At 47.9% G+C, this 123,369-nt stretch overlaps 2 protein-coding genes across 3 annotated transcripts; both read left to right on the top strand.

Annotated features, from left to right (window-relative positions):
* The first annotated feature begins 33,656 nt into the window (after positions 1-33,656).
* Positions 33,657-39,046, top strand: LOC134051862 (collagen alpha-1(I) chain-like). The gene is made up of 6 exons (XM_062505930.1): positions 33,657-34,431; positions 34,682-35,018; positions 35,332-35,359; positions 35,900-36,343; positions 36,475-37,085; positions 38,299-39,046. The coding sequence occupies exons 1-6, from the start codon at positions 33,657-33,659 to the stop codon at positions 39,044-39,046; spliced, it is 2,943 nt and encodes a 980-aa protein (XP_062361914.1).
* A 470-nt stretch (positions 39,047-39,516) lies between these two features.
* On the top strand, positions 39,517-122,416 carry LMX1B (LIM homeobox transcription factor 1 beta). 2 transcript variants are annotated; one of them, XM_062505591.1, is made up of 8 exons: positions 39,517-39,655; positions 39,947-40,133; positions 114,994-115,226; positions 118,500-118,678; positions 119,079-119,156; positions 119,553-119,619; positions 120,440-120,580; positions 122,259-122,416. In XM_062505591.1, exons 1-8 carry the CDS (start codon positions 39,517-39,519, stop codon positions 122,414-122,416), a joined length of 1,182 nt encoding a protein of 393 aa, XP_062361575.1. The 2 variants fall into 2 exon arrangements, with proteins under 2 accessions (XP_062361575.1, XP_062361574.1); XM_062505590.1 differs by having other exon boundaries at positions 120,440-120,601.
* The last annotated feature ends 953 nt before the right edge of the window (positions 122,417-123,369 follow it).

Raw genomic sequence — 123,369 nt, 5'->3', positions numbered from 1 at the left:
TTAAAGCGAAAGCTACAAGATTGCCCCAAGTGAGAGCACTTCATCGATGGACTTTGAGTGTTCTATCTTAAATTAAAGTGAGTATTCATCCATCTGCTCTGCCAGGATTTATTTCACAATCTTCCCAGCAGCTCGTGCTTTGGGTAGTGTGCCTCAGCTCCCTGAGCTGGACCTGTAGGGGTGCAGGAGGGCTCTGCTCCCAGCCAGCACAGCCCAAGCACCCCCATGAAGACAGGAGCATCAGAACCTGGCTTTAAATGGTAATAAGGAAAATTCACACTGGATATTAAGAAAACTTCCTAGAGGGGAAGCAGGTGAGGCCTGGGAGGTTGGTGAGTCTCCATCAGTCTTTGCCAAATCTGTGTTGGGAGGGAGAAGTGAGGCTGAACCTCAGCAGCATCAGGAGCTGGTCCTTCCCATGGCTCTGCCCTTCCTCAGGACTGATGTTCCCACAGTCATGGCCAAGGGTTGGGGTTTGGGCTCTTTGGCTTTGCTGGGGGGGGGGGGGGGGGGGCAACTCCCAAGCTACTGAAGTGTCAGGAAAACAGGGAGCCCAGGAAGTGACCAGGGTAGCCCTGGGCCAGAGAGGTGATAGTGGTGACTATTCTGTAGTGACAACCGAGTTCCCCACTGGCTGGGGGAAAGCTGCCATGTCCAGGGGCTGGACCAAGGAGTACAAACCTGGGGATGTGTGAGCATCAGTTTCATGTCCTCTGGAGGCCACAGAGGTGGCTTCCTGTGACTGATTGTTCTCTGAATTACACAGACTTTGTGCTTTCCCACAGCACATAACCCTGTTCCCACAGTCCCCAGCAGTGACCTGCCATGGGTGGCAGAAGCCAGTCAATAGACTCAAGGCCCTTAATGCAAGCGTTTTCCCTGTTCTAACTCTAAATTCCTTTTTCTGTCCAAATTCCTACTCATATGAACGTTTTTGGAACTTAATTATCCTTGAGACTTCTACCTCTCTGTGAAATCTGGTTTAAATCAGTAAAGAAAAGAGTTCAAAGTTATTGGGCAGGACAGGCAGACAGACAAGCACACAGGGATCACAGGAACCTTGTTTTCATAGGAAACCAGATTAAAAAAATCCCACAGCAGTTACCAGCCCCTTTGGTGGCACGCCTGCCCCGGTGCTGTGCAGGGCGGTGGTCGGGGGTGCTGGGCACAGGCAGCTGGGTTTGTGCTGCTTGGGAAGGGGAGGGGGCTGCAGCAGACCCTGCCTCCTTCTGCCTGGGAGTGGTGCTGGCAGGCAGTGATTCTGCAGCCTGTCTGCTGCTCCCAGCTGGATGCAGATTCATGACATCCCCGCTCGCTTTGGCATGCAAACCTGTACCTAATTTCTTCTGAAACAGGCCCTGAGGAAGTCAGCAGATGTTATTATTAAAGCATTGAGCATCAGCAGCTCCCGAGATATTGTCAGTCTGTTAATGAGCTGATCAAACTGGGGAAGGCAAGGGCTTCCCCTACTTCTTAATAAGGAAAATAAGACCTCCAAGGTTAAAAGACTTCATTTAAACTGCACCAAGTTTATAGGTTGAAAAATGTTCTTTAATCAGTTTATTCTTTAGAAGGCCCTAACTGCCCGTGAGCAGGAGTGGGCATTATCTTAAATGATCCCACAAGAACACAGCTGCTCTGTCCTGGTGGGGTTTGATGGCATTTTGCTCCCTTAGTCTCCTTAACTAGCCTTTTCCCTGCACCCTCTGCAATTCTTTTGTGAACATTCTGTGTATCATTACCCACAGCTCTGCCTCAAGACTCCTGATGATTTGTGAATTATTAGGTTTTGCTGTTTGAACGTTAAACTCATTTTCCTATCAATATATTTGTATTTGCAGTTTTGCAAATCTTAAATCCCAGCAGCTTCCCAAAGCTGCAGGAGACACCAGTTGTACAAGTAAGGCAACAATATCCTGAATTAGGTATCTCCCTTCACCTGTGTCCTCCCGGACTCTGAGCCTGTCCCTGTAGCTGCAGACCCTCTGGGTACTCTCCTAGTAGCAGTGGCTAATGGGGAACCCACTTCGTTGGCTTTTCTCTTAACCCCATACTATCTGGAAGTCTACTTGTGGTTTTCCACCTGCAGGGATGTTTAGAATTTGGACACAAGTGATAGTGATATTAGAGTAAATTTGTAACAGCTAAAAGTTGGAAAGAAAACATCTATTATTTCTCCAGGAGCAGAGGAGCACACCATATCTTAATGGTGCCTTGCCACCTAAGCTAGGTCCAAGAACAAGCTGAAGAACCCTGATCTTGGGGAGCTTCGTGATACCCGAATTTACCTGTTTACCAACAGGTAAATAGCTGCCAAGGAATGACCAGAGAAGGAGAATACAGAGAAGGCCTCTTTAATTCTCTCCATCTGCTCCTTGGTGCAAGGGGGAAGGAGAACACCAAGGTGAGACCCCATGTCCCATGTCCCATGTCCTGCAGGGGTTGGCCTGGTGTGGTTGTGGGCAGCCTGCCCCACGCCCAAGGGGCATTCCCAGGTGCTCAGCAGCACTTCCTCCTCACCACGGATCACTGAGCTCACACCCATGCCATGATTTATTCCAGCATGGACATATTTATATCATCTGAGAAGCAGTGCCTGCTATAAATATGTCCATGCTCTCCCTTTTGCTATGCACCAGTGAGGACGGAGCATGTTGTGATAAATTGACCCTGAAATATGGTACATGTACATAGTTTCAAACATTGGAAGGATTGGTCAGTTTGGTGTCTCTCTGTTGTGGTTCAGTTTGTTATTTTTAAAGGCATCTGCTGAGCTGTGGCTTCCAGGGAATATTTCCAACATCACCGACATTTTTAACCCTAACGTGTGTACTTGGCAAAACTTTTCAATCACTAATAAACAAAAAGGTCCTCAACTCCATCTCAGCATCAAAGCAGGACTGTTCTTCCCCTGCTGTGGCCAGTGAGGGCAGGGCTATGCCCTGGGACACATTGGGTCAGCATCCACTGCTTCTCCTGCAAGGAGGGCAGCATCCCAGGGCAGCCAAGCCCAGGTCCACCAGCACTTCTACACACCCTGCTCAAGACCTCCAGGGAGCCCACAGCCTTTCTGACCAGGAACACTCACAGGTTTGTGGTCTGCAAGCACCCTTCCACAATCCTGGGTCATTTCTCCTGACTTCAAAATATAACGGGGAACAGAGAAATAATAAACCTGGAAGAACTCCCCTGGTTCAGACAACAGTCTAGAACTGGGTCTGCTGTGGAGGGTGGTGAGGGGCACTGACACCCACATGCCTGGGAGTCCCACTGAAGCCAGTGTGACCAGGTGAAGCTGCTTAGGTGCATGATCAGGTCCCAGCTGATGAAAAAAGGAGGCACCTGAGCCCTTTCTCATAATTTCCCTCAGAGCTGGGGTCCATTAGTAGATCTGCCTTTAAGCTGCTGCTGCCTGCCTCTTCTCCCAAACTGTGAGTATCAGCTATATTTTTTTCATCTTTCAGAGGAAGTTTATAATTAGGCTGGAATTCTTTAGGCAGAGGCAAAGGCTGTGCTGGTTTGGGTTAGATTGTTTTGTTAAATTTTGAGGAAAAAGTGTTCTTCATGAAAGAATGTGTGCTGGTTTCCAGAGGAATGGCTTAGACCTTCCCCTCTCTAGTATTCGGAGCCTTGTGCAGCTCTAAACTTGAGTTTCTTTTCTGTTAAAATATTTAAAGCTTGTCTTTGCTTTTTTGTTCTCACAAAACTTGAGCTGAGCTGGAGGAGTGCCCCAGGCTGTGGAAGCAGAAGCTGGGTCAGCCCAGTTTGAGCTGGCCGTGGCTGTGTAAGCACTGACCTTGTGCACAGCAGGGTCTGAGCAGCCCAGGAGAGGTTGTCAGAAGCGTTAGGAAGGGGAAGCTCATTTTTCAAGGAGTTTTGAGCCGTTGGTTGTCTCTGCACAGGGCAGAGCAAGAATCTCAGCGGGTGAATTGTGTGAGCTGGGCTCTGCTGCCTCATGTGTGGGGAGCTGGCTGCCCTTTCTGTGCTGTGCCAGCTGCGTGGCCCAAGCTGTGCCCGAGCTGCGACGCTCCAGTGTCTGTGGCCACGAGTTTCCCCTTCGGATGTGGGTTTTGCTTTTATTGTGTCGAGTGTTTTTGAACTTCAGCGTTCCTGGCGTGTTTCAGCAGGGTCCCAGTAGCAGGTCAGCGTTTGGGGGCAGTCCTGGTGTGTGGAGCTCCCTGAGCTGTTTGGGATGAGCCAAGGGTGGTGGCTGCTCCATCACACCAGATGTGCCACCGTGGGCTGTGATGAGAGCTGGGAGGGGAGAAGTTCAGCTACAGAGCCTCGAGTCCCAGGGAGCTCCCTGGCCCTGGAGGGTGGGAAGCTCACCCACAGCAGGGATGGCTCTGACCTGTGCTTGGGTCTGGGGAAACCAATGGCCCTTGCTTTCACTTCTGGTGGCTCTTCTCATGGTTCCTATTAGAGGTCATAGATTTTAGGTGGAAAGCTTTCCTGCAAGCTCTGCATCATTGAGGAGGCAAGAGCATGAGAGAGGAGTAGGAATGTTGTTGTTGCTGCAAGTGGAGAAATAAATACCCTTCCCACATCTGCCTGGGCAGCAGCCCTGGGAGCGTGGTGAGGCCGTGCCTGTCCCCAGAGCTGTCCCCAGGACCTGTCCCCAGAGCAGCAGGGCAGATGCTGCCAGGCCAGCCCTGCTTGGTACCCCCCAGAACAGTCCAGGTGTGAGTTCATTACAAGAATTTTCACCACAAAAACATCTGAAGGGTTCAAGCAGCCGTTGTGCACTCTTCTGGTAAAACCCAGCCTGATGCTGGGTGCAGGTTTCTTTGTTGAATCACCACAACTTTAGAAAACATGAAAGCACTTTGTGTTACCAATAAGGATGCCTTACCAATGCAGGCTCATTTCTGTGCTTACAGAACTATTTTGGAAGAAAAAATGGTTTGTTTTTTTTAAAAACCAAGATAGAGTATTTTTTCATAGCATAAACACCAAAAGGAAAGTATTGCAGTTTTGGACAAATTAGAAACAGGCTTGAGTATTAGACTTTACATGGATGGTACTCGGGTATTAATCCATTAAAGTAATCAAAAGAGCTTAAATAAGAATCTGAAGGCTGCAATATATATGTCAATGAACAAGCTGTAAAACTTCCTGAAAAGGTGATTTCAAAGCCATATTGTCCAAGCTTGGCAAATTGCATATTTAATTATTTTGTCAGTCCCTCTTTCTACTCTAATCTTTTGGTGAAATACCTTTAGACATATGAAATCAGTTAAGATAATTAGGGTATGATGGAATTAGGTGTTACTTGATTTTTAAGAAAGATACCATCCTCTGCCTTGGTATAAAATGTGTGCAGACCCCAAAAGCTGGACTGTATTGTAATGTTTTCTTTTCTATAAAGATCAAAGGTCTCCAGCCCCTTTCAAGATGTTTGCAGAATTTGTTTCCTAATTATCCCACATTTACTTATTTGTGTGCTGGGACATCAGAGTTAACTCTTTGATTGTAAAGATGAGATGGGACCTTCCTCCAGATGATTGCAGCCAGCAAAGCCTTGCATCTCAAAATTGTTTTTCAGATTCCACGGCTGTTCCAGTTCTGAGGTTCTGGTGTGGTTTAGGATAGATGAGGTGTTGTGTTTGCTTGATTTTAATGCCCCAGTCCTCTACAGCAAAGATTTGGTTTTCTGCAGTAAGAGTTTACACCTTCATTAATATCCTTTACAAGTTTACAAACTCTTGGTAAGCAACAGTAAACTATTTAGGCTTTGATTTGTCTGGGAGTTGGAACTGTTTTCACCAAACCTTTATGGTCTTTCCATGATGTGGTGCCTGAGTTTCTTCAGCAGAATTTTCTATAAAAGTTTTGAAATTAGAATTTCTTGGCTCACTTCATTGACTTTATTTTCCCCCATCTAGAGAGGTATAAAAGACTGACAGGACACCCCAGAAATGTGAAAACAGGCTGTAAGTTTTGCAGTTTCAGTTGTGAAGTTACAAAAATAAAGTTGATTAGAATAGCATGAAATCTATAAAATAAAAAGTAAAATGTTTATAGGGGAGGAAGTCTAATATGAAACATTTTTAAACAATGTGTTTTATTTACTTTTTATACATTTCATTTCTCATATTCTTTTGAACTTTTTTGAATCTTCTCATATGTTTCCTAATCACATTTGCCTCTCTGACTGCTGTCTGTGCGTCCCTCTGCACGGAGGGGCTGAGTGTTTTTCTCGGGGTGTGTTTGTTCCTCTCCTTTGCAATATCAGCACACTGCACCAAACTTTGCTGTGTTGCAGTGGCAGCCCTGGGGCTCAGGGCCCACGGGAGGGAATGAGTGCTGTGATAAGTGAAGGATGTGCCTGCACCCAGCAGCACCCACAAATAAATGCCCCTGGCTGTTTTGGGGACAAAGCTGCTCACAGGCTGCCTACTGACAAGTAAAATGTTATATTTTTTTTTTCCTTTTGTTCAGTCCTGGTGCTGCTAGTGCTCTTAAACTGGTGCTTTGATCATTTTCTCCTAGTATTTATTATTTATCCACATAGGTTTCTAAATTTCTCTCTTTCACACACTTTGATAGGAATACTTTTCTTCTTCAGTAATCAGAATATCACTCGCCTCCTTAGCACCCCCACAAGAAGTCAGCATTCATTTCAGTATTTCCTTTGTTGTAATTCTTGTCTTCAGTAACATCACAGCTGAGTTTTTTGCATTGTGTACCCAGCTCAGAAAAGTGTTGGGGAAAAGGTAGAGGATTTTTTAACTAAGCATGCACTAAAATGCATCTCCAGTTCCAACAGCCATTAATAAATATTTCAGGTGATGCTCTGGATTGAGTGCATATCCTTTAGTCTGGGCTGGGTAAAACATTTAAATTCTTAGTTTTGCATAAAGTTACTTTTTTTTTATGCCCAATTTTGAAATGAAAAAGCATCTTGGATGTTTTAGTGATAGGCTTGTTAAAGATTAAGAGGTCTCCTATGCACTTAGGTAAAAAATTTTGACTAAACTTGAACTTTAAAGTCTCAGGAGCTTTTGGAACAGTTTACCCAGCATTTCAGCCAGGGGCTGATGGAGGAGATGTGGTGCTGCCTTGGCAGCTGCTCCTGGTGCCTGCAGAAGAGCCACTGAGAGGTTTCAGACTAATTTGATCCAATCCATCTTGGAGATTTCTAATCTGAGCAGCTTGAGGTATCCAGAGCTGTTTATTTGGCTTCTGGCTGCAGTTTTTCCCTGATACCCTTCTACTTGAAAAGCACATTTAGAAAGGGGGAAAAGAAAAGGGGAGAGGGGTGTGGGAGAGGAAGGAAACACAGAGAAATTTTACTGAAGAACTTGTGTAAGTTCTGGATTTTGGAACTAAACTCGCACTCCTCCAAGACACAAACTCTGTTGTATTGCCACAAATAGCGACCCAGAACATAAACTCCCAGCTCTGGAGTGAGCACAGGGGACTGGCAAAAGCAGCTGCTTGAGCAACAAAGAGCTGCAGCACACACGCTGCTGCTGCTGGATCTGGAGGTTTCTCTTGTGTTAATTACTGTGGTGTGCAGGATAGTCCTCTGCAATCAGCATCCTTGGGAAACTATACATACAGCTCTCTTCAGATGGATTAAAAAATAATTTTCAAAACTAAGGTACATTATTGCTGGTAAGAATTAAGTTAAACTCTGTTTTTACTTAATTCTAAACAGATTAATAACATATATTAATAACATATATTAGTTCCATGAAATGTCTTACCCAGGTAACTCCCTACTGAGGAAAAGGAGATGCCATGCTCCATGCCCTGTCCTTTCTCGTGCTTTTCATTCGTTGCAATTTCTGCTTCAGTTTTAGCCAAAGCAGCAATAAATCTATTTGACTACAGATCTGAAATCCACCTCGCATTTTTGGCTTAGACACAACCAGAAACAGGAGTGTTTACCTTGCTGTGCCCGAGGTGGGAGCTTGGAGCGGTCTGGGCGCGTCGCAGAAGCCCGTGGAGGGTTTAGGGTGTGCTCAGCCTCTCCTCAGACAGGTGCACAAACACTTCCCCCTTTTAGGTGCTACCTGCTCTTTACTGGACGTTTATTACAAGTCGATGCAATTTCACAAAGCACCTGCATGCAATAAAACCCTATTACATGTGTGAGGCCTTAAGGAAATTAACGGTTCCTCCCTAGGGATGCATATTTTGTTAAGATGTTTATTACAGATGAAGTGGTCCTGGGGTAAAACATTAACAAGTTGTAGAGTGATAAAAGGAATTTTATCATTTCTCAGTGACATAAATAGGAAGAAACATTTAACTAAATCTATAAAATTCCTGTTTCCTAATGAATTTGTTTTAACTATTTATTAACTGGATGAACTTATACAGGCTGCAATTTGAGTTTTTTCTTCCTCATTCCCTCCCAAAACCCAAGCAGAAGGCATTGTCTATGAATTGATGTGCTCTAAAAATAAACTTTAGATCAATAATGTTTTTTTTAAAAATCAATTGTTTTCCTCTGTGGGTTTAAGGCAGGGCTCTAAAACTCAGATCATTCTTGTAGCACTGATTTTTAGAATTTAATGTACCATGAAAATTCTGTGTTATAATCATGCTAACTCATATTACTGAAATTACATGTTATATTTTAGGGTTCAGTCCCAGGAATTTATTTTTGGTTGCCATTCTTTTTTTTTAGCACCATATTAATGAAGTTTGCTCTTTACCATTATTAGAGATGAAAGCAGGAGCACTGCTTTGGACTGAGAATGCTCCATCTAATTGAATTATATGAATGTAGTTAAATGTCTACTTCAGAAAGGCCATATTCACTTTCAAGATTAGTTACTCCAAGAGTTAATGGCCTATTTAAGCAACATAGTCCAAGAGCCAAACACAGGTGGGCTGTGTTAATAACTTTATTTAAACCGTTTTTCCCCTTTTGAGAGGCACAAGCCATCCATTAATGCATTCATTAGAGTTTATGGCATAGTTCTGCTTTTCTCCTAATGACACTATCCAGACTCAAACTTGCTTGGCTAATTTAGCCCAGCTGCCCTTTGCCTCTCAGCAACAGGTCCCTTGTTCTTTGGTCATGCGGGCTGAAGTGTCACAATGATTAGTTTTCTGGTCATTGCTGCCCTTTGCGATATTGTTTTGTGTTTTCTCTGCATCAGAATTTACTTTTTCTTCAGGCCTTTAGCTGAAGGTTTGTGAGCAGCAGCTGGTGGAAGGGGCATGGCAGTGCAGGGGCACTGCCCCTCGCTGCAGCCCTCGCATTCCAATGTGATTGAATATTTGTGGTTTATGACTTGACTCTGACCAAACAAGCTCACGGGTTTTAATATCCAGCTCTGCCAAAGGTATTTGTGGAAGTTCCTCAGAACTGCAGCATCTGAGCTTGCCTGGCCATTTCAGTTTTAAGTCTGATCCAAGTGTGCCTCTTACTGATGTCATTACAGCTGTAAAATGCGTGGCTGCGTACAGAAGTGCCTGTTTCCTCCAGTAGCTGCAGTGGAGGTGACCTGTGTGTGTTTAGTAATGAATTCCCCAGGTACTAATGAACATCACAACAAATCAGAACGACCAATGCATCACTGGGAGAGGAAAAACCGGGGTGGGTCAAACTCTGCACAGGCAGCTCCTGACACTCACAGTTTATTTTGGAATATTGAACCTGTTTGGGTACGCATGTCTGAAGTTTCTGGGAGTCCCGTGTTAGCTGTTGACTTCCGATCTGAAATATCACCTCCAATAAACTTGAGCAAACCTGTGGGTGGCCTTGGCCATCGTGGCCAACCTCAGGATCACAGTGTCACTGAGCTCCAGCCACCACAGGGATGAGTATTCTTAGGTGCTTCCTGGATGGTTTTGTAGGAAATAGCAGCTTGGAACACTTCGGGACCTGCACCCAGCGATAAGCAGCACAGCTGCAGTAGGACGGCAGCGATGCTGCAGGTGTAATGTCGTTGTCACTTCTGCACGGGCTGTAGCGATCTCAGCGCGCACGGCACACCTGCGGTGTTCCCTGACCTCGGCAGCGGCCGGGTGTGTGTCTCTCTCTCTCTCTCTCTCTCTCTCTCTCTCTCTCTCTCTCTCTCTCTCTCTCTCTGCCTGCTCACGGTCTCTCTCTCTCTCTACCTGCTCACGGTCTCTCTCTCTCTCTCTACCTGCTCACGGTCTCTCTCTCTCTCTCTACCTGCTCACGGTCTCTCTCTCTCTCTACCTGCTCACGGTCTCTCTCTCTCTCTCTCTACCTGCTCACGGTCTCTCTCTCTCTCTCTCTCTCTCTCTCTCTCTACCTGCTCACGGTCTCTCTCTCTCTCTCTCTCTCTCTCTCTCTCTCTCTACCTGCTCACGGTCTCTCTCTCTCTCTCTCTCTCTCTACCTGCTCACGGTCTCTCTCTCTCTCTCTCTCTCTCTACCTGCTCACGGTCTCTCTCTCTCTCTCTCTCTACATGCTCACGGTCTCTCTCTCTCTCTCTCTCTCTCTCTCTCTCTCTACCTGCTCACGGTCTCTCTCTCTCTCTCTCTCTACATGCTCACGGTCTCTCTCTCTCTCTCTCTCTCTCTCTACCTGCTCACGGTTATCCTGGTTCGCTCTTGCCCGGTCAGAGCTGCCGAGCTCCGCTCCTGCCCCGCCCCTTGCCGTGTCTCGGCGCGGCCGCCAGGGGGCGAGCGGGGGCTCCGTGCCGGGCTGCTCCACCTGGGCGGGGACACTGGGAGAGACACACCTGTGTGTGACACTGGGAGAGACACACCTGGGCGGGGACACTGGGAGAGACACACCTGGGCGGGGACACTGGGAGAGACACACCTGTGTGTGACACTGGGAGAGACACACCTGGGCGGGGACACTGGGAGAGACACACCTGTGTGTGACACTGGGAGAGACACACCTGTGTGTGACACTGGGAGAGACACACCTGGGCGGGGACACGCCTGAGCATGGCACTGGGATGCACATGGGCTGGGACACCTGCCTGCCTCACTGGGAGAGACACCTGAGTCTGTGACAGGGGTACCTGAGTGTGACAACTGGAGAGACACCTGCCCTGGGATCCCTGTGTCTGGCAGTGGGTGACAGACCTAAGTCTTGTTATGAGAAATTCCCAGTAATTAATTTTTCTTTATTGTGTCTTCTTTATTTGATGTTTTTTGGCAGACTTTTTTACATAGGCATATGTGTTCCTGTGTCTTCTGCAATACTCTAACAATTAATTAATGTTCTCAGCACCTTTGAATGTCAAATCTCACTCTGCACAAGGGGTCCCACAAGCACCTACAATACTTCTGGATGAATTGGAGCAGGATGTTGAAATTGTCACATTTTGTGACCCCAATGCTTTTATCTACAGGAGCAGTGAAAGAGTTAATGCATTAGTTATAAAGATTTTTAACACTGGTATGAACTGAGGCTGACAATCCATTACTCATGACTCCTCAGAAACCTGGCCTAGTTCTTTTCTCTTTCTTTTGTGATTTACAGATTTTTACACCAATTGTAAGCACTTTGCAGTTGGATTTTTATTAGAAACTCTGAAGAGAAGAGTTATGGTTTGGGATTCACAATGAAAGAAGCGTTCTGGTGTTTGTAGACCCTTTTCATCCCCTGTGTCCCCAGGCTGGCCCTGCTCAGAGCAGGGAGCTCCAGCGTCTGCAGGGTGAGCGCTGCCACGGCAGCTCTGCTGGCTGTGTGTGAGGCCAAGCCCTTGGGGTTCACCTGCCCCCCAGGCAGGCCAGCTCTGGCCATGGGCGAGAGCCCCTTGCACAGCACCCCATGCAGGTGGGCTGCAGGACCCCCGGGGGAGACTCGGGTTAGATCACAGGGAAAATGCCTTTCCCAGCAAGGATGGATCATCAGCCACGAGGCTCCCAGGGCAGTGCTGGAATCCCCATCCCTGGAGGGATTTAAAGGTCACACAGACGTGGCATTTGGGGTCAGGGGGCAGTGGTGGCTTTGGCAGTGCTGGGGCAACAATTGGACTCAATGGTCTTTGAGGGCTTTGGCAACCTAAACGGCTCTGGAATGGAACGGAACAGTGATGGAATGGAGACCCTGAGTGCCTGGCAGCCCCGAGCAGGGCTGGGTGTGAGCCTCAAGTGTGAGCTGAGGTAAAAGACCTCATGAGGAATGCATTTTGGGATCGGCTGGAGACTAAAAAGCTCCCTCCCCTGTAGCAGCTCCACCGGGGCAGGCTGCCAGCATCATGCCCCGTGCTTTGTCAGATAGAGCAGCTGCTCACTGCTGCTCCCATCAGCTCCTGAAAGAAAAGAACTGGAAAGAAAGCTCTTGCAGCTCCAGGAATGCCTCTGTCCGAGGGATTATTGGTGTGGCTGAGGGTAGTTAAAGAATGGTCCCTCATCCAAAAAGCATTTGGGTACAGTTGCAGCACTCCTTGGCTCTGGAAGGACAACTGCAACCAGAGACAATTTTTCATTATGGACAAGAGAATTATGAGGTACAAACGAGTGTGCACAAGAAAGTTCATAAATTACTGGGGATTAGCATCAGTGATGGGTAGATCTGCTGTGTGCAGCCTTCGCCTGGCAGAACAGGCAGGATCCTGCACAGTGTTTGTCACAGATCAGAAACAACAGCCCTTTGACAGATGCCACGTAGATCTTCATCTCCAAATTCACCCATCTGAGAAACATCTGTGTGCTTAGGCTGGCAAATCTCAAGGAATGCTCTGCCAAGCAGCCTCCTTCCGCTTTATAGCTCCATAATCCTCATTCCTCCTCTGAAAGGAACAGGAGTGTGTGCAGCTCTTCAGGAAAACTGTGTGGGTCCAGGAGAAGTCTGTGAGGAAGAGATTCATGGCATGATCAAAAAGCACCCAGGCTTTTTACAGGAGAGGCTCAATAGGTGCTTTAAGCAGCTGTAAATAACAGTGAGGAGTGAGGGAGCAGATTATCGAGCTGAGCACTGTGGTCTGTGATGGGTTAGCTGGGGACAGACAGCCAGGGCTGGGGACAGACAGCCCAGTCTGTCCCACTAGCAGGGATGGTCCCTGTCCCTGGGCAGAAGTGTCCCCATCACCTGGACAAGGTGGGCTCTGTGGGCGTAGCCATTGTCAGGCTGGAGCCCAGGGCTTTGGGGCTTGGCTCAGGCACCTCGTGTTCCAAGTGTGGCTTTTCCCTGGAATTCATCCCAAAATGAGCACCATCCCTGAGAGTGGGCTCTGCCCCCAAGCCTGCCCAGGCTCTCTGTCCTCATGTTGGCACAGCCCTGGGAGCTGCAGGGATGGTGGCCATGTGGAGGAGCACATATGAACGTGGGCACAGGCTCTAGGGCAGGTCTGTTACAGCTTTTCTTCCCCGTCGCTGCCCGTGGGTGAATTCCCCCAACACCAGCCCCCTTCCCTGCTTCCACCCCTTTGGAGTCACTGGCTCCTGTACTTGTTATAAAACAAGGTCCATTTCCCCAGGGAATTTTGGGTTTGAAGTATTTCTGGGAAATCTATGGATTTTGCATACAGTCTGCAGCAGCCACTAGGGATTTTTTTTTTATCATCTTGTTTCTTGTTTTTATTTTGAAAGAAACCTTTGGACAAGTATTACTTGCCTAGGGGCTGCCCCAATTTTTTCCATTTGTGCAGGCAAAAGAATATTGATGGGGAGGGGCATAGGCACACACAGCACCCTCAGGGCTAAAGATGTTTCATAGGAAATTGTTGCTTTCAGTCAGATGAAAGCAGATCCCTTTAATTTTTTGTTAGTGCACACAAGGAACAAAGTCCTGTTTAGGTGTGCTGATGTTATCCCTTGGGTCCAGGCTTGGTGTCTGTGGAGCTGGCTTGGAGCTAGTCTGGAAATGAAATGTTAAAGAATAGCAGCAGCGTTTTGTTTGTAAAGAGGAATCCCCCGCAGCAGGGTCCCGGCAGGTTGGGGTCACAGTGGGGCTCTCAGCTGTCCTGGGGGGGACATGGCAAGGTCTGGCCCCTCTGGTGGACAATGACTGCCTGGCACTGCTCATCTGGAGCTGCTGCTCAGCTCCCAGCCCCTCACTGTCCCTCCAGAGCAGCAGCTCTGGCCTGAGTCACCTTGCCCTGCACCAGGGAGCCCTCACCTGCTCCCTGCCCACAGCCAGGCATCCCTGCTGGCCCTCTGCTCCCCTCCTGCCAACAGGGAAGGCAGCATGTTTGCTTAACATTTGAGGGCATGATTTATAAACAACCCTTAATGCACCTTTTAACCTCTTTTTTTCATTGTTTAAATTTCAATTTTTTTGGATGCAAACTCCTTAAATCAGTTCAATATGCTCTGAAGGGCTTTGCTAGAATTTGGGCTGAATTGTTTCCAAATGGAAACACAGCTCCAAAAAACCAGCATGTCAGTGATTTTAATTGACTCTGTACTCTGTGTGTACCCTTAAATAATTGAAGTGTTTTCCATACTCATAGGTGCCTCAATTTGGCAGTTGTTTGAGTATGGTCCTAAAAATGGCAGAATGTAGAAGCCTTATACCTTGGGCTTCACAAGGGATTCCCTCTGGATTTAATTGGAAATCCTGTAAAGCTATGCAGAACATTGCCAATGAAACTGGAAACCAGATGAGCTCTTGATGAACCTGTGTGAGGTTTGGTGTGACCCAAGTGGTTGGGAGGTTTTGGATGAGAACCAGGCAAAATTCGCTGATTTCACCTGACCCTTCTTTGTAATTTTGGAGTTTTCTTTACTTGAGACACAAGAACAAATCTGAGGGCCCTCAATTTCTCTGTCTGGGACTCTCTTGAACAAGGTAGATTGAGAACCAGATTTGAGGATTAAGCTGTTTCTCCCTGGAGGATCTCTGTGATGTTCTCTGCTGGCTCGAGGTGGCTTCTGTACCCAGTCACACCAGGCAGGTCACATTTCTTCACTGTCCTGTGTCAGCTCAGCACAAGCCTGAACTCCGCTTGCAAACAAGAAAAAGTCACCAAGAGAACAGGAAATTCACACCTAAACACCATAAAACTGCAAGATTTGCTCTCATCACGTTTTATTTAAGTGAATTCCTCTTAATCCATTTAATATAGCGTTTCATAGGCATGATTTTTAACTCCTGGGATAAAAGAGACAAGGTAGGGTCTTGTATAAAAGCTGCTTTCTTGGGTAACAAAGCACTCTCAGCTCAGCAGGTGCCTGCTCCCCTTGTCTGGCTGCTGATCTTCCTCCTTGTTTTTCAGAGGCACCTGCCCCTGCACACAAAGATCCTTTCCAGGCAAGGGGCTCCGGGGAGAAAAAAGAGAAAGTTAGAGTCCTCCTTCCATTTCCTTTCTCATGTCTTTTTTTTTTTTTTTTCGTGAAGAAAACTCTATGGTGAAAAAAATAATTTTCTGTTGATTGTTTTATTTGAACATTAAGGGGAATGCTACTATTTCATGTTTTTCTTCCTATTTAAGGCTCTTTTACTAAAGTGGAAAGGGAGAACTTGGGGTTTTTTTTTTTTGTGCTTGTGTTCAGTCAGAGAAGTATGATACTTTTATTTTCCTCTGACGAGGAAGCTGTGGTTTAGTAGTACAAACACTGTAGGCACGCTAAAGAAATGCCCAAGCCATTCAGAACACATGTATGATCCCATGTTAGTTTAGTCTCAGCTGAAGCACTTCAGGATGCTGCTCCAGGCACTGCCTGTGCCCATGTGTGCTCTCCCCTGGTTTTACACCTGTGCACTCAGATTCAAGGAAACTTTGAGGTCGTGGTACCCACACTGCATGGCCAGGGAATGGGCTGGGGGTTACACAGCCCTCCCCGTTCTCACACCCGGGGTGCTGGTGCCAGTCTGGTCACCACACGCCCTGCCCATGGCACTCAGGGGTTAACAGTGCTGGTGTAGGTCTGCTCTTGCCTCTGTGCCTCCAGTCCTAAATACCTCGGATGTGAAATCCAGATTCCAGGCCAAACTCAGCCAATCTCAACTATTTCATACCACAGCTTTTTCTGTAGGTTTCTGTTATGCATAAAATAAGCAAAGTTTGGTTTCTAAAGTGTTTTATGACATAAATCGTAGAACCCTCGATGGCAGTGATCTCCCACTCATCCTATCACACTGACATCCTCCTCACAACCTGACTGCATGTTCAGATTTCAGACAGATTCCCCAGTGCCCCCAGGACACAAATGACCAGGCAATAGAGATGTCTGGCTCACCGTAATTGACTGAAATGTTTCTTTCCTGAATAAAAAAGGTGTATTTTACAGTCTTTTGATAGTGTGTAAGATCAGTTTCCAACTTACGTGCTTCTGCATCGTGGCATGTGTACTGCACTGCAGGGCAAAGGGTATCCCAAGGATTCTTCCATCATTCCTTGCTGGAAAGGAAAGCAGACTAGAGGTGCTGTACTAGTGCAAAATTTACACACGTGCATATTTTGCAGACCGAAGTCCAAAGCATTGCCTGCTCCTGCAGCAGTCCATTCTTGGGATTTCATCGTGTTTTGGTACATGTTGTTCAATCTTTTTGTGTCTGGGAGCCAAACCATCAGGAAAGCATCTGGGCAGAGCAGCTCATCCCCTGGCATGCAAGCTATGCACATGGGGAAAGATGCTGAGGAAAAAGAAAAAACCTTGGAATTTCCACTGACTGTGAGTCATGTTGCCCAAAGCGGTCTCAGAGGATGAGTGGTCTAATGAAGCACAGAGCAGGCAACTTTTTTCTGGGGCTCCCACATTTGCCCCATCCTCTTGCCCAAATATTGGCCGCACAGCATCATCGGAGGCTGCATCAGCAGGGCCTCCAAGGCAGAAAAACTTGGGGGATTTACTCCTTCTATTTGCTGTTGCTCCCTTCTCTGTGCCCTTGTGCATTTTGTCTTTCCCTGTCTCGTGTTTGGATCCTAACAGGGCTCAGCTGGCAAAAGGGCCCCAGTTCAGTTGTGCTGGAGCAGCGTTAACCAAACCAGTTACAAATGCTCCCCTCTCTGTGGTATGGTAAAGTAAACATTAGGCAAATAGAGAAACTTCTTTTCAAGCCTCAGGAGGAGTCACCTCTGGGAACATCCCACAGGTGTGTGTGGCAGGAGGCTGCTGCTGCTTCTGGGCACTGCTATGGCCTGTGCTGGCCTGGGCAGGGGGCAAGGAGGAGAGGCAGCCAAAGCCTTTGGTGTTCTGGCTGCCAGTCATGCCCTCTGTGCCTGTTCCTGTTACTGCCCACTGCACCGAGTAGCTTTCTCCTGCAGATTAATTGCCTTCCTACTTTCTCCTGTGCCCTGACCTTCAGGAGCAGAGGAAGAGTCTGATCTTGGCCAGGAATTAATAGATAGCAAAGCTTCTCTGCTCTAGCTGCTGACATGTTTCCGACCTGGAATAATTAAGAAGTATCAAGCATCTTGGAAAGCAGTTGACTCCCATTAGATTTCCTGCATGATCTCCAAGTCAAAGAAATCAGATAAGATGTGGTGATGTTGGGGAATGTTTATACAAACCAGACTCACCCTTCTCACATGCTGCATACATGGATCCATTACAGCACTCATCTTTCAGCAGACATCTCAATAAATAGCCTCTAATGTATAAAATAATTAAATCCTCCTCGTGTCCCTCTTAAATCCTTCTTGTTTTTTTTTTTTTTCTCCGTTGTGCTGTTCCTTCCCTTCGGAGCTTGCTGACACCAGCAGGACTCATGAGAGCTCACAGTGCTTGGTGTTGTGGTGGGACTGGTGTGACCATCTCCTCTGTGCCCTGCCGTGCCCTGCTCAGCCTTGGCAGGGGCTGTGCTGTCTCCGGGCAGGGGCCTGGTGGCAGCAGGACCAGCTGTGACACCAGGAGTGCCAGGGTGCTGAAAGAGCCTGGCCCGTGCTCTGGGTGCTGTGTCTGCACTCTGGGTGCTGCAGGGGGGGCTGCAGTCATGGCCAAAGCTCCCTAAGCTCCAGCCAGTCTCCTCTTCCCTCTTTTTGTCTGTGCAGCCCAAGGCACAGAGGTGCAGAGGCAGGCTCAGCCTCTCCCCGCTCTGCTGTGCCCTACCTGGAGGCAGCCCATCGTGGCTCTCACACCTTTCAGGTTGTGACAAGAAATACAAGTGCTCTGAGGTTTCTCTCTGTCACACATACAGGACATTTGCACGATATAATTAATTGCACCCACAGTGCAAATATCCAAAAGGAAATAAATAGTTTTAAAGGTGCATAATGTCTGGGAAGCGTGCGTTGATCTCTGGGGAGCGGCCTGATTTCCTGAATGCGTTTTGAAACTACCACTTCTGACAGGTCTCAGTGTTTCTACAAGCCATTTTCCCATCAGTTAAAGAACCCACTTCAAGCCTGAAATAAGGTTACCAATGTTTTCTAGTATTTTTTTATTAACCACCTCCACCATCTTGTAATTTAAAGCACCTGTCCATTTAAATTTTCCTCCTGACCTACTAAATAACCCTGCATGATACATACAATGAAACTAATGGCTTTTGGATGATGTTGTTGAAAACTAGCTTATGAAAAGTGAGTTGAATGAACCACACTGCAGGAAATCCTTTTCATACCCCCTGGAAAACTGAGCTAGAACACCTTTCTGGTTCAGAATACGGGGCTGAATTCTTAAACAGTTATCACTCGCTTTGCACTAGAAAAATGAGGACTGTCTTGTGATTTCTTGTGTTGTTGGTGTCGCTGTGCAGCCCTTCCCCTGGTATTTTGTGAGGAATGCCAGAGGCATGGCACACTCAGGAACGTTGGCCAAAAAAGACAGTCATGCAAAGAGATTGTCTGCTGCCTTCTGCTTCACTTACTCTTGTTCTTACAAAAATAGAAAGCTTTGGCTTTTGTCAAGGAGTAGTGAATAGCTGTTCTCCCAGCCAGAAAAGAAGCAGCTCTGTGCCTTAACTCAGTTACCACTTCAGTGTTTGTGTTGAGCTCGGTGAGCCCTTGAGGGGATGCGGGCACCAAGTGCTTGTGCTGTTCCAGATGCTTGCAGAGGAGGTTTCTTGGGTCTCCTGGAGCTGGGACTGGCAGTGACAGCACAGGTGTGTGGGAGGCATAACTGCAGCCCCATCCAGGAGCCCACAGAAACAGGGACTTTGGAATTTCATGGGAAGCCACCTCTCCTGACAGCCAGTCAGGCATCGTTATCCACATCCTGCAAGGGCTTGCCACAGGCCCCTGAGATTTGTCATAGCAAGTAAGAAAAAGATAGTTCAAGAGTTAGGTAATGATGTGCGCTGAGAATTGGAGACTGCAGAGATAAAAGGCAACTAGTAGCAAAGCATAAAGACTGACACCACTTAAAAGGGCAGGAGAAGTAAAATGGCTAGACACATCATAGCCCTAATGGGAAACACATGAGAGATGTTGATCAGAGAATGCTGGCAAACAGATGAGGTCTCTGGAAAAAAAAAAAAAAGGGGGGGGGGGGGGAGGAGGAAACAGAAAACAAGATGGAAAGATAAAATTTCAAAGCAAGCCCTAAATGGATAGCAGTTCCAACTAATAGGAAGACCTGTAGTGATTTTGCCAAGTAGTACACAGGGAAGCTGATGATCATTAATATCTTGATAAATTTATTATCAGACAATTCAGCCCTGTCAATGCCAATTCCCTCCAAGAGATTAGAGGTGGTTGATGAGCGTAAAAGCAAATTAATTCCTAAAACCACTGATCTTCCTTGTCTGCATCTCCATGTACTAAATACTCAGGAGTTAAAAGTAGGACAGGCAGGAGAGCAGCCACCAGCAGCTTCGGGCTGCAGTTCTGTCACCTCCCTCCCTCTGGTCCCAGCATCTCCTGTGTCCCCTCATGGGATGTCCACTCCACAGGATTGCCCACTGGTTTCTGGCACTGAGGGAGAGTTGGAGAGTCAGTCCCTGCTCTGTGACAAAGCTTCCTACCCGCTGCAGTTTGTACAAAGGCCCTTTTGAACACCTACCCTGCACACGTGGAGCTCGAGGGCCATGTCCCAGTGCTGCTGTGGGGAGATGTCAGCAGGGCTCAGGGAAGGGTCTCCTGGGAGCACGCTGGCTGGGTGTGCATGTGATGCTGACAGGTGTTGTGCCGTGCCAAAAGCTGCATCTGCACAGCCCCAGCTGAGCAGGGACAGCAGCCACTGAACCTCATGGAGGGAGAGCAAACTGAATTTCAACAGTCCTGTCTACTCCTGCCACCACCTGGAGAGCTGCTCCTGTATTTTCCCCATTGCTTTCTGGAGGATATGTAGGCTCTGACCCTATGCTGAAGTCATTCACAGGGCAGGGAGTCACTAACTCACTGCCAGTAAGACAATAAAAGCACAGAAGTTCAGTGACAGCCAAAGGCTTGGCTGTCCCACAGGCAGCACGGCTGTGACACCGTGCTCTGCACACCAGGTGCATCACAGACCAGGCAGAGCTCTGGGGAGGATTCCTACATTTGCTTTATGGAGTTTGATATACTGTGATTTTTTTAAAAAGTTAATTATTCATGCCTTACGCTATCTTTTGCAACAAGGCTGACACATTTTAAAACTAAAAATACTCTTCTTACATTTTTAATCAGGCTTCATTATGAATGGCAGATGCTTGAAACTAAAGTGAAAATCAACATCAGTTGTATTTATTGGCTAAATTCCTGCAACACTCAAAGCTTGAGAAAAATCAAACACGTTTGACAACTGGTAGAATGAAAGGAAAGGCTAAATCTTACTCTGACAGCATGCACCATATTTATCATAAGCTGTTAGACTCAGAGAAGCATCAGCCCTCCACCAAAATACCATCACTGCTCTCACAGGGTCCCTGAGCAGCTCCTGGGGGCAGAGGTGTCTGTGCAGAGCTGTGGTGTGCCAGTGCAGCTCTGCCAGGGCTGTGCTGGGATTTGGGGCTTGGCTGTGCTCACCAGGGGCTGGGTGAGCTCTGGAGCCCCGGCAGAGCTGCAGCTGGACAGTCTGGGCACAGCACAGCTCCCCCAGGCACAGCACAGCACCCCCGGGCACAGCACAGCACCCCCGGGCACAGCACAGCACCCCTGGGCAAAGCACTGACCCCTGGGCACAGCACAGCTCCCTTGGGTACAGCACAGCACCCCTGGGCAAAGCACTGACCCCTGGGCACAGCACAGCTCCCTTGGGTACAGCACAGCACCCCCGGGCACAGCACAGCACCCCAGGGCACAGCACTGACCCCTGGGCACAGCACAGCACCCCTGGGCAAAGCACAGCACCCCTGGGCAAAGCACTGACCCCTGGGCACAGCACAGCACCCCCGGGCACAGCACAGCTCCCCTGGGCAAAGCACTGACCCCTGGGCACAGCACAGCACCCCCGGGCACAGCACAGAACCCCCGGGCACAGCACAGAACCCCCGGGCACAGCACTGACCCCTGGGCACAGCACTGACCCCTGGGCACAGCACAGCTCCCGTGGGCACAGCACTGACCCCTGGGCACAGCACAGCTCCCCTGGGCACAGCACAGCTCCCCTGGGTACAGCACAGCACCCCCCGGGCACAGCACAGCTCCCCTGGGCACAGCACTGACCCCTGGGCACAGCACAGCACCCCTGGGCAAAGCACTGACCCCTGGGCACAGCACAGCACCCCTGGGCACAGCACAGCTCCCCTGGGCACAGCACTGACCCCTGGGCACAGCACAGCTCCCGTGGGCACAGCACTGACCCCTGGGCACAGCACAGCACCCCTGGGCACAGCACAGCTCCCCTGGGCACAGCACTGACCCCTGGGCACAGCACAGCTCCCCTGGGCACAGCACTGACCCCTGGGCACAGCACTGACCCCTGGGCACAGCCCAGCTCCCCTGGGCACAGCACAGCTCCCCTGGGCAAAGCACTGACCCCTGGGCACAGCACAGCACCCCCGGGCACAGCACAGCTCCCCTGGGCAAAGCACTGACCCCTGGGCACAGCACAGCTCCCTTGGGCACAGCACAGCACCCCTGGGCAAAGCACAGCACCCCTGGGCACAGCACAGCTCCCCTGGGCAAAGCACTGACCCCTGGGCACAGCACAGCTCCCCTGGGTACAGCACTGACCCCTGGGCACAGCACAGCTCCCGTGGGCACAGCACTGACCCCTGGGCACAGCACTGACCCCTGGGCACAGCACAGCTCCCCTGGGCACAGCACAGCTCCCTTGGGCACAGCACAGCACCCCTGGGCACAGCACAGCTCCCCTGGGCACAGCTGGCCATCCTGCACCCACAGCATGGACGTGCTGGGGACAGGGAGAGCTCCTGGTTTGTCATGAGCCTCTCACTTGGCAGCAAGTAGGCAAAGGTGTGATAGCCATGATGGCTCGGGTGGCTTCAGGAGCAGGGGGGGCTGCTGTTGCTCCAGCCCCAGGAGTGCGGGGCAGGAGCTGTGCAGGTGGGGCTGTGCTGGGCTGGAGGCTGATGGCAGCCAGGACCATCCCAAGGCAGCCCCAGCTGCAGGGCTGGTCCTGGACAGCGGCCGACCCTACAGCCCTTGGGTAAGCAGGGGATGATTGGTATCTCTTCCATCAGGGCAGCAAGATGATTTCCCAGTAATTTAAGTACAGAAAGATAAAGTTTCAGTTAACTTGTTAACCTGATTGGTGTGCACTAACTCCAGTGTCACATTTCACCTCCAAATAATTGGGGAATTGTGATTTGCATTCATTCCCTCTTCACCTGTGGGTCAGAGGTCCCTGGTATGTCCTACAGCATTTGAACAGCTGGTTTGAGGTAACGCGGTGCATCAGTGCCTGGGAGCTGGGCAGGTTACATCACTGTGGGTGACCTCTCCATCCCACCTCGAGAGCATGGTGTGGCTCAGTGCTGATTCCTTATCACCAGCAATTATGTGACTCTAGAAGATGTTTGCAAACTTTTTGTTGATATGTGTTTTACGGGCTCAATATTGCTTGAAGACTGTCTGTAAAATGTATTTCTAAAGAAACACTGAAAAGGATCAGTCTAAAATAGAAATGCATGTGTTACAGAAAAATCCCACTTTACTACCAGAAGTTTGCAGATTATTATTTAGGTCTGTTTTCACTTGATTATACATGATGCAGATTTATTAGGTTACAATTAAATATTAGGGTAAAATAATTTTGCAAATAAGCAATTTGCTGCGCTTATAACCCCATTATCTATGTCTGTAACAATTAGAATGTCACAGCTTAAGTGTTATATTTACTTTCTACTGAGTGTAATCAATCCCAAATTCTATCATCTTTCATTAAATATACATAAAAATACTGCAAAGGGCAGCAGAAGTGGCAAGCTTTGGCTAATCCAAAAATGAACTACAACTTCATATTGCTAAGAATCAACCCCAGTTTTCCAAGAAGAAAACACATTGTTTCCCCAGTCAGCACTGGTGTGTTTCCAGTGGGTTTAGACGATGTGATCCACTAAAAGCCCAGGAAGAGCCACATGAGTTGGACTGACCCTGATTAAACATCTGTATGGGTAAGGTAGGCTTCCTCCTGATCCCGGGACTCCTGCTCAGGAGCAGGAATTTCATGCCTGACTTCCCTGCCAGAGTGGGGCAGAGGAGGCTCTTGCCGGGCCCAGCGGGTGCTGCTGGGGCCGTGCTGGCAGTGGGTTTGTGCCAGCTGGGATCAGGTTCCGTGGGCAGGCACTCTGAGACCTGCTGGCCTCAGCCCCCTGCGTTCTGGGGTAGGCTCAGGGCATGCCCCCTGCCCAGGGAGCAGGGCAGGGTGCCAGGGACAGGTGGGCTGGGTGCACCTGGGGCAGCTGCGTCTCCCTGCCACTCTTCTCTTTGCAGAGCCGTGCTTTATGCGGAACCATAGCATGCACAATGTGTAAACTGTTGGGAAAGAAGAAAATGATTTGGGGTTGAGCGCCTTGTCTGAACTTTGTCCTTTTCTCAAGCAAAAGAAAATATTATTTCACCTTTTAAAGAGCCACACATAATAAGAGGCAAAATGTCAAGACCAGTGTTGATATAAACCCCCAAGGAAAACAAACTCTATGTGACTTCTCCAAAAGGTCTCACTTCCTCACCCCTCTCCCCTAGTTTAAACAGATTTAGTAACTGAGGAGGAAGGGGGGAGGGAAGGCTCCTCTGGTCGCTGCTGAAGGTGCTGTGCATGGACCCACTTGTGCCCTTCCTTGGTGCAGGGGTCTGGTCCCACACAGCACCTGGCAGCATGCACAGCCAGGGTGGGAGAATCTCTGACTCCCGAGGCAATCTGGCTGCATGAGGCAGAGCAGGACAGAGGTGCAGATCCGTGTCAGCACAGGGCTCTCTGTGGCTCTGCTTGTCTGGTGCCGTGGGAGATCTCAGCAGCACAGGTGGGCACACAGACACTCTCAGGCTCTGTTACCTGCTTGGATCTCTTGGCTTCTCCAAGGAATTACACGAGGTTAGAGCTGTTGGCAGCTGGCACTGCGGAATGAAAACTCACTTGTGTGTGGGGTCATCCTGCTGGTATTATCTGTAGTCAGAGGTACGGCGAGCTCTGAGGCCCCTCGGAAGGTGGAAGCTCTGCACACTTGCACAGCAAGTTGCCATCTGCTTCTGCCACGTGTCCTCACAGTTGCTGTTGGTCTCACCTTCCCCCTTGGGCTCTGCATTTCCCCAGCACCCTGATCCTGCAAAGGATCTTGTTTTAAATGGCATGTATCTGCTTGCTGGGGACAGGCTAAAGTTCTTCCAAAGCCATTCAGCAGTTAGCCTGAGCTATGAAATTCCCAGTGACAGTGCTGTTACTGGGGAACACAGAGACAGTAATTCCTACACACAGCCACAGTAACTGCCACGTGGTGCAACACAAAGTACAGAAATTAATAATTAATAGCCTTGAAGAGGCTTCAGAAGAGCTGTGCTATTACGTGATCAGAACCAGGATAAATCACAAGCAATTCAGAAGTATATTCCCAGGTTCACTCATAACCAGCATGGTATTTGGAGTCGCTTTGGGAGCAATAAATGACAGAGAGTCCATATTATAAAAATAAACATGAACTTAAGTGGCAGGGATTCATTTAAACCAAAAGGGAAAAGACTTCCCTACTTGCACTATCAGTTTAACATAAGTAGAGCAAGTTTTACCTTGAAGTATCTGCCCTGTGCTGGGAGGAGGGGACCACAGTGGAGAGAACTGCTTGACACTGGCTGCTTCACTTCAAAGGTTTTTAACTGAATTCTCTAAAACATGAGCCTCAAAACGCTGTTCCAAAGTGAAAACAAAAGGCAAAATGCAGCTGTTTGTCTCTTGGCACTTTTGCTCAGTTTTTCTTAAGTGTGATTATGACCCCCCTATACACAGTACTGCGGTTTTATCACAGGCATCATGGCATTCAATACAGCCTTTAGAAGCCCACCCCAGGAGCCCTCAGTGACATTCCCTGCACTGAGATTCCAGTCCTTACACTCACAGCCAGAGCTGACAATGCCCCTCGTGCTGCTCTCAAGGCAGGAGGAGCTCAAACTTTATTTATTGACATTAATGGTTTTAAAGCCATCTGAGTGGATTTTAAGAACCCGGTTTGACGCTTTTTGCTGAATAAGAATTTCAGCGTTTTGCCCAAAAATACTTGTAGAAGTTTATACGATGACAGGCTTTTCCGATCTGACGTTCCATTTTTTCCTTTGGTAATAACCATCTTACGATATCCTCCAGTACGGACCAAAACACTCCAATGGAGCAATCGCAATGAGTTGTTCAGTCAGGCTGAATGCGAAGCGCCGCCAGCCCTGTGCTCGGTGGCGCTGGCAGGGGCACAGCCTGGCTCTGCACTCGCGCTCTTGGCGCGGCAGAGAACGAGCGGGAGCAGAGTGCCAGCACTGCTGGAAGCAGACCTGTGTCACTGCTCGGGGAAATTACCCAGGGGCTTGAGCAAACAAGCCTTCCCCCGGCAGACCCGCTCCCGCTGGCAGCGGGGGGAGCCCGGCGGGGGTGACCGGCCCCGGCCCCGCTGCCCGAGACCCCGCCCGCGTTCTGATCCTCGCTGCCGCTCGCGTCTGATGTCGGCTCCTCCTCACAGGCTCCGTTTCAATTAGCTCCCTAAATAAATACAATTGTGATGTGTGGTCTCATAGTGGGTTATTAAACTGGCTCCAAAATGCTTTTCAGCGAGAAGCAGCTCACTTTCCAGTGGATTATCCTACTTCGCACTTCTGATGTAAAAACCCCGCGGGGTAAACACGCACGAGCACTTGTCTTTTCCTTCATAGCAGATTTTTTCCTAATCTCTTGAAGAATTAGCCTTTAAACGATTCTTGGTGGCGAGCAGAGCGGTGCCGGTGCCTCAGCCGTGTGCAATCTGCGGCGGCAGCAGTAGATGGAGCCAAGCGAGAAAGGAAAGGTTTGAGGATTGCAGCATTCCTCCCATGGTGCAGGTTTAGCGCTTGACTTAACTCGATTAAGAAAAAAAAAAATCATTTAGTTCCTGATGCTTCGAAGGTAATACAGGGAATAATTATGTGTAATTCTGCCAGCACAAAACCCAGTGGAAAACACTGGCTTTTGGAAAAGTAACAAGTTGGAGGCAGTTTATCTTGAGGAATGAAATGTATAGTGGAAGGGGGAGAGGATAGTTCTATTATATTTTTTGGGAGGTTGAGAGATGAGAGTATTCTGGGAGGGTGGGAATAGGGGTTTGAGCACTGAAATATTCCTTACACTTTTGGTGAGTCCTGAAAAGTTACTCAGCCAGGCAGGAGTTATCCCCAGCACCCCAGGGATGCACTCAGAAAGTTTCTGCTGGGCAGCAGGCTCAGAGGGGCTGCAGCGCTGGTGCCATCACCCAGGGCTTCCCCAGACACACTCACTGCCTCCGTGTCAGCAGTGGCAGGAGGGACATGGGAGGTGGCACTCATGCTCTGAAGTGGGCAGGCACAAGCTTGTTCTGAGGCTCTCTGCTCTGAACAAACTGTGGCTGTGAATGTAAGGCTGTCTTCTCTAACCAGGGGCCACGCAGGTCCCCGAGCTGCCAAGGTGGTGTGTGCTCAGCACACTCTGCTGCAGTGGATGTTGGAACAATTACATTTTGCCCAAGGCACATTCTAGAATGTACTGGCTTGGTGTAAAATAGCTTATATCTGTGTTTTGGGGGAAAACACTTTACTAACCAGGAGAAATGGAAAAGATTCAAGTCAAGTGCTCACAATGGCCTCTGGTTTTGATGCAGTTACTCTGGTTTTGATCAGTTACTGACTGATCTGATGGCTCCTCAGAACTGTGCTGCTTGGGCTGTGCCCAAGCACAGGGGGCAGAACCGGCCCCTACCCAAAGCTGGCCAGCTCTGGAATTCTGCTACTGGGGCAGGTGAATGTCCAGGTGAGAGCTCAGCAAAACCAAGGAGAGCATTTACCCAATGTCCCCGTGCCCCTGTGCCAGGTGGAACTTGTCGTGGCCCTGAGAGCCAGGGATGGCTGGGCAGAGCAGGGCAGGGACAATCAGCACCTGCATGCCTCGAGCAGTTCAAGCAGGTTGTGTAAGGGGCGGTTCCTGGAGCTGAAACAGGAAAATATGAATGAGACCCTCCCTGCAACTCTCGTAAACCAATCCCTTGTTTAATGTTTTCAGTTGGGTTTAACTCATGCTGAATATTGCTGTACAAAGATGCTGTTTATTTGGAAGTTGCTGCATTCTAGTGGTCAATGAATATATCTCTGTGTGCTCCAAGTTCTATTTAAAAAATCACATGGAGAAAGGTGACAGAGGAAGACAAGATGTAATCTAGTCCAGTTCTTTCTGCATTTGTTTTAGTTTCAGCATCTGAGGTTTAAATCCTTACCAGGAATACTTTGTACTGGAAGAATTGAGGAAGACAAATCGTTTATCATTATTCCCTTCTTCCTCTGCTCTTACCTTCCTTCCTTCCCGGGGCTGGCTGGGCATGACGGGGCCAGCATCATTCCACAGGCAGGGCACTCCAGGCTGGGGCTGGCAGGCAGCTCTGGATTCTCACACAGCACTTTCAGTACACGTCCAAAAGTGCCAACAGATCCAAAGGAGATGAATCAGATGTTTTAAAGATGTACAGAGAGCACTCAATCTGCACAGTTTAACAAATACTTGAAGCAGTATTTTGGGAAGGGGGGTGGTGTGTGGGGCCCCTTGGTTGCAGGAGATCTGGGGGAGGAGAACCTTGGCAGCAGGAGGACTGAGGTGTGCTCTCCCTGCACAGGAGAGACCCTGGGCAGGTGTCTGGGAAGGGCTGGCCAGGTCTCCTCCTTTCCATGCCACTTCTCCATGTGCTGTGACCATGTAGAGACAGAAACAAATGAGTAAGATCTTCTCATGCAAACAGGGAAAATATGAAAATATTCTATTCCTCTAAAAGTAATCAGAAGGTGAATAGAAAGCATAGAAGCATAGTTTTGAAAATATTTAAAACTCCAGCCTTTTGTACAGTCTGTTTCTACAAACGCATTGTGGCCGTGGTGCTCCAATATCAATTAGTCAATGAAACTGGCAAACAAAACAATGCTTTAGAGTTGCAATTACCTAAATGTTCTACAATTAGCACACAAATATTAAATCCTCATAAATAATGTTGTCAGGTCTATTTGATTTCAACTGTGTTGTATTGTTAAATGAAACAAACACTTCATTTAAATTTATTCCCCTTGCAGTCCCATTGTTAAGCTTTATTTTTATTTCTTTCAAAAGACAAAGAGAAAAGCACGTCCATCCTATGAAGAAGGCTATGGCCAAAACAAATGCACATCAGTAAGTTTATTTAAGCAGATGTGCTCATAAAATGTTAACAAGACACGAGATAATTACAGGAAAAGGCTAAAGTCCAACTCAGTATGGAGTCCAGAGGTCTGAGTTTTATTTAAGACTGAGATCAAATAAAATATGCACTGACAGTGTAACACCAAGTCTTCTATCAGTAGTGATGCAGCCATTGTTTTCAAGGCCAATAAACTTTAATGTACCAGTGGAATTGTATCCAAATCACATAAAATGCCTAGCCATAGAACATGTAGAAGAGACTGAAATGGGGGTTACGTTTCAAAATATTGCCCTAGTGCAGATTTATTTATTACCACTCCCATTTTGACATGGGTGCTGCTTCTTACATCAAGAGGGTTCTTCAAATGTTGGTATTTCTACTCCAAACACTTCTTTGTTCTTTGCAAACAGATTGTCCTCCTTTGCCTAAATCGGCACACAGGTGATGCAGATCCTTGAGATCTCGCTCAGGACTCCTCAGCAGGCAGCTGATGTGACCTGTGCCTGTCTTGGTGACAGGGATGCAGCCCCAGCACAGGCAGGGAGGCCGAGGGGAGGGGAGGGGATGGCTGCAGGCTCGGGCTGCCTGTGCTGCCTGGCACTGCTGCTTGGCAGCGCCGGTTCTTTCTGCTCCACTCCTCTGCAAGAGGGTGCCCTAACGCTGGGTGGATGCTTCAGGGCCAGAGAGGTTCTTTGGCTGAAAGTCTTCAGGCTCTAAATAAATGCCTTATTCTCCCTTTGTTTCCGTCCTTTACTTACGGTAAGCGTTAATGCTCTCCCCTCAGCAGAGCTCAGCTCTCCTCTCGCACAGCCCCTGGGGGCCGCCAGAGCCTGGCAGAGCAGTGTGTGCTCTCCCGACCAGGGAGAAGGGCCGGGCTGTCTGATGGGATGGGATGGGATGGGATGGGATGGGATGGGATGGGATGGGATGGGATGGGATGGGATGGGATGGGATGGGATGGGATGGGATGGGATGGGATGGGATGGGATGGGATGGGATGGGATGGGATGGGATGGGATGGGATGGGATGGGATGGTGCCCATGGCTGGACAGGATGGGGTCCCTTGCTAAAGCCAGAAGCCTACCCTGGAGATGCAGGTATTGATGTTGGTTCTGGCTCTGAGCTCAGGGATGTCTCCACTCTGTCTGTGCAGAATCTACTTGGGATGCTCAGTGGAGAGAAGTTTGGCTTTTCCCTGCACACAGGCACATCCTGAGGAAGGCTTTAAGGTTAAGAAAATTCTTTTTCTGGCTGCAAAGAAAACTTACAAATGTGTCCGGAAAGGACCCGATGCTTTAGCCACTAGGAATGAAAATAAAGGATGATTTAAGATCCTTTGGTTTTAAACTGCTCTTCTAAGTTCTCTAAAGCTAAGTGATGGATTTTGAGCACCTTGGTTTAGTGCTACTGGAACTGGCTTCTCCTTGCTGATTATTTTATTTCTGTTTATTCACTAACAATGAGCGGCATTCCTGCCTCCACCTGCTGGAGACGTGTGGGTCTCAGTGCAACTCTAGGGTTAGGGTAACATCTTTCACTTCATTCCAAATTATGCTTGTAGTAGCAACTGTAAATATTCCAGATTAGTGCTGTATGGTGATCAAAATGTATGTGTTAGCAGATGCTCCTTTTTAAGTGTTTCACTATAGTCAAATTCATCCTTTTTTTTTCTTTTTTTTTTAAGGTGCCTACTTGATTTTATATAATTCTGGAATCTATAAATGAACTTAAGTTGCTTTCCCTGGACACTGTTGGGATTTGAACAGCAGTCTCAGAGGTGAAAGTCTTGTAATTAATACAGCATGCCAATCAAATCCCATCAGTGACACATATTTCTTTAATATCTCTTTTTTATTGTTGAGCTACATTATAAACATTTTAGCAGTTCACATCTGTCTCTCGTAGAACAACTGAAATTGAAATTAAAATCCTATTTTTTCCAACGTAATTATATTTTGGAAGCACACATTCGTTTTCGAGGATGAGTTGTTTTCAGTTCCATATCTCACTGTGCTGGTAAACTCTGTTTAATCACCAACAGCAACTGTTCTGTATGTCTTTCACCTGCCACGAGGAAACAAAATGTTACCCTGAAAATTCCTCTTCATCCGTACCGTGTTTTGCCCTCTATTCCTCCTGCTCTGGCAGCAGAGATGGTTTAGGACTCCCCGACAAAATGGCAACGTGCAATGTTTCTCTATCTTCTTTGTGGAATTGAGCTTGAAAATTCAAAATCTGGCGAACTTCACACCCGCTTTTTCTCATTTAACAGTAGCATTTAAATATCTTATCGAAAACGTAATAGATCTCATTAATGTCTTGTTTAAATGTATTATTTTATAATTAGCCACAATTTTTCTTAGCACTTCGGACTGCAACTCCTGCTTCCCACACAAAGGCAGGGAAAAGATTCTCTAGCGTAGAAGGTGTCAGCAAGGAAATTGTGAAGGCGCTGCAGGCTCGGTGTGCGCTGGTTGCTGGGAGCTGGCTCAGGGAGGAACTCTGAGATTCCCCGTGCGGGAGGGGGAGCCTGGCTGTGCGACCCCCTCGCCTCTCCCTTCACCAGCTTTCACAGCTGAGGAGAACTTGGGTGCCGCTTTAAGGGGCTGCATCGGCCCCGGAGTAATCTTACAAAATCTTACAGCCTTCACGTACAAACCCATCGATATCCTCGGTCGGCCCCTACGTTTGTGAGCAACGGTTTTATTCCTTGACACTTTTAAAAATCAAGACCCGGAAACTCATGTGCTGTTGGTACTTCAGAGTCTGAGCTCGATGTCTGTCCCAGCAGACGCCGGCTCCGTGGGCCGGGCGGGACGGGGGCTCGGCACGCCGGGGGAAGGTGCGGACCCGCACGGACAGCGGGGCCGGCCGGCTCTCCCCTGCCTGTCCTGCGGTTCATTCTCCCTCTGAGCCCCCGGAGCTGCAGAGCGGGGCTGGCTCCGCTACGAGGCTCGTCCGCGGCCGTGGAGCGCAGCCCGCGCTCTGCTGCGGTGTCCCTCTGCCTCAATCGCACTGCCGCAGCAGAATCAGGAGTGTAAATGCATTTATCGATCCGTTTATATGATGGGCTGCTTGGCATTCAGGGGTTGTTGGTTTTTTTGTTTGTTTGTTTTGTTTTCTAAATCGGGCTTAAGCAACGATGAGGAATTAAGCACGAACGGAACTTGTTCTAGGTGGGCAAGTGATTGAACAAATCCGAGTTTTTGCAACGGAGCTCGCTTTGTCTAAAGCATAATATCATTCCAGCGAGGGTGGTGTGCTGACCCCGAAGGAGCTTTCAGGTGATCGTGACTGAAAACGCGCATGTGTTCATATCCACAGGGATCACATCGAAAATCACATTTTGAAGTTCTTTATCCAGTCTTTCAGTTCTCTCTTAATAGTCCCTTTCACCCAGGTTGGAAGGATGCTCCAATCTGTAGTAAATGTGACTGTTGGGGCACGCGTGTGTCGCAGAACCTGTCTGCTCCTGGGGAACATCTTCCCCCGTCTGTTGTGCAAATACTGAATTTCAGAAATACCCGGGGAATCTCTACGGAAAGAGCAAAGCAAAAACTGGTCTAGGAAGGGGGACCCTGCTCCATCGCCCTCTGACTCTTTCTCCCCATTTTCACATGCGGAGCCCCGAGACACCAAAACCACCTTCTGTCTCGATTAAGGCAGAATCGGTCACCGCGACTCCAACGAAAAATATACGAGTCCCTCGTTTTGAGATGAGCGAGTCTGTGTTGCGGGAAGGGGTGTCATACGGACTCACTGTCCTTCACTAACCGAGGCTGAGGGTGGAAGTGCTTATTGTCCATGATAACTTTTTAGCCGCGGGATCAGAGGGGTTCTTTCAGGAAAAGACCTTGGGAAAGGGATTCCTCAACAATTCGATCCCGTAGCTGAGTTTACATAAATTTACATCTAGAGATAAATATAACTAGTAAGCAATAAGCTGAGCTTATTAATAATGGGAGGAAAAATTAACCGTGTTCCTCCATGCCCGCCGGCAGGAGTGCAGGCAGCCCTCCGGTCCCAGAGCACTCCAAGAACCGCTCCAGGTTTCACCATGCCAGCACATGGCATGTCAGGTAACTCAGACATGCAAGAAAAGGGGAGAGGACAAGGAAATGCTGCCAGGAGAGCCTGCAGCCTCACGTGCGTCTTCCGAGCGATCAGCTGGCAGCAGGTGAGGAATCCCACTCTGGGAATTGCATCACGCACCGCTATGCGCGACGAGCTGCCAGGAGCGAGGTGCTGGGGAGCAGGAGGGTCTGAGGGGCAGGAGCAGCCCCTGGGACTGGGCTGCTTGGGGGGTAGGAGGGACGGCCTCCCCCGGCTCCCCCTTCGGCTCTCTCGGGGTTTGTTCAGCGTTATCCCCGCTTTCTGCACGGCACACAGGCTGCAGTGGTTCTCTTCTCTTCTCTCTCGAACCGCGTGTGTTTCGAGTCCCGAAGCAAATCCTTCCACCCCTGCATTCCTTAATGACAGCACAATAATCGCTAATACAAACCAGAGCGGAGCGCTCCGCTCAGAGCAGCGCTGCTTATTCGCGCGGCTTCTGCTACTTCTCTCTGTACGCGATGGTTTTCTATTCACAAAGGCGGCTCCAGGAGAGCCTCAGCAGCCGTCACCCCTGACTGCAGCTCCCGCTATTCATATCTTTACGTAAAAGCGACATCGTCTGCAGGCAAAGTCCTCTCCTCTCTTCTCTTCTCCTCTTTCTCCCCAACGCGTTTTTTCATGTCTCTTTTCAAGAAGAGCCGGGACAGCGGCGCTGCGTAGGCACGCCAAGGGCGCGGTGGTGAAGCGGTGTCTGAGCGGTCCTGCCTGGCCCACGCGCTTCATTGGCCCTAAGCGGAGCTCTGGGCGGCCCCAGGTGGGAGAAGGAGAGGGCTCGGGGCGGCAGCGGCCCGCGCTCCCCTAGGCACGGCGAGGGGGGAACGTTAGTCATAACGGAGAGGCCTCTCAGAACCAAAAGGAAACGATTTCTCGTTGTTGTTAATTTTTTTTCCCCCTGAAAATCGAGCTGTATTTAGGTTCCTCAATTAAACCTACAGAAATGATCCCGCAGCTCCTCGGAGAAGCAGATGAGCGGCCAGCTCCCTCCTCCTCTGAGGAGCTGGCCCTCTGACCGCTTCCATGCGGAGAGCGGTCCCGACGGCTCCCAGCGCCGCTCTGCACGGGCGGCCCTCCCGCATCGGGAACCCTAGATACTGCCGGGGGCGACGGGTCCCGCGGGCGCCGGGATCCTGCCGGGATCCTGCCGGGATCCTGCCGGGATCCTGCCGGGGTCCTGCCGGGGTCCTGCCGGACAGCCTGGCGCAGCTGCCGAACCGGCGGAGCGGGCTCCCGCTCCCCTCTCGACGCCGCCCGGCCATCGCCGAGCGCTCGCCTTGCCTCGCAGACAGCCCTGGCCCGGTGACCCGCCCGGGCTACTACACGCACCTGGCAATTCTCGGGAGAAAAAGCAGAAGTTTGGGGTGGCCTCGTCCTTTCCCGTCCCACTGCCCCGCTCACTCCAGCTCGGGAGACGCGGCTCTTCCGAGCGTGTCCCTGCGGGATCACGTCCCACCGACAGGGACAGCCCGGGACAGGCAGCGCCCGCACCGGTGCTCTCGGCCCCCGCCCGCTCTCCTGGGGCACCTGCCGAGCGTGTGTGCGGGGAAGGCCACCGGCGTGGGCACTGCCTCTGCCTCGCCGGCCCAGCCCGCTCCCCGGGAGCCGTGGGGCACCGTCAGACCCCCGGCAGCGCCTCGGGGGCTGCTGAACCCCGCGGCCGCGGAGGGGCCCCGAGGGCCCTGGCGGGCAGCACGGGTGGGGGGCTCCGCCGCCCCGTCCCGCTCCGGCCGGCGGGGCCGGTGCAGAGGCTACGCAGATGAAAGGCTGCGCTCGCAGGCGTTCCCCGCGCCGTCAGGTCCTGCCGTCCCCCCAACCCCTCCCGGCTGCACATGTCAGAGTTCACAGACCTGGCTGCTGCCTTTTACAACACCGAGCTGTAAAAGAGCGGATATTAAACCCGTATAATGGATCCAGCTCCAAGGAGAGGTTAAATTTCCCAGTGAAACGAAGGTATTTGCCATGAACTGGGAAAGGACCCCTCCCAAACCCCCTGGGCTGAGAAACCCGCGGTGCCGTCAGAGACCGGCGGTAAACTCTGCCCCCAGCCTCGCACCTGGCATCGGTCGCCGCAGGGGCACATGTGCGCGACACGCTGCTGCCAGCCGGGCTCGTCGCGCCCGCCCCGTCGGGTCCCTGCCCCGGCGAGCGGCCGGAGAGAGCGCCCGCGTTCGGTGCGAGCCGGACCCGAGCCCGGCGCTCGCCGCTGCTGCCGCGGGGCCTCCGCCGCCGGCCCGGCCCGTTGGGTCCTTGTGGCTCAGGGCGGGAGAGGAACACGGGCCTCGCCAGAGCTGTGCGAGCGGGCACAGAGAGCCGGGGGCCTGATGAGGCTGAGGAACAGTCTCTGCCTCGGGAACAGCCCTTGCGGGTCGTGGCCGCCGTCGGGTTAGCCGCGGGCAGAGCACGGAGCCGCCGGTCGCCGCAGGAGGGGCCGAGTGGCGGAGGGAGCAGCGCGATCGTGCCGGGGCTTGCTGCCGAGCCCGGTCCTGCGGCTCCTTGGGGCGGGCAGGGGGCTCGAGCCCTCCGTGCCACGAGGCCACCCGGACGGGCGCTCCACCGGCGGAGGGAATGCGGAGCCCGAGCTTGTCTGCCGCGCTGCCCTCAAAAATCCACTTAGGGAAGATGAAGGCTCATGCAAATGCGTGGCGCCTCCTCGCCTGCGCCTTTAATCATGGTAAATTGGCTCCCTTTCCTCCAGGCCCCCCGAAAAGGCGCACGGCGGCACCGCACCGCGGCGGGGTTAGGACGCCCAGTGCCCGCCGCTCCCTGGGGCTTTCCGGCTTCTCGGCGCGGTCCTGACGCCCTGCCTGACCCGCCTCGCTAAGCAATTTTGCTACCTGAATGCTGTCGTGACGGGAACAGAGCGCAGAGATAGATAGCATCAAGCGGCCTGTATCAAAGAGGTCCTGCTTAATTAAAATACCGGCTCGGTGCTCGCCGCTTTTCACGCGGCGCGGCCTCCGACCGCATTCTGCCTGATACCGCCGGCACCACCTCCCCTATCGGCCACCCTGGCTGGCCCCGTCCCCGACCACTGGCCCTGTCACCTGCTCCGTGAGGCCCCCGTGAGAGCAGGGTCGTTTCCCTGGGCCGGGGAGCAGCCGCTCGTCAGACGAGCCGGTCCCGGTGGGGCTGCTGCAAGGCACGGGGAGACTCCGCGTGGTTCACGAAACATTTGTTTGCATTACTGAGCAGCAGTCCGATAATTTATTGTTATTGTTATTAGTAACTACACTTAGTAGCTCGTTCGCATCCATCCTTCCGAGGGGGGAGGGCGGGCTGGATCAGTCACCGTCGTGCGGCGGCAGCTGCTCCCGGGCCGGGGCCGCTCCACTAGGGCTACCGAGCCAACGCCGCCAGGTCCTGAGACTGCCCCGCGCGTAGGCGGCCGGGTGAGAGGCCCGGGGACGTGGAGGCACCGGGCGGTGGGAGCCGCCGCTGGGGGCTCGGTCGGAGCTGCGGGCTTGCAGAGACCCCCGTGGAAAACCGGCAGCGAGGCCGCCCGAGGGGCAGCCGCCGGTCTCCGTGCCGGCGCCGAAGCTAGACAGCTGTCCCCCGTGCCGGCAATCCCGTGCCCCGGCCCCCCGAACGCTCCCGCCACGGGCGTTTTGCTGCGCACCGGCATCGACCGCGGGCGAGTGGGGAAGGCCGGGGCTCCTCAGGGGAGCGAGTCGCGGAGTCCGACTGTGGGTGGAGAAAAACAGGACACGGTGAGCGGGTGGCACGCGGCTGCCCAGGGGCTCCCCCACGACCCGCAGAGCTGGGGCCTGCACCGCTAGGCTGGAGGCCTCTCCGGCCCGTCCGGGGTTGGGGGAAGCGCCGCCGTCTCCGCTCTGCACAGCGCCCGGTCCGGCCCCGCCGCTCGCCCCAGCCCCGCCGCTCGCCCCGGCTGACCCCGCGCCCCGGAGCCTCTGCCGTGCCGCCGCGCGCCAGCAGGGGGCAGGCTGCGCCCGAGCCCCGCCGCACCGGGCACCGGGCCCGGGGTCAGCGCCCGCCCCGGGGCAGCTCCGCTCCGCCGCTCCGGCCGCGCACCGCACCGCCGGCGCTCTCCGCACCGCTGGACCGCGCGGCCCGCGCCGAACTGCGGCCTGCGGAGCACCCGGCGCTGGTCGCGCCCAGCTCAGCAGGGGAGCGGGCGGTGCCCGTCGGTAACCGCGGAAAATACCCGGCAGCCAGCCGGGAATGCGCGCAGACAGACTGCGCGGACGCCCACGCGTCCGCCGGCACCGCACGCTTATGCGGAGAGAGCCCGGCGCCCCCCTTCCCTCATGCGGAGACGCCCCTGGCCCTCCCGAGCTCCGCGCGGTTCTGTCCCTCTCACGACCGGGGTCCCGCTGCGCTCCCCGGTACCGCGTGCCTGTGCACCGGGCGGGACCGACGGGGCTGGCAGCGGGGAGCGGGCGGCGGGTCCCGGCGGCCGGTGGGGGAGGAGGTGCAGAGGGCTCGGCCGTTGTTAGTTATCCCGATGGTTGCTTCTCCTGTCTAGTTTGGGAAGGACTGGGACCGGTTGCGTTTCGTGTCCGACTCTCAAATTTAACTCAAAACAAAGAGATTTGCCTTGCAAATAAAAGGACAATTCGAAGGAAGCCGCGGGGAGGTGGGGCTGCTTAGTCTGGTTTAGGTTTATTTCTGTGATGGTTTTGCGCGTGGGTGTTTTAATTGCATTTCGTTTTCGTTAAAAGCATTGTATAAACCTATACAACACCTCATCGAATTGTTCTCGGGACAGGAGCGGGGATAACAATTACCCGGCGCAGTGCCTGTATGCACACACGGACAGAAGCAACAAACCTTTAGTGTAATATTTGCGAGTAAGAGCCCACGAACAAAGCTGGATTTACTGCTGCGGGTGCAGGGCTCGGTGCTCTCGCTCTGCTTCCCGGTCCCGCTGCTCAGCGCTGCCTTTTCGTTGGGTTTTGAGGAAGGTTTTTTTCGTTCTTTTATAGCGAGAATTTACGAAAACTCCTGTGGAAACAGGGGCTTTAATTTTCCACGCAATTGTAGAGGATAATTGGACGGAAGCCCTGTGTGACAGACAACTCAGAATCCTTTTGTGAAAATAGGAAGGGGACATAAAACATTAATGTAAACGAGCAGCTTTTGCGCCGCTGACTGAACTGTGAAATCTTAGCAGCCTTTATCTTGATCTCAGAATTAAATAATCATATATTATTTTTTCAGCATTAAGGACAAAGATTTTCCGATTTCTACTGTCTAGAACAAAACCAAATAAGCTCTATTACTAAAAATAATTTTCCAAAATAATTTACTAAAACACAATGACGAATTTCTTTCAACGATTTTTTTCCGTACGAAAGCGACATTTTAAAAAGTTTTATCTTAGGACTCACAATATAGAAACATTAAGTAATTCGAGTTAATACTCGTCCTGCTTATTAAATATCAATATTCTGTGAGCATTTAAAAATCTACTCCTTGTTTTAGAAGGGTCATGGCATATTAAGAACGTCCGTAAGAATCTTTTCTGGATTTTCATTTCCTCATATTTAGATTTTTATCGGTATCAGAGGGAAAAAGCAAACAAAGATACAAACAAAAACGAACGAACAAACAAACCAAAAAAATAACTCGAAAGCGGAGCCGGCGGAGCGGGGTCCGGCGCTCCATGCAGGATCGCTTTTCCCGTCGGTTTTTCCCTCACAAGGAAGCCCGGAGCGGTGAACTTGGACGGGGCTGTCCCGCACACGCCGCGCACCGCACCGAACCCTGCGCGTTCTAAAGCGTTCGCGACCAACCCGAGCGGGCAGCGCTGCTGCGGGAGGGGGCACGGGCCCCGCCGCCGCAGAGGCACCGCAGCCCTCGGGCCGCTGCTCCGCCTGAGCTTTCCCGCTGGCAGCCTCGGCGTGACGGTTCGGAGCCGCCCTTCCAAAAGGGGCGTGAGCGGCGCGATCCCCGGTGCCCAGTCCCGCGTGCCCGCCGGGGCCGGTGGCGCTGCCGCCGCCCGCGGGACAGACCCGCGTCCCCGCCGGTCCCGGGCGCCCCGAGGAAGGGTCCTGCCGCTCCCTGCCCGCGGCCCGGCGCCGGACGCGCGCTGCTACCTACCCCGGACAGGGCAGGGGCCAAGAGCCGCCGTCGGGCCAGGAGCAGCGCGGGGCGCGGACCGGGGAACGGAGCAGCCGGGGCCCCGCTCCTCCGCCACCCTCGGCAGCCAAGATCGTTCTCCCCCTCCGCGGCCCGCGGGGGCACGGCGCGACCCGGGCCCGCGCCGCCCGCGCCACCGGCCTCCCCGGGGTGCTCGGAGCCGGCCGCCCCGGGCGCCGCCGCGCTTCGGGGGCCGCGGGGGCCCGGCGGGGCCGGGGCACTATTTGACGTCGAGGAGACGGATCACCGTGGCGCAGCGATACGCCGCGCACCAATGGAGTTCAAATGTCAGCAAGTTTGAGGAGGGGTGAGGCGCCGGGGGGTGTGTTCCTCCGCCGCGGCCCCTGCTCTAAACGGCGCGGCTCCTCGGGCCGCCGCACGGCTCAGGGGCTGGGAGCGCCGGGAGCCCCGTGCCCCGCCCGGCCCGCGCTCCGCCCGGCACGGCCCGCCCCGGGAGGGCCCTCCGCGCCAAGCAGGGCGTGGGTCCGGCGCTGCCGGCGAGCAGGTGACACCGCGGCTGCCCGGCGCCGTGTGCGCGGCATGTGCGCGCCCGTGTAGCGGGGCGGCCCCATGGGCGGCGGCGCCGGCTCCTGCCTCTGCCCCCCGTCTCTGGAAGCCCGGGCAGGAAACGCTCCTCATGTCTTCCAGATAAAAATAAAAGCGGCTCCTTCCTCCCGGCCGCAGAGTGTCCCCGCGCCCGGCCCGAAGCGGGGCTGAGCTGGCCCCGCCGCCCGGCAGCGCCTCTGCCCGCCGCCCGGAGCGCCGGGCCGCGCCGCCGCTCATGGACATCGCGACGGGTCCCGAGTCCTTGGAGAGGTGCTTCCCGCGGGGCCCACCGGACTGCGCCAAGATGCTGGACGGCATTAAAATGGAAGACCACCCCCTGCGCTCGGGGCCGGCCACGCTGGGAGTGCTGCTGGGTGAGTCGCCGGTCGCTTCTGGACTACCCCGAGAGCGGCCCCGCGCACCGCTCGGTGCCCGGGGCTGCACTCCGGGGCTCCCGGCCGGTCTGATGGGGACTGTGGCCGCTCAGCCCCCGACCGGTGCGGGGCGCGGGACGGGCGGCAGCCGTCGAGGTCGCTGTTACCGACCGGCTGGGCCGGGCGGACTGCGCTGCCCGGGACGGGGAGCGGGGCCGGGTCGTGTCGGGGCTGAGAGCGGAGCCAGGTGGGGCCGGGGCCGGCGCCTGACGCCGCCGTCTGCCGTTGCAGGGTCGGAGTGCCAGCACCAGGCCGTCTGCGAGGGCTGCCAGCGGCCCATCTCGGACCGGTTCCTGATGCGGGTGAACGAGTCCTCCTGGCATGAGGAGTGCCTACAGTGCGCCGCGTGCCAGCAGGCGCTCACCACCAGCTGCTACTTCCGGGACCGCAAGCTCTACTGCAAGCAGGACTACCAACAGTAAGGGCGCGGGGGGCGGCGGGGGTCCCGCCGGGGCGGCCCGGCCCGGCCCGGGGCGCGCGGCGGACTCCGGGCGCGTTCCCGATCGGGCCGCAGCCCGTGCCCGGCGGAGCGGGGCGGCCCGGCGCCGGGCTCGCGGCTACGGGTGGCGGCCACGGCGAGCGGGGACCCCGGCGTAGGCTGCGAGGCGGGCACGAACGGGACCGAAGACACCGAGCCGTGGCGTCCGACCCAGGCGGGGCGCTGCCCCCCGCCCCGGGCCCGCCTCGGTCCGGTACCGTGCGGCGCCGTCGGACGGGACCGCGATGGGGCGGCCCGGCCCGGCCCGGTTGGGGCCGCGCAGGCAGCGCCGCGCTCGGAGCCGTCCCGCGGCACTCTCCCGCCCGCCGCAAGCCCCGTCCGACCGCCGCCCGCCGCCCCGGAGCCGCTCCGACAGACCCGAGGCCAGCCCCAGCGCAGGAGGGCCGATGGCACTGCCCGGCGGCGGGGCCGGGGCTCGGCGGGGCCGGGGCTCGGCGGGGCCGGGGCTCGGCGGGGCCGGCCCGCTGGAGCGGCCGTCGGGCGCGGCGGGAGGAGCCCGGCTCTGAGCTCGGCCCCGGCCCCGCCGTTGCCCGCTCTCTCTCTCTTATTCCCGCTTTATCCCCAAATGTCAGGCGCTGTCGGGAGCGGCCCCCGCCGCGTCGCGGCCCCGCGCAGGGACGAGCCCGGCCCCGCGCCGGGCCGCCCTCCCCTGCAGAAGCCCACTTCATGCTTGTCACCTAAATTGAGGATCCTTTTTGTGCCGGGAGGGGGGCGAACATGGGCATTTCAATCACTAGGACATAATATGGCTCTGCTAGAAGTCTGGCAACAAACAAAGAACAACAACTATTGGTTTGCATCAACTTTTGTCAGGCATTCAGCAGGCATCCAGAAAGGCCTGAAGTGGCTTAGTGGCAACAATGTGCATTTCATAGCTACAGCATGAAAATCCATCTCCATGGAAACGGGTAGTAAATGCTAACATGACATGCTGAGTATAAATATTGTGAGGGTTATAACTCTTGTATAAACGGCCCAGATAAATGTCCCCCTGTTTAGGAATTACAACAAAACATGTTATTTCATGCTGCAGCCCTCGCTGGCTCCCAGAGAGTCCTGCATGGCCTGGGCACTGTGCATGGGAATAACTCGAGGCTTGCCCGTGGGCTGGGGCTGCGGCACCTTTGGGGTTTTCTCGTGCCTGGTTTAGAGACCCCGTCCATGGGCTTTACCTTTCATTTCTACACAAAATAAACCGCCCTGTGGTAGCTGTAGTTGTAGATCGGTGAAACTTTTATTTCTGTAGGTAGTAAAACCTTACGTTTTGTTTTTTGGTTTTTGTTTTTTATTTTTTTTTTTTTTTTGTTAGTAAAGAATGTTGAATAGTCTTCAGGCTACCTAAAAAAGCATTATTTGGCAATGTAAATATTTACGTTAATTGCAAATAAATGTACCCTCTAAGTTCCCAACTTTAGTTTCTGTAAAATAAAGAATTGTACTTAGTGACCTAAAAAGAAAGATCAGAGACTATTGCTTTGTAAAACAAAAATATTTTCTGGCTGAAAACAGAATTGTTACCACTTCAGAAATTCCCGTATTACCAAAAACGTCCAATTGTAGGGGGGCAAAGTGGGGTAACCAGGCTGCCAAGCAATAAAAAGATATCAACATGTTGGCCTTTGTTGAATCCCAGCACCTAGTGTGACATGACATGGTGCCCTGCTGTGTGTGCCCCCGAGGACTGACAGCGGCAGCGGCTCACGGGAAGGGGAGGGGAGACACGCTAAATCAAAATTTGTTTTCTCTGAGATTTTATTAGCCCAAAAGAGCAAACCTGTGAAACTGCGCTGACACGGATTGTGTACTCTTTCAGAGCTGGAGAAATATTCGTTTATGGTAGCTAGAGGATAAAAATAGCTGTCTGTCCGTGCAAGTGGCCCTGGGCTGTGCAGTACAGAGGGGCAGTTTTATCCATCAGATTGTGGGGAGTGAAGCCGTGAGCGAGCTGTGACAGACAACTACAGCGAGAGGATGTAGCCGATGCTGGAACACCGGGATGGGAAATGCCCGTGTAGGGAGAATGCCTTGGGGTAGTGAGATGGAATGGAACCGGTACGGAGGAACACAGGAATCAGAATTCCCAGATGCTTTTTGTTATCCTGAGTCCTATTTACAGATATCTGGGAAAAAGTACAAAAAAAAAAAAAAAAAAAAAAGGAGAATAAAGTTTACTTAAGTATCTCAGTTCCTGAAATTTGCCTTAAATAGATTTTTCTGTACGTAGTAATGTAATTTTAAAGGTCAGATTTCTCCAGAACTCCCAGGACTATAATCAAGTGCTGTGTATATATCTTTGGGAAAATGGTGTCTCATCTTTCTAATGAAAGCAAGCTTCTGATGGGTCAGATATCAGACCTTACACCTTTCCCTGGGTCAGGAATGATTGCTGCCCATCCTAGGATGAGGGCATTTCACATTAAGGGGAAGGGTGAAAACAGTTTTTCTTTTTTCTTTTTTTTTTTCTTGAAAGAAAAATATTGGCTGTGTGAAGCTACCCTTATGCTTGGAATGTTACAGCAAGTCCTGGGGGAGGTGGATTAGTAGCCCAAGCCCAGTTTGAAGTAGTCAGAGGTGCCTGATAAATGTAATTTATCACAAAAATATCATCAGTATGTCAGTGGGAAAACCTGGGCATGTATTTTGGTCTCTTTTTAAAGATGGAATTCAACACATTCTTGCATGAGTACATACTGATGTTTTGAGTTAATGCAAAGTACTTATTTTGCTAAAATTTAGGATTTTGAGCGTCAGGTGCATTTGGTGGCAAGGTTTTTAAGGAAAAAAAAGAAACAAAGCAGTGGTACCAGGGAAAGCTGGCTTACACAAGCCTCATTCAAGCAGAATTTCTTTAATTTTAATTAGAACTTTGCCGAATTGCTGCACTTTTGGAACCTTACACTTACACTGTGTTTTTTTTTCTTTAAAATAAGTTTTCTTTATGACAAACTGAAACCTTCAGATTTATTTTTTTTTAATAGGAGGCTTGGGGCAGTTGTATTTTGATTCTTTGCTTAAATGAATTTACTTATTGTATCGCTCATAAAAGTGCTTTCTACTACAAAATATTAGTATTTAGCTACATTTCTTTTCCATTTGTACAATTACTTTTTTTAATCTTTTGTGTGTGTGTGTGTGTGTGTGAATGTGCTTTTCTGATTTGTTTTTCTCTCACTGCCCAGTGTTATATAATGATTTGCCCTAGTTCTTGCTGATAGTAAAAAATATATATATATTATGAAAAAATCTGTTTCAGGACATGTATTTCATATGTAAGCAATGCATGTAATTTATAGAAAGATTTGTATTCATGTTTTAGTTTTGGAAATAAACGGTCTCAAAGAGGTTTTTATTGAAGGGACCAGATAGCAAACACCCATACTTGCTATTTCATAATTTTTCATTAATGCATTCTAAGTTTTGCTTAGGGTGAGAAAGTGAAATATTCAGGCTTTTGTTCTTTTAGATGCGTCAGATATTGTTTTAGCATCACTTTTGGATGCTATGAAAAAAAAGACCCACCGTGTATTTCTGTTCGTCATCTTTGAGTCCTTTCTTGTCGGTGGCCGGGCTTGGTTTTGCTGTGTGGTCAGCACGGAGCAACACGTCCCTCGCAGGAAGGGAAGGGAAGGGAAGGAAAGGAAAGGAAAGGAAAGGAAACCCCATGAAGCCTCGGTGCTGCGGGGAAGCCTTGCTCTCTCCAGATTTTGGGAATGCTTTCACGCCAGCGGAACACGGAGCTGATGTTTCTCAGTTCAGTTGCGTTTTAGATTCAAAATACAGCAAAAGTTTCCCGTGGGTGAGTGTCTCTCGGGTTTGTGACTTCTCGCAGAGCGCGGGCTGTGCAATGTGGCAGGAGCCCGGAGCAGGAGGGACCCAAGCTCCCGGGTTCTGCTGCACGCACAGCGCACAAAAGCAATCTGCTAGCGGCAGGGTTTGATGCGTTCCCAGTATTCCCGTTTTATTTTTAGCGGAGGAGCTGTTCGGCTCATGGGTGCAGTCGTGCAGCACTGTGGGCTCAGCAGAACCGGGGGATTCCTCCAGCTGCCTTCGCCCGGTGCCGGACGGGCACTGTCCCTGTGCGCGGGTCACTGGGACACAGCACAGAAACCAGGTGAAACTTAGAGACGGGAGTAGCCTAAGCACATGCCCAGGACATGGAGTAATGACTAAAGTTATGTCATCCGCTAGAAATGCTTCCCCAAGTCACTGGAATACTCTGGCCTTTTCTCCTGAAAATCCCACTAGCCCTGCACCACCGCTCTCCTCAGCCCCATAAAAACTCCTCTGTACGATCAGACTTGTGCGGGGTCCCGAGGCAGCCCCAGAGCGGAGCCCGGAGGAAATGTGGCTGTTGTTCCAGGGCTGACGTCAGCGAGTGGCCGTGCTGGGGCCGGGCCCCGCGGGTCCCCCGTGCCCCGGGGCTGCCTCCCGGTACCGCTCCCGGCACCGCTCCCGGCACCTCAGCCCCAGCCCTGCCGGGGCTGGGCTGCCCGAGTGCTGCCGGGGATCTGGGATGGAATGTGTTTTCAGGATTTGGGGAGACATTTTGGTTCTCTGCTGCAGTCACTGTAACGTTGGACAAAATAATTGCAATGGAAAGACGCGATTTGCACTGATCCGTGGCAGAAAACGATAGGGAAGGTCTTTGTGCGGTATGGACAATATGCAATTAAATTAACAGGAGTATAATTTATGGTGCTTTACTTCTACCCTGATAAAAAAAAATCATAGATGTGAAATACATTGCAGAAAATTCTTCACTTATTTTAACAAACAGGAATATTTTGCATTCTGTTTAGAAACCGAGTCTGTTATTTTTTGGTCTAAATTTTTGGGGTAGTGAGGTAGTTCAAAGGCATGCATCCCCTTTACAACTATCAATAATATATCACGATAAAACAACTGGATTACAATGTCTCTTTTTAAACTAATTATGTTATTAGTGTATTTCAATGGTAAATACACCCCCCTGTCACTTCCCTCCGTTTTGGAGCAGCCCGGTATCTCCTCAAGTGCTCACTGCTCTGGTGAACCTGAAAATGTGGGGGCAGATTTAGCCAGCGCCTGCTTTATTTGGTCACATATCTGGGCAGAAGTATTTGGGAGAAAAAGGAGTATGCTTTTCCTAACCCAGCTGTGATATATTTTTTTAAAATTATTATTATTATTTTTTTTAATTCCAGACAAAATTTAGATTCATGCTAAATCTGCTACTTCTTGCAGTAGCAGGAATCGATTCAATTTTATTTAGTACCTCTTTCTTCTGGAATGGCGAGGGATTGGTTGGAGGAGACCCGAGCCCCCTGCGCTCGGTGGAGGCCAGCGGGGGTTTTGGGGGGCCCTGGCGGCTGCAAGGGGACGCTGGCCGGGGCTGCACCCCGAGCACACACGGACGGCTCTGCCGTGGCACGCTGGGGCGACTTCGGGGCGAGCGGGAGGGCTCAGTGGTTACTCGGGGTTTGTTGTCCCTGCCGGGCTGAGAGCAGAGTCCGCGCCTGCCGCGCTCGGGGCGGCTCGGGGACGATGTGGAGTGTAAATATAACATCCACATTGCGGGGCAAAATTAGAAAAGGATTTCACTCTGCTTGAGCCAGCTTGAACCGTGCCACAAGTTGCAGAAAATACAGAGTCAGAGAAAGGCTGTGGGTTTCAAAGCCCAGCAAGATGGAGAAAGGCCGCTGCTGCGTCCTCTGTACAAGGTGTACGAGGGCAAATGACAGACTTGCAAAACACAGAAAAATTCTTTTCTTTGCCTACGGTTTTTTCCCACATAATAAGTGGTGTTAATGCTCAAGTGAGGTAAGAAACAAGCAAATAAATAAATAAAATGGAGAAGTGACTCGATCAGCAATCTCCAGTAAAGGTAAACAAACCAGGTGTTGCTCTGGTATGGTTTGGTGTGGTAGGAAAGGGTTTTGGCATGATTTGGAGTGAGTACATTACTCACAAGGCAAAGATTGACTCATAATGAAATGACAGTTTCTTGTTCATTGCAGACATGAAATTTCCACATTTGTTTTGAAACAAAGGACAAGATTAGTTGTAAGTAACAATGTGCTGTGAGCCCCTACAGCTGAGTCTGCAGCAGCCAAATGAGAGAACTATAGGAGTCTCGAGATAAATGGGTGCAATTAGGAACAGAATTTTCCTTTCTCCAGGTGAATTGAAATAACTAAATGAAGTGGGCAGGAAGTTTTTTTTGAATATCCACCTTGCGGACTATGTAGTTGTGGTTTGGTATAGCCAAAGCTATGAATGAAAACTGATCTTTTTGATTAAAAAGTATTAGAATTTATTTAGAAAGCAGAGGTGTTTTCTGAGTTATGGTATTTTATAAAAAGTAACAGGGAGATAACATCATTTTGCAGCAGTGGAGCCTTAACAGCACTGGTTACGTTTGGGAAAGAGACATCACTTTTCTCCATTAGTAACTAAGTAAAAAAAAATACATTAACAGCTTCACATCTAACTTAAAATAAATGTTGAAAGTCAAGCTAGACCTCTGAGTCTGAGAGGAGAAAGTATAAGAGAAAAAAGATGAAAACACTCATAAGGTGAAATGAGCCTGAGTTTTTCTTTGGAATGCAGTGTTAGTGTTTCTAACGTGCTAATATAGATCTGAATCTTCAGCTCCTTGTTCAGGCAAATGATTCACTGGTTTTAGAAGCCTCTTTAAATTCAATAGAAAATTGAGACCGATAATCTACTTTTTTCCATTTTTTTAAAAAAATATTTTTACATATCAACCTTATGTTTACTTTGCATTCCTGGACTTGCTTTAGCTAGACTTACACTTCTTGAACACAATACTGGCTTCCCCCTGCCTTGCTCTTCGGCATACCTGCAGCTGCTCTGGCCACACCACCGGAGCCGTGTCCACCAGCTGTGGCTGCTGCAGCCCGGAGCCCCTGGCCCCTGCAGCGCTGCCAGGGGCTGGGTGGGAGCACGAGGCTCCTGCCCCTGGGCCTCAGCAAGCTGCTCTCAAAACAGCCATTTTGCAAAATAGGCTCTGGTTGTTAAAAACCAAATTACTGGTAACTGCTTTGTGCTCCTACGTGGCCCACACGTACCCCAAATGGGTGTGCTGCCGTGGCCTCTTCCCTGTGCTGGAGACACCTCGTGAGTAGAAACACCACGTGTGCTCTGTTGTGCAGCTCTCTTGCAGATTATTTCAAAGCAAAACCCTTGAAGTGAAGTCTGTGTAGTCACCCTTAAGTGTGTGCTGTCTCGGGAGGGTGCCGTGTTGAGCTCAGCAGTGCCAGTGGCACGCAGGCTCTGGTTGCCCCAGCAGCCCAGCCCAGCCCACCAGTGCATGGCTCATCACCTCGCTCGCATAGAATGGGGGTTTTACCTTTCAAAAACTATTTGCCTGTGGGCAGCGAACAAGTAGACTTTTCTGAGATTGTATTACAGTAAAGGGATTGTTAATATGACTAATTTCAGTTCATTTTCATGGGTTTGAAATTTTATAGTGATCTTCCTCAGAAATACAGCAGGACTGCTGTAGCACAAGTTGATTAAATGTCCTTGATATCAGCATAAATAAGGCATAGAACATTTATTCGGGACTTCATAAGTGTTTGTGCTCTGATTCTCCTGTAACAGGCAAATAGAACACTTGTCGTGGAGGTAATTTTTTTGCTTCCAAAACAAAATATTTTCTTTAATATGTACAAAATTTTCCTCTGCAAACATTGACATGAACTTGTGAACATGCAATTCCTATTGGCTTCAGTGAGAGCCATCCTCGCTCATCAAAGGAGGGAATTTGGCTCTTGATTTTACTGCAATCAGTGTTTTATTTATAATGTACGGGAGTGCACGTGAACTCTCCCAGTAAGAGCTGATGGGATTTATGTGCACATGCTGAGGACCAAATCCTCCCGGTAGCTGTCAGGAAGTTTACTTTCACATGCTTGTTCCTTGGTGTAACCTGAATCACCATTCACTGATGACGAAAACAAAACAAAACCAAACAAAGAATAACTGTCTATATCAGTATTTTTTCAGTTGTTACTTTCGTCATGTTGGTATTATGATAGGGAACAAGCAAGCTTGGATTTGCAGAAGAAACTATGTATATCCTTTTAAAGCATTTTTGGTTACAGCCAGGGATTACTCTGATGGAGAGAAGCACCACTGCTCTTTAGAAGCTGGCACTGGTGCAGTCCTGTGTGTTAGTGAGGGAGAAGTGTGGTGCAGCCCATGCATGGGGACACTTTGATGGGGACACTTTGATGGGGACAGTTCCCGGTCACCGGCGGAGGAGCTCAGCAGGGTGCTGGGCTCTGCTTGTGCAGATGGAGCCAAGGTCCAGCAGCACTGTGGGACTGGACCCTTGGGCTGTGGCACAGCACCTGCCCAAGCTCATTAGTGAGAAAGGCCAAGTTCTCCTCAAACACTGACCCCAGAGCAATTGTAGCTAACCTGGGAGATCCTGGCAGAATGATGTGCTCAGGATGCTGGAGCTGTGGCTGGTAGCTCACCAGGCTCCAAAGCCATGGGCTGTGGTGGATGGATGGCAGCTGGCCCGGGAGCTAGCTGGTGCTCCCTCCTGTGTGGGGTGGGGTCGTGCAGGTTACCTGTACAGGTGAGTCTGCTGGTCTTCCAGCATTTCTGACTTTCCAGAAGAGGAAGAGCTGATCCTCCCCACCCTCCACCCCACTGTTAATAATCCCGTTTTGCAGACTAAATATCAGTTCCATGAATGTTTGTGTGTACGTGCAAGCTTGAACCAATACTGCCGTCCCTGTGGAGCCCCCCTGGATGCAGGGTGCTTGAGGGGCTGGCAGTGCCTTCTCCAGCAGCTGTCAGCAGCCAGGGACATTCCCTGCACAGAGGGGCTGACGCTGCCACTCCACAGGCCCCGGGCAGGGGCTTGAGCCAGCAAATCCTTGCCCCAGCAGTGCCAGGAAAGCCAATTGCCCTGGCGTGCAGCAGCTTGCAGTGTCATGCAAGGTCAGTTTGCTGACAGCAAGTGTCTAGTAAGGGCTCGGTGGAGCTGCTCACTGCAGTTTTGGGGACGTGGCTTTTCACAGGCCCGAGCTTTTCACCCACCCTAAGCAGAAGACACAGTTTAGCATCATGAATTGTCTTCACAGTTGGATCTCGGTGTGGGCTTCATCTGGTGACAGGGAAAGTTTCCCCTGTGGAGTTTGGCCCTGTGGGGTCAGGTCCCACTCACACTGGAATCGATAGGGAAAGTGAACCTGAACGTTAGCACCAGCAGTGATGCTGGTTAAACAGTGCAAAAATACAAATGGAATAAAACAATTTGAGGGGATAAGTCCCGTGTAATCGTGCATCAATGATATCTCTGCACGCCATTATTGGTTTGAACCTGCCAGGCTCACTGCTTGGAGCTGCAGCTGATTTGGCTGATGGGAGCAGAAAGTGTTAACAGCACTGACAGCTCCTTTGGTAATGGAAGAACAGGCGGATCCCACTCCCAGGGATCCCTGCTGCGCCGTGGCTGCTCCTGGCCAGAGCTGCTGTGGAACAAAGTTCCACGGAGGAGGCAGAGTTTGTATTTCAGCAGCAGCTTTCCTTCATGTCTTGCACTGTGGCTGCAGGGGTGTGCATGACCTTTGTGGGGTCGCCGGATTTCTGTGGGCTGTCCTGAGCTGCAGGGAGGCAGCACTTTCTGGGGTGTCCAGCTCCCACCAGCTCCTTCCATCTTGCCTCGCCTTGCAGCCCGTGCTGGGGCTCGTTCCCAGCATGGTTTTGTGAGTGCAGAATAAATTAGCCATAATGGCGCCTGCATTAATATTATGTGGGAGAATCCCCAGAGATTCCAGAGCAATTACAGGGAGCACAGTCTTGCCCAGCACAGCGTCCTTCCCATCCTGCCGCTGCTCCCCACGGAGGGAAGCAGCAGCAAGAGGGGACAGGAGGGCTGGGTGCTGCCCTGCTGGTAGCCGCAGCATCCTTCGTGGCCAGGCCAGTGCAGGGTGCTCTGTGGTCCCAGTTCACTGCACAGCTGGCCCAGGGCCCCTGCACTGAGTGCCAGCAGCAGTGCAGCTCGCTCGGCTGATGTGTCCTGCAGAAAGGTTGGAAAACAGGCCCAAGGCAAGTGCGCTGTCTTGGCTTCATTCATGTCCCTTGAACACGGGTTGTGTTGAGTAATTGAAGCCTGTCCCATTTGTGGCTTTTTTCTTTAAAAAATCAGCTCATGCTTTGGCAGGCGTTGGTCTGAATGTGTAGCAAATACATTCAATGACGAAAGTTGTAACATTCGATTTGTTGGATGCCACAATTAAACCTCGGGTTTTTCACCCAACCATCCAAAACCTAATTGGACTCAGGCAGGAATACACACAAACAAGGGCAGTCCACTGCCCCGGATCCCAACGATGTGATTTTCATCACCCTACCAGTCTTTGGGGAGTCTTCAGCTTCCATCTGGAAGTACCTTCAACCCTTTCCACCTACAGATCTTGAAATAGCTATAACAGAGAGAAAACCAAAATTACATGGAGTTTATTGCCATTTCAGAAGGAAAAAAGGGTTTGAAAAAGTTTATTCAGGAAGCCAAGGGAAGTTAAGTGGGGGACATTTGCCATTTCATCAGTCTGTTGGTGATAGCCATTCATGTCATAAATGGCTTGTGTCATTTGATGCCAAAAATAACACAATTTTCCTCCCCAAAGGCCTATAGGGTTTTTTTGCAATAAATGTTTATTTGTTAATAATATACTTTAAACAGTCCAGCCTTGACCTCAAGTCTCCAAAAGAATCCATCTTCTCTCTGAAAAATCCTGCAAAGTTTGTGTAATTTTTTCTGGGAAGGTGTAATTGATGGCGCATTGAAGGGCAGTGTGTTTGCTTTAACTACTGCAGCTGCGTGGATTAACTGTTTATAAGGGCCTACTGTGCTTTCAGTGGTGACTTGCTTAGATTTCAGGCTTTAGTTGACAGCACTTCCTAATTGTTCCTTGGATTTGCTTAAGTTCAATCAGTAAAAATAAATTTCTGCACTGAGCTCACCCATTGTTTTTCCCTCACTGCTGCTTCAAATCCTTTGAAATGCTGGTTTGTAGGAGTTTTGATTCCATGGATCCCCCTGCAGCCTTGAAATGGGGGTGACCAGGACAGGGGCTGAGCGGGGCTGAACTTGTTCTACAGCTCCTGTTGATTTCAGAAAAAATGTCAGAGGTATTTGGGTGCCGAGCAAATAACCTGTATGCAAATATATTTGACAGGCTTTCAGGTGTACTAATGGGAGTCTCTAGAGTCAAACATAGAACTGATAGATATTAAATGTGATTAAATATTCAAAAACGTATCAAAGGATTTTGTAAATATCTGTGATACAGAAACTGCTGTTTCAGGAGAAAATAGTAAGTAAGATAATTAATTTATAATATGTTGCACTGTTTTGAAATTTCCCTGCCAAAAGCTGGAGTTTGGTTTCTATTGGCAGAGTGTTTGTGGAATGCCAGTGACATGTGATCAGTACCACAGTAAGGCACCAGTTGTTTCTTCACTAAATCACCACTACCACTGATTTAACCAATGTTAAATCACATTTTTCAGCTGTTTTTGTTCTGCCATCAAGCATTCTGATCCTTCTTTTATGATTTTTCATGTGAACTTTCACTAAACAAGCAAAGTATTAAGGCATTTGTCAGATTTTTTTTTTTTTGTTAGTCCTTAAATGAAAATGCGGTTTTCTAGAACTCTGGAGGACTTATTTCCTTTAAGATCATCTGAGTTGTGGGAGAGAGTTACACATTTAATTTCTCAAAGCAGTTCAGCTCCCAGTGCTAGTTTGTTTTCAGTTCAACAGGCACTTGGATAAAATAAAGAACAGAATGTATAAAATGAATGGAATTCACTTTTTCTTTGAACATTTCCCATTTGTGGAGCTAAATTGTTTGGATACCATGGACAATCAGGTGCTTTGTATAACACTTATTTTAGTGGGACTCCATAGCACTAAATGGCACTAGTTATTTGCTGAGAATATGTAGTTTATCAATTGTAACAATTATAAGTTACTTTAAAAATCTATATTTTGAGAATCAAAGCTTCTGGCTTGGGCTGTGCTCCCACATTTGGACTAATTTTAGTCAATCTCCTCGAGTGCTATCTACAAGGCAAAGTTGCACAACTGGGTGAAGAGCTGGGTGCCTTCAGGTGCCCAGGCTGTGGTGAGTGATCTCTTACTTCCCAGGATATTTTCTGAGCCTGTCTGGGGCACAGTAACCTGTACCAGCTAGGATTTGGCTGTTCACAGAATCGCACGGTGGGTAAGGCATGGGTCACTGGTCCAACCTCCCTGCTCAAGCAGCGTCATCCCAGAGCACATGGGATGTACAGGATGGTATCCAGATAATTCTGGAATATCTTCAGTGAGGGAGATCCTACATTCTGTCTGGACAATCTGTTCCAGTGCAGGAAGCAAGTTCTTCTCACATTCAGGTGGAACTTCATTGGTTCCTGCCTGTTGTCCAGGGCAGATACACATGTGTAGGTTCATGCAGTGGCTGCACAGCCAGGCAAGTGACCCAGCAGCAGTGTCCAGAGAGAGCAGCAGTGTCTGGGGACATCAGCAGTGTCCAGGGACATCAGCAGTGTCCAGGGACAGCAGCAGTGTCCAGGGACTGTGGCAGTGTCCAGGGACTGCGGCAGTGTCCAGGGACAGCAGCAGTGTCCAGGGACAGCAGCAGTGTCCAGGGACTGTGGCAGTGTCCGGGGACAGCAGCAGTGTCCAGGGACTGTGGCAGTGTCCAGGGACAGCAGCAGTGTCTGGGGACTGTGGCAGTGTCCGGGGACTGTGGCAGTGTCCGGGGACAGCAGCAGTGTCCAGGGACTGTGGCAGTGTCCAGGGACAGCAGCAGTGTCCAGGGACTGTGGCAGTGTCCAGGGACTGTGGCAGTGTCCAGGGACTGTGGCAGTGTCCAGGGACAGCAGCAGTGTCTGGGGACTGTGGCAGTGTCCGGGGACTGTGGCAGTGCCCGGGGACAGCAGCAGTGTCCAGGGACTGTGGCAGTGTCCAGGGACAGCAGCAGTGTCCAGGGACTGTGGCCGTGTCCAGGGACTGTGGCAGTGTCCAGGGACTGTGGCAGTGTCCGGGGAGAGCAGCAGTGTCCGGGGACTGTGGCAGTGTCCAGGGACTGTGGCAGTGTCCGGGGACTGTGGCAGTGTCCGGGGACTGTGGCAGTGTCCAGGGACTGTGGCCGTGTCCAGGGACTGTGGCAGTGTCCAGGGACTGTGGCAGTGTCCGGGGACTGTGGCAGTGTCCGGGGACAGCAGCAGTGTAGTCTACTCCTCTGCACCAGGCTTCGAGGTCTGTCCTGTCCTGTCCTCCTCTTCCTCTCTCCTCGAAGTGAGTCCTGTGCAGACCCTGTGGGTGTCCTCTCGAGCCAGGGAGTGCCGTGCTGCCAGGGCTGCTCTGGTCACCCTGTCCTGTGTGACACAGGCTGACCCTGACCCGCTCCTGCCCCAGTCCCCAGGGCAGCATGGGGGGCCGGAGGCTGCCGAGGGCACACACGGGGTGCAGATGCCAATGCTCCCCAAACTGCTCCTCCTGGCTCCGGGAAGTTTCTCCTGATTCATTCTCAGGTGATTCATGCTCTCAGCATCAGCTGCCTGTTTGTGAAACTGAAAAGAAGCGATCTGAAAGTGAAACAGTCACATTGCTGAGGCTACCGCGGATTTGCTCCCGTAAGAGGATGTTAAAAGTCCCTTTGTTGTACAGAGACTGAGCTTTACCATGTTTTAGTCTTTTTGTCAGCTTTCTTTGGTATTAAATCAAGTGACAAAACATTTAACTTTATCCCTGTGCATGAGCACTTGTGCTAATGAATTCAGTAACTCTTTTGACCTTCTGTTTAAAAGATCACAACTGGTGCTGCTCCTGCCCAGACACCACCATCCCTCAGCACCCTCAATTGTTCATGTATTTGAAGCGTGGCTGTGGTGGGGATGGCTGGCATCTGAATGCTGTTATATTCTTGTAATAGCAAACATTAAGGAAGTTAAATGGACAAATGAATAAGAGAAAAAGTAGAAAAGCCAGGGAGCAATTAAATGTAACTTTTCATCATGAAAAGGATTTCACTGGTTTATCTTCTAATAAGATTATGTCACCGACACAAGTACCTAGGAGCCTGTGATTGACAGCCTCCTGTACTTTTATCAGGCAGTGTGACACTAAACCTCGGGGCCTTTTGTCCGATAGAGTGAGCTCACGGAAGCTCTCCGTCCTAATCCCCTTATTCATGTCAGGCACAGAAAAGAAGTTCTGATCAGATGGCATCTTACAACAGTGTCACCTCCACCCCGTTGGTGCTGGATGGACATGGGACATGGGACACTTTGTTGGCCGGGTGTGCCGTGCTCCACCACAGCTCCTGCTCTGCCCTGCACCCTGCACCCTGCACAGCTGCTGCCAGGGAAACTGTCTGCAGGGCAGGAGAGTCCCAGAGAGATGGCAGCAGGATTCACAGGCTATCTGATTTTGTTTATATTCTCCTTTCATTTCTCTGAAGAACATAAGGCCCTTAAAGGAGATACTTCCTTTTGTATTGTGTCTGTAAGATCATGTAGTGAAATGTTTCACTGATCTTCTTCAAACTTTGCACCCAGGAAAAAGAGTAAGTGGAACTAAACCCCCTATCTTTTCAGAAGCATAGGATCAATGCTGTAGAAGTCAGCAATTGATCCCAGTGCTGGTATTATAAGTTTCATAGCTCCAGCCCTTTCTTAGTTGTAGGAATTCCTTTGTGCGTACCCCTGCGGTAACCTATTGCAAATAGTGGTTCCCTGTGGTGCTTTATTTACTTGTCCAACTGTTTGGAAGTCTGTTAGTCTAAAGATCAGATGCTCTGAAACAAATCTTATTACCTTAACCAGCTCTGCAAATTCTTCTTTCTCCATTTTTATTGACTTCTTTTCAGCTAGAACTAATACATGTGCAGCAGGTGGGCAAGTACATCTTTCAAAGTTTAGCCCCTCAGATTTAACATGAGAAACTATAAATCTTTTTGTTTTCCTTGGAAAATGTGGGAAACCACAGGTATTTGAAGAGTTGCCTCCTCAGTGGATTTGTGAAGTTTATACTGGTTGCTGTAATTTTTGAAACAGAAGTCTGGGAAATTTTGAAAGAATGCTGCATTCTGGGGCATAGTCCAATTAATTGCTTTTTTCCTTGCATGAAGTATTTTTTCAAGCTGTAATCAAAAGCAATGGAATGGGAAAGTTTTAAGGTATTTTTCTTTTCATCCAGCCTGGCACCCCTGGCAGAGAAATTGCATCAAACTTCCTTCAACTCATCTGCTACAAGCTGGTTCTGTCAGCACTACTCACCAGTCCTCATTTGAGAAGGCGTGTCCAGCTCCTCTGTATTTTTCATCTCTATGCACATTTTAAAAGTAATTTTAGATGTAAAAAGTCAGTGCTAATTAAATGTTTTAAGAAATCATCCTTCAGGAATTCCCCTTTCTCCTCCCTGTCCCCCGCCCCAGCTCCTGGCGACCTCGTGCTCCCCGGTGGGTGCTCACATCCCATCCTGGGCAGATGCTTCATCTCTTGTGGCACTGTGCTCCAGCAGATATCAAAGTCCTTTGCAGAGGGACCTGCCTGGGGTTCCTGCAGGCTGGGGCCTGTCCCAGGCACGCTTATCCCTGGGACACACAATTTCTTCCCATGTCTTCTCAGGACCAGGCTGCCCCAGGAGCCAGGATGGGAGCGTTCCCATGTCTGGGGTGTGCAGAGCATTTGCTGCTGCTTTGCCTGTGTTTGTTTTTCCACTCTAAGCACCAGCAGCTGCCAGCATGAAGCGCAAAAGGGAGCATACACAGGATCTTGTTTTTAAAAAACAGCACGCAAAGGAACCTGCAAGGCTGCGGCTTTCCTGCAGCAGAGCATGTTTGCTTTGAACAGCCAGCTCTGCTGGGATCCTGGCAGGGCGATCTGGTGTCAGCTTGCTGTGGCCTCCGCAGCACGGTCAGGGCTGGACACGCTCTGCTGAACAGAGCGTTGTGTACCCTGGAAATCCGTGAGGCTGGTACAGTCCATAAATGTCTGTAAACTTCTCAGGACAATTAACTGATAGGTGAATTGAGCAGACACTGTGATATCAGGGTGAGCCCAGGGAGAAGGTTCAGTAAAACTGTGAAGGGAATCAAAACATTGGCCAAAGTCCTACTGAAATACCAGAGTGTTTAACAGATATGAAGAGTTAAATGCAAGCAGAAGGGATGTGGTATGTGCATGTCAGGAAAGGGGACTTCAGAAAGCATCTGAGATCCTGTTGGTATGCCAGGTTTGAACCTGGGGGCTGTTTACCACTCCCCTCAGAGCTCCCCCAGCTGTGGTGGCAGTTTGGAGTGCCCTGCCCTAACACTGAACACATCTGTTGCAGAAAGTTGTAGGAAATAAAGCATGTTCTGCATCTTCCAGAGGGAACCAAGCCTCACTGTGTGCCCTGACGCTACACAGAGCAGCTCCTCTTGCTTTCCTTGACATGTCCTGCCCTTCTCTGAGCAAGAGGATCAGTAAACAGGGAAAAAACATCCACACACAGTGAGTTTGGGCTGGTGTTCCTGCATTAGCTGCACTTGATATTACAGCATTCTCATTGAAAGAAAAATAATGATTGTTTGGACAAAAAAAAAAAGAAAAAAACAAACAACAAAAAAAAAACACAACAGAAACTCCTCCTTTGGGGATTGAATTTCAGAGCCTCCCTGACTAACTCTCAGCCCCCTCTGAAGGCTGAAATGATTTGTGAGCCAGGTCCTGTGACCCAGGGAGGCATCAAGCAGCAGAGAAGGGAAACATTTGGAGTTCAGAGGGACAGTGGGTCTTGATGACCAGTGTAAGACAATGCAGATGTTTCAGATCATGAGGTCTCTGAGGATGATGAGAAAATGCCCCTAACAGCCTCTGGGCTGGGATCTTCTCTGCAGCCCTTTTTCCTTGGTATAACATTGTCATATCTCACAGGATTACGTTTTTAGGGTTTATCATGGAAAAATCTTGGTGCTTATTGTATTAGGTAATTCTGATGAGCAGGGTGGGATTTTAATTTCCCACTGGGAGTGAGTTACTGCTCTGCCCCAGGGGTGGTGGCAGGGGCACCCAGAGCAGTGGTGGTGAGGCTGGGCTGTGTGTGCTGCCAGCCCTGACAGAGGCCCATGGAGGGTTGTCTGAGATGAGGTGAGCCAGAAGAACAAGAGTTTTCGGACAAGAGTCCAACAATAATGGCACGTCCCATTGTCTTCCCCAATATAGACAGAGATTTCCTGGAAGGAGGACAGGTTCTGGAAGAAGGAAAGAAAAATACTGATGGAGGAGGAGAAGGAGGAGGAGAAATCACTCAGGATCCCGAGTCAGCAGTAGGTCTGCCAAACATCTAGGCACTGACCACTGGCCATATTGGCTCTGTCCAGTCCCAGCCTGTTGATCTTGGTGCTCCTGCCCTTGGGAGGAGTAGAGAAGAACTGGTGGGGCAGCACCCAGCCCGTGCACAGGAGCTCTGGGACCTAGCCTCGGCACAGGGATTTGAACCTGCACTGCATCCAGGGCAAAACATCCTCAGCATCACTGCTGGGCTGAAGGGGCATGTGTCTGACACCCAGGTGTGTGAAGGAGGCCAGAATTATGTACTGAGCACATGTTCCAGCACTGGAGAACAGTGTAGGCTGTGGAACCTAAGTTGCAGAAACAAACCTTGATCCTCTCTGGTCTAATGCTTAATAGGTGAGAAACAGCAGACACCAGTCCTGTAGTGCTTGGGGGCATGCTGGTGTCTCTGCTGGCCACAGACCACGTCCGTACCCAGGCTCAGAGCAGGGCTCAGGTACCAAGGGCCCCGTGGGCCTTGAGGATGGCTTTGTTCCCAGGCAGGAGTCACAGTGAGGTGCCTAAGAGACCACCCTGAGCACCAAGCATGGGTGCAGCACCTCACACTCTCAACAGTCAGTGCCAACACAGCTGGAAGTGACAGTGGGCACTTTTCCCAATTCCATGAAGAAGAGCCCCACGTCATGTTTCTGCCAGAGCTGTGAGCAATGGGGCTGGACCTGGGCTCACCTCACTGCGGGTGCTGCAGCCACTGCTGCAGCAGCAAATCTGGAATTCCATCTGCAGTGAGAAAATAGGATACAGAACTTAAAATACTGTGTGTTTTGTTCGTTTGTTTGTTTGTTTGTTTTAAAAAAAGCCAACTGCCTGTTGGGCTGGGGGAGTGCAGAAGCTCTTCAAGGTCTTCCTGACATCTGCCTTGCTGGGAGGAGGGTGTGCCCTGCACCCACTGCAGGAGGGGATGGTGAAGGGCTGGGGCTCAGCCAGAACTGCCGCCCCCAGTGCCTGACCCTGCCCAGCCCCTCCACAGGCAGGGCTGGAGCACCAGACTGCCAGGGCAAGGCAGCAGCAGCAGCTTTGCATCTTGGCACTGCTGCCAAGGGGACTCTGGCTGGAACAATTCCCGTGGATGCTGCCAAGCTGGAGCCTGGCAGAAGAGTGAGAATTTCCTAACTGTGACAAATGCCTGCCCGAAAAAAAAAAAAAAAGTGTTTATTTATCAGTGGTGCGTTCAATTAGGCTGAGCTTTGGAAAAGCTGTCTCACTGCTCCGACAGACTCCCCTGCCATTTGCACCTCTGCTGAGGAAAAGACTAGACAATGTTTTGCTTTAAAAAATTTAGGAACTGCACATTTCTAGTGCTCCCCTTTGCAGCCCAGCTTTGACTTCTGATGCTAACTGGAATGGGAACATGCCTTCTTGGTTGTGTTTGCTATTGAGAGCCAAGTTTTTGGGCCTTTTGTTTCTGATGGTAAGTTACTGTTTTCCTATTGGCTATAGCTAAAAAAATGAAACCAGAACTTTGCCCCCAGAGAACTTCTGTCACAGAGAGTTTGATTAAAAAGCCACATCCATGGTCTGTGATTGTGATAAAATTTACTTTGGGATTTTGAAGAGGTGGCTGCCACTTCAGTGTGGTTCCCCACCAGGGGGACAGACACGATTTTGCCTTTTGCCTTTAGCATGCAGCATTTGGCTTACAATGGAATCTGAGCACGGCCTTTATTGTCATTATGGTTGAAGGAGCGTTGTTGCAGGCATAACTGGAGTTTTGTAAGCATGTGCTATAACATACACTTAAGATATTAAAAAGAGGTTTTCAATAACAATCGTGTTTAGGAACAAATGACCTTGGTTTTCCATTTCTGGGCTGTTCTGTGCGAAGCCAAATGATCACTGTTCCAGGGATGCAATCTGCTGCATTGACTTTGGGGTTTCAGGCACAAGAGAAGCAAGCTGCCTACTTTAAAATGGTGCTGAGCTAGCAACAATGCTTCTGCCTCCAAAACAGCTCCACAAAGTACCATCTCTGGTAATCAGCTGATTTTTTTAGGTCATATGTAAATGAAGAACACATCTGCTTTCCATATGTCTCACATACACAGCTTACATATGTTTTTGGATGTATTATCTTAATCATATTTATTGGCCAACGCAAAAAAAAATTACATTTAAAAATATTTTTGGATTCATAATATTATAAAATCAACAACTATAAAGCAAATGAGTAATGTACTGAACTGCAGTTACAGTGTACAATTGCAACAAGTATTTAAGGGCTGTATTTCTTCTCTGGATCAAAATCTATAGGCAACTTTACTATCTCTCCTGTATTTTTGTCTAACAGAGATCTAAAGAAAAATTAATTACACTTCTCTGACTGATTGTTATTCTGCTGAAGTATGGTTCTAATCCTTATTAACATTCTCTAAAGTCATGCATGAAATATGACTTTTGCACCACACTCTGTGGCATATGTTTTCTCTTTCCAGTGTATTTTTCAAACTATCTTCAACCCTCACTGCTGTTCATTATTTTAAGATAGGTTTAAAGTTTGCCACAGTCTCAAAACTGATCCAGTACAGAGCATTGCAAGGAAAAAAAATGACACATCATTCTGCTCATGAACACAAATTGCTTCTGATTATTTAGCTTTGAATGTTCCCCTCATACTGTTTTTATTAAAAGCCCCAGTATATTTATTCTTGATAGTGTCTTCAATTAAGTTAAAAAGAGTCCCTTTTCTATAGCAGTATGTAAAGAAAATAGTTGTTACAACCGCAAAATTACCGAAAAAACCTGGTTCTAGTAAAGTACTACTTCAGTTCAACAACCACAGCACGAAGTTTTCTGTTTTCTTGTAAACTTTCCAGCCATTAGATAAACAGTGTCTGTGTCTTCACACAGAGCTGTACCCTCACATTGTTTGAGGACAGTTGTTTTCCTGCAGGTCTCTGCAAAATGTATGGTCCATTAATCCATTTATCAGTAGTGGAAAATTTGTCTGTTTGGATATGGAGTGACTCTTGGACCAGTGGGGAGTAGTTCTCTGCTCTAGGAACAGTTCCTGTAAGAAATTGCTGGAGGAGCTGGGCAGAGCACTCCAGTTCTGCTCATTGCCTCCCAAGTGCCATTAATTTGAGCTGTGACAAGGGGAAGGAAAGTTGTTACAAGTGGGATCCTGTGACTTCTGCACACATTGCACACAGCCAGGAATGTTTTCCTTTTCCTCTTATAAAATAGCGATTTAGGAAAATGGTCTAAGTTTAGCAGTTTCTGTAGCTTCTGCTCTGTTTGCTTGACAATAACTGATTTTTTTTTTCAAAACACTGTCTTTTGGTGCTGTGATGTCACAGACTAATATTGTGCAAAGGTGTAACCGGACCAAACATGTCAGGAACATGTCAGTAACTTTCCATAAATTATTCAGTCTCTTTGGGAAAACCCCTAATTATGTGTTAACTCATTTTCTACTTCAGAGAGGTTTTGTCTTGAACTTCAGAGTCCAATTGCTGGGAAGCTTTTATTTATTTATCTATTTATTCAATTAAAAAAAAATAAATTGGGGGGGTTCACTGTATTTCTGCTTAAAATTCTTTGTGTGTGAGCTCTGACAGAGAACTGCAGAGATCTGGCAGAAATAGGATGTCAGAAATCAAAGAGAGGAGTCGCTTTAAACTCGTTTGCAAACAGCCCTGGGATGCAAAGGTCCCTGCCGAGCTCTCGGTCCTCGCTCAGCGACTGCCGCACATCCCCGAGATCCTCAGCGTGCTCCAGGCAATAAAGCTGTTTGTGCTTTGAAGGCCATGGGGTACGGGGGAGAGGGCTGTTTGAAACGTGTCACTTTGAACTGCGCTGGAGGGTCCCAGGGAGCTGGCCACCTCCATCCCTTGGAGGTCTGGTTCCAGTCTGTGAGCCCTGGAGCCAGCCCATCGTCTGCTCAGGTGGCCCCACTGTGAGATGTCAGGCTGATAAGTGAAAGTAGAGACTTTCGAGAAAAGATCAAGAGTTTACTGCTTGCACTGCATCCCTCTCTACGTGTAAGAGTTCAATATGGCAACAAAAGGAGTTTCCTGCCTGCAGACAGATGCTGCCTTTTCTAAATGTTGCTTTCCATTTGAAGCCTCAGCATATGCTGTAATAAAGGCCATCCTGAAACTTCAATGGATTGCATCATGAGGAAATTCAGAGAGGAAGGAGCTTTAGGTGGAGCTGTGGAATCTTTTATGAATTAATCCTCTGTGAAAAAAGAATGGGACTATCAAGCTGGGGTCAGTGACGGCTCAGGATCGGCGCTGTCTTGTGCTTTTAGCTCTGCTAGCATTCCTGCCAAGATGACTGCGTAGAGAACAGGAGCTGGAATGCTGCCGAAACACCCAAATTGTGGTGCTGCAGGTGGGAAAAATAGAAAAGAAAATGTTAATGCACGTTTCCTGCCCAAAGGATACACTGTCCTGTTAGCTGATCCTCAGAACTTAGGTAGGTGCGGGATGATGCCACGTTTAGCCTCTTGCTGTGCCAATAGGTGGGAACTAATTGAATCTCCCCTTGGAGCGAGTCCGTGTCCATCCGCTGTCAGTGAGGCTCGGCAAGCAGACGGGAGCACGTGGCTGTGCTGTGTCACCTTGGGAGCAGTTTGCTCTCTTTTTCTTACCATCTCTGTTCCTCCAGACAAATCAGAGACTTGCAGTAAGGAAGCAAGTGGCCAGAGGCAGGGACGTGATCCTGACTCCCTTGCTGAGGGACGTTAGGGCAGCATTCCCTGTGTCCTGCGAATGGTGGAAAACATTTCTCTTGGCTTTTTATTTTAAAGCTGTTGGTTTTCATATGCTTTTGCACCCTGTTTCTGAAGTGGGCTGGCAATTAAGCTTTACTTGTACACGTGTTTGTGAAAAGCAAAACAAATAAACTCTTGTTTATTCTTCAAAATTAATCTCCCAATGTGCATTTAGTAATGCTGGCATGGTTGGGAATAGAGGTTGTCTGAAGCCCCACATGGATGCAGGGTGTGGTGGCTGATGATGGCTAATGACCAGAGTACAAATACTAGGGTTAGAACATGGAAAATGTACAAAAGAGAGACTGTAATTGTGGTGAGGATCACAGTTCATTTTCGGCAATTTGCTCTGTGACAATGTTGAGTGGAAGAAAGGCTGTAAATTCCTGTTGGGTTTGGGACTGACAGTAGGGAGCAGTACTAAGCTGGCCGCCAGCGAGAGTCACGTGGGCTGGAATGGATTCTTGCTTAAAAATTTAAGGATTTTTAAAAGAAAATATTTTGTGCCAGGAGTTTGAATTCAGATTGTGTTATGGTGGGATTTTTAGAGGTTGAATTTGTAATTTCCCATTTTTACATCTGAATTTTTGTCTGGCAGTAGTGTAAATCTACAATACTTTGACTGATGCAGAGCAAAACTAGTGCAAAGTTTATGCAACTTCATCTAGCTCAGACCTTCCAGAACAGGGCTGTCAGAGAGTGTGAACTCTCAAGCCCCCAGTAAAGGTGCTGTTATTAAGTATAAATATAGAGTAGCTTTTAACAACTATAGCTTTAATGACTATAATTAAAACGTATTATAGTTTTAAATTAATAGAAACAGGTTTTGGTGGCAGTGAGCAGCTTGGCCCAAACCAGTGCCAATCCAAAGGTATCCAGTTGGTTCCAGAGGCAGCGTGTGCTGGGCACAGGTGTGCTGGGCTGGGCACAGGTGTGCTGGGCTGGGCACACGCCCCTTGCACCAGGCCTGCAGGGCTCTGGGTCAGCATTCCATGGGTGCTGGGGCAGTGCTGCGTGGGTGCCAGGTGAGAGCTCTGGGGGTGCCAGGACATCAATCCAGCAGTGCCAGGACATCAATCCAGCAGTGCCAGGACATCAATCCAGTGGTGCCAGGACATCAATCCAGTGGTACCGGGACAGCAATCCAGTGGTGCCAGGACATCAATCCAGTGGTACCGGGACAGCAATCCAGTGGTGCCAGGACTGCACTCCAGTGGTGCCAGGACATCAATCCAGTGGTGCCAGGACATCAATCCAGTGGTACCGGGACAGCAATCCAGTGGTGCCAGGACTGCACTCCAGTGGTGCCAGGACATCAATCCAGTGGTGCCAGGACTGCACTCCAGTGGTGCCAGCACTGCTCCCCGGGGTGCCGGGGCTATCTCCGCTCCAGGGGCCCTGGCCCGCTCCCAGCTGAGCGCTCGCCAAGCGGAGCTGCTGCTGCGCCCGGGCCCGCGGGGCTCGACGCCGCGGTAGGCATGCAGGAGCTCACGGCGCACGCTGACAAGATCAGGTTTCGCACAAAATGCAGCGGCGGCCAAAAGCTTCTCTTCCAGCAGTGCCGGAGGAGGAGCCGGTGGTGCACCCGCTCTCGTCCCTCCTGCAGCCCCCGGAGGTGCCGGTGCCTGCTGCCCTGTCCCAGCCTGGGCACGGCGGTGGGCACACTGAGCGCTGCGGCCCCGGGCAGACGAGTGTCCCCGCTGCTGTCCACCCTTCACAACAGCCCCCGATGCCCACCGGTGACCCGTGTGCTGGAGGGTGAGGATGGGACCTGCCCCTGTCAGCCCCCGGCTCACAGGTGAGGATGTTCTCCAGGCTGCTGAAAGGTGTGAACCTCTCGGGGGGGGGGGGCAGAGCTAGTGTCTCCCACATCCTTAACCCACAAACTTGAAGTCCACAGATGTCATTTTTGCAGGCTGCAGGCCAAGGCCTCTCCATAGGACCGGGCAACTGAGCCCTAAGTACTCTTTGCAGTGTTGTGAGACAACGTACATTAATGGGTGTGCCACGCCACAGGAGTAAGCAGCCCCTTTGCACTGTTCTCAGGTCTGTGTGGAGCTGTGTGCACGTGGCATGGAGGTGCCATCCCCTTGGCAGAGGAAGGGCTGTGTGCTGCAGGCTGTGAGGTGTCACAGGTGCCCGCAGTGGAACTGGGGCAGGAGTGCAGTGTAAAGCCCTTCCCTTCCCAAAGGCTGAGGGTGCGTGGGGTGATGAGAGGATTCAACAGGCTGGTCTGGTGCCAGCTGGGGGTGACTCTCTATTTGGATCATCACTGGCACCAGGACTGCTCCCACACACAAGCTGATGGGATGTTGCTGCTGCTGCTGCTTCAGTCCTGGGGGAAATAACTGGTGTGCACGTGTGAGCCTGCCAGGCTGATCCCTGCATGATACTGAGCAGGGTTCCTGAAGCTTCCTCAGGACAGGTTGAGTGTCAAACAGCCTCTGTCAGCATTTCCCAAGCTGTTGTACCCCCTGTCCCACTTCCAGATAAACTTGACTCTTACACCCCCACATTTCTCAGACTGGGCACAGTGCCGTGCTGACATGGCTGTTCCAGCTCCAGGAGTGAATCCAAAGCCCCCAAGCATTCCCAAATCCTGTCAAGAAGGAGTACCCACAGTTGGAAAGTATTGGCATGTATGGAAAATACTGGCTCTGTGGTCTGGAGAGCTCCTGGAAGTTGTAATTCCTGCTGATGTGCGCCGACACTGGCAGCCTGTTGGAGAGGTGCTCGTGAGGTGAGCAGGGGGACAGCCAAGAGCCTCCTTGTCTGAACCTGTGTGCTGCTGTCCTTGAGCACAGTGGACAGTTTTGTGTTCCCAGCTTCTGCTGCAGCAGTCCCTGCTGCAGTGGCTGAGTCTCAACATATGGAAAAGCACATAGTCCTCTCACCTTCCTGATGCTAGCAGGTAAATATCTGAGTGTTTAGAATCTCCAGACCCAAATATCATCTCACTGTGTGTCAGCGCTGTGACTGCCATATGTCATATGCTGTTTATTCTACTCTGTCCTCCCCATGAGGACAGGTATGGTTGCTCTGTGTCCTCTTTTGATGAGGTCCTCGGACTATCAGCTGGACATTCAGAAGGCAAGGTCAGGAAAAGGTACATAACAGGAAAAAGAGCACTGTGTTTGTCCTTATCTCTACAGAAGATCATTATGTGTTACAGAGAACATGCTTTCTTCTCTCATTCATTGACCCCATCACTACTTTATCCACTAATGACCTGGCTACTGACTGTTTATAAATTGGCAACATGTGGGCACAGACTTCCTCTGGACACCACCTACATAAAAGTTTATGCTTCACTCACCTCATTATTTCTAAGCCAGCAATTGTATTTCATATACCAAGGCAATGAATGTACCACGCACAGAAAGTGTCGGAGATGGAGCTGATCTTTGCAGGAACTTTAAACAAGGGATCCAGCAGAGTATCATGGTATCTTGGAACCATCCTGGGGATAAACACCCAACCATTTTGTTACTCTTCCCTGAGCGTCTTTGCCTATCCTCCCAAGAGGCACAGGTGAGGGCAGTAGCTCCTTGTTACTGGCTTCACCTGCTGCCAAGTTCCCCAGAAGTCTGAAAATGGCAACTCCACCCTGGCTGTTTCCTGGGGGCTGGGCTGGGCTTCAGGGCTGGACTGGATGCTGGCACACGGGTGGCGCTGCTCTTCAGGGCACCCTGAGTTTCTGGCAGATAAGTGTGCTGAAGTATAAGAGTGCAGAGAAGTTACTTTTGTGACCCCGTTGCAAATGTTTCTGAGGGCCTGTGTGCTTACAGCTGTTTGACTGCTGTGGTACCAAGGTGGATCATCTGTCCAGACAGCACCAGGCACGGAGTGCCCTCCTTGCTGCTGCATGGGCCCAGGCCAGCTCAGCAGCAGGAGCAGGACCACAGGAGGAGAAGAGCCGTGGGGAAAGGCTGAACTGCAGGCTGGTGTGTGGTGAAACCTCCCAGGAGAATGAGTTGTGGCATTTTGCTGCTGCTTCAGACAAGGTACCTGTGAATTTCTTGGTGAATCCTTTAGTCTCTGGTGGTCTGTAAATAAGCATAAAATGCGTGTTAGTTTTGGCTTAGGTTTCTATTCTCAGATGAATGAATTTGAATGAACTTGTCTTATCTGTGGAATCTCTCTTGGAACTGATGTTTGCAGAGAAGATAAATGTGCTGCTGCCTGCCTGCTTGTCCTGACTTAATCTGTGATGCACCAAACAGTGTCCTGGGGGAATTAGGAAGGCTGGAAGCAAGCTTGGGATGTCAGGCTGCCAGAATCTGGTGCCGTGACCTGTATCTGTTTCTCTGTCGATGATAAGGTTGTGGATTGCGTGTTAGCAGTAGAGCATCATGGTTGCAATGTTTTCCAGAGTGGTTTTTGGAGGGCAGCATTAGACACTGGTGTTCTTGTTATAACAGCATCCTAATGAAGATACATATTGGATAAAATTCATTCCCCATTTGCATATGGCAGGCCAGCATACCTGCCCAGTACAGAACATACCAGGCTGCTCTGCCCTTGGATGGAAATGTTTTTCAGCTTTAGAAAATGTTAAACCAGCCTCAGTTTAACTGGACTGTTTTTCCAACTCCTTACTTAAATGCTTGCTACCAAGAGCTTGTGAAAATTCTAAGTGAGAGCATGCTGTATGCTGCAAATGTCATTTGTGTAAGTTACGTTGGCAAGTTGTAAACCACAAAAAAACCCAAACTATTGAAACTGTTTTACAATAGGAGTCTTTAATGATGAATCCAAACTTGCATTCAGTGTCCTTAAAGATGCAAAATGAGTAACATGGTCTCAAAATTTCGTTGTCTTATAAATGAAGTATTTTACCAGAGAATTGCTTAAGCATCTTTTAGTCCAAGGATTCATTCAAGGTGGAAATAAAAAGAACTGAAAATGACTGAGGGGTGAGCAATGAGCAGTCCCCATAGGCCAAATCTCAGTAGGAGAAAACACTTAAAGTTTCTTTAGTGCTGGCAGGTTCAAAAGTCAGGGCTGGTTTCAATTAGCTTGGGAGAGTCTCAGTGATAAACAATTCCTGTGGTCTTGAAGCAAAGGGCCTAGCTGCATGCAGCCATCCGAACTACTTGAGCTGCTCCCTCTGCTCGGGGAGTAACTGTCTGTTTGAATGAAGTATTTGTCATCGTTTGTATATGAATTCTTCTGAGTTTTTGAGAGCAAGGAAAACATGAAGTTTTCTGGTTAAGGCATTTTTGGTCTGAAAATTCCCCAGGGTATCAGTTTAAAATATGCACGACGCTCATGCGATTTATTTTCTTTAAGGGGCTGGAAAATGTGAGTGTGTGCAGATGTGCGCATGGCTGTGTGATCCTCCAGTTCTGCCTCAAGGGGAAGTCTGCAGGACTGCTCTGTGCCCCTGGGCAGCACAGCCCCACAGGTGGGGGGCTGGCAGCTCCTGTGACAGTGGTCCTGCAGGCAGACCGGCCCCTCCAGCACACCCCACGGTGGGAATCTTGTTCACATCTGCCTGTGTGATTTCAAGAGAGGGGACAGCAGTTCCAGGTTGCTCCAGCTCTGTGTGTGGCACAGGAGTCCAGCCAAGGCTCCTGAAGCAGCTCTGGCTCTGTGGCTGGCAGAGCCCGTGGTCCCAGCACGAGTGCCACAGCGAGCAGAGCATCACTCCATGGCACTCAGAGCTCAGAAACTGCTGAGAGAGGGCTTTGGTCTTGTACGTGTTACAGAGGGGTGAAGCAAGAGGTTGGGATGAGAAATGCTCTACCTCTTATTCAGAAGGATCCTATCCTCAATGCACAATGCTGCTTGGGCAGGCAGTAAGGTGAAAGTCCATCTGTCATTGCCTTGAGCCCCACTCAGAGCTCGTGCCAGTTGGTTTTTTCCTGCCTGTAGTGACTGGATGTACCTTCTCAGATGGAACAGCCCTCTTAAAAATATTTAAACTAAAATCAATCAACAATATTTCAAATAATCTTAAAAAAGGTCCTGATACCCAAATCTATGTCTACCCAAATCTCAGAAAGCATGAGGGTGAATATATTGTTTTAGAATCATCATTACAGCATTTCAATTTTAAGAACATTAAATAGCCAAATCCATCAAAGAATGCAAACAATAGCTCCTAGTCTCCTGTTGGAAATTTTTAGCATATTTTGGACATAGCTGTTTTGATTGTGGACTTGAAAATCTGAAGTCACACAAAATATGACTTTGTGATCTTGGATACCACTATTCAGACTTACTTACTGTTAAAAGATTTATGGTAGCATACTTGGGGATGGGTTGTATAAAAATTATGAACCACCATATGTTCTTACTCCTTAAAACTTTTATTTCTAGTCAAAGTGTTAAGAAGCATATAAGCTTTCCTTTTACATTTGGGAAAAAAGAAACTGTATTTTCCCTCTGTGGCTAATATAGCATCACCTATTCAGATGAATCTCAGGGAAAGAAAGGAATTTTTGACAAATATGATTTTTGTGCAACAAAGCAAACTGCACAGGGTAGTTCAGTAAGGGCCATTAAATCACACAGAGTACAGATCCTGTAGAGCAGGAGGATCTATTTTTATCATGTGAGTTTCCATAGCAAAAGCTGATTTAACTCCTTAGGGTGAAGTTCACCCAGTGCACGTCTCAGTGAAAGATCAAGCTCCCTTTAGTGTGAGTGAGGGACCTGCAGAAATCCTGTGTGGAGTGGAGAGCAGATGTGTGCACACAAGCACTAAACCTGTCCTGGGAATCCTCTGTGCTGTGGACACGGAATTCCTGCCCTGGATGTCAGGGAGCTGTGCTGAACAAACTCTCTGGCACTTTAACTGTGAGGGGAAAACCCTTCCCTCTGGGCTTTTTGGAGCAGGGGGCCTGGCATGAGAGAGCTGAGAAACTTCATTCCGGGGGGCAGCAGTGTGGGAGCTCAGCAGCGACTGAGGTGTGTGAGGATGCAGGTGTCACAGAAGGGAAGCACTGAGGGGAGAGGACTCCTGGCTCTGTGCAGGTGTGTGGAGCGTGGCCCCTGCCCCAGGTGAGCGGTGCAGACCCCTCTGTGTGCTGCTCCCTGCAGCAAGGTGGGCTCCTGCAGCACAGCAAGGGCTCCAGGGCATGACGTGTACACTGAGATTTCCTTACAAGCTGTGATCCTCTGAATCACAGCGCAATTCCCTTTCCCCCCTTCTTTTTCTCTTCTTTTTTTAAGTAAGTTTATTGGTGCAGCTTCCACAGAAGCCACAGCTCCCCCCACCCCTCCCCACGTTTCACACTACCGGGGCACCTTGGTCACCAAAAGGTGGCTGCTGAAGGAGCCTACACAGAAAGTCTGCTTTGGGTGCTGTGTTCTCGCCTTCATAGTGTAACACAGATTCTGCCAATTCACTCCAAAGATGGATACCTGTAATTAAAATGCTTACTCAAACTCAAAAATGTGAAAAACAGCAAACAAAAATTTGATTAGCCTTGTCAACAAATTCACATAAAAGTTTGCTATTAAATAAATACAGAAATTCAAAGATAATTCCTCCAGCCTGAATCTTGCCCCTCTTACCACAGCAGAGTTTGGTTCTAAACCTTGTTTCATGTTGAACTTCTCCTGAAGATTAACTTCAGTGTGCAGAAATTCTTCGGGGAGTCCTGCTTAAGGTCCCCAGAATTCCAACTGGTTTTAAACAGGAGATGAGTTACATAATCTCTAATCAAGCAGGATTCCCACAGAGTTCAGGGTAGGCTGTGTTAATTTTTAAATGCACAGGATTAGTTCCAGCTTCAAAAATTTGACTTGTCATATGTAGGTAAGGATTCAGAGCAATGTGCAGGCTCTGCTGTTAAAATGGCTCGGGGTGTCAGTGTTGAGTTGTGGAGAGTGTATAAATCATATGTGTGTGTTTCTCAGGCTGGTACCTGGGGATTTGCTTGATATGATTATACACACTGCTCTGCTCACTTAGTTCATTTCACGGCTGCCTCAGGAGCGACCTCAGGAGGCGTTTACATTGATTATTTCCTTCACAACAGCCGACACAGTTCAAATAAAGCAGACTATGCATAATTAAAGGCATCATTGCTTTCTCACTCAAAATAGTAATGAGGCAGTGGATCTAATTTCCTACTTAACACAGCAAAGCCGTGCTTATTAACTATTCCTCTGATTATTGTTTACTAAACTAATTTTAATAAGGGCTCGTTGTGTGTTTTTCCCCTGGAAGACCCAAGCTGTTGTGCACGTGCTGTAAGAGCACGGCAGGGCAGAGAGCGGGTCGAGAGGAGGATCATGCACAGCACCCCAAAAGCTGGGCCAGCCAGGGCCCGTGCAGCTGCTCGGCTGGAGATTTGCTCTGCAGACTCAGGATGATGCTGTGCTGAAAGACACGCGCCAGTAAAATCCGCCACGTGTAGAAGTGCCGAGCGGGAGCGTGTGCGTGTAAATCCTGTGTTTGAAACGCCCAGGGAGGCTCAGCTCGGTGCCCTGCGTGTCCCCACGGCTGCTGGGCTGCCAGGGTGCCAGCTGGGAGCCCGAGGAGCTGCCCTGTGCTGCAGGGGAGCAGCGGGCCGCAGGCTCTGACTGTCAGCGCGGCCCGGGCAGGCTGCCGCAGCTCGCTCATGTGGTGGACAGCTGTGGTTTCTGACAATGCAGTGGTTAGTGTAGAAGACGCCCACTCTCAAAGCCAGCCTTGTATCTGTTTTTCCTGTGGGAGAAGTTTTTAGCGCTGCCCCTGGCCTCTGGCTTGCATGCTTCAGAGGGCTATTGTGTTCTTATTTCATTAGCATAATAAAATCTGCACCTCCCAGATCATACCAAAATCAAAATATCCAGCTCATACACTGGCACCACTCGTGTCACCAGAAGAGAAAGTGAGCTGGTGAGGAATGGTTGCAGGAGTGTGCTGACGGCACAGAGAGGTGTCAGATGCTGATGCCAGCTGTGAGCCTTGCTGCAGACACTGTGCCCTCGCAGCAGGAAGCGATTACACCACGCAGGGCTCCTGCTCGGGCAAGACTTGCACGTGGTGTCAAGCCCTAAATTATCAACTCTCCAGAAATAGTAAGGCTTAGACATATTGTAAGCTGCTCCTATCGTCTGGTGGAATTACTAAGCCCAGGGATCCTTTGCTAAACTAAAAACTCAGAGAAGCTCGGGGCTAAATTCTGGACGAATTTAGCCAGAGGTAAATGCCTCTTTAGCAGGCAACATGCTCATCTTGGGGACATATAGTGCGAAAATGTTAATCTGATCATTTTCTCATCTTCAGCTTTTGCTGATCCTTCCCAGGGCTGCATCATGCTGGTGGGTGTCCTGGGGCCAGGCTGGTTTGCGTTTGCAGTGCTCACCCTAGCAGGGACACAAATGACAGTAACTTCATGATGACTTCAACATGCTCTCACATGTTTAAATTGTTCATATTTTCTGGGCAAGATAGACACCCACCCTAACAACATCTTGCTTCTGATGAGTAGCGAGCCTATAACCTGTGATCCTTGAGAAAAATCTGTCAAACCTCATTACTTTCAGTGAATGAGCACTGTCAGCTTTCCTGGTTTGTACTTCTCTAGCAAAGTTATTAAATTTCTTATAAAATGAGGACACCACTGGATACTTGTTCTCCACCTGTCTTTTGGCCGGTTCTACCACCCTTGTTCCACCTTACCCTATGCCAAAGGTGTTCCCTGCATCTCCTGGTGCAGCTGGAGCCCAGGGAAGTTCCTCACTCAGGCCAGTCTGCTGCCTTCTTGAACAAACTGGGTTAAGCCAAAAGCTGACGATTGAAGAAATAACTGACCAAACTTCTGTGAAACAAGTCACAAACTCAGTTTGCTCCATGAGCTGTTAAATACCTGACAAACTTCTGGTTAACTTTAGGAAGGACCAACGACAAGGGGGTTATTGCCATTGTAAATTGTATCTAACAGTTTAATAGTTGTAATACCTGGTATGTTCTTTCTAATCATAAGTGTCTGGAGTGTTGCAGAACAGAGAAAGCATCTGGATCTAGAGCAGCTGAAGTAGAAAGTTGTTTTTCTGTTTACAATATGACTCTCTGCTCACAATAACTAAGTGAAATGCCTCTGGTGTGCATTAGATATGTATTTTGTGTGTGGAAAAGGTGTATTTTTGTATGTCAAAGTTAAGACTATAGTGTTTTGGGTTTTTTAGCATTCAAAATGAGGAAACAAACGCAGTAAGCAAGCCCATGTTGTTAACGTTGGAAAGTGTCTGCCAGCTGGCTGCAAGGTTGTGTTACACTGAAGACAAGGAGGTGAGGGATATCCGTCCCTCGGTGTCACACCCAAAAAGACTGACCTTACTATCCTTGAGCTGCAGCAGCCTAAAGCATTTCCACTCCACACATGCCCTGCAGATAGCTCCAGCTACTTAAACTTTTCCAGGCTGCAAGTACATGCCTTTTTACATTCTCTTAGTTGAATAGTTTCCCTTTAATTGAATTGCAGTGTGTCCAGCTGAGGGTAAAGGTTTGTACATGTGGCCGTATAATTCCTGACTGTACTTCAGAGACTTTGCCCAGCAGCTTCTCTTTCACAGAGGAAATGTTCGCTTTTACTGACGGATAACTGGGAGGTAATAAATGTGATTTTGCAGAGCTTGGTGTCATGCTATCTGGTCTCTGTGCAGGATCAGTTCTGGAACAGGTGAAAAGGATTCAGCCTACCTTAGTCTGATGAAAACTGAAGATGTACAGAGAGATGGGGCTTTTTCAACACAGCCAGGGCGAGCCGTGGTATGTCAGACGAGACACTGAGATAGGTCAAAAAAAATCAGCTAAAAATGAGCTGTCAGTGAAATAAACTAAAACCTATTTAATAACTGAGGATACTCTGCCTCAGATGTGGTTTTGATTCACCAATGCAGGGTCCAGCCCCCAGCACGTTGCCCTCCTCCTGCAGGTTTTTAAATGTCATGTTTCCAAATCTCTGTTGGGATGTGGACGACCAAACCCTGGTTTGCTGGTGCATGAAACTTGTTCTGGACAACTCAGCTCCAGGCAGGGTTTGGTTTTGAGGCTGGCTGAGCCCCAGGTGCAGGGTTTGCAGATGTGCAGCAGGCTGGGGTGCCCAGGCACTTGTGGGTGCCCTAGCAGCCCTCCCTGGGGCATTGCCCCAGACCTACAGAGAAACAGAGAAGAGAGGTAATTTTAATCCCTGTGAAACTCCAGTCATTGTCCTGTAAAGCAGATATTTGGGGAGCAGGCGTGGCAACTGATGTTTCAGTGAAAACTGGAAAAATTGGAGGATTTATCAGAGCAAGTTGCTCCTGTAGCCCTTTTATGCCAGCCAGCTGCTTGTGTTCAATCTCACCAGATTTCATCCTCTTGCTTCAAAAGGCTAGTAGCTAAAGGATTTTTAATAAACAAATGCTTTAATCACAAACAAAGGTTTGAGAAATTTATGGGGTATAGGAGAAGAGCCCCTGTGTCATGCCCTCTCTGTGGATAGATAGGAGGGGGTCAGGGAGCCCCAGGTTCAGACTGCTGTAACTTTTGTCATTAATACACATGAGCCACTTGACAACGGACTCTGGAAAAGGATCTGGCTAGGTGGTTACACAAATACTGACACCTGCACTTGTGATTTCATGCAGGGAATTCAAGCTAAAAATACTGTGATGGGCAGTAGAAGAGGACCGTAGCCACCAAACTTTTGCCCCTTTGCAGGGATGAAGCGATGTTGACTGATTTTGACAGATTTCCCAGAGGAAATTTAGCTTGCACAGGGCTTATGGACCAGCCATGCATAAGGTCAGTGGGATTCTCCACAGCAGTTCTGGCTGTTGTTCTTGCCTGTCCCCTCACCAAGAAAAGTGTTTGAACTGTTTCGAGGCGGTTTTGTCAGGACTGCAGGCTTGCTTTATGTGAGCTGTTGGTTTCTGGATGATAGGTTAGTTGTGGCTACTTCTCTTTTTTTGTATGGAGTATTTCTTCCAAGCCTGTAGGAAGTGACATCTTGTGTTACTTACCAGCTTCAGAGTGTCTCACAGTGTTTACACAGCTGAGGAGCAGATACCACACCTGACTCTTGCATTTACTTTAATTTACATATTTAACATGAATTCTGTCACTTAGTCCTTTGCTACCTCTCACTGTGTAGAGCTGGAAGGAATATGTCATTTGTCTAAAACTTCAGGATGAATGGTATCAGCAGTATCCAACCTCAAAGAACTGCTCATATGGAGAAAGATGTAGTTATTAGGTCTGTGATCTGCTCAGTTCTGAAATTATTCCTGGGATCAAACAAGTGGAATTGACATCCAGTAAGTGTCCCAGTCAGCCTGAATAGAACTTGGTTTTCTCCGATTCTGGATTTGTGCTGGTGTTAAATAAAATCACTAATGTATCATTTGAGTCTGATGATGTTGACACAGAGTGGTGAGGACCTGGAACGTGGTCAGCCTGTACTAGCAGTCGTGCTGCTTTGTGCTGGCCTTGTTCTCCAGCTCACAAAAGGAAAAATAACTGAGATTTGTCTTGTCTTGGGCTGACAGTATAGCCAAGTGATTGCCAGTCCAATTTGGCAGTTTTTAATCATTTTATCTCTGTTCTCTTCTCTCTGGGGAGACAGGCAGTGTTTAGCAGTCTGCTCAGAAAGACCTTGGGGCTAGTTTCAGCGGCAGTGGCTCTGAGCTCCGATTATTAGCTCTGCTCTTAGGAGCACAGTGCGATCCTTCCCAGGGGAGTGGTGTGAAAAATTAACACAGGCTTAGAGCAGCAGTGCAGCAGCAAGCTCTGTAACTGTAATTACTCCATTGATATTCCTCACACAATAACACTGTCATCAGTCATTTACATAAACTTTTTCTCCATGAAGAGGGAATGGCTGCTTATAACCCTATTGGGTGCTTCCAGAGCATGCATTATACATTTTATTTGTTCTAATTTCAGACTCAAGGCCTGTAGGAACAGAGTGAGGAAACGTGCAGCCTTTTTGCTGTTTTCTTTTCTCTTACAGCAGTAAGCATGCCACACTGCATGCATGAGCATGCAAGAAGGCAAAAATGTGTCTTGACAGGGTTGTGGTAGCTAATTCCAGGATTTGAGACATTCAATGTAATTTCAAGAAACACAACGGTATGTTTTAAGTATTTTAAACAATGTAGTATGCAAGGCCTGTTCCAGGTCCCCGTCTCTCACCATTTCGGTCAGGCTGGGCTCACAACAGCAAGTCCTGTTGGGCTCTAGAACTCCTTGGAGCATGCTGGGTTTCTTTAGGTTCCTTTTTCTTCCACAAGCACATGGCATGGCTCTGGGCCCTCTGCCTGTACCAGCTCTCTTGTAGCTGTATTTATTTCACTGTCACCAGAAAGAATGGGTGTTTAAGCCACAAAAGCACTCTTCCTGCCAGGAGGTGACCCAAGAAACCAACAGAAAATAAGCGGTTAGTAAGATTTAAAATTAGTACTATGCTGTCTTCTGCCAGGGACACTAATTTCTTTTGTGTCCCTCTTACCATGTAAAAGACTGTGCTGCACAAAGCAGATTACCCTTGTGCAGGTCAGAGATGAGCCCTTGTGCCCACGGGTGCCTTCTGGCCTCAGGGTCAGGCTGTTGGGGTGGGCACCATGCTCTGTGCTCCTCGGACACAGGTGCCCACTGGAGTCCTGGCTGGCCTGAGCCGCAGGGCCTGCTCCTGTCCCAGGGTGTGTAGGGTCCTGCATTGCTGGGGCATCCACCTGCAGAAGTGGCCCGAGAGGAGGCCGTTTAGTGCTCAGCTTCGCCAGGGACAAAATGTCCCTGTTCTCCTAGCAGGAGCGCTAAACTTCTGCAGATATTACGCTTCCTCTAATTAAAGTCTTTGGAGGTATTCCTGGGGCCAAGACTAATAATGTATTCAGGAGAATAATCACCCTGTCTGGGCTGCAGTGTGTTTATTGATGGCGCCAGGACCTGCTGGTGCTGCCCGTGCCCTGCGAGCCCTGCGGGGCACAGCCGCCCACGTCGCTGTCACGGCGGAGCCCCGAGTGCTGCGGCACGACACATCTAGTGGGAAAAAAGGCACATGATAGTCAAATTTCAGTTGCTGAATATTTAATGAAGCCTGCAGTGTTTATTTGGTTAGCCTGTCGATTTTTATCGTTCTGTCAATAGCTTCTCATATGTGGCACGGTGATGATCTTTAGCAGCCTGTCCCCTGGGAGCCAAAGCGCTAAATGCAATTATGGATTTTATACCGCAATGTGTTTGATATTTCCAGTGATCTAATTTGCAGTCTGGTAGTTTATTGTTTGGCATTTTAATGGCGTTCAAATGCTACGGAAAATTTGATTTCTCTGTATAATTCATCCTAACATCATTAATGCTGGTAGCCGAATGGCATGGATTTTTAGAGGCTAAATATATAGGAAAGTCATTTTTTTAATATGGACCAAAACGAACAGAGTTTTAACTAAAAGGAAAACCATGTTGTATTTTTTCACACTTCCTCTTTGTCACTTTCCATTAAATATTAAGATTACTTTGAGGAAATAGTAAAACAGATGCCTGACCTTAGCAAACAAAACAAAGTGTAGTGTGTTGTATGATGGAAGCTTCACCATACAGCTCCTCAGGAGCCTTTTGAGAGAGAAACAGAATGTGAATTATTATATTAAGAAGTCTTTCCTGGCTGTATCTCTCTTCTGTTCCAGACCACTTGTGACTGATAATTAATCCTCCATGTATATTTTTTCCTCTTTGGTTGCTCACAGAAGTCCTGAGCCAACCACTTGAGCAGATGAATCTATTTCACTAAAAAATCCCCAAACCAAAACAAAACCCAAGCCCACCACCACCACCAACAGTCCCATCCCCAAGCCACAGTGTGGTTGAGTTTTGTGTTGGGGTTGTTGGCAGAATGAAGGGGCACACAAAACTGTGTGGGGCTGAGTGGCTTGGGGGAGTTAATCATGGTGCTATTTTACACATCTACAACATTTTTATTGTGCAGTAACTCATGAGTTATGGGTCCTCTGCAACTGCAAAATAAATCCTTTAATTAACCACCTACTCAGAAACAATTTAACCTCTTCAGTGTATCTCATAAACTACATTAGCCCCAGATTTATTTAGAATAGTGTTGTGCAAGTGTGATCTATTTACATTAAGGAGTACATGCCCTTTGTTATGTCAGGTATTCTGGGACAAGAAAATACGGATCTATTTTATATGGTTTCATCCATGGCTTTTAATGATTTCACTTAGTGTTTCCCAAATAGAAGCAAACACATTTTCGTACTGTTAGATGAAAGCAGATGGGGTGATAACCATTTCACCTGGGCAGGTAGCATATGAATTCATTCCTTGTTGTTAGAGACAATTTCACAGAGAACCGTGTTAGGATCATCACTCTCCTCTGATGTCCAATGAAGTCAAACTACACAGTGGCATGTTGACAAGAAATTATTCTTTTTCTTGAGTGCTGAAGAATTTGTTTCTGTCTTTCAACAGAGGTGAACACAAGTCCAATTTGTGTAATACATCTTACAGGCTGACAGAACTAGAATATGCTTTGTGGTTTATGAGTTTAAGAACATTAAAGAAGTTGAAGAGAGTTCTTCATTTAATGTAACCAAGTAGAAAAGATGACAAAAAAAAAAGGGAGTCACAAAGGAGAACGAATGAGGTGCCAAAAGCAGTAATGAATGACCATAGAACATTCAGCTCTGTGTTACACAAAACGTTTCAGTGTTGGGCTGAGCCATCTGTTTGCTTTCTGGATGAGGTTCTTAATGATGCAGAGGTTTGCAGTGCTCTCACAGCGTGGTAACAGGGCTGCTCCTGCCACTTGTGCTGTACTGGGCAGGGGTGGCAAACACTGATTGCATTTGTAACTCATCTCAAATCTTTCCCCTAAATAAATTTTCCTTGAAAAAACCCGATTTTTCTCTGAACTTACTGACAAGAGCACAGGTGATCATCTAGAGGAGAAACTGTCAAGTGCCATATTTCTTTCGATGGGGCAAAAGTCCTTCTCGGGTTCTTGTTTTGTCCTGTGCTGGTTCGAAGCGCTGCTGGGTCACTGCATTGCTGGGCACTGCACTGTTGGGTGTGCTAGTGCCAGGAGAGGAGGCGTGGGGGTCTCCTGGAGTCAGAGGTTTCCTTGGCCAGACCCTTGTGGAAAGCTGCTTTGCAGGATGGAGGGGGTCCGATCACAGGCTGTGACTCCTTTTTGGGCACCTTTGCTGAAGTGCAGATGAGGGCAGTGCCATGAGCTCAGCAGGGCGCGGGGGCTGTGGCTGCTGGCAGCAATGTCCTGCCCTCATCTCTGCTGTGCCCTCCGCTGACAGCCATGGCTCAGCCGGGAGCCTCTCTTCTTCCACAGGAGCTGCAGAGTGGGCTGCGATGGGAGCACCGAGATGGCACGATAGGCACAGGAGTCCTGCTGCTCTAAAAAGGAAACAAAGCATTTGCAGACAACTTGGTGAGACACACACTGTGCAGTGGCAATACTCACTGAAAATAGGCTAAACATCACACAACGGTGTAACCTCCAAAAAACATATCAAACCTCTGGCCTAGGATGTTTCAGCCGATGTTTTTGTTTGTAGGAATGACAGCTAACAGGCCCTCCCAAAATTGTTGAGAAACCCAGTTAGCAGGAGTTTAAAAAAAACAAAAAGCCACCAAGCTGTGGTGTGCTGCAGGCTAATGACATGAAGCCTGGCCCTCCAAGTGATCTGCTAGCAGATGATGGATGGATGTGCACCTCACTCAGCAGCACCACCAGCTTTGCTCCATTCTTGAATATCTGTCAAGATGTTAAGTGGATGACTGCAATCAGCAGTGAAATAAGACCTATGTAATCTGATGTTCCACTTAGAAAAGAAAACAGGATTTCTACCACCTAATATGAGACTACAGCAGCCAACACATAAAGGTCTTTCGAGCCGGCCAGGTACCTGATAAAATCTTTACACCTCATTATCACTTGTAATTTAGAGATACGGGTACAGCTGTATCTACAAACAGGGCATTATGACATTTCCAGGGTTTTTTTTTTTTTAATCTGTGTCCCTTTCCAGGGAACAGCTCTTCCTCCACACATAAGCTTTTCTGTGACTTTTAATGTGTTCTTTTATTCAGATTTTACCTGGCTGAGAAGGGAGGGCTGTTTGTTACGTCCTTTGACAATTTATGAAAATTTTTGTAGATTAATGAAAAAGGCAACCTTATGAGGAACAGACCAGGGCACTTTGTTTGGAGAAGAGGAGAATGAGGTCAGACCTTGCTGTGGGCTTTAGCATCCTCACAAGAGGAAGCAGAGGGGCAGATGCCAATCTCTGCTCTTGTGACCAGTGATAGGACTCATGAAACAAGTGGAAATCTAAATTTAACTGGAAATAGTGATTGAAATACGTGTATTTCTCATGTAAAAGGGAAGCTCTTGACCGTACAATTGTCCAAGCTGTTCTATTTGTTGTTAGTGTCTTTGAATAATTTCCCTGATAAAAGGAAGATGAAGACTGTTTAAAGAGAAAAGGTAAGAAGAAAGGAAGAAGAGAAAGGATGAAGGAAAGGAGCAAGGTGAGAGAACAGGTTAGACAGGCCCAGGTGGTGATTAATGAAGATGTGGACTTTCCCAGGCACTAAGGCAGCAGCTTGCCAAAAGGCTGGAGTGGGGCTCTGATGGGACTGCAGATCTGAGAAGGGAGACCAGGTCTGGTGAAATGGAAAGCTTGTGGCAGATGGCTACTGCTCTCTTACTCATCTCTCGGTTCAGCATGATGTTTGGTGTCTAAAATCTGTCACCTCTCTGGGCTGAAATTAGTCTGTATCCCATCTCAGACAGTGCAGTACAATTACCATAAAACTGCTTAATGCTGTAGAAAATTGCTAATGCAACAAAACAGAGCCCCTTGAAAAATCAGCTAACGCCTCATGATGCCTTTCTGGGTCCTTTCTGACCCTATTCATGGGAGCATCACTTCACACAGAGGAGCTGAGCTCCATGTGCTGCTCCCTGGGATCCTGAAGCACTGACAGGTATCTCTGAAACTCAGTCCAAGCGCTGCACTGGGACATGCAGCTCCCCAGCAAAGCTCAGACCTGTGTCCTGGTCAGGGGGAGCCCAGGGGAAACAGACTGCTTCACAGCAAAGGAAAGCCAGTTTATAAAACTCCCATGCTCTTTATTATGGCAGTTTCTGAGTCCCTATCTAGGTCATTGGTAGATTCTGCCTTTAGGATAATGCTCATGCATGGACCCTCAAACACCTGATGGCTCCGAGTCTCTATTTTAGTACATGCAGACAAAAAACCCCAAATATAAATAAGGTTTCCCTGTTTTAGCAGTACAAGTGTGCACATCACAGCTCACCAGGCCATGAAAATTAGATTAACAAAGATTACTGATGTAAAAGCAAGGGCGGGGGGGAGGTGGAACCAAACCCCAAACGTTGTCTCTATTTGCATAAATATGTTGCAGGCAAAAAATATAGGGACTCCTATGGGAAGAGGCAATTACAGAATTTCATACTTTCTGGGACAATGAAAGGTCATTGAGACATGTCAGCCTTTCTCAGAGCAAGAGGAAAGAGCAGCAGAAACAACTGTTGTGATGTTTCCAGATATATTTTTATCTGACCAGTAAATTACCTAGGCAGAAATACCTGGGTAATCATGGATAAACTGGAGAAGGAGAGATGGGGAGAGGAGATGAGTCGTGGCTGCTTTAGCTGCAGAAGGAGCATAAAAATACTCTTACCCAGAGACACGTAAAGGGCTCCATATCACTGAAAGTCAGGCAGCAAAAGAGGTGCTTGAGCCCTTCTGAAAGGAGGGGGAGCCTGTGGTCGTGTTGATAGACTTAAGCTCCTTCCAGCCTCTCTGCAGCTGGGTAAATCTCCCTAGGATTGGGCTGGCTAACAGAAATATTGGCATTCCTCAGTGCTGGGTGAGAGATTACAACTGATTCATTTCTTTGCTCTGCAGAGTAATTCTCAGCAGCTTCTTTTTAACTGAACGGATCAAAGTCCCTAAATGAGAATGTGGTGAACTTGATACTTCTTCACAAGCCCAACAGACATGGACAATATACGTTCTGTAACCGAAACCTTTTGGGGTTTGTGTAATACAATACCCTTTCTGTAACCCCCACCCTCCCCTCCATCCTCTTGACCCTGTTGCAGCTAAGGGACTGGACAGTAGAAAAACATGTCAAGCATGAAAAGCAGCAACTTGAGGGCAAACATGACCCCTCCACTGCTAGTTACTGAACTTCTGAAAGTGCATCAAGCAAGCAGAATCAGCTAAAAAGGGAGGCCAGGGACACCTCATGTTGTGCAAGATGGGAGGTGAGGTCTTTGCTCTTTAGAACTAAAGTGTTTTGTTTTAATCATGGGGAGAGCTGCTGGCTTGGCACTGTGTGAAATAGATTTAGAAATCCTGAGGAAGGAGGAAATTCTCAAAACAGAAAGGAAAACAAAAGTCAGCAACAGGGAAGAATTGGCCAGCATTTTTACAACAGGAAATGTGGAGGATACTGAAAAGAGAAAATTAATGGCACTGGGAGTATGATCCTGTTAACCATTACTGTTGACACCTCATCATTTCCAGACTAAAATGCCAGCTAAGGCCACGTTTCATTTCACACTATCTTAAGTAATCTTTGTCTTGCTCAGAGAAAAAGAAACTCCATAATAAAAATGGAGCACATCATGAGCAACTCCTTTGTGTGTGGAGTCAGCTCAGCAGTCAGGACAAGGCTGCAGCAATCCTCTGCTTGATTGCACCAAATATTGTGCTGCATTTTATTTTCTGAGGTAGAATAAACATTCCACTCTGAGGAGTGGAAAATGCTAGCTATACCTATTTTAAACACCGGAGTAATGCTTTATAGCCCATAGAGGGATAATTACAAAGTACAAAATCACAGATTTTATAGCACATTTTCCCGAGAGTGCAGTTAGGAGAACAGCATGTGTCATGTAGCCAATTTAGATAATGATTCTGATAAAGATAAACTGTATTGTTTATAATAAGTAATTGGGCTGACAAAGGCCCAAAAGACACGGAGGAGTGCGGGACGCTTCCCTTCCCCAGCAGCAGAGCATAGACTGAAAACGCTTCCAAAGTTTTCCATGGCTGCGACTCCAAGGTGGTGGCTCCTGGGAGGGTCTGTGCTGGTGAGGGATGTGCTTGGCGGAGATGAAGCAGCTGTACTGGGAGACCCAAGAGCTGGGCACCCAGCAGCCTGAAAACAGAAAAGGAAAGCCTCGGTTTCCTCGCTCCTGAGGAAGTCCTAGGGCTTGTTCAGGGCTCAGCCGTGAAGAATACTGGCCTGGTAAATATACAGTGGCACTTTACCACAGGCAGGAGATTACTTGTTGAGTAGATTATCTCTCTTGAGATAAGGCAAAATCCTTCAGATGCAGTGGAGTATCTTGCCAGGCCTATTAGCACATGACAAGATGCAGTTTGGGTCCAGTGAACCTCTATCAATCACAAGATGAAGTAAAGCCCTAATTATCATTTAATTGCTGCCTTCAGCTTGAGCTGCCCTTCTTCACAGCTTTCCGCGTCCATTGGAGATTAGGTTGTACTAAAATGAGAACCGTAAAGGGCCTGGCAAAGGTGTGAAATTCCCCGGGTAACTGAATTAATGGCAGCGGGTTCTGCTGCTGGGGGGGTTCTGGTCTCTCTGCAGACAGAATGAGTGAGGGCCAGGGCTTTAATGGGGAATTGGAGGCGATAACTCCCAGCCATTTGCTCACAAGGAAGAACGGCATAGAATATGCTTGTTCGGCCAGGCTTAAGGGAACAAAGAAAATACCACTCACGGAGATTTGTTTTCATGCTAATTTTGTGGAATTATGTTGTGAACTATTTTGTTAAATAAGAAAATGTAGTAATATGTTCACGTAGGTTTGTGCAGGGAAGTACAAGTACCAGGATATGAGCATGGATAGCTGTTTCTTCCCAGTTGTTTTGAAGTGGATTTACATACAGATTTGGGATATTTGGGCTCTGGTTTAGTTTTTAAGTCAGGCTCATTGTTGGTCTGTTTTCATATGCTCTGCATGGCAGGTGTGTTTTCTAAATAAATTGCAGCATCAGAACAGTTTCTCATATGAGACTTTGACATCAGTAAGACACTTGTCTGTACTATGTAACTTTGCAACATCAAATCCAATTTCAAAGATAATTACAGGCCTTTAGTGCCTGACACAGAGTTTAATAACAGAGTAAATATTGTGGTGATCTTCGGAAATGCATAAATAAATAAGTAAATACACAAAGTAGACTTGTCTGGCTTTAAAAATGAGCTCTTAAAACTGGTAGTGCCTGAGAAACAGGCGTAGTTGGAACTGGTCACTTAACCTCATTAGATGAAAGACAGAGCGCTATAAATCCATCATTTTACTAGTCTGCCTGGCAAACAAATGCTCCTCTTCCCAAACAATACCTGTTTGCAGTGCCCTGGCATGAGGTGAGCTGGGCAGACATACCTGGGAGCACGGGTGCTGCGGTGTGAAACAATGAAGTCCTGCTCCTCTTGGTAACGCGCTCATGAAGCTGCAGCATTGTCTTTGCAGAGTTAAACGAAAGCAGGGCACTGGGTGGCTCAGTTCCTTCCCTTCAGCTCTCCCTTTGCAATCATTAGGGGTTTTTAAGTGTCTCATTATGTTGTTTGACTGCACAAAGCTGGTTTGTGGCTTGGCACAACATCCTTGAACAGGGCAGTGGTCTGAAAGCCATGTGCACTCAAGAGATTCTCCAATTATGACCAAAAAAAGAAATAAAATACTCAGGGCATTTCCTGCTGCCACTGTCCCTTCTGGACATTTCTTGCCACCCTGGCTTTGTCAGCTTTCCCCCAGCAGACTCTGTGGCCACAGGTGGCCCTGCCTGGCCACTGGGACTCCTGTCACAAGGGCTTGGAGCTCCGCGGTCATGTTCAACTGGAGCTTGCTGTGCATAGGGATAAATCCGCAAATTATAAATCAGGGGTTAGGATTTCATCCTATTTAGACTAAGGTTTATTGCTAGACTGTGGACTTGTGTAAGTTTAAGGTAGACTGAATCAGTATTTAGGAAAACTGTAGGCTTGTTTAGGACTTCAGTTAAAACAGATATTTATTTTTGCTATGGCTACAGCATCTCAAGAACTTGTATCATATGTTGTCTTTTTTTTATGAACATAAACCATACGGCGTGTGTCCGGGTTACTAATTCAGAGGATATTTGTCTTTTAAATGCTGATTTTATTTTCATAGAATGGGCATGGATCCTCCTGCAGGCCCATCACTGGCAGGAGCAGGGTTGGGCAGGTGATTAATTGCAGCACAGGTATTAACATTGCACAGGTACCTTTGAACCTGTTAAGGTGTTAAATAGTGGGCTTAGGTCAAGTGTGAAAGCCGAAGAGTAACAAACATGACCTGTTGACTGAATTGCAGGGTAGATTTTGTTCTATATTCACTTTGCTGTCTCTCGTGGGGAATATTGTGCTTATAAGACCAAAATGTGATTAGAAGTGGAGCTCTGTTTTCTTTGTAGCTATTATGATGTAAAACTGAAAAACATTTTTTAATCTGTCCATTCCTTGTCCTATTTTTCCACTCTAGCTCCTTTATTTTTTAAATTATTGTTTATTTCTCAAGAATTCTGATGGAAATTTTTCTTAACTCGCAGAATTTTTTTCATGGTATGGAAAATAATTTCATTCACTTGGAGCTTGATTTGCTTGCAACAACAATTTCTCATACTTTTCCTAAATAATAAAATAAATAGACCATAATGGGGAATAAGGAGTTTACATTCCCAATGGAAAGAATACATCTGTGGAGATGAGTTTCATTAAACTGTTAACTGAAACAGTGACTTATAGAATTGATTCCATCTTTAGCCAGTGCAGTCAGTGCTCTCCATAAGACTGTATTTATGAAGAATTCTTTATTCAAGGTAAGCAAAAAACATAAAAGGAGGCCTCCTCACCCTCCTTTGCTGCTCTGGGTCAACATCACAACCTCTTGATTAGATTTGGAACCTACTAATTAGATATAATTCATTACCTGCAAGAATGAGATCAGAAATCAGGAGCTGCTTTTCCGAATAAGGCGATCCTTCCCCTCATCCATCATGGCTGTTAGTAACCAATTTAAAGTCAGACAAATGCATAACCAGCATTATTACCTTGTCATAAATAGTTAGGGAGAAAGACCTGGAAAAACCTGGCATTATAAATGGTTTTTATCACATTATTTTGCAATTATTTGTCAGCCACTTTGCTTAAGATAAATGTAGAACAATAATCAGATTCTAAAACAGAGCAGTGAACAAGGTTTTGCTAATTGTGAATCCTCTTCTGCTGGCAGAACTCCGTCATGAGGCACAGTTTATAAATTTCTTTATGGAGAAATTGCACTGAGCAGATGTCCATGTTTGGACTTGAAAGTCTAATATGCCAAAAAATAGGAACAGTGGTCTTGTCCCCTCCTTCAGACATGGTGAGATCTCAGCAGTCAGTGTCAGGGCCTGTGTCCCTGTGGGATTGCTGAGCCAAGTGAGGAGTTCTTCAGCTCCTGTTGGTTCCTGATGTGCACAGCTCCTAACGCTGTGTGCTCCATCATCCACGGAAAAGAGCCTTGCACCAAGGCAGAGGGGATGCTTCTGCCATGGGAGGCTTCTCAGAAGGGCAGACATGTTCCTTGGGTTGGTTCTTTGGTGATCACAAGTGTCTGATAGAAAGAAGAACATGATTAAATGCTAATTGCAATAAGAGTATTGAGAGGAGAGTGACCAGTGAGTCCAGCACTGACCACATACTGCTTCTGGAGCAGCACATTCCCATCCTCCCTGGGGTGGAGGGTGTGGAGAATTGAGCCCCTGCAGCTGCATGCCACCCTCTCACGAGTACCTGTGGTTTTCCCCACTGACTGAAGGAAACCAGGATCTATAGCCGTGTTTTAAAGAGGAATATATGGGCAAGGTTCTGCACTATAAATCCCAAACACTTCTCTCAGCTCTACTTAGATATAGTTTAGATTATAATCTAGATAATTAGTGACTTCAAATTTAACCCCCTACTATGGAGAATAGCGTCAGGCTGTGACTTATGCCAGGGTTTTGAGGATTGTGGGGGGAGGGTTTCAAGCTTGCCAAGGGAGGCCCGAACACCCAAATCAATGATCACCTTTCTGTGGGATAAGACATAGAGCTTCAGAGTGGGGAGCTTGCACTAAGGGTCAGTGTTCCCAAATGCAAGGGGAAAAATGTATTCAGAGATCTTTCCTTCGGATAATAAAAATATTGAATATGATTTATATTCAATTAAAGCACTTAGGGGAGCAGTTTTAAAAGCAACAGAATTACTACAGTGTGGTTGAGATAACAGAGAACACCTCCTGTGGTGTCAGAGGATACGGAGCTCCTCAGCAGTGGTGCAGTACTAAAATGCAGACAGAAGTCACAAAGTCAGCAGATCTGATTAACTGTAAATCCAGGCTTTTATTACACTCCCCCCATAGGTAGAGAAGGACAATAGCTTGATTTTGATCTCAGCCGCAGCCAAGTAAGATCTGAGAGGAAGATATTTACTAAATTATTTACCTTCTAGAGCACTGTCACCGAAGAGCAATCATGTTTGAAGTGCCATGTCAGTGCAGCTGGCCTCAAAGAGATACTGAAGGTGTGTTTACTGTCTGGGCTTCCTGTTCATTTTTCTTAAGCCATGTCCAATTGAAAGTGTTGATATAATTGCAACTTAAGGCAAAATGTAGGAGGAATAGGGACACATGCAAGTGACAGGCCTTTAGAATTTCACTTGTCCTTCCATTATCTCAAAGCTGAAGTTATCACTAGATGGGGTAGAGAGCGGTTATTTTCCTTTTTATTGCAGTTTCAGTGAAAGTTTTGGGCCGTGTACCAGCACACTGGTGGCTGCCAGCCTGTCAGCATCCAGGCTCCATCCTGCTGCAGCCCCTGGGAGCCCACCCAAAGCCACAGTGGTTCCCTCGGAGCCCGTGCTGGGCAGCACTGTGGTCCAGCCTGGCACGCAGCTGTATTTCCAAACAAATACATTCTGAAAGGCAAAGAAATGGTTCCACCTGATTTTTGTACTCCAGGATCACATTAAAGCACTGATTAATCACAGCCTTTAGATAAATTTTCTTTGTTTTTTGGTCTTTTTTCTGGTTCTTGCAGTTTAGGTGGCTGTAACAGGAGAAGCAGTGACAAACTGTTGGCATTAATGTACTGAGCATAATGAACACCAGCCATACAGCACATGGTGCTTGTCTGCTTATTGGTGAATTTAACTCACTTTAATTGCAGTGTTACTTAACATGATGGAGAAGTAGCCCTCAGAGGGATCATTTGAGGGACAAACAATGTATTTGTGTAAAATTAAAAAAAATAAACCAAGCAACTAGAAGATAGTATTACTAGCTGTAGTAAATTATAGTTTAATAATTATTATCCAGATAGAACTTGGCTTGTGGTTAAAAAAGAGGCACTTCTGGAAAACAGGACGAAAGCTTGCCTGGAGCACAGCCACGGGGACTGTCTTTTGCAGGCTGCACTGGTGGCAGACATTCAGCGAAGCACCTGGGAATAAATTGAGTCTGCTGGGAGGGGAAAGCATCTACCCCTGGGGCATGTCAATGGAAATAGAAGGTGACAATGAGCCCAAGGCCTGCTTGGCCACATCACACGGGTCTCCTGATTCTATTGAAGGTATTGCACAGCAACCTGCCCTCTGAGCATATCTGACACCTGGGAGGTTTTCTGTGCAAGTGGGAGGTGTAGGACCTTTACCCCCTGGAACAGAGCTGGTGCCGTAGGCAGTGAGACGCTGGTGGTGTTAGAACCTCCTTATGTCTGTCATTTGTACCCTGAACATTAAATATCTTTCTCATTATTCATCCCACCACACTAGAAACAGCTGGTCTTCAAGGGAAATTACCTAATGAATCAACAATAAGGCTATTGTGTAGGCGTGACATTTCTGATAATAAATTACTGCTTTCAGGAGGTTGACCACACTTGTCAGGGTTTTGTGAGTTACAAATTCAGCTGCCTTGTCTTATGCTGTTTTACATAACTGACAGTGTAAAACCTTGGCATTTGACTGTAAGTTATTCCCTCAACTTCTAGATCTCTATCATGAAATTTCTTTATTCCTTCATTCAGAATAATCTTTGAGCATTTCCAACTCATATGTTGAAATTATTTTAATTTGGTTTGGTTTGATTATATTTATTGTGTCGTATGTATCTTGGACTTAAATATTAATTGAAATATTTTTAACTAGAAATGTAAACAGGCTATGCATGTAAGGACTGCATTTTTAAACTTCATTTAGATAAAATATGTGTTTGCATATTTCTTGTATGCTTACACTTAAAGAATACTTTTTCCTAAACCCATGGTATGGAGGAAGATCTAAATATTGCCTTACCAGCTTTCAAAAAATACCTGGATGTACCTAATTAGTGTGGAAGTGCTTGGCCCATATGAAGTTTGCTTCAAGGGTGAATATTTTAAAGTATGCTTCTTTTTGTGCATGCAAGTGTTATTTGCCTTTTACTTTCTGAATCCAGGGATGTGACTGGTTAGTGATGAAGAGCAGAAGTGTCTCTCCCTCTTAGCTGAATGTGAATGACACTGAAATTCAGGCAGTATATGCACCAAATTGTGTGTTTATCTCTGTGGAATTCTGTGGAACCAGTTCTTTAGCTTTTAATACTGTAAGTCTTTCATAAGTAGCCAGCAAGGAGAGAAGGACAGGAGTTCCATTTTCTGCCAGATTTCTCGGGGCAAAATGCATTCTTGCAAACGTGAATGAAGCCCACAAAGGTGGGGCAGGCTGGAGAGGAAGTTTGTATTCTTATGCAAGGAGTTGTGGAAGCTAAAAATGAGATCTAAGACAGTGAATACATGTTCTAGCAAGTATACTGGGTTTCAAGTGCTCCCGGTTTCTTTGTTACACTCCTTACACTATTGTTACACTCATTTCATGGGTAGTCAATATCTTAATGTCTGGACAGTGCTGCTGCTTTGGCTCTTACAGAATGTGCTCTTATTTAATGCAGCAGGGCCTTTTAGGGTTTGTATGAGGCTCACTTAGACATTAATGGATTATTATTTTTTAATAACAATTCCGATTTTCAACAGGAAGAGACTAACCAAAACCTGGTGCATCCAAGAAGTGTCTTCTGACCCTCCAGTGTGAGAGCAAAGCAAGCAGCATTGGCCAGTGTGTGAGCAGGGCTTTTGGAGATGGTTCTGTGCCTGACGTGGTGCCCGGATCCTTCTGCCTGAGGGGTTCCAGAAAGGCCAGGTGCAAGTGGAGTGAAGCTCAGGATTATTGCCCTGTGCCTGCCCTTCAGCACCCTAGAGCTGGGAAGTCCTGGGGACCCTGTCCTTTGGGAGGGTGGCACAGCACCCTGAGCACTTTCAGAGGTGCCCGGAGACAGAATCCTCTGCCTTCCTCCTGCTGACCCTGGCCTGGGGGTGGGTCTGAGCCTTCTGCAGTTCTCTTTGCCTTCACGTGTTGCAGCCGGTGTGAGGTGCTCCCAGGTGCTGCAGGCAGTGCTTCCTCACCAGCCCTGGGGGCGGTCACAGGTGGCCTTGCCAGCAGCCCTGCCTTTCCTCGGGGGAAGCCTCTGCCTTCAGAGCCTCCTTGTCCTGCAGCAGGTGACAGGAGACCTCTGTGAGAAGAGACGTGGCTGTCTCCTCAGCTGGGAGCCCTCTGGAGATGGGGGTCCTGTGTCCCCAGCTGGTGGCTCTGGGCACACTTCAGGGCTGTGGCACTGCGGGTCTGTGCCCCACAGCTGGGGTTTGTGGGCAGGGTCTTTGCCCCCACCACGCCGCCAGAGGAACCAGGGCTGAGCTGAAGAGGGAGAGGGGAGATACTGTGACCTTTCAGTGAAATATCTTGACACCAGCTATTTACTTGTGTGCTTTAACCGTGCTGCTGGTGATGAGTTAGTGCCGACTAACTGGTTAATTGTGGATGTGTTCTGTCTATAAAACAACACCTGTAGCCAGGGCCAGGTACACTGGGCAGCCAAGGGCAGGCACACGTGGGCAGGAGCAGCTCCAGAGCCTGCAGGGTTGCAGCCCTTGGACAGGACCTTTCCCACTGTCTCCTGCCTTGGCTGCACTGCCCTTTGCTCTTGTTCCCTGCTACCCTGAGCAGGACTTGTCTCCCCAAATGTCCTCTTGGGGACATTTCAGCTGCTGATGGCCCCCGGGGCCTGGTGGATGAGGACAGTCCTGTGAAGTCCCCTGCCCACATGGCCAGCTGTGGAGCACAGCACCGTTTGGAGGGCTCGAGGAGGTGGGCTTGTCACAGCTCCAGTGCGGCTGTTGAGAACAGCAGCAGCATCCTCTCCAGCCTGCTTTGGTATGGTTGAAGGTCACTGGTATCTAGTCAGGGTCTTGTGCTTCATGTGAAGGCCATTCGATTACAATGCAAAGATGGGATGAAGGAAAAAAGAAGTGGAAAAATAATTTTAAAACATACAGCCAAAGACTGACCCTACAGTGGTTTTGGGTGGGACTATATTGGCCCAGAAAATTTAGTTAGATGTTAGTGATAATCAAAGTCCTCTGAATTCTTTGTGTTTTTTCTCTAAATAATGTAGTTTCAAGGGATCCACTGTTGAAAGCAAGTATCTGCTGTGCTCTTTCCTTTTCCAAATAATGGAAATTCATCTGAACCAGACAAAGGTGTTATAATGGTGTTACAATGTCATTTCATTTTCCTCAGCAGCTTTCTGATAAAGACATGTTGTATTCAGCAGCATACAGACATAAGAGCAGTTCTGTCTCCAAAATCTGGCTTTGCAGTGTTAGGCCTGTTGAGTTTCCATGGCAATGGCCACAAATTCCTCCCCAGCTCTTCAAAGTGAAAGACATATTTGTTTTGCTGGTGCAACTTTGTAGCACAAAAGCTCGCTCTCCTTTTTCACGTAACACCTGCTAATCTGAGCCTGGGTCCTTTGAAGCCTCCTGCTGATCAGAAATTCAAATACATTTTTGCATGCTAATCTTGCTGGTAATCTAGAGTTTGTGTCTTTTACGTTGTGTCTGTGAAAACAGTTTTCTTATACATCACCAAAAGTGTTGTCGCTGATTGCTGTCCATGGGAGGATGAGTCCATAGGGCTGTCAGCAGCTTGGATGTCCATTCTCCCGAGATGCAGCTGGGACGGAGCTATCAGATCGGGGTTTGTTAACCATCCACTACCCTTTGTGAGGAGAAGGGGGTGGGGGCAGAGGGGGAAGGGCTTTCCCAGATCTGCTCCATGGTGCTCTGTGTGTAGCTGTCTGCCTGTGCCGGGCACCCAGAGCATGGCACTGGCACTGGGCTGTTCCTGTGGATGGCACTGGGTTGTGTCTGTTCCTGTGGATGGCACTGGGTTGTTCTTGTGGATGGCACTGGGCTGTGCCTGTCACTCAACAAAGGAGTGTGGCTGCAGAGCCCAACAAACTAACCCTGGCTACAGTTCTTTTCTTGTCATCTGCTGGACAGACACACGTGATGCTGAATCCACAGCCTGCATGGAATTCCCTCTGCATCCGAGCTGCTGCATCCTCATTGCTGAAGTGCTGTGGGTGCTCTGCTGAACCACGGGTTGGTGTCATGCCAGGACCCCTTGTTCCTCAGCTAACCCCATTGTCCTTCCTCCATGCCGCACAGCCCTGGCATGTGCCCAAAAAGCATGGCAGTCCAGGGATGGGGGTCCCAAAGTTGCCAGTTATCCCGATGCTGCTGGTGCTGTGGTTTGACTGTTGGAGGGACTGTGGAGGACTGATGCCCCCTTAGCCTGTGTCTGGAGACAGAATTGTGGTGCTTCAAGAATGTCTAGTGGTATCTCAGTGTTTGTATCACTACTAAAGGATTAAAATGATTTGCCCTTGCTGTGAGTCCCTGACCTACCTGTGTCTTGCAAAGCACATTAAACTCCCAGGTGCCCCTAAATCTTCCATCCCTAAACCTTCTCTCAGGTCATTTTCCAGTGGAGCTGTGTCCAGCCAGTGCCTACTGCAGGCGCACTCACAGCTCAAGTAGTTCCTGTGCTACTCTGCACTTGGGAGGTTTAAAACAAAAGGGTTTGAGTTTCACTGCAGCTCACACCTAGGCAAGCCTCCGGGGCATGGCTGCTTTAAATGAGTCGATCCTTGCAGGGCCTTTGCTTGTTTAAAATGATCTCTTTTTCCCCCATTACTTAAAAAATGAAAGAGTCCTTCCTGGTTAATTTGTGAATAATTCTGTGAGTAGATACGATTTTCCTCTTGGAGGAGATGAACATTTTCCCACTTTTACAAGATGGGATCCCTGTTTAATGCTTGCAAAGCTCAGCCCTGCCATCTCTTTGCTGCAGCCTGATCCTGCTGCAGAGCTGGATTAGTTTCCCCAAGTGCTGCTTGGGAGCTGAGCTGGGCAGCTCTTCCTGTCTACTCTGAATTTTATAAAATCTGAACTTTTGGAAAAATCCTTGTTTATGAAAGCTCAAAGTGCATTTCAGGGAGGTATGCAGACTTGCTGTTTTATAAAAAATCACCAGCAAAATATTTGGAAGAGGGTTTTGTGTTCATTGTCTGCTGCATCTCCCTGCTATTCAAATTTTCTTCCTTTCTTTAGGGGCAAGAGTCTGAGTGCACAAAGGGGCTGTGGTTTCTGCAAGCAGATAGTATAACCATGTAATATAAACATGGCAGTGATTTCCTTGGGCCCTGTGATCCATCAGGCATGTTGAGAGCAGTTGGCAAGGGCCTGGGAAGTTCTCACTGCTGCACAGCAGCTACAGATAAGATGCCTTTCTGTCTTGGTCAGCTGCGGGATCCACACCCTGGCGCTGGAAAGGTTCATCCCGTCCTCTTTCCTGGAAGGGAAAACCTCTGCCTTTGAAGTCATGTGCCCACAGCTTGCAGAGCTCACTGGTGCAGCAACATCAGTAATTTTCCAAAGTGGAGGGCAGGGGGGGAAGAAAGCTGCAGCATAAATCTCAGCCTAGCTTTATTCTTTTACCTTAGGTTATATGTCTTTAAAAGAAAAATGCTGACAACATGCTTGCTCACAAAAAGCCTTTTGAGCCACTGCCAAGAATTTGCTCAAACCTGGTAAGAAGTCACAGCTGGGACCTAAGAGCAGCCTTGAATTCTACTTCCTTGCTTGATCTTGATTTTCTGGGGCCAAGGAGATGTTCAGTATGCCTCGTGCCTCCTGCTCTGAGGCTGGGCAAGAACCTGTTTTGTTCATTGCAACAGGCAGTCGCTGGTGTCTGACGTGGTGAGAATCCACTGTGGCTCTACGTTTGGTCTCTCTGTATCACTTACTCTTCAGTTTAGAAAGTTTAAAACAATATTATTTGGACTGAAATAGCACATCCAGGCAACGAGGGGCCTCCAGCCTGCGGGAAGGGCTTCTCCCCTCTGCAGAGGGCAGCTTTGTGAATGGTAACATCTGCAGCCCAACAGCCTGTAGAGCCCCTGGCCCCTGCTCTGTGCCATAGTAACCAGTGCATCCTGAACAACAGCACCTGAAACACCTGAAATATCCTCAGCCTGGAACCTCTGCCAGCCTTGGAATGCTGCTGCAGGAATTCTGGTGGGCTGGTGTAGGGTTCAGGATGAGGTCTTGGTGACTAGCTCTGGGTCATCATGAAGTTTTCAAGCATAGTAAATCAGAGGGGGCAAATTTTTGATGAGTATTGTGCCTGTCTCAGGGGAGCTGACTCCACACATTTTTCTTCTCTCAGCAATCTTAATGCTCCTCTAATCATTGGACAGTGACTGCTTGTGTCTACAAGCAGGTATTTGTGATTTTGATAGAGTGCTCCTAAGGGATGGAGACATGGGACTTTGTATCACCATGGCTCCCACCTGAGCACTGCAGAGAGGAGCAGTGCTGGAAGAGGAGATGGAGGAGCCACTTCTGCACCCTCTAGAGCTCCAGAAGTACCCTGGGCAGTATTGCTGTGTTTGCACATAGGCCTGAAGCACCAGTGTTAATCGTTCATACAGAGTATGAACAGCAGCTTATTGACCTGTAGAAATCTTCTCCAAGAATTACTACCTACCCCTTGAAATGCAGAGAGCAAAGGGCCTGGAATTTACTCAGGAGTTTAGGATATGAATCCCAGGGAATCTCCTGCCAGATTTTTTTCCCCCCTGAACTAGGGGAGGCAGTGAATGTGTTATATTCCCAGAGACGTCACGTCAGACCACAGAACAGTATTCCTTGCTTTCTCCCTTACTGATGGCTCTTCTAGCTTCCCTACTTGTATCTATTAGATGTGATGTCTTTTCCACTGAAACTGATGGGACAGGTCTTATGTACAAATCTTGATGCTTTATTTTAAAAAATAAGTATGTAAAAAAAATGTATTTCTAACCTTTTTATTACAAAAAGATGATCTGTATGAAATTATGGAACCCCACAACTGCAGCAGTGATAGCAACATGCCTATTTTTGCTTCCTGTGCTGCATCATGCACTGGTGCTGTAATTCCCCAAGAAAATGTAGGAAAAGTTCTGAAACCTTGGTGGCCTCTGTGATCCTCTCACTTGCTATGTATAGCCGATTAGGGCTCAATCGTGTGATATAATGATAGTTCCCCCCACAGTTTATTGATCCCAGTGGGAATGAAGGGCATTCAGCACCTCACATAAGCAGACCCTTCATGTCTGTCTTGCTGCTTCTTACAGAATATGAGCAGTAAGGCTGAGCACTCCTCGATTTTCTTATTCAGACTCATTTCAAGCTCCAGCTCAGACTGGAGATTTGCTGAGTAAATAGTCTCAACAATAATCTCAGCCTGATTCCAACTAATTAAATCCTGTACAAACATCCCTCTCCGGGCCAATATAGTGAAAGACAATGAAAACACAGAAAACCAGACATAGCTTTCCTCCAGATTTTGCTCGGCCCTTTAATCCTGTATCTTTTGAAAGATAGTAACGTCCATAAGATGAGGGGTCAGCCTTCCTGCCCTTAGCATCAAGCAGTGGAATTTTTCAATAATGAACAGCTGGGTCACCAGCGACACAAAAGCTGCTGTAATATCCTGTAGGCTTACGGGGCACAACAGAAATCCCAAAGCAAATCATGATGTACACAGAAATGGACCGTCCTTTTCTATTAAGGAGACCACTTCAAACCAGTCTCAACACCACCTTTTCTCCAGCTTTTCGAAGGAGAGATTATCCCCTGCGTATATTTAATCACACATTATGGGGTGGCTTTGATTGCCTTTTTAGAGTCAGAGAAGTTAAAGAACATAGTTTGAAGGCTCTTCTTGTCAGTGCTCCATCCGCGTGCTCTCAGCCAAGATGTGTTTACAAACAAGGGCTGGGAAGGGGGTGGGGGAGGCAGGAATCCTGGGCCCATGGCTGGGCTTGGCACTGCAGGGTTGTATAACCCTGACTCCAACGACGTGTGGGGAGTGCCTTTGGGAGGGGAAGGCAGGGGGGCTGTGTTTGTGGTCTAATTTTTATGAAACCCTGTGGAATTCATCTCCTTTTCCAGGGGGAAAATAAAAAAAAGTTACCTTTTAGGGGTTTTCCTACACAGTAAAGCAAAGAGTAGACCAGGGCAACATGAACAAAAAATAAATGCTACAAAGACTTTTTAATGTATCACAAAAGTCAGTCTGAGATGTGTGCAAGATATGCTGGAGATTCCTGATTAAAAGCAGTTTGTGTCAAGGAAGTTACCACTTGCAGCATGTAGAACATCTGACAGTGATTAACTAGAGCTAGCTATTAGATTTTCCTAAAGAAACAATACTTAAACATATCTCCACAAGTATGAAACACTTTATGTACTGTATCTGGTACACCTCATTTAAATTGACTTAGATGGAACAGACACACTAAGTCTAACTAGTAGGTTATTAAGAATATAAACCTGGTGCCCAAGAATTTACAATCAGTTATATGGGAGGTATCCTGACTTTCCTCCTTTTCCCAGGGCTTTCATTTACTAAGCATATGCTGTAAAGATGTCACATTTACAGCAAGGGACATGTTTAGGATGTTTCTTACAAACAGTTTTAAGTTACATACCTGTAGCAAATGCATCTTGCTATGCTGCAGAATACTGTTGGAAAGTCTGCTATGAGCTCAGGAAAATGTGGGTGATAGGAAGAATATATGCATTGGTACAAATGCATTCATAACCTAGTTTTTCTGTTTATTTATGAGTGCTCATGATTTTTTTGATAGAAAAATGTCATAAAATTGTTTTCTACAGGAAGATGAACTTTTCAGCTCTGTAAAAGCCCTTAGAGGTTGGAAAAATATGGTTTAAATTAAACATATCATACTTCTGATTCTGGGGGGTTACAAAAAGAAGAGCTTGGAGATTCACCCAACCTGAAGTGTTTGGTAGTGACAAATAAACTGTTCATTATGTGTAATGAACATCTCCCTAAGAAAACCTTTCTGTTTCCTTCCCCTTTTTGGGTCAGGAGGCTGATGGTTACTGATGCAGGACTGTGCTTGCACATAGGTGCTGCTCTGATTCCTGTTCCTACATCGAAGGGGAGGAAAAGTCGAGTCAGAGAACTTGGAATTCAGCATTTCAATAGGCATTAATTATGGATTTTCCTACTATTTGTAAAAGGAGTGGTGAGAATTGCTGAAGTAACCACTACAGTGCTATGAGCCCAATTAAAAGCACTGCTTCAGAGCGTGGGATTTGTACAAAGAGTGTTTCTGCCTCTTTGCTGTTTGTCACTTACATTGGAAGGCTTTTAAAAACAATTGCACTTCTATTAGCGACCACAGGAGCTCTGCTCTCCAGGCTGGCTCCTAACTGCCCAACCTACCTCACTCTCCCTATCCACACAAGGTCAAATCAGGAATTGCAGAGCTTTTTCAGAGCAGAAGAATGCTGAGGGTCAGCGTCTAATAGGTGGGAAATCATGGAAACTGTCCTCTGGGGGCTGAGAGGTAATTTACAGTTAAGTCCAAACTTCTCTAATTTGCATAATACCAAGCCTAATAAAATATTCATGGTCATTTCTCTCACTTTCAGACAATTTAAGATAGACAAAAAGTAAATTGGAAAATACTGCTTAAAAATATGAGAAAAAAAATTTGAAGACAGCGTTTTCAAATATTTTCCTGCTATTAATTTAATGATGTTTTTCAGAGTTGCAGAATTGTTTGCAGAGTTACTGTCAGATAGAAGTCTGCCTTATGCACAAAACTGCGCAGGGTTCGATCTTTTTAAAGGGGATTGCAAAAACTGCTGGAATTCCAAGATGTGGATCAGGTGGAAGATGGACTTGGAGGATGTAGTGTGTGTGCTTGATGTGCTGGCAGAAATGGTCACACTACAAGAAATGACAGCTTGAAAGGTGGTTGTTTTTCTCAGAGTTGGATTCAGGTGAAATGACCAGAGCTAGAGGTTGCCCTTATCCAAGGGATCATTACTGGAATTCCGTGGCAGTTGTGGCCAATGCATTCTGTGAGCTGTCAGAGTCTGCAGTGTGTGGAGAGCAGGGGAAACCGCTGAGTAAACCAGAAGTAAATGACACCTCTGGGCTCAGTGCTCAGCCCTGGGTGTCCCTGTCCTGTGCAGGTCCTGCCCTTCGGCAGCTGAGGATCAAAGCAGCTCACACCAAGCAAGGAAAACCCAGGGGCTGAAGGTGGCTCTGAGTACCTGAGATACTCTGGGAACCACAGGGCAGCTCCTCCAGTACTCACAAAGAGATGTGAATGTCTCTTGACCAGTCTGGAAATCTCTTACTGGTGACTACTACACACAGTCTTGGCATTTCAACTTCTGTCTAGAGTCTTGTGTTTGGAAAATGCTGATTTCTTGCTATTAACTACCAAACCTGCACAGTCTTTCTCCCAGTTCTGACAAAATTTGGAAACAGAAATTAATGCATATTTTCCAAATGAGATTGCAACTTCAGTGGTTCGACCCACTGGTCATTTCACTTAGATGTGTGCCTTAAAGAGTGTGGAAGGGGAGCTGATTGTTTGTTCTTAGCATTTTTGTGCCAAATGATTTTGTTTGTATTGATTTACTCATGTGAAAACATCAGAATTCAGTTAAGCTTATAAATTTAGTCAATGGTAAAATTTAATCACATTAGCATTAGCAAACACAGGTTTTCATAGCATATGGCTGTGAGATGGTGCCTTCCCAACCAAAAGAATTGACACATCACCTACCCCTTTCCTTGCTGCTGTCAAGTTACATTTATTTTTTGGTAAGAAAACATCAAGTGGAGCTGCTAATGGTGCAGGATTGCTCTCATCTGCTTAGCTGTATGTATAGTGCCAATGGCTGCAGCAGGCACATAGCTGGAATCTGCTTCTCAAATCCTCCCAGGCCTCTGGAAGTGTGATTGTCCTCACCCACAAGGGTGGTGAAAGCAGTTTTGTCTCTGGTTCTTCCTTTATGCAAAAGAAATCATATCACAAGGTACCAGTATAAAACACACTCCTGACAAGGTGACATTAAACCAAAGCCCACATTTGGGGTGCAGAGGGAGGCTGAGGCTGCCAGCTGCAATCAGATGATAGATATTTTTGTTAGGAAATAATATCTTCCTCTGATTTCCTGAGAGGTTGAATGTAAAGCATAAAACAATGGGCAGTGATGAAATCCAGAAGAATTACTTCTGTGTATTCTGGAAGAGAGTAAACAAGTACCTCTGTGCTGTCCAGGTACAGCAGGCACTGTTTGGACAGCTGCACTGCCCATTCAAAGGTGTTGCTTGCCACTGGCTTGGCAGCACGGATGCCAGGTTCGTGTAAGGTTCATGTAAAATTGTACAGCTCCATAGACATGGCCACGATAATAAACCTGACACGGCAGAAAGGTTGGATTTTCCAATGCATACCAACTACTGATGTAGAACATGCTCCAGTGAGGATTACTTGAAAACCTGCATTCAGGGCGGCAATAATACTCAAAGGTCACTTTGGATCACATTTGCAAAAGGTCAGAGCTGGTGGAGATAACAACCTGTGCACACAGAGCAGAAGGTGATGGGCTCGTTTTAGCTCCATCTATAGTCCCAGCTGAAAACCGGTCAGGGCCAGACGTGCAAAGAACTTTCTTCCATTTTGACTGATGTTGTCGTAGAGGAGTTCCTCGTGTAGTAAGGGATGCCTTTGGACTTGGTAAAAACCCTTAAAAAAGGCAGAAGCACTTTTAAATGCACCAGTCTGTATTCTCAAGATGCATTGGTGTGAATGCATGTTTCCAAAGTGATTTTGGCAGCAGAGTTTCATAGAATATTTTTTTCATGTGACATGGCATGAGGTGTGTAATGCACAGTGTAAAAGCATGATTTTCAGCTTGAAATCTGTCATGTGAATTTTGTATGCATAGGGAAGTTTTGTTTTCAGTTTGCAGGGAAGCTTTCAGTGTGAAATGGTGGGAGTGCAATTGTTTGGTGCAAGGGATACTGCATTCTCTAAAGTCAGATTTTTGGAATTTGGTAAACACATCCTTCACAAGTTGCTGCTCTTCTGCAGCCACTTTGCAGCCCCACCAACAGCTGACAAACCTCAAGCCAGGAACAGAGAAATTTGTACCCAGTATTGCCTCTCAAGCTGCTCTCAGCAAGTTGTGATGGGAATATTGGAACCTTATTCTGAACACTGTAACTTTTTGCTTTAAACCAAACATATTCCTGGAGAGGTTCCCATAACTGAATGTCTCAGGAGGAATCAGCCTCTTTTTACACATCAGCTGTCTGTCCATCCATCAGGCCCAGTGGGAGCAGGGAGGGATGGGGGCTGTGGAACTGAGGATCCCACCTGAGAAACTTCAAGTCATCCTCACCATCTCACAGCCCACCCTCTCCAGCTCTCATTACATTGTCTGTGATCTCCTCCGGCTTAGCTCAGGGAGAGTGAATTCTTTCGTGATGGATCTACATTGTGTTGAATGATTCTGCTGGCAATTTTTATTTGTAACAGAGCGTGGTCCAGAGGTGCCCTGTAAAATAAGTAAGGCCTGTCCCTGACCAGAGGGTAAATGAAGGTCTTTGCCTACTGAATTTCTATTCATTGTAAGCAAGGCACATCCTTCTTCATCCAAATTTTCTGGTAGCAGTTGAGAGACACAAGAACTGTCATTTGTCTTTGAAAATGCAATGTTAGTACATGTAGAGGCTCCCAAATGCTTCAGTGAAGGAAAGCAGCATATATTCATGGCTGGAGTCTGCCCTTAAATCTGATCCTGTTCTCTGTGGACCCCTAACTCCATCATGGTGACCCTTGCACTGTATGGTATAATGCAATGCAGCAACTGACAGTAGTTCCTGCAGCTGTTGGGACGTGGCAGGGCCTTTCTGGGTACACAAGGGCATTCCGCCCCATTTGTTGGGAGTCTCAGAAGGATGCAGAGTGATCAGTGCCTGTGGAAATGAATGGGCTTTTCATGCTGATGATTTCATTTCTGGATGTACACAACACTTCTAACTGTGGCGATTCATCATCCTGGCTGGATGCAAGTGGAGGGCAGCCAGGACTTTGCACTGATACTCAGAGCAGACACTGAAGATAAAGCGTGGGACTTGGACAGAGCTTTCCAAATATTTGACAGAGAATGGCCAGGGAAGCACAGTGCTATTCCTATTTCTAGGCTGCCAGCAGTGTCCAGTAAATTTTCCCAGAGAATCGCTGCTGTCCACAACATAGCTCCAACACTGCACTTTCTTAACCCCCTTGTTTTCTGCTCAGGATTCACCTTTGCCTCCGAGGCAGCTGAGCGCTGGCAAGCAGAACGCGGTCATTGTGTGTCTGGCACACAACGTTTGGGGCACTGGTGCTGCTGTGCACACTCCAAAGCCCCCCAGGGCTGCCCGGGGGCTGCTCTGCTGCCTCCCCGTTCCTTTTGTTGCACAGGACGGGGCAGAGGCCCCGAGGAGGCAATGCCAAGCGGTGCTGGAGCTGACAGGGTGGGAGAAGGGCTCTCGGGGCAGCTTCAGCCGGCTCAGCGCCACCCTGGCCCGGCACACACCTTCTGTGCACAATGGGGCAGGTATGGACACGGACCAGCCGTCTCAACTTTACGAGGTGTCTCCATGGAATATTGATGGATTTGGGCATCAGAGTGACTAATTAGTATGCAGGGTTCCTCAAAAGGGTTAACATGGGATCTTTTTAATTGTCAAAAGAGTTGCAGGCTATTAGGGTTGGCATATTCTTCAATAATCTGTTTTATTTTTACCTGCTGGGAGCTTAATTAAAAAACAAAGAGGCTCAATTTAAAGCCCATTACTATGCTAATTTTGTAAGAACTGGGCGGTGATTAAGAAGCTTTAAAAAGAGGAGTTTAGTTTGCTCTAGGGAATGGGTTGGAGGCAGGTTTTATTTCGTTTCATTAGCTAGCTACAATTATTTATAAACTAAATGGAAATTATATTAAAGAGTAATGAAAAAAACAGCATCTATGTATTATTGAACAGCAGAACTTTTTTTAATTTAGCATCGAAGTGTGCAGAGCCTTCATTACTGCAGCTCACAGTTAACACAGCTAAATGCAGTTGTTAAATATAAGAGGCTTTTAAAATATGCCCATAAATACAGAGTTGTCTGGTTTGCTTTTCCTGTAGATCACTAGACTAAGTTTATAAAGATATCAATGTGACAATAAAGATGAACCACTGTCTCTTTAAAAAAAAAAATTAAAAAGTCTGGGCTTTTATATAGGAAAAATTCTTAACAGAATAAATTATGAAGACTTACTCTTTTCGTGTTATGTATGTAATGTTGTATAATCTAACAGCTCTGCAAACTTTCTACTGCTTTTTGCCAGTCATGTGAGCCTGAAATAATACTGCAATTGCAGCTCTGTTGGGGTACTTGGGAGGAGCCTCTGCATTGCATGGACGTTCGGAGCTGGAGCCAGGCAGGGACCAGCAGGGGCCGAGATGTTACCCAGGATGTGGTGGGTGAGGAGATGGGGGAGAGCAGCGGCAGGGCAGCCTGGCTGCCAGGGGGGCTGTGCAAGAGGGCAGCAGGAGTGTGGGGTGCAGACATGGCCAGGGAGAGGCTGCCGGGTTGGCAGGAGCCTGCCAGAGGGCTCCAAACCCTTTGAACTGAATCCCCCAAACAAAGGTATGTGCTCGTGGTGTCTGTGAGGGTGTGGGCAGGGACATGCACCCACTTTCTGCCAGAGGAGCTGGTAATGCTGGTGTGTATCCTCTGAACACCGAGAGGAGGAGGAGGAGCTGCTGAGCCTGTACTCTGGTGGTACCAGAGCCTTCCACAGAAACAACATGCTCCTATAAAATGTGCCAGCTCATGTGGCATGAGTGAGAGCTTGCATGGGCAACCTGGCAGCTGAGTTCACTCCGCACTTGAATTTCCACTGAAAATCCACTCTGATCTTATAAAGTACCAGGAACCCCATGCCCCACCAGCCAGTGCTGCTGTTCTGTGCTGAAACCCTTGGGCTGCTGCTCTTTCTGGGAAAGCTTCAATCCTGTGCCAGGGATGGGGAGTGGGAAGAAGCCTGGAACAACTAAGAGATATCAGTATCTACTAGGCAGAGGGGTAATGAGGAGGAAGAAGGATAGCAGGAGGGCCGGCAGTGGATGCCAGCCCACCCTCCTGAGCTGCCCAGAGCAGCTGGCATTTAACTTTGCAAGGGTTCACATCAGTCTGGCTGTGACACCAAAATTGCTGGTGGGGCATCTTAATTTAAATAGTTGTTGCATCCAGAAAAGTGTTTCTAGATGAAAGAAGTAAGCTACAAGAATAATTAAAATTACCTGCACATCAGTGGTCCAAATGTCTATGGACACTAGAAGGACTCCTGCTGCCAGAACCTTCTGCACGGGTCCTGCATGGGTGCCATGAGGTCCAGCATCCTGGAGCCGTTCAGGCTCTGTCAAATCAAAGTTCATCATGTGGCTCCCACTGTCGTGCTGGGGAGAAAAGCTTACACTGCAGGTCTGCTTCTTCTGTGGGTAAACTGTGAGCTGAGCCCAGATCTGCCGCTGGAGAGAGGTCATACAGCAGAATAGCTTCAATTCCTCTTCTGGTTCTGAAGGCAAAGGGAGCTATCCAAGATCCCTGAGGTTGCAAATGTCCCTTGGCCTTCTTTTGACCCTATATACACCTTACATTCTTCCTTTAATGATTGGCATTCGGTGGGTTTGTGCCTTCGGGCGCACTGAAGTTGTAGCTGCTTCTTCATCAAAGCAACTGTTTACAGCTGGTTTGAGTTGGATGCCAATAAACAGTATTCTTTTTGTCTCAAAATAAAAAGCAGCTTAAGTCCCTAATGATAAGGATTTTGTGCTTTGTAGAGGAAAAAATTCAGCTAGTTTGGGACAGCCAGCCACTTAGCTTAGCAAGTTGGAGTACTTTATACTTCCTGCTAAACTGCCTTTATCTCCTCAAGTGAGCCGGCTATAGATTCTTATCATTGTGGCAGAAGTGATGAGGGTAACATCTTTAGTTGGAAATCATTGGCAACATGTGGAGAAAGCTTAAGATGTTGTCACACTTTAACTTGGTCCTAATCTGTTCAAAGGCAGTTGATACTTTCTAACTGTGCCAGCAGGTAGTGAGAGGGAGTCAAAGACCATCAGGGTGAAATAGCTTCTGCTTTTCTTTGGAGAGTTTATGACTTTCATAAAGCAGACACAAAGACACTGTGGCAGTAACTGTTATTGTCTAAATTAAGAGCTTATGTTCACCCAACCATATTTCATTAACTTGTACACCCAAGCTTCTACATTTCCTGCCTGCTCCATGCAGTGCTAGAAGCAAATCTTAAATATTGGAGCGCGTGTTGTCAGTGCGGTGACAGGAGCAGTTTGTAGGACAGCCCTGCCTGTCCGTGTGCTGCACCTTGCCTTCCCAGGGCACGCTGTTCTCTCACCTGCGACCTGTGCTGGTGTGAGATCCAAAAAGAGAATTGTTTTCCTTCCAATAACAAATGGAGATACCGTTAACAACCCTTAAATGCCAAAATGTAGGACTAAACTGCCGATGGAGTAATAATTTCTAAAGTCATCTTCCCTATGAATGAGGACCCAGACCTGTTCCTGATGCTCCCTAAAGAGTTTTGCATCTCGCTTTCTTGAAGCAAAAACTGACACAGCCTCTCCTCCCTTGTTTTTCTTTAAGACGTGATCTTAAGAACATCAAAGCTCTTGGTGAGCAAACTTCAATGCATTTCAGCAAATACTGTGTTTTGAAAAAAAGGGCTTTGTCGACTCCGTAAAAAGAACAGTGCAGTCAGAGCAGTATTTCCTTTCAACCAGGTATCCAACAAAGCATCTCATTTTTGGAAACGTACATGGAACCCTGAGCAACACCATGTAACATTTTGGTGCTTTTATAGAACAATTTCAAGCCATACAAATTTTCTTACTGAAAGAAAGGACTGTGCTGATAAGATATGAGGGAAATTTGTACACTTCTCTAACAGGCATCTCTATTTTTTTTTTCCTTTCTCTCTCTCTGTGTATACCATATATACATACACAACCAAAAGTTAAGTAGTATTTAATTTAAGTATTTCAGCTTTGACCTACTTACAACTTTTCATTTAATTAAAAAAAATCTGAAAAAGTTAATAAAATGTTTAGACAAACCTTTCAGGCTTGTGAGCTTAAAGGAATAATCCTCTTTGCATGCCTAATAATGTTGTTGGTGCCTAATGGGATTTCATTTTCACACATGTGGAAGTGTCCTGTGTTATAAATGTTTGACTGCTGGAATAACTCAAAACCTGTGCAGACGTTCGAGGCAGGAGGAGGGTCTGGGTGTGCTGTAGGGCCCTGCTTACTGATAAACCTCTTTGTATGGGTTTAGAGCATCTAGTTTACTAAAGCCTAAATACAAACACAGATGCTGATAGCCGAGTCTTAGGAGTCTGTCAGCCATATTTGGCCTTACAGAAGCCAGGAGGTTTTCATAGTTCTGTGTCGAATCTTAAAAATTCAGTTTATAGAGCAACTTTAGTAGTTATCCATACTAGAACATCCAGGCTCATCTGTTCTTTAATTTAAAAAAGATGAATCAGATGTTTCAAGTCTTAAAAAGCACTGTATTAAGAGGAGTATTTATTTTCCATCCTAATATTAATAAGTAATTGGCATAAGCTTAATAAGAGTCACTTCACATTACAAGAATAAATTACTATTCTTAGGCATTGCAACAGACACCTTTAGTTACCTGAGTCTCAGGGTTTTTTAGTGTTCCTTTTCCAGTGGTCCTTTTTACAAAGCTCCATGCTGCTGGTAAGAGTGTCCTGTTTTTATCAGAAGAACAAAGTTTGTAAGAAGGACTATAGAGAGAAACCATGTGAGATGATTGGGGGAGAAAAATTTCATCCATTAAGGGTCAGCCTAAAGGAGCACGATTTAGAGCAGAATATAGCTGGAACTTTTGTAAGACAAGAAGCAACTTTTCATGCTCAGATGGGGATTCTTGGGTTAAATTGCTATCTTTGAGTTCTGAACTTGGAAAGGTATTAAAGTGGAATTAAACCTTAACACAATCCTGCTCTTGTGTCATTCAGGATTTTTTTGGGTTCTGTTTAATTGTACATCACAGCAGGGTTCTGAGTGACTGGTGCTTTAAAGAAATGAAGGGTAGGGTTAAGTCTGCAGCCCACTGCTCCCTGCTAATCCTTCTTGTTCCTTGAAGAAGGATTTACTTTTGCTGCCAGCTTGTGAAAGACTTTCCTCCTCCCGAAGAGATTGTTGTGGCTTTCCTGGGGAGGTGTGGTTGCTATAGCAGGGAGTCACGCCTGGGTATTCTCTCAAACCCTACTGAGAATGGGCCAAAAAAGAGCCAAAGAAGAGTAAAACTGGGGATTAAAAAATGGAACAATGGGAGACAGGAAGATAGGAGTGGGAACAAATGGGAATTACAGCACCAAAAATAATGCAAAGTGACAAAAAGAGGAAATAGAAAAATAATAGCTGACAGTTGGACTGAAAAGACAAACACTACAAAAGGACAATTTATTTTCAACAGGCAAAGAACATAAAAAGGCATCTGGGAAATAAGACACAGCCCTGTGTTGAGGACTTTTTTTGATTCTTACTGTATTGCAAACATACATGTACCAAGTACAAAAAACTGCTTCATGCTTCCCTCTCAATTCCACCTTTGCCACAATCTGGTTATTTGAAACAAAACCTACTTGGGTTTTAAACTGTGTGTTTATTTATTTGCTGTTAAATGGTGCCTCTAACTGTATGTTCCTAAGGACTAAAGGTAGGGTAATTCTGGGCTTTTCACATGAAATATTGTCATGCATATCTATAGGAGAAGAAAAGATCCAAGAGCTCAAATTCTGTTCTTGAATGCTTTCCAGAGAAATAACTGCCTCCAGTGGGCACTTGGTTTTTGCTGCTGCTTACTGGAGAAAAATTCTTTAGCCCATGCCATGGCAATGCCCTGACGCCTGTACCTGGCCCTGCCCCAGGCTGTGCCCCCTCCTGGCCCTGCTGCAGCTGACTCCTCACTTTGGCTCAGCCAGCTCATCCCTGTGTGGCAGAGTTCTCCTGTAGGAGTTTAGAAGCTATATTCTGCTCCTAATCCCCTTTGCTCTACTGACAAAACACAGCCTAATTTTGCAAATGTTCAAATATTTCCATCTCAGTGAAATAAGCAGAAAATTTCATTCAGTGTAAAACTTGTCACAATACAAATAGAATTTAAAAAGGAGCCAGTGCCACATCTAACAGCAAATCTCTCTGAATGCCTTTCCTGCACCCCACTGCTTTATATACAGGGGAGGCAGAGAGATATAACAGATGAAACATTTTGTTTATGAAGTGTCTATGTTTTGTTTTATTTCACATGTTTTTGCAATATAGATAACAGATTATACCACAGAGCTTTCATTGCCTTGTGCTATAAAGATACTATAAAGCCTTTCTGGGTATTAATAATAGATTGCGTTGATGAGTTTGGAGAAGCTGGCAATAGACCCCCCACTGCAAAGACATTAACACCACAGGACTAAGGTATCTTTCCCTTGCAAATCAGTTGCTAAATTGGCTGTGCTGATGAGTTTGGGCACAAGCTCTCCACCAGCATCACTGCAGCAGGCACAGGAAGTGATTATGTTTTACACTGGCAAATAACGTTTCTTCCACTCAAAATTCTTAGTTGCAAGGAAAGCCTTGTGTAAATTCTTTCCCTAAGTCGTTCTTGCCAGTCAAGAAATAACTTAGAAATTACATTTGAATAGCTTTGACACGATTATTTTTTTCTGTAAAAGTGAAGACCGGGCCAGTGAATCACAGCAGTACAATTTCCCTGCTTATGGGGCCTTTAGGGTGAAATCTCATATAAAAATTGCATTAGAAGGCTTTCCCTGTGTTGTTGGTGATGTAAATTCAGTGTGCCATTTAGAAGGATAAGATGTCTGTCAGAGCAGACGCTGGAGCTGTTCCACAGGGCCCCTCCACAGGCCACTTCATCCCCTGGATATTGGTGAGGGCACAAAGGGAGAACATGAAGGTGGATTTAATTTAATTTGTGTAAATGGCTGAATAAAAATCCAAAGGAAAAAAAAAAAAGAGTGCTCGGTTTGTTTTGGTGACCACTGCCCCCTCAGCTAGGTAGAGCTGTGGCAGAAGCACAAATGCCCCAACAAATACAATGCTTTTATAGCCCATCAGTGTGATTTGGAGGATGCAAAAAACACAGCAGCAGAAGCCCATTTAGCCTCTTTGAAACTCATGGATAAAAATAACATTATTTCACAAATGTTGGCACTCCCTGGAAATACAATTCTAAAAAAATCATCATATTTTGTTAATTCATTAAGTCTCCTTAATTGCAGCTCCAGCTTTATCAATGCAATTGGTGCCCTTAACTTTTATAACAGTTTCTGTTCTACAGAAAAGATTAGGAGAAAATTGCAGCCATAATCTGTACAGTGGAATTGCTGTGCTATAAAGAGGAATGGGAGTAGCTGAGAAGAGCAATTGGATTCCCAAAGGTGGAGCACAGTACAGCAATATCAGTGACTTTGTAAATGAAAAATTGTTTTAATTCCCTTCTAACAGCAATGATTCTATTCTTCATAAATTTTTCCATCAAAGTGTTGTATGGAAAAATGCTATAAAATAGAACAGCATGGCAGTGATGGAAGACAGTTGAACAAAGTGGTCAATTAGGGGATGAAAATGAAGCAAAGAGAAGAATTCATTCTGTCACATTCTGCTCAAAGCGAGAGACTGCTCTGCACTTTGCATTTTATGTTGTACTTTATAGTTAAGGAAGGTGTAACTATTTAGGTCATTCTGGTCCCACTTGAGCAAGTTGCATTTTTGGCTGTAAGTTTTAAATTCTGTGTGTCTTTGTGCTTCTGCCTAAGCATCCCAGTTCCACCCGAGCTGCCAGTGCCCACAGGTTTGAGGTGGCAGCCAGTGCAGGGGGCACAGCGACAGTGTGAGAGAATGCCCGGTGACAGCGGGTGCTGGTGGCTTGGACAGTGCCCACGGCCAAAGTCCCACCAGCCTCAGAGCAAGATTTGGCATGGGACAGGATGTGGTCCCTCTGGCTATTTGAGCCATCAGCTTGTCTTGGCAGTGGAGTAGAGCACTTCTCACAGAAATACTGGTGAAATATTTACATGAAGAAAAAGTCATTCATTACCAAGATAGGCAATATGCAATTTGTGAGTCCAAATCCACGTTGTGAAGTGCAGGTTTAACACAAGCTTTCACCAGGAGCTGATGTCCATACTACTGCACCTGTGGATAGAGGGTTAATAAATATTTTCCTCAGTTCTCCTGAAGAAGAAAAAGGTTTCTTTGTTTTAATTTCTCTCTAAATATTACAGGGGTCTTTTTCTAGAAACTTTTAAATTTTGCACGTTTTATTACTACTTGATGAAAGGGAATTATCTTTCTTACACTGAAGTTTCAGTTATGAAATTGGCTTTAATAAACTATGTAATTATTTCTTCTGCAGGGAAAATATTTTAAATGGATTATTTCTTTTTAAAGTGGTGGGGGGTTTCAAATCATAAATTTATAATGTTCCTGTTCTGCTTTACTACATTCAGGATGTTTTGAATATTCTGAATTGAGTGCAACCAAGCAACAATTTTTCCACTTTATAAGCACCCATGAGCTGTAAAACACTACAAAAAATACTCAAGTCCTGTGCTGGAAAAACCCCATGAATACTGTTTCTGCAATCCTATGTCATCTAAAGAAAGAAGTATCAAAATTTATCCCAAATAACAAGGAACAGATATCTTCCATTAGTAATTTTAATTTCTTCTCTTAATAAAACTCAGTTGTGTGAAAACTATAGTGTGTTTTACTCTAGCTCTACCCTGTTTACAGCTCAGGAGTGTGGAGCAAACTCCCAGCATCAGAGGAGGCCAGCAGGGGTGTCCCAGGGTGTGAGCAGAGGGGAGAGTGTCACACGTACAGACTTCACCAAGAGTGCTTGCAAAATCTGTGACTGCTACTTTTGCATATTTATTAAATAAAGAACAGCCAGGTATCTGCTGTGGTTGCTGCAACACAAAATGTCAGAGTAACACAGAAAGGGAAATGACTGAAGGTCTCTGATAGGTAGGAAGCAGCATCTGTCCTCCTGCATACATCAAACACAGCTTAATAACTTCCTATTTACTGCTTCGTGGCAGAGGCCCAGTAAATAAACAACCTGACTAAATCAGTCTGTTTTTCTACCTTTGCCTGTATAACAAACCTCTTGAACCACGCTTAATGTGAACTGCAAATTTCACACTGCACATGGACATCTCTCAGCATAGATTAAATTAGTTATAATAAAACACTTAAAATCTATTTGCCCACAGAGAGGAGGAAATTAAGGACCTGGCTGAGCCATAGAAAGGTAAAGGGTGGGTTGTCAGGGCACCAGGAGAGTAAACAGCAGAGCTGTGATTCTCAGGAGCAAAGCAGGGTCAAACTTACTGCGAGATAACTGCGCGGGATATCATAAATCAGGGCTCCGTATTGCACTCCAGATGGCTATGCCATGCAGGAAGGCACAGTGGATCATGTAACTGTGGTTGTTTCTAAGGATTACTGATTCAGCCTGCCTTCACAGGGATATCCTAACAAATAAAATCTTTATGGCCTCTTCCGCTGGTGAACATTTTCATCTACTGGTTAAAGTCAGGACATGTCTTATCATTTGCATTGCCCCTGATACATATGTGAAATTAATTTAAGTTCACACAGTTTTAGCTGGTAAAGACTTTTTGATTATCTAGTAATGTAAAGTTGCTTCACAGCATTTATTGTAAATACTCTGATGGACAGACAGGCCATTGTTCTGAGCTTTAGCTTGGCTGAGTCCCCCAAGTGTTCCAGGCATAGAGGCAAACACACTTAAAAACTCCTAAACCTATTGAGTTGTCTTTCAAAATTGTCCAGGCAACAGAATTTATTTATAAAACTCTGCAATCATTGATTCAAAACAAGGTTTTCTTGTTCTGCTTTTCTTCTTTGTCCTCTTTGAACGGTTTTCTCTGGAATGTTTTCGTTGTGCTTAGGAGTCGGAGATTTCCTGCGGCTTCTAATAAAGGCATTTGATTTCCACTCTCCACACACTTTAACACATCCAAGGATTTTGAGGTTTGACATTAACTTAAGAGAGCTGGAGATAATCAGCCATGGGGGTAAAAAGCCAGAGTTACGCAAACTATTTGTAAAATGTATAGAAAGCCAAAAAAAAAAAAATCCTTTAAATGTGGTTGGAGTGGGACAGAGTCTTTGTCTCAGCACAGAATATCTATGTGCTCCCCTTCAAATTTATGGCTTTGATTGAGACCTGTAAAGGGGTGATCTGTAAAGTATTCCTGCTATCCTACACTTCCCAACAGGTTTATTACCATTCGTTTATAAAATGAACAGTCTAACGAGCAGTGGTTTAGATCACAGCTATCAAAGTCTGGTCATTTGTCAAGATTAGTTTCCTGTTGTGAGATTGCCTTGTGCAAAAAGAGTGCATAACCTTGTGTTCCTCTTGGGAAGCTGAAAAAATACCTATAAACACCCTATAAGATAGGTTTAATGAAAATTTTATAATCTCAGAATCCAACCCAACACGCTGCCCTGTGTGTGTGTGTGTTTGTGTGAATGCATGTTATAATAGCGAGTACCTGTGTACATGGGAGGGAATTTTCTTGACAAGAGTTAAATTCAGGATATGAAGTCCATGCAGTATCATCAGGGCAATTTAATGTTCATTTGAATGAGTTAATATACACTGCTGACAGTGTAATTCGTTATAGCTAAAAGGCTGCCTTGGGAAGCGCTGCTGCAAAAGCACCATCTTTACAGGAATAGTCGGTTGCCAGCAAATAACACAAAGTATTTTCTGTTCACGTTAGGTATATTTATTTTGAAGAAAAAGACACGAACACTCTCTAAGGCAGTATGACAGCAAAGGTGCAGGTCAGGGAAACAACACACTCCACAGGGCGAGGAGTGTGTTATCTTCGTGTCCCTGTTTGAGGGGAGGTGTAGGGGATTTATGCTTTCCTGGGTTTCTCCTCTTGAAATTATCTGTAAACGGAGTTAGGTTTGTGTTTTCACTGCCACTGGACGGTGGCGTATTGTGCGGTTTGCTCGGGAGACAACCGGAGGGAGCCGCAGCCCATCCTGGAGCCCATCCTGGTACCGCAGCGCCGAGCGCTCCCCGCTCTGCCCCCGGACTGGGGAGCTGGGCACTGCAGGGAGGGCCCTGGTGCCCATCGCGAACCTTCCCGACCCGGCCGCGCTGTGCCCGGACCGGCGGTGCCGGAGTTCGGGGTGCCGGAGTTCGGGGTGCCAGAGTTCGGGGTGCCAGAGTTCGGGGGCGCCGGAGTTCGGGGGCGCCGGAGTTCGGGGGTGCCGGAGTTCAGGGGCGCCGGAGTTCGGGGTGCCGGAGTTCGGGGGTGCCGGAGTTCGGGGGTGCCGGAGTTCGGGGTGCCGGGGTTCGGGTGCCGGAGTTCGGGGTGCCGGAGTTCGGGGGTGCCGGAGTTCGGGTGCCGGGGTTCGGGTGCCGGAGTTCTGGGGCGCCGGAGTTCGGGGTGCCGGAGTTCGGGGTGCCGGAGTTCGGGGGCGCCGGAGTTCGGGGGTGCTGGAGTTCTGGGGCGCCGGAGTTCGGGGTGCCGGAGTTCGGGGGTGCCGGAGTTCGGGGTGCCGGAGTTCGGGGGTACTGGAGTTCAGGGGCGCCGGAGTTCGGGGTGCCGGAGTTCGGGGTGCCGGAGTTCAGGGGCGCCGGAGTTCGGGGTGCCGGAGTTCGGGGGTGCCGGAGTTCGGGGGTGCCGGAGTTCGGGGTGCCGGGGTTCGGGTGCCGGAGTTCGGGGTGCCGGAGTTCGGGGGTGCCGGAGTTCGGGTGCCGGGGTTCGGGTGCCGGAGTTCTGGGGCGCCGGAGTTCGGGGGCGCCGGAGTTCGGGGGTGCTGGAGTTCTGGGGCGCCGGAGTTCGGGGTGCCGGAGTTCGGGGGTGCCGGAGTTCGGGGGTGCCGGAGTTCGGGGTGCCGGAGTTCGGGGGTACTGGAGTTCAGGGGCGCCGGAGTTCGGGGTGCCGGAGTTCGGGGTGCCGGAGTTCGGGGGTGCCGGAGTTCGGGGGTGCCGGAGTTCGGGGCGCTGGAGTTCGGGGTGCCGGAGTTCGGGGTGCCGGAGTTCGGGGCGCCGGAGTTCGGGGCGCCGGAGTTCGGGGGTGCCGGAGTTCGGGGTGCCGGAGTTCGGGGGTGCCGGAGTTCAGGGGCGCCGGAGTTCGGGGTGCCGGAGTTCGGGGTGCCGGAGTTCGGGGGCGCCGGAGTTCGGGGTGCCGGAGTTCGGGGGTGCCGGAGTTCGGGGGCGCCGGAGTTCGGGGGTGCCGGAGTTCGGGGTGCCGGGGTTCGGGTGCCGGAGCCCCACGCTCCCCCCTCCCCGCTCCTGGTGCGGCCGGGCACGGGCACGGGCACGGGCACCCGGGGTGAGAGGGGACACAGAGCCTGGGCACCAGCGCTGCCGCTCCTGAGCTCTCCAGGTGTGCCCCGTCCTGAGGGCATCCCCTCAGGCAGACGGGCCAGGCTTGGGTAAATGAGTCAAATAGTTTTAAGCGGTTAATCAGAAAGAATTATTTCCGTGCACCCCCTTTTTTTTTTTTAATTTTACTCCTCTGTATGTGTTAATTCTTTCAGATATAAAATTGTGTAGAGATAAAATATTTTCTGGCTAAAGCATTGTAAGGGAATCCTTGCAGACTAAGTTAACTGAGTGTATGGAATATATGGAATAAAGCATCCTGTTCATGGCAGTGCCCGGGGTCTGTGTGGCACCAGTTTCCTTTTAATACATTTAATTCCTTACAGACCTGAAAAAGAGCCACTCAGTCCGCCTTGCACCGCTGTTAACTTGAGGTTTTGGCCGTGCCAAGGTGTGCAGTGTGCCAGCCAGGCTCCCGGTGCAGTCACCCCCAGGTACAGCTGGGAACACCCCGGTTCCTGTCCCTCAGTCGTTTTCTGGATGCCGTGCGCATCTGGATTGACATTTGCTTTCCCCTGCTGCCCACTCTGACTCCAGCCCTTTGCCGAAGGCTTGTACTGCCATTTTCCTGCACTTCTCAGCTCAGACAAAATGGAGGCTCTGGAGGAATTAATAACTACCACAGCCTTAGCCTTCTAAAATCACAGAGAATTGCCTTTTTGTGAAAAATTATAATTTTGATGATAGAAAAAAGTCAGCGTGCCCCATGCTAAAAGGCAGAATCTAATTTTATTTTCTGTGAGCGCACTGGTGCAGTGGTGTTCATTTCCTTGCTGAAATGTAAATGTTCATGCACCTTGCACTATGATGTATTGCCATAAAAGACACTGAATTTCAAATCATCAGCACACCATGTGACACAGAGATGTAACAGCAATTTGTCTTTATTTGAGGCAGCCCTTTCTGAAATCTCACTTAGGGAGATTCCCAGTTGCCATTAGAAAAGCAAAATAAAATTAATCTAAATAATTCTAACTTAAGCCTAGAAAATTAATGATGGATGAAAGACAGGGTTTATAGAACATTAATAAGAACTAGTCTGGATACAGTGTGTGTTCTAGAGTCTGTGATTATACTGGTAATTTGACAGATTGTATCACTGCCTATCTATGCCAAAGGATGTTTCACACCATTTAAAATGCACAGTACTTCCTTCAGAGACAGGTTGTTCTGGAATAACTCAACATCCAAAGAAAAGATGTGTTATCTCACTCCTCTCTTTATTGATTGCATGTGTACAATTATGTGTGTATGCACACACGCTGACTTTGCCTCAGGAAAAGCATGAAGTTTTCATGCTCATTTCTGTGTTTATCAGCCTCCTCAGAGATGGACAATACCAAAAATGGAAAGTCATTAAATCCGGAAAGAATAGGTCTTAAGTGCTGAAACCAGAGACCCTGTATAAAACAAAGCATTGAGCTGGCCCTTTCTCTAAAAGGTGAATTAAAATACATTTGGGTTTAAGCAATTAACAACTTTGGGAGCTCCCGTTTGTTTCTCATTTTGGAAAGGAAGAAAACACTGAGATAAGGATGGATCTGAGCCCTCGGTCCAGGAAAGGTGATTTAGGGAATCTCAAAACCAAAGGATTGAGATTAGAAAGTATTGCACGTCTGTGCTGTTTTCAGGCCTAAGGATGCGAGTGTCGCAGCATGGCGAAGCGCACGCCAGGCTGGTGCGCGCAGACATTGCTGCATGCAGATTCACGCGGGGTGTGCTGTGCTGTGCTGTGCTGTGCTGTGCTGTGCTGTGCTGTGCTGTGCTGTGCTGTGCTGTGAGGCTCCCTGACCCTGCTGCCTCTTCCTTGCAGGCTGTTCGCTGCCAAGTGCAGCGGCTGCATGGAGAAGATCGCCCCGACGGAGTTTGTGATGCGCGCCCTGGAGTGCGTGTACCACCTGAGCTGCTTCTGCTGCTGCGTGTGCGAGCGCCAGCTGAGGAAAGGGGACGAGTTTGTCCTCAAGGAAGGGCAGCTGCTCTGCAAAAGTGACTATGAGAAAGAGAAGGACTTGTTGAGCTCGGTCAGCCCAGACGACTCAGACTCAGGTGAGCTTTTCCCACACCTGCTCTGACTGGAAAAGCTGTGTGAGTCTGTAGAACTTTCCTGTAGAAAACTACATCCATTTTCACATCCTATTCATCTACATGCATGTGCCACCTATGCAAATTTGCAGCTGAAAACATTCCTATTGGCAGTCTGTTTTCCCTAACCTTACTCCCTTCCTTAACTTCCTGCTTAGTAAAAGACAAAATCCTTTTGCTTTCGTTGAAGTGTTTTTCTGTAAGATCATAAAGCATGAATCAGACTGACTGTAGCTACCTGAGGTCTCACTCAAGTGAGGCAACAGTATGCTGTTCTCCAAAGGCATTCTTCCATCCACTTAACATATTTTTCAGGGGATCTTCTGCACATACAATTTCAGCACTAAACTAGGAAAATGGGCACAGATGTAATATGATTTTTGAGCAGAATCTCTCTGCCAGTTACAAACAGTACCTTTAAGAAGGATTGCAAGTGCAACACAGAAGTACTGGAGAGAATTTGAAAGTAGCTGAAATGTTGGTTTGTGCCATCATAATCTCACACTTGTTTCCCAAGAAAATAAGTAAGAAAATCAACAGTTACCATTCCATTATATGTACAAATGACATGTTTGCCTCTGGTTTAAGGGAAAATGTGTTACTCTGTTTTAACTGGTAGCAGAAATTATCCTTAATCTCTAATCTGAGAGTCATATTCTCCACATTGCTAAAATTTGTATTTCCACATCAGGAATGCCTCAAGACAAAGGTCTCTGCAGATGCAGCAATGTGTGGGACCAGGGCCCTTCTTGGAGCAGCGTTCTAGTTATTGTCATGCTGCCTTTGCAGGACCTTGAGCGCTCTGCTCAGTAAATCTCACATCATAGGCACGTGAGTTCCCTCCTTGGCCATCACCTTACCTTGCCCCCACCAGCTCCAGCACTGTGTGCCTCCAGGTGCCCACCAGTCTGTGGGCTGTCCCCAGTGCTGGGCTGCTCACGGGCACCTTCCCCAGTGCTGACCCTGCTCACGGGCACCTTCCCCAGTGCTGGGCTGCTCACGGGCACCTTCCCCAGTGCTGACCCTGCTCACGGGCACCTTCCCCAGTGCTGACCCTGCTCACGGGCACCTTCCCCAGTGCTGACCCTGCTCACGGGCACCTTCCCCAGTGCTGACCCTGCTCACGGGCACCTTCCCCAGTGCTGGGCTGCTCACGGGCACCTTCCCCAGTGCTGACCCTGCTCACGGGCACCTTCCCCAGTGCTGACCCTGCTCACGGGCACCTTCCCCAGTGCTGGGCTGCTCACGGGCACCTTCCCCAGTGCTGACCCTGCTCATGGGCACCTTCCCCAGTGCTGACCCTGCTCACGGGCACCTTCCCCAGTGCTGGGCTGCTCATGGGCACCTTCCCCAGTGCTGACCCTGCTCACGGGCACCTTCCCCAGTGCTGGGCTGCTCATGGGCACCTTCCCCAGTGCTGACCCTGCTCACGGGCACCTTCCCCAGTGCTGGGCTGCTCACGGGCACCTTCCCCAGTGCTGGGCTGCTCACGGGCACCTTCCCCAGTGCTGACCCTGCTCATGGGCACCTTCCCCAGTGCTGACCCTGCTCACGGGCACCTTCCCCAGTGCTGGGCTGCTCACGGGCACCTTCCCCAGTGCTGGGCTGCTCATGGGCACCTTCCCCAGTGCTGACCCTGCTCACGGGCACCTTCCCCAGTGCTGACCCTGCTCAGTCAGTGGCAGCCACCTTTGGCAGCAGCTTCGAGCAGGGCTGGGCTCCTCCTCGGACCACATCTGCCTTGTGATCTACACAGAAGAGCTACCACGGTAGCACAAACTTGTCTTGGTTTCAATTGCATTTCCCTTTGGCACAAAGGGGAGTTTCTTACTCCTGGAGATGCTTCCCCCCCCCCCCCCCCCCCCCCCATTACTCTCTGTTAGTCAAACCCAAACCTGAAAAACAAGCTGACAAATTAAACAAGTTCTTTGTCTCCCATTGTCTAACAGTGAAAACACTGATCTCCCAGGGGTCTGTGTGAGAGCACACGATCTGCAAAGCCCTGGCTGAGAATGTGTGCTGCTTCAATCAAATATTTATCCACTGGACACAAAAGTAACTCTCCGATGAGCAGTATTAATCCTCACAAACCTTTCCTTAGAAATGGCATGCTGGAAAGTTAATAATGTCATGGTTATTAAAATGACTGAACTTCTCTTTAATCATTAGGCCAAAGATGCTTATTAAAGTAAAAGGTGATTAGACTGCTAGGTGCATAATAATCAGACCCTAGAACGAATTAAAGTCTAATTTGTTGATTCCCCAAACGTAGTCTTTCAGTATATAAAAAATTTCAGTGTGTTTCTTCATGTTGAAGTCCCTATAATAATGTGATAGTGTTTGCTGGATGAAAAATCAGTAGTCTGATCAAATAAAATATGCTGAGTTGAAAAGTTGATTTTCTCAACAAAATGTTTATTTACCCCTCAACCTTTGCCACCGTGCTTGAGATTTCCCAGGACAATATACTAACACATGTATTATCACCAGATTGTATGAGTATTCAAAATTTAATTATAGAAAATACAAAGAATCTCTTTGGTCTACACAAGCACATAGATACTTGTATGTGTTTACTGAGAAAGAGAAGTTTGTGCTCATACATACAGACACATTTTAATGCACAGAGGAAGATTGCTGATATTTTCTGTGGGAAGTGGAAATGAGATGGCAAAGATTATACTTAATATTATCTCTGGAGCTTCAAAACATTCAAAACAGTATTCAGTAACTGGAATCTGCACTGTATTTGGTTAGATGGGCTTTGAGATATTGTGTGATACTTTCTTGGTGCTGTTCTGCTGCCGTGGCAGTGTGGGCAGTAGTACCTGCCTGCAGATAATGCTTCAGGAGTTCAGCTGTGAAGGTAAAGGTGTTTATTGGTGGTGACATCAGAGCAGGTGAGCACATGTGAGCACAGGTGAGCAGGGACCAAGAGGTGCTGGAAGGGCACAAAATCTCTATGTGCCCCATTCCTGGAAATACTGAAGCATATCCGAATTTCCATCTGCTGATCCGTCCCATGTCCTCAATTAAAAACTGAAAACATTTTTATGCTTTTGTGGCATTTGATTTAGACAGAGTACACAGATCTAAGATAGTCTCTTCCTGCCCACAGCTGCTTAAGGCATTCAAATAACCATGAGACAATAGCTGAATCTGTTGACTGAAGAGCAGTTTTCAAGCATCCTGTTTTCTTGATGGAACAAGTGCAATTATGTATCTTTTTTTCACCAGTCAAAAGTGACGATGAAGATGGAGATGTGAAGCCCACCAAAGGCCAAGTAAACCAAGGAAAAGGAAGCGACGATGGGAAGGACCCGAGAAGACCTAAACGACCAAGGACAATACTTACTACACAGCAGAGACGAGCGTTCAAAGCATCCTTTGAAGTATCTTCTAAGCCCTGCAGAAAGGTAGGTGCTTCAGCAGGCACCAAATCAGCCTTGACACCGGGCCACAGCCCCAGACAGCCCTGCCCCTTCCTGGGGCAATAGCAGTTCTCCTGGGGTGAGAGCAGAGCACTCTTTTAGCACAGAAGTCTTTTATGGGTAAAATTTAGTGCCATTTTCCCCAGCTCAGACTCTTTGTTCAGTACTTACAGAACTGGTAGCACCATCAGGGGCAGAACTTGATAACACTATGCAAAAATATGATTAATTTTTAAAAGTAATTCCATATATGCAATTTTTGTTGTAAGTACAAATGTTCCTCCTAACAAAACCGATAAGTGTTTTTGGGTTTGGTTTTTTGTTTTTTGTTTTGTTTTTTTTTTAACTTATGAAAAATTGCATCATTAAGCATTTCCTCCTGCAGGTCAGAGAAACATTGGCAGCTGAAACAGGGCTCAGTGTGCGAGTCGTCCAGGTCTGGTTTCAAAACCAAAGAGCAAAGGTAGGCTGTTTGTCACATTCTCAAAAGTCAAATGCAGGCTGTGCCTCAACACAAGCTCTTGCCCTGGATGCAGCTCACTCTGCAGCAGTCCCATGGCTGAGCTCTGCATGTTCTGCCTGCTCTGCTCTCAACATCCACACTAGAAAGGCAACTTCCAAACACAGACACTAAATTCATATGCTCAAAGCAACTCAGGGTTGGGAGTAAATTTTACATGCAAATCTGGACTGGAAACTGAAATGTTTAAACTTAGCATTGAAACTGAACCCACAACAGTGTGTGCATAAATATAAATGGTCTGTGTTAACTGATAAGATGTTTGCAGAGAGTTTTGTAAGGAAACAAAATTGTTGCATTTGGAGCTATGAGATTGTTCTGTTCTTCTGCTTTTTTCAGATGAAAAAGCTAGCACGAAGGCACCAACAGCAGCAGGAGCAACAGAACTCGCAGCGACTAGGACAAGGTAGGGGATTTGTGAAAAAGCAAAGGGAGGGAGAAGGAATCTGCAGTTGTCTAGAAGTGCCATTCCCTCATGATGCCTTAGAGCAGCGATGCAGGGTGCAGGCAGGCCTGTGGTGACCTGTGCCATCAGCAGTGGAAGGACACAAAGGTGTGCCTGACTGCCCACGCCAGGTTAGCCCAAGTTCTCCTGGTGGGATCACACCCCAGAAGTGCTCACACAGGAGCTGTTACCTCGTTTCTGGTAGAAATGTGCCACGTGGAAGTGTTTGCACTGGAGGAAGTCTCCAAGAGGCTTGCTCCAGACAAATCCTCCAGTTTGTTTTCTTCTGCAGTAAGGGGCACAGTGCTTAGCTGGGAATCTGCACAGGCATCAGCATTACTGCCCCAGCCAAGGCAAGGAGAGCTCCTCCTGTGCCCCACAAATGTCTGGAGCCTGGGGCAGGCACTGCACAGAGGCACTGGGACTTACTCTGCTGCTCTCTGGGTACTCCAGCTCCCAACACCTTGCAGCCTCAAATCCTCCACTCTGCCCAGAGCAGAAAAACTGGGACCAATGGAAGTTAAAGAATAATTGGGCTCTGTCACACAGAGTACACAGACTTTGGGAGGACAGGATCCAGGACCTAGGAGTTCCAGAAATTATGTAGTCAGAAATCACAAGTCTTTCAGCTTATTGCTCAGGGTCCTACGCTTGGACAAAATTTGGGAAGTTTCTCTGACTGACGGGACACCCCTGACTGCGTTTGCTAGGGTTGGTTCATTGTTGGCTCTGGTTCTGCTCTGTTCCCCAGCAGTAACTGTACCTCCTCTTTGCTTTGCAGAAGTAATGTCCAACCGAATGGAAGGGATGATGACATCTTACACACCACTTGCACCACCACAGCAGCAGATTGTAGCAATGGAGCAAAGCAGTTATGGCACAGACCCATTTCAGCAGGGTCTTACACCTCCACAAATGCCAGGCGACCACATGAACCCCTATGGTAAGGCATGCCTCATTCTGCCACATCCCAAGTAGCTGGGTCCATGTGCTGGATCACACACCACAGGGGCAGCAGCTTTACTGGCTTTTAGAATATTTTTTCTGGGATTTGTACCAGGGAATTAGTACCAGTCAGTTTTATGTGTGTATTTTCTTGTACACATAAGGGGAGCTTGTCTTAAGCTCTGGACACATTTAAAAACTATTTCACCGTATAATTCTCATAAATGATAAGCAAGCAACATCACCTCTCCAAGCTCCACTTTTTAAACCACTGTCCAAGACACTGAAAAATAAACAGTACCAAATTCTAGCTCCCTCACAAATTTTTCCTTTTTTCTTAGAAGCTTTGAGGAAAAAGTGCCTTCAATAAAGAGAAGTAATCTATTCATTACAAAATGAATAATCAGCCCTGTAAGACCACTCAGATTGGATGCGTGGATTTGTTAAAGAACAGTTCTTGAGCTACTAAGAGATGGGTTACCACAGGACATTTCACCTGCATAGTTTTATTCTCTGTCCCAAATCAAGATGACGGTTTGCTTTCACGATTGCTTTACCACACATCAAATGCATTACAAGCACTAAATGCTCAATTATTGATTCTGGACAATTGCAGTGTGGCATTTAAAAAGAATGTCAGAGGATTTTTCAGACTGTGATTCTCTGGCCTGTTTCAGACTCCTTTCTGCTGACCAGGAGCACTTCACTGTAGAGGCTCAATGCTCATCACTGTCCTGAGCACAGCGTGCACAGGCCAACAGGAAATTGTGTTGGGTCTGTGTCATTACTTTTGCCACTGAGACAAGTCCATGGTGCACACCAGGAAGTTTGGGAGGTCCTGTAAGGAGCTGAGGACATATGAAATGCCATTAGGTGGCTTGTGATTTTGTTGGTTGGCTTGGCTTTCTGAGTAAAACTCCTTGGGAAGCAGGTTCTGTGCTCCAAAAGGGGTGCAGGGGATGGCACAAAGCCCTTTGCAATGAGTGTGTGAGGAAAAAGAACCAGACTAACACTTTCACAGAGCCCCTGGGACTTGAGCTAGAGCTTTTTCTGGTACCAACCAGTGTTGAAGTAAGCTGAAATCTTAGCTGCTAAGGGAAATAAAAGGTGCTGTTCCAAACTAGCCCTAAAGAGTGGAATTTTCTGGAAGGAGAACATGTTTATGACTGTAGGTCACTTGAGGCCAAGGAAGCTGGGTCTCTTCCTGGGTCCTGTCACACTGGTAGAACTTTAACCTTGTGTGTATGTGAAGACCAGTATGATGATGTTTCTTAGACCATGCTTTCCTGTCATGGGCACTCGATATCTGGTACCACCATGCTTGACAGTCCCCCTGCTCCCAGGAGTGCCAGAGCCCCTGGAGAAGCTGGGGACCTGCTCCTCCCCAGCACCATTTGCTCCCTTTGTCAGCCAAGTCTCTGTTTTGTGCTGTGACTGAAATGGAAATGAAATCCTGGCAGGTTTGGGTGCATTGCTGCCAGCTGACCCCTGTGGGGTGATTTCAAGCTCTCCTCCTTGTAGGTCAGACCCTCAGAGCCAAGTCTATTAAGGTGTGAGCACAGAACCAGGAGTGTTCCAGTTGGGTGAGCATCCGCGTGTGCTGTGTCCTCCCCGGCTGCGCAGCATCCAGCTTAACGTGTACGTTTCATTTGCAGGAAACGACTCCATTTTTCATGATATCGACAGTGATACCTCTTTAACTAGCTTGAGCGACTGTTTTCTTGCCTCTTCTGAAGTTAACTCCATGCAGGCTAGAGTAGGAAACCCTATTGACAGGCTGTACTCTATGCAGAGCTCCTATTTCGCCTCATGAAAGTAAAGAAAGCTAACAGCCGACGTGTGTTTAGCCAGTGACTTTTCCAGTGCAGACTCTACAGCCATATGTTGCCCAGCTCTTCCTTCACAGTGACTCTGCTGCCTCTGGACTGCAAAGAGCGTTTTTTTAGGAAGACTGTCTCTGTTTGCATATATGTGTATGTATGTATATATATTTTAATACCTACCTACATACATACACATATATAGAGACCAAACACATCCACCCGTCCCATACCCTTGATTCCCAGCTGGCGCCAGACCACGAGACAAGCACGGAAGGAACAGAAGAACCTGCTCATCCTCAGCCTTTGATCTGGTTTGGTTTGAGCTCATCATCTTAAAGGAAATGGATTTTGTGGAAAGCTAGACCTTTTCCTCCTCTCTCTCCTCCTTTCTTTTGGATGTCTAAACTTTTTTTTTTAGCCACTGATACTGACATCAGTCAACCATATGACAAATAAATCAAAGAAACTGGAGATTCTTCCTTTTCTTACTGCATGATTCATACTATGTTGTGGATAAATTGCCATTTGAACTGTGAGAAGTTAATGTAAATGTGACGTTCAACATTTGTTTCCTTTCTACACTTTTTCTACATAACCTAGATCTGCTCATTAGTTTATAGCCCTTATGCATATGATACTGAGGAAACTGGTTAACAGTATTTGTGGAGAAAGCCGGTGATTTCAGAGTAAGAAAGGTCTATATGACCCTGGAGAGGAGATGCGTGTTCAGGGCAGAGGCATTTAGGTTAGTATTGATCTTAAATAATTAAAACTAAAGGTGCTTACAAGACAGATTTATTTAATTTTTTTCTGAAGTGTGAGATTTAAACATTTACATTCGTTTGTAAGTATTGCAGTGCCAAATTTCAAGTCTAGACCATGATTGGCAACCAAGTGTTTTTCATTCTGTTCTGTTTATTTGTTTTGCATGAGGCATAAATGT

The sequence above is a fragment of the Cinclus cinclus genome, chromosome 19, assembly GCF_963662255.1.
Source record: "Cinclus cinclus chromosome 19, bCinCin1.1, whole genome shotgun sequence".
Lineage (NCBI taxonomy): Eukaryota > Metazoa > Chordata > Aves > Passeriformes > Cinclidae > Cinclus > Cinclus cinclus.
Note: the sequence above shows the minus strand (reverse complement) of the source record. Positions and strands in the feature narration are given on the sequence as shown.

Coding starts and splice junctions, on each gene's coding strand:
- LMX1B (XM_062505590.1), top strand. CDS start 39,517: ATGGACATCGCGACGGGTCCCGAGTCCTTGGAGAGGTGCTTCCCGCGG. Junction 39,656..39,946: donor CACGCTGGGAGTGCTGCTGG/GTGAGTCGCCGG, acceptor CTGCCGTTGCAG/GGTCGGAGTGCCAGCACCAG. Junction 40,134..114,993: donor TGCAAGCAGGACTACCAACA/GTAAGGGCGCGG, acceptor TCTTCCTTGCAG/GCTGTTCGCTGCCAAGTGCA.
- LOC134051862 (XM_062505930.1), top strand. CDS start 33,657: ATGCGGAGAGCGGTCCCGACGGCTCCCAGCGCCGCTCTGCACGGGCGG. Junction 35,019..35,331: donor CGGGTCGTGGCCGCCGTCGG/GTTAGCCGCGGG, acceptor CCTTTCCTCCAG/GCCCCCCGAAAAGGCGCACG. Junction 35,360..35,899: donor AAAAGGCGCACGGCGGCACC/GCACCGCGGCGG, acceptor CATCCTTCCGAG/GGGGGAGGGCGGGCTGGATC.